Source organism: Myotis nattereri, assembly GCF_964212035.1.
Source record: "Myotis nattereri genome assembly, chromosome: 15".
NCBI classification, from domain to species: domain Eukaryota; kingdom Metazoa; phylum Chordata; class Mammalia; order Chiroptera; family Vespertilionidae; genus Myotis; species Myotis nattereri.
The window spans coordinates 18831355-18953250 of record NC_138090.1 but is presented as its reverse complement, the minus strand read 5'-3'; the positions used below and the strand labels follow the sequence as shown (position 1 = coordinate 18953250).

At 41.7% G+C, this 121896-nt stretch overlaps 1 protein-coding gene across 2 annotated transcripts; it reads left to right on the top strand.

Annotated features, from left to right (window-relative positions):
* The first annotated feature begins 4727 nt into the window (after positions 1–4727).
* CFDP1 (craniofacial development protein 1) lies at positions 4728–121360 on the top strand. Of its 2 annotated transcripts, none has more exons than XM_081108105.1 (7): positions 4728–4930; positions 14430–14547; positions 18288–18507; positions 19149–19276; positions 31232–31351; positions 93115–93273; positions 105069–105386. In XM_081108105.1, the coding sequence occupies exons 1-7, from the start codon at positions 4735–4737 to the stop codon at positions 105157–105159; spliced, it is 1032 nt and encodes a 343-aa protein (XP_080964231.1). In that variant the 5' UTR covers positions 4728–4734; the 3' UTR covers positions 105160–105386. The 2 variants fall into 2 exon arrangements, with proteins under 2 accessions (XP_080964231.1, XP_080964232.1); XM_081108106.1 differs by lacking the exon at positions 105069–105386 and adding an exon at positions 121093–121360 and having other exon boundaries at positions 4730–4930.
* Positions 121361–121896: the final 536 nt, after the last annotated feature.

Sequence of the window (121896 nt, the reverse complement as noted above, 5' to 3'; positions counted from 1 at the left end):
GGGGATGTGCAGGAGGCGGCTGGTCGATGTTTCTCTCTCATCGATGTTTCTGACTCTCTATCTCTCTCCCTTCCTCTCTGTAAAAAATCAATAAAATATATTTAAAAAAAAAAAAAAAAAAAAAAAAAAAAAAAGATGTGATTAAACTGTACTTACATGTGAACTTGAGTCTTATTAACTCCACTTTATGGGCTATATATTACCATCAACAAGCCTTTGTATGATTATACACTGAAATGGCAGAAAGCTGGTAGTGGGGAAATTTTTATTTCACTAGTAAGTCTACATGAAGAGAGAGTCCCAGGTTAGTTTAGTACTTTCTGTGACATCATAAATCTTTTTTTGCTCTGCCACGTTTAGCAAATTGGGTTGTCCCCCTTGGGCATCTTACCCCATGATCACGAGATGACTGCTACAGTCTAGGCATTGTACGCAGACATACTATGTCTGGCAAGAGAATGCCCATCCATTCTCTCATTTTTTTTTTTTTTTGAGGTACAATATACAGTAAAGTGCACGAAGGCTTAGCTTGATGAATTTTTACATATTTATACATTTAAGTGACTATGGTTTAGATCACGATACAGAATGTTTTTTAGCATCCCAGAAGGATACATGCAGAATTCAGCCAAAAGCCCTCAAGATCTGCCCAGCCGGAGTGGCTCAATGGTTGAGCATCAACCCATGAATCAAGAGGTCACGATTTAATTCCTGATCAGGGCACATGCCGGGGTTACAATCTTGTACCCGAGTAAGGGTAGTGCAGGAGGTAGCCGATCAATGATTCTCATCATTGATGTTTCAATTTTTCCCTCTCCCTTCCTCTCTGAAATAAATAAAAATATATTTCAAAAAGAGATTGTATGTATCCAGGACCCAACAGAGGAAAAACTTTCAATTTTTCAAAAGGGTGATAACTGAAGGTTGGATAGTGCAAAGAGACTATGGCAGGTGAAGGGCTAAAGGTGCTGAGTTTGGCAGAGAGGACCCTGTAAATTATTGCCAAGATAACGTAGTAATTAACCAGGAATCTTGTAGGGAGTTGGGATTTGTATTGTGGCCACTGGAGAGCCCCATCTAAAGCGATTGCTCAGTTCCAGGAGATTTCTACTTTGAGAATATGAGCCCAGAGTTGACACGCTCTCCAGTTTTTCAAGGGAAGTTGGAAATCTAGATTATTTGAAATCTCTCAATTTGTAAGTGCTGACAACTTAATTTAAATTCATGTAAAATCTTTTCAGGTCAGCTGAAACCGGTTTGGCTCAGTGGATAGAGCGTCGGCCTGCGGACTGAAGGGTCCCGGGTTCGATTCCGGTCAGGGGCATGTACCTGGGTTGCGGGCACGTCTCCAGTGGGAGATGTGCAGGAGGCAGCTGGTCGATGTTTCTCTCTCATCGATGTTTCTGGCTCTCTATCTCTCTCCCTTCCTCTCTGTAAAAAATCAATAAAATATATATTAAAAAAAAATCTTTTCAGGTCAAATATTACATGTCTTTGAGCTGGATTTGGCCTGCTAACTAATATTTGACCTCTTTACTAAACTATGTGACATAATAAAAAATAGTTCCTGCCCTGGTCACCCTTAATGTGGTTGGAAACTTTGGTTGTGAATTTGAACTAATGTATAGAATACTAATGAGCTAAAGAGGAGACTGAGAGAAATAGGATGATGCTGGAGAAGTCCAATGTATCCTTTTCCCCAGACTCAGAGCCCAGTGATGGGGCAAACAACTACATCCCAGTTTGTCACTGCAGGGTCCCTTCAACTGTTCAAGGAAAAGTATGGTAAGAATGATAAACTCCCAAATACTGGATCCTAACTTCATATCTATTTTTCTATTATTCTCCCATAAGAAAGATCTGCTGAAGTGGGTCATAGACCTAAATGTAAGAACTAAAACTATAAAACTCTTAGAAAAAAACAGAAGTAAATTTTGTGCTCTTGGGTTAGTCAAAGCCTTTTTAGATACACTCCCAAAAGCACAAGGAACAAAAGCCAAAACTAGATAAATTGGACTTCATCAAAATGTAAAACGTCTATGCTTCCAAGGGTGCCATCAAGAAAGTAAAAAGACACTACAGAATAGGAGGAAATATTTTCAAGTCCTATATTTTATAAGAGACTGATATTTAGAATATATAAAAACTTACAACTCGCCCTAGCCAGTTTGGCTCAGTGAATAGAGCGTCGGCCTGTGGACTGAAAGGTACTGGGTTCGATTCCGGCCAAGGGCACATGCCCAGATTGCAGGCTTGATCCCCAGTAGGGGCCGTGCAGAAGGCAGCCAATCAATGATTGTCTCTCATTATTGATGTTTCTATCTCTTCCTCCTTCTCCTTTCCTCTCTTAAATCAATAAAGAAATATATTAAAAACAAAACAAAAAACCTTACAACTCAACAATAAAATAGCCCAATTTTAAAATAGGCAAAGGATTTGAATAGACATTTCTTCAAAGAACATAGCATGGGCAATAAGACATGAAAAGATGCTTAACATCATTAGTCATCAGGGAAGTAGAAGTCAAAATTACAATGAAAATGCCACTTTCACACCCACTAGGATGTTATAATAAAAACGAGTGTTGGCAAGGGTGTGAAGAAATTGGAACCTTCATACACTGCTGGTGAGAATATAAAATGGTGCAGCTGCTTTGGGAAACAGTTTGGCAGTTCCTCAAAAGGTAAATCACAAGTACTGTATGATCAAGCAATTCCATATGTATGTAAGACAAGTGAACTTTGAAATGTGCTAAGTGAAAGAAGATAGTCACAAAAGACCGCATATATAACTCCATTTATATCCAGAATAGGCAAATCTATAGAGAAAAAAAGGTCTAGCCTGAGACTGAGGATTGGGGAGAAATGAGGAGTGACTAATGGATAAGAGATTCCTTTTTGGGGTGATACAAATGTTCCAGAATTGATTGTGGTGATGATTGCATAAGCCTGTGACTCCCAAAACTAATGAATCGTGCACTTTAAATGGGTAAATTTTATGGTGTGTGAATTATGTTTCAATTAGGCTTTCTAAAAATTTGCTGGCATGTTGAAGCAGACGTGTTTCATCTATGCCTTGATTTAGGTAACTCTAGGACTGGATAACAGATCCAGTCCAGTCCAGAGTATCAAAAAGGAGCAATTTTCAGGTGAAAAACAAAAAAACAAAACCTAAACCTGAACAAAGAGGATATTAGTTGTCTATATCTCATTTGCATATTGGATTATAATCAGACAAAAAATTTAGTCTGATTAAATGTTAAACTTATATATAGTTGCACTTCCATATGGATTAATTTGAAGGAAGGATTCATGTGGATGATGTCTGAATTGTAGAATGTTGTTCTTGGTAGTTATGTCTATAAAGTCATCACACACTCAATTAGTGAATACTGAACCACTGTTGGGGGGGGGAAGTGGAGTTGGGTTCCTGTGAGTCTTTGATCACATTTTTGTCAACTGATCAATACACAATGTTTTATGTGTGTTTCTATTCAAAGACACCTTAATATGTTCTTCTTACAAATAATTATTTGCTGTATTTCTTTGTTTTTTGAGAGAGTGTTTTTTGTTTGTTTTAATATATTTTTTAATTAATTTCAGAGAGGAAGGAGAGAGAGAGAAACACCAATGATGACAGAGAATCATTAATTGGCTGCCCCCTGCACGCCACCACTGGGGATCCAGCCTGCAACCCAGGCATGTGACCTTGACTGGAATCTACCCCTGGACTCTTCAGTCCACAGGCCGATGCCCGCTACGACTATTTGCTGTATTTCTTCACAATGAAACAATTATTCCAATTACAGAATTTTTGTGTAATGCACTACAATACAGTTTAACTCTCCCTCAGTCACACACACATACAGTACACATATAATACACACAGTATAATATACAATGCAAAATTCACATACTGTAAACATAGAGTACTCTGAACATATACTGTATACTGTACAGTAATGCAAATAAAATCCTGAAAAACAGCAAAGATTAAGTATTTAAAGTTTTATAAAAACATTAACTAGAATCTTACTGTTGATTCATTAACATTGAACTCTCAGCCAACAGCGCTACAACTCATGCCTGAACAAAGCTTATCTAACACTCCTATCTATCAAATAAAAGCCTAAGCGATCATTACAGCAGACGACCAGAACCACCCTTGGCTATGACGCGCATTGACCACCAGGGGGCAGATGCTCAAGGCAGGAGCTGCCCCCTGGTGGTCAGTGCGCTCCCACAGGGGGAGCCCAAGGGGCTCACAGTCCGCCAGCACAGCAGGGATGGCTGGAGCAAAACAAACAAACAAAACCCATGTGGCACTAAATAGACTGCAAAAAGTACACTTATACACAGTATGAGAGCTGAACCAAAAATCTGATCGTCTGCCTTGCTCATTCTTAGCTGGTAAAATGCATCGACTCATAATTGTCACCCTCTGTGCATGTCTGCAAATAATCCCAGAAAGCACCGCTAATTTTGATTTTGGGGTTACAATAGAGTTTAGCAAGTAAACGAATACGAAAATACCAACCTGTGAATAGTGAGGGTCAACTGTATTCCCATAGATACGTAATTTTGTGTAAAGCACATTTACTAAATTAACGAGGCTATGTAGCACCAAAGACTACAAGTCCCAGTACGCATCGCTTCGTCACGGAGCCCGTGCTGGGATAACTGCCACGGGATTGGCCCGGAAGTGTCGCGTTACTATCACGTACACTCTCTGCGCATGTGCAGACGCAGCGGGGGCTCGCCCCAACCGCCGCTGCCCCCGACTCTACTTTTTGGTCTATCCCCAGAGCTTTGCGTTGGGGTCAGCCGCTGCGGTCCTGTGGCTTGGCCCGCCCCGCGTGGCAGCGATATGGAGGAATTCGACTCGGAAGACTTCTCCTCCTCAGAGGAGGACGAGGACTACGTGCCTTCGGGTAAGCGATTCCTCCTGAAGAGGCTTGCCCCGCCCCGCTACCCACGTGAGGCGCGCTTGGCTCGGCGTTCGTGGGCCCGGTGGCCCGTGGCGCGGGTCTCGAGCATCCCTGACCGCTCCGTCCCTGTGGCCCGAGGCGTGTGCGTGTGCACATCTCGCGCCGTCGCTGCTGGCGGCCTGACTGCGGCCGCAGCCCCCTGTGGGAGTGTGGGAACCGTCGCGCGAACACGGCTCTGCCTCAGGGGGCGCTGGCGGGGTCCGCCGTCCCGTAGTCACGCCAGTGCTGAAATGGTCCGACCGTCTGAGCTTTGGAAGTTATTTTATTCCGACCCGAGGTTATGGCCAGCTAGCATCGCGTCCAAGATAGATCTCTCCGCTTTCTGCCCTCAGAAGGGGTCTGGTTGGTGGAAAGTTCACATGATGACGCTTCTTGCCTGTTTGCAACTTATATGCCCATTGCTCCCTTCTCAGAATTTTTTGTTAATTTTCACCTGAAAATATTTTTTCCATTGTTTTTCAGAGAGAGAAAGAGAGAGAGAGCAAGAGACACATATCGATTGGTTGCCTCCCCAAGCCCCGACGGGGCGGCGGCGGGGAGTGAATCCTGCCCTTGACCGGGAATGGAACCCGCGAAGCGTCCGTGTGCGGCCAACACTAACCACTGTGCACACCGGCCAGTGCCTCAGAACTCATTTTGTATATTGTTTTGTGTAGGGACCTCAAACTGAGCGAAAGCGTCACCCAGACAAACTTACCTCGACCGCCATCCTGCGCCTTCCCCGACTTTCCCATCTCATTAGAAGTATCCATACCATCGCTTTGGTAGAAAGCAAACAAAACCCCCGAGGAGTGGAGTCATCCTTACTCCTCACTTTTGGTCCAACCTGTCAGTAAGTTCTGTTGTGTCTACGTGGAGAACACATTTCCGACCACGCCCTTGCCGGTCTCACTGCTACTGAACTGCGGGGATCCTTCATTAGGGGGCTCGTCATAGCTTCCCCACTGGTTTCCCGGATTACAGTCTTGTCCACCAGCTTTGGTCTTACAGTAATGGCCAGAGTGATCATTGGAAGACTAGTTTTCATTTTAATCAAAAAGGCTTGTTTTGAACCCAAGCAGTTCCCATCATCCCTGTCAATCATCCCCAGTCTCATTCCTCCCACTCCCAGCGCAGACACCCTTCCACCGCAGGTCCTGAGCAACTCTCCAGTTTGCCATTGTTCTTATGTCCAGTTTGGGTTAGGTCAGTATTCAGTTTGTTGATATAAGAAATACCCAAACCTGTAGAGAATTTTTTTATAAGAGTTTATTTGAGCCCCAGCTGGTTTGGCTCAGTGGATATAGCCAGGGCCTGTGGACTGAAGGGTCCCGGGTTCGATTCCGGTCAAGGGCACATGCCCAGGTTGCAGGCTCGATCCCCAGCAGGGGGCGTGCAGGAGGCAGCCAATCAGTGATTCTCTCTCATCATTGAAGTTTCTGTCTCTCCCTCTCCCTTCCTCTCTGAAATAAATAAAAATATATTTTAAAAAAAGATTTTATTTGAGCCAAATTGATGATGTATGTCAGTTGGGTAGCAAAATCTCATATGTTCCAGAGAATAGCAGTTTGCAGTTTCTTTTATGCATTTAAGATTAAGGAGGGCCTGGCAGGGGTGGCTCAGTGGTTGAGCTTCGACCTATGAACTGGGAGGTCACTGTTCATTCAATTCCGGTCAAGGACATATGCCTGGGTTGTGGGCTCGATTTCCAGTGTGGGGTGTGCAGGAGGCAGCTGATCAATGACTCATCACTGATGTTTCTATCTCTCCCTCCCCTTGCCCCTCTGAAATCAATAAAAATATATTTAAAAAGATTAAGGAGGGATCCTAAGGAAGATCACTGATAGTGGGGAGAGGCAAGGGGAGATTGGGGATTGGATTACAGGATAATTGAGGTTATGTGGCCCAATTTAGGAGGAAGGGTCTGAAAGGGGTTATTTCCAAGGGGGCATTTTGCTTAAGGCAAAAATAAGCCTATTTATTTATTTATTTATTTATTTATTTATTATTTTTATTGATTTTTTAAAGAGAGAGAAGCAGGAAGAGAGAGAGAGAAACATCACTGTGAGAGCAAAACATCAGTGGGCTGCCTCCTGCTCCCTACCAGGGATCAAGCCCCAAACCAGAGCCCTGACTTGAATCCAGCAATCTTTTGGTGCACAGGACAACGCCCAACCAACTGAGCCAACCGGCCAGGGAAGGCAGTTCCATTTTTAATTTTTTGAGGACCCTCCATACTGTTTTCCATCGCGGCTGCACCAATCTGCATTCCCACCTACAGGGCAGGAGGGCTCCCTTTTCTCCACCTCCTCACCAACACTTATTGTTTGTTGATTTATTAATGATAGCCATCTGACAGGTATAAGGAGATAACTCATTGTGGTTTTAATTTGCATTTCTCTGATGATTAATGATGTTGAGCATCTTTTCATATGTCTGTTGGCCATCTTATGTCCTCTTTGGAGACCTGTTTATTTAGGTCCTCTGCCGATTTTTTAAATTGGATTATTTGTGGTTTTAGTATTGAATTGTTTGAATTTTTTTAAAAAAAATATTTTATTGATTTTTTACAGAGAGGAAGGGAGAGGGATAGACATGTGCGGGCGTGCATGTACAGTGCGATTGAAACTTCGTGGCCATGCGCAGAAGTCGGTATTTTGTGGAAGAGCCACACTCAAGGGGCCAAAGAGCCACATGTGGCCGCAGTTTGCCGGCCACTGACCTAGGGCAATAATACTTACATTTAAAAAAATTGTAACTTACATACAGTAACATTCACTCTTTTTGGTGTACTGCTCTATGAGTTTCTATAAATGCTTAGAATTGTGTAACTACCACCAAAATCAACAAGTCCAAGCCTTATTCTCCCCCCGCATGGATCATGTCTGTGATAGAAACAGTTTTATTTCTTCCTTTCCCTAGATATATCTTTAATTTCTTTTAAGAAATGTCAGTTGGGTAGCAAAATCTCATATGTTCCAGAGAATAGCAGTTTGCAGTTTCTTTTATGCATTTAAGATTAAGGAGGGCCCAGCAGGGGTGGCTCAGTGGTTGAGCTTCGACCTATGAACCAGAAGGTCACTGTTAATTCAATTCCAGTCAAGGACATATGTACTTGATATGACTTCCAGTATGATGTTGAATAATAATGATGATAGTGATCATCCTTGCCTTGAAAGAATCAGAGTGAAATGTTAGCTATAGATTTTTCACAGTTGACTTTAATGTGTGTTTGTTTGTTTTAAGCACTTTACATTGACTAACTAAATCACTTAATACCACTTTACAGATAAAGGAACTGAGGCCCCCAAAGTGACCCAGCTAAATAGTAGCTAAGCTGGGATTTGAACGCTGGCATTCTGCATATACTATATGCCTCTCACAGATGCTCTTTATCAGGTTAAAGTTTCCTCTATTCCTAATTTGCTGAGAGGTGAACTTTGTCAAATGCCTTTTCTCTATGTATTAATTATGTGTTTTTCTTCTGCTGTCTGTTAATGTGGTGAATTAGTGATTGATTAAAAAATTTTTTTACCTTTTTATTGAATTTATTGGGGTGACACTGGTTAACAAAATTATACAGGTTTCAGATGCACAATTTTACAACACATCATCTGTATTGTGTGTTCACTACCCCAAGTCAAGTCTCAGTGCATCACTATTTATCCCCCCATCCCTCCTCACCACACTGTTGTCTGTGCCCATGAGTTTTTTCTCTTTTTTTCCTTCTTTTTTGCTCAATCCCTCACACTTACCTCCAGCTCCCATTTGTCAGCCTGCTCTCTGTCTATGAATCTGTCTCCATTTTGCTTGTTAATTGATTTTTAAATTTTGAACAGCCTTTTAATACTGAGATAAACTTATGTGGTCATAATATATTCTTTTCATACATTGCTGTTTGTTTTGGGTTTTATTATGTTAGACCAGTGATGGCGAACCTTTTGAACTCGGCGTGTCAGCATTTTGAAAAACCCTGACTTAACTCTGGTGCCGTATCACATATAGAAATTTTTTGATATTTGCAACCATAGTAAAACAAAGATTTATATTTTTGATATTTATTTTATATATTTAAATGCCATTTAACAAAGAAAAATCAACCAAAAAAATGAGTTCGCGTGTCACCTTTGACACGCCTGTCATAGGTTCGCCATCACTGTGTTAGATACTTTCTCAGATTTTCTGTGATTCTTAGTTGTTTGGCTCATATTTAAGCATGGAGGAATAAAAAGGTGATATAATCTCTGAGTCTTTGGACAATACAGTATTTGTCCATTTTGTGCTTTATTGTTTATAGGCTTATTCTGTTTCTTATTCCCTCCCCAGCCCTCCAACCCTGCCCCCATAGTAGCTGCATGGAATTTGATCTTGTTTTGTTTAATTTAAAATGTGTTTATCTCTTATCAGTCAGATTGAGCATCTTTTTACGTGTTTGAGATCCAGAGCCATGTGCATCTTCTTGCCTGAACCATCTGCAATGCAACATTTGTCCATTTATATGAAGAAAAGTAACTTTATATTATGAAAGCAGTTCACTGGCTTTGCAGAAAATTAGAAAATGCAGGCAGTTAAACATTTCATGTTACTTTGTAACCTCCTCTTTCCAGTGAATGAATCTTTCCCTACCCATTTCTGTAAACTTTCAACTCATTTAATATTCATATTCATATTTTCCCAGTTGACCCCAAAATAGCTATAGCTTGTCTGTCCAAATCACAGTTCAGTTCAGGACTATACATATCATGTAGTTGTTCCATCCTTGAAATCTGTTTAATCTAATAGAAGCTTTTGTCTAATGACATTGATTTGCCTAAGAGGATCAGGCCATGTGTCCTGCAGAATGTCTCACCTTCAGGATTTATTGCTCCCTCATTGTATTGTTTTAAGTTGTTCCTTTGTCCCTTGAATTTACCATACATTAGAAGTTAGATCTAAATGCTCAGTTGGTTTAAATAAAATATTTTTGGCTAGAATATATTATAGATGACTTGTGTGTTACACAATGCATAACATCAGAAGACACATTATACCTGGTTGATTCCCATAGTTGTGACTACTGAATCAAGATGATGAGAGTCTGATCCCTCTTTTGCAAACCTTCTTGGAACTGAAAGTATTCTCTGTGGCAGTTTACCTAATGGTTAAAACTTAAACTGTGTGTGGGTGTTTTTTTTTTAACATTACTTGATAATCCTTGCCTAAATTACTACTATTATTAGAGAAGTGCTGTTTTTCTAATTCTATGGGTTTTTTTTTTACATTTATTAATTGATGTTCTTCTGTAAAGTATATATAGCTTTCCCTCATCACTTGGGACAGGATAAATTTTTAATTCATTTTCCTTAATTGTCAATTTTCAACATGGGGAGTTACTTTATTATTTTTATTGATTGATTTTAGAAAGAGGGGAAAGGGGGGAGAGAGAGAGAGATCTCTCTTAATTGCCTCAAATTCCATGCAGCTACTATGGGGGCAGGGGTTGGGGGTGGGAAGGGAATAAGAAGCAGAATAACAACCCTATCCTATATAATAAAAGCCTAATATTCAAGTCGACTGAACATCAGAATGACTGGTGGAACGACCGGTCGCTATGACGTGCACCAACCACCAGGGGGCAGACGCTCAATGCAGGAGCTGCCCCCAGCCTGCAGGCCCCAGGCCAGCCAAGGCGGGTGTGAGTGGGGCCCCCCCCCCGATTGCCCCACGGTCTCCCCACAGAGGGAGGTGACTGGCGGTGGGGGGGGCAGGGCTGGCTGGCGAGCGGGCGACACCAGGCCAGCCAAGGCTGGTGCCAGCGGGGACCCTCAGTCAGCCCTGCTGGTTACCCCACAGAGGGAGGTGACCAGCAGGGGTTGGGGGGTGGGGGCAGGGCTGGGGAGTGGGTGGCGCCAGGCTGGCCAAGGTGGATGCCAGTGGGGGCCCCGCCCTGATTGCCCTGCTGGTCACCCCACAGATCTGCCCTGATGGTCGGCCATGCCTAGGGACCCTACCCATGCATGAATTTTGTGCACTGGGCCTCTAGTAGATAATAAAGCACAAAATGGGCAAATGCTGTCCAATTTTGCCGACTGGGGGATCGAGCCTGCAACCTTTTGATATGCAGGATGATGCTCCAACCAACTGAGCCACCCTGCCAGGGCAAAATGGGGAGTTATTTTAATAGTACCCTAAAATGGTACAAATTATTTTTAGTGTTTTTGAATATCATAAAGGGCTCACAGATTTTAAAATTTTTTTATTGATTACAGAGAGGAAGAGAGATAGAAACATCAATGATGAGAGAGAATCATCAATCAGCTGCACAACCCCTACTGGGGATTGAGCCCACAACCCGGGCATGTGCCCCGGCTGGGAATCTAACTGACCTCCTGGTTCATAGGTCAACGCTCAACTATTGAACCACGAAGTCTGGGCAGGTTCACAGATTTTTGTCATTACATGTGTTTTTTGTTGTTGTTGTTGTTGTTTTTAATATATTTTATTGATTTTTTACAGAGAGGAAGGGAGAGAGAGAGAGAGTTAGAAACATCGATGAGAGAGAAACATCGATCAGCAGCCTCCCGCACATCTTCTACTGGGGATGTGCCCGCAACCAAGGTACATGCCCTTGACCGGAATCGAACCTGGGACTCTTCAGTCCACAGGCCAACGCTCTAGCCACTGAGCCAAACTGGTCAGGGCTCATTACATGTGTTTTAATCTACCAACAGTTATTCCTTTTAATGCTCATGTTACCACTTTTGGCCACTAGGACTTCTTTCAAGCTGGGTCTTAAAACCTTTTAAAGTGACCCATTCCTTGCTTTCTGGCACAGCAAACGACCCAGTTTCACATTGTGCTTTCCTTCTCTTAGACCTGAAATTAGCTCATTTTTTTTGTTGTTTTTTTTCAGGGAGCACTTTTGGTGATGAAACATGTCAAAGAATGAGATCTGAACTTTAAAGAGATTATCATTGCTACTAGTATGATATTTTTTCTGTGCCATTTGAGTGAACAAACTAGAAAATATTTATTTTAAAATGAAAGTTCATATTGATACTTTAAATTCTGTTTTAACATTTGTGTTTTCTCTCTTAATTTCTTTGATTTTATAATTGTGTCATTTCTCTTATGCTCAGCATCTAGATTCCTAACGTGATTAACATAATTCATTACTTGCTTTCACCTAACATATAAAGGAAATAGTTTCACAATACCAACATTGATGTAACTACAAGGAGTAGAACTCTTCATCTTTACACTGCATCTTGCTAAGGATGCACAATCAAAATACTATGTTTCTAACTCCTTGGAATCCCTTTTTTGTGGGTTATGTTATTGTTTGGGCATATAGTTATATTTATTTACTTAAGTTGTTCTTAAGAGAATGTTCAAAATTCTGTAGAAAGATAAACACGGAGAACTCTAGCTTCTGCCCCTGCCTACTCCACCCTGTTCTGTCCTAACCCATATAGATGGCTATTTTCATTCGTTTTTTTGTTTATCCTTCTAGTGTTGTCTTTTGCAAATATAAACAAATACAATGCAATTAAGTACCCACCATTGTAGGTTCATGTCTTTTAAAAGTCCTTTGCTGTAGTGATTTTACTGGGTGTCAGGAGGAATCAAAATTACATTTGTGCGTTCAGACTGCCATCTTAACCTGGTTAAGTGTTCCTCCTTCATGAAACACTTTTACCTATCACTTGGTGTCAAGATACCAAACTTGTTTCCATTTTAGAACCCTTATATTTACTGTTTCCTCAGCCTCAATTATTCTCCAGATTATCACAGGGCTGGCTTCTTCTCAGCATCTTCCTTCTCTTTTTCTAATCTCTGCTATCATAGTTGTAGTTTTCAAGAGTTTTGTTTTAGTTTTTTGAAAAAATATTTTTAAATCATTTTTATTTCATGGATGTCTCTTTGAGGATATTAATTATAAAGGCTTTTTTTTTTTTTTTAAATAAAGTTGTAACCTTTGGGTGTTTTTCTTTTCTGTTTCTTTTGATTTTCTTTCTGCTTGTTTTCAGTATTGCCTTTCAATATTGGAGACCTCCCTGAAGTGGTTGGTTCATTGTGAGTGAGATATTTAAAAGCTGATTAGATGTAAGGAATATTCAAAACTATTTCTAAGGGTTTCAAACTGGAAACAACCTAGATGTCTGTCAACAGAAGAATGGATAAATATGTTGTGGTCTAGTCATACAATGAAATACTATTTTGGAGTGAGAATGAATAAACTACGTCTACATGCAATAATAAGGGTGCCTGTCACAAACAGAATGCTGAGTGAAAGCAACCAGACACAAAAGAGTACGTACTGTAGGCTTCTGTTTCTTTAATGCTCAAAAACACACCAAACTAATCTGAGGTATTGGAAGTCAGGATAGTGGTTGCCGTTGGGATGGGCCCAGTGACTAGTGACTGGAAGGGGACCCAAGGGGCCTTATGGAATTCTGATCATCATGTTCAGCTTCTTGAATTGGGTCCTGGTTCTATGTGTGTTCACTTCACATAATTTTATTGAAGTATACATTAGATTTGTGTGTTTTTTCATACATGTGTTATGCTTCAAATAAAAGTTTATATGAAGTGCCCTAGCCGGTTTGGTTCACTGGATAGAACATTGGCCTGCAGACCAAAGGGTCCCAGGTTTGATTCCTGTCAAGGGCACGTACCTCGGTTGCAGGCTCCTCCCCAGCTCTGGCCCTGGTCTGGGTGCATGCATGAAGCAACCAATCGATGTGTTTCTCTCACGTCGATGTTTCTCTCCGTCTTTCTCTCTCTCTTCCACTCTCTAAAAAGATCAGTGGAAAAATATCCTCTGATGAGGATTAACAACAACAACAAAAAGTTTCTATGAAGTAAAAAAAGCTAGTTGAATATCTATGTGAGCAGGATTTATTGACTGGTGCCCACAGTGTGGTCAGTCTGGGCATCCAAGCAACACACTTTCATTGGGGAGGCCTGAATGTCAGTGTCTGAGGATGGGGACTAGATATGTTTGTTCTTTCTGCTATGTCTAACTGGAAGTCTTTAGGCCTCTTTCTAAACCTTCGTTATTGACAAGACAAGGTATTACTTGCTCAGTTTTGAAATGTATCCAAGATAAAGTGGGAACATCGGGTTCTTCTTTGAAAAGTACAGTAGGTAGAATTGGAATTTCTATTCATTCATTTATTCATAAAAAATCTATAAAGACAAAACAGGATCCATATCCTCATGGTGTGTAGAGTAGAGCAGAAATTGCAAACATTAAATCTAAGTGGAATGAGTTATGGAGGAAAATATATACTGCCGTGGAAGCGTAGAATCCGGGAACCTAGCCTTGTCTCCAGGGACAGGGAAGCTTTCTCTAAGGAAGAAAATATTGTAGTTAGGTGAAGAATAGAGGAAAAGTACTATACTTTTTTCTTAATGCAAATGTCTCAACTTGATGTGGAAACCTTTATTCCTGTCTGACCACTCTATTATGTGATTTCAGGTGGAGAGTATAGTGAAGATGATGTAAGTGAATTAGTGAAGGAAGATGAAGTGGATGGTGAAGAGCAAACACAGAAAACCGAAGGGAAAAAAAGAAAGGCTCAGAGCATTCCTGCCAGGTAACGCTGCCCTCAGGGCCCTTGGAAGTCAGGGCTAGTGTCACTACCATCCTGATTGGGATTGGAGTTGCTGCTAGGGTTTCTTACCATTGAAGGGAAACATTGGTGACATTTCAGGATTAAAATTATTTTGAGTACTAATTTAAAAAATTTAATAGGAAATATGTACACAATTAAAGTGAAAAACTTAGTTACTACCAAAATGTGTACCCCATTTCTAGCCCTTATTGCTGTGCCTCAGAAGAACTTTGCTACCAGAGATATTCTGTGCATGCGCAAGTGTGTATGTATATATTTCCTACTCTCTTTAAAAACAACACCAGCAAATGTCATACTCTGCATATCGTTTCTTATTTTCATTATTTTACATCTTGAAGATGATACTATGGAAATATATCTAGCTATATTTTATTCTTTTCAGTGGCTGCATATTTCACTGTATGAATAGACCTTACTTTATTTAAGGATTCTCTTATTGAGACATTTAATTTGTACCTCATCTTTCCTATAACAAACAAGACTGCAGTGAATATTTTTTATATATATCTTCATGTAAATGTAGAAGTATACCTGTAAATCAGGTCTGTAGAAGTAGAATTGTTTAATCAAAGGTTATATGCAATAAAAAAATTATTTATAGATATTAGCAAATTACCTTCCATAGACCTGGTACTGAATTACACTCCCTCCAAAAATTATGAAAATTCTGTTGGGTTATTTAACTCACATAAGAGAATCTTCCATAGAAGTCTTTTACTCTCTTTGATTGGTGTTTCTGTCTCTCTGGCAAAAAGCAAATTGTACTTTATGAAAAGGGAAAATGCCGGGAGCCGGTCCATCCTTGCTGTTTCAAGGGACCTGGCATATATAGCATACTGTTCTTAATATGTTTGCTCCCCTTAGCGCTGTGTGTTTTAACCAAGGTCACCTCTCCGAGAAAGGTTGTTTCCCCAGGTAGGAATTTTTCCCTGAAGTCAGGGAGGGGATGCCTCTCCTAGAAAGGTTGTTTCCCCAGGTAGGAATTTTTCCCTGAAGTTAGGGAGGGAATAAAACCCCTCAACTAAGTGCCAGGCGGGTAATTAATCACTTTAACTATGAACAATCATGCTTAAGCTACATAATCTTTACTCCCTGGAATGGAGATAAGAAACGCCCTAACCTTTGTAATAGAGATTGACAGGATTAAAATCAACTGGTATAAATACAGATGTAATAAGACAGCAAGACACAGAACTTAGGAGACAGAAAGAAGACAGCACCTACACAGAACCTACAGACAGAAGAACTTCGCTGGAGAGAACATGGCAAAAGATCCTGGACTGAACCTGACTACAGAAATTGGCAAGAGAACCTGACTAGAACCTGGTGACTGAACTTGGCTGGAGAACCTAGCGAGGCTACAGAACCTGGCTGGAGAATCTGGAGAACCTGGCTGGAGAACCTAGCAAGAGAACATGGACACAGAACCTGGCTGGAGATCCTAGCCAGAACTTCGCTGGAGATCCAGACCAGAACTTGGCAGGAGACCCTGACAAGAGAACCCGGCTATGATGATCAACTGAATGCTGCCTCCATGTCATTCCTACTTCGCCGACTCCGTCCACATCTTTGGGGACCCCTGGACCCGCTGGGGTTGGACCCCGGCATATGGCGCCCGAACAGGGTTCCCTTAGGTAAGCGCCCCACACTCGGGACGGATAGGACTCCACCGTAGGAAGAGGGTGGATAGTCTTTGCCGACTCCGTCCACACCTTTGGGAACTCCTGGAACAGGATTCCCCTAGGTAAGCCCCCCCCCCCCCCATTGAGAACCCCACATTCGGGACGGATAGGACTCCACCAGGGTGCTGCAAACCCCCCTATAGAGGATAAGTAGGGTAAGAAGGTGGATAGTACAGAACTTAGATTGAGAAGATGTGCCATACTGAGTCCAAAGAAAGAAGACTCTGTATTGATCTTTACATTAAGAAGATGTGCCATACTGAGTCTAAAGAAATAAGACTCTGTATTGATCTTTTAACACATATGCTTGCTAGCAGAGGAATTAAGGTTACTCCCAGTCAGACAGAACGTTTTATACAAGAAATATGTCCATGCTTTTCTGAGGAAGGAAAGGTAAATGTAATGGCATGGGAGAAGGTAGGCCCAAGGAGCCTTATCCTTAACCCCACTGCAGCCTTTCCACCCTGGGAAAGTGCAGGATTGGCAAGCTCTCCCTGGGGTGATAGATCATGACTCAGGTAATAGCGGAAAGCGTCAATCCTACTCTTAAAATGGATACAAGAGAGCATTTGGGGTTTTTCTTTTTAATGCCTGCTTTTAAAAAATAAAAAAGGGGGAATTTGCCGGGAGCCGGTCCATCCTTGCTGTTTCAAGGGACCTGGCATATATAGCATACTGTTCTTAATATGTTTGCTCCCCTTAGCGCTGTGTGTTTTAACCAAGGTCACCTCTCCGAGAAAGGTTGTTTCCCCAGGTAGGAATTTTTCCCTGAAGTCAGGGAGGGGATGCCTCTCCTAGAAAGGTTGTTTCCCCAGGTAGGAATTTTTCCCTGAAGTTAGGGAGGGAATAAAACCCCTCAACTAAGTGCCAGGCGGGTAATTAATCACTTTAACTATGAACAATCATGCTTAAGCTACATAATCTTTACTCCCTGGAATGGAGATAAGAAACGCCCTAACCTTTGTAATAGAGATTGACAGGATTAAAATCAACTGGTATAAATACAGATGTAATAAGACAGCAAGACACAGAACTTAGGAGACAGAAAGAAGACAGCACCTACACAGAACCTACAGACAGAAGAACTTCGCTGGAGAGAACATGGCAAAAGATCCTGGACTGAACCTGACTACAGAAATTGGCAAGAGAACCTGACTAGAACCTGGTGACTGAACTTGGCTGGAGAACCTAGCGAGGCTACAGAACCTGGCTGGAGAATCTGGAGAACCTGGCTGGAGAACCTAGCAAGAGAACATGGACACAGAACCTGGCTGGAGATCCTAGCCAGAACTTCGCTGGAGATCCAGACCAGAACTTGGCAGGAGACCCTGACAAGAGAACCCGGCTATGATGATCAACTGAATGCTGCCTCCATGTCATTCCTACTTCGCCGACTCCGTCCACATCTTTGGGGACCCCTGGACCCGCTGGGGTTGGACCCCGGCAGGAAAAAGGAATTTTAGGTATTAAGTTCACTTGAAGTTAAAATCACTTTACTAGCATAAGTTTTGGGTCCAATTTCTTTGTCTTTGAAATTTTCTGTATTCCAGCTTTCATATCATCAGAAAATGGGAAGAAATATGGATCCTGTCCCTGGGGAATTGTAGGAATAAACAGTGCAAATAAATTTGAGGCTCTCCTCAATAAAGCATATTCTCCAAATGTGTTGACTTCAAAAAGTCAAAAAAATCTGCTATATATATTCTTGGAACACTGTTGCTAGACAGATTGATTCTGTGAGGTGATTTGGGATGTTTCTTGGTGAAAATAGCTGGTCCTGACTTAGAAGGAGAACGCTGTATTCTGATTCCAGTGTTTTAGAGGAAGCGAAGAGCGCAATTCTTTTTTTCTTCCACAAAATCTCAGTGTACCTCTTCTGTGCTTCCTCAGCGTGCATCTTAGTAGTCCCGCATTTAAGTTTTCTTGAGTTTGCTACATTATGTTTGGAATTGAGGAAAGGATAACTGAAATCATTTTGCATGACTTCTCTTTCTTTTTCCTTGTAATCTTGGTGATTAGGAAGAGAAAACAAGGTGGCCTCTCATTAGAAGAAGAGGAAGAGGAGGATGTCAGTGGGGAATCTGGAGGAAGCAGCAATGAGGAGGAAGACACAGCTGCAGAGCAAGAAGAAGGCACCAAGTCCGAGGATGCAAGGAAAAAGAAGGAGGATGAACTGTGGGCCAGCTTCCTCAATGATGTGGGACCAAAATCAAAAGTGCCCTCGAGTCCACAAGTTAAAGTAAGTTGTTAGGTGAATGAGATGAAATACCCTAAGTATTTTCTCCAGAAATACCCTAAGTTGTCCAAATAGATTTTATTACATTTACAAATTGAGATTTGAATCTTCTAGCAGAAATCAGACTACATAGCCCTAACTGGTTTGGCTCAGTGGATAGAGTGCCGGCCTGCAGACTGAAGGGTCCTGGGTTTGATTCCTGTCAAGGGCACATGCCCAGGTTGTGGGTTCGATCTCCAGTGGGGGACCTGTAGGAGGCAGCCAATCAGTGATTGTCATCGTTGATGTTTCTGTATCTCTTTCTCTCTTCCTTCCTCTCTATATCCCCCAGTGTGCATCTTAATCAGTAGTCCCAGATTTAAAAGTTTTCTTGAGTTTGCAACATTATGTTGCAAAAATAAAAATAGATTTAAAAGAATAAAAAAAGAAAGACTACATAGATGCCTTTTGATAGTAACTCTATTAAGTGAAAAGTAAAGCATTCCCTCTGGTAGGAAAAATTAGCTTTTCCAATCAAATAAGTTTTCAGTAGATTTTTAACTGTTTAGAGATGAAACATTTATGAATAGCCATAAACAGCATGTTTGAGTGGTTTGTTTATATTTAATTCTTATGTGAAACTGATTACATTTCTCTTTTCATAGAAAAGAGAAGAGACTGAAGAGACTAGTTCAAATAAACTGTTGGTCAAAGCAGAAGAGCTAGAGAAACCTAAAGAAACAGAAAAAGTTAAAATCACCAAGGTGTTTGATTTTGCTGGTGAAGAAGTCAGGTAAGATGACCTTCACAAACTTCCAAACTAGTTCTTTTAAAAATGAGCATCTTTCTAAATGGTGCTATGAGTCATCTGTCCTCATTCCACCCCATCATAATATTTTGGGAGAGTTATATTTGATCTCAGAGAAAACAGTGGTTCCATGAATTATCAGAGAATGTGAGACAGGGCCTTTCACGTATCAAAATCTAGTTTTGGAGTATTATGAAGTGGTTGGCTGAACAGAAACAGGAAAATGTATGAGTAAAGTATATGGTTCCACATACTCATTGACATGTCTTGTGACTTCGGCTGTCATTTCTCCATTTATTACTTTACCTGACTATGAAGTATGAGCCCCAGTGAAGCCTCTGAAATCAGGTAAGAATTAAAAGTGCCAGGAGAGAAATTTGGTTCCAATATTATTTCCTTACCTTAATATTACTATTACTATTACTATTACCATGATTATTGTTTTTTATTGATTTCAGAGAGGAAGGGAGAGGCAGAGATAGAAACATCAATGATAAAAGAAATTCATTGATTGGCTGCTTCCTGAATGTACCCTACTGGGGATCGAGCCCAGAACCTGGGCATGTGCCCTTAACTGGAATCAAACCGGGGCCCCTTTAGTCCACAGGCCGACGCTCTATCCACTGAGCCAAACTGGCTAGGGCATTAATATTATTTTTTAGATTGATTCAGGAAGTTTGTTATTGTTACTGGTTTAGAAAAACAGTTAGGGACTTAATAACCTCCTGGCCATTCCAGGTAATAACCACATGCCAAGAATTTCCTCTTTCCTACTTACTTAAACTTTATTATGTGAAAACAGCAGATCTGTAATTTAGAGCTAAATGAGAATACATGAAGTGCCAATTAATAATTTTTAGGTAATCACATTTATTTATTTTTTGACAGTAATTAATTAGACCTGTATGCTCTTTGAAAAGATAATTTCCCCTAAAATCGACATTCTTTTTTTTTAATCCTCACCTGAGGACATGTTTTTATTGATTTTTAGAGAGAGATGAAGGGAGAGAGAGAAAATCATCGATGTGAGAGAGAAAAACATTAATTGGTTGCCTCCCATACGTGCCCAACCAAAAATGGAACCCACAAACTAGGCATATGCCCTGACTGGGAATCAAACCCGCAGCTTTTTGGTGTATGGGATGACACTCCAAGTAACTGAGCCACCTGGGCAGGGCTAAAATAGATATTCTTAAAAATAATATCTAAGTTTCCAGCAATTATTTCATCCAGTGAAAATACATCTTGGAAAAAAGAATTTGGTAATACTAGTTTTATAAATAGTGCGAAGCAAACTTTTTAATACTTAAAAAAAATTTTCTCCCCAACTTTTTCTTCTGAAAAATTTCACTTAAAGTTTTTAATTAAATAAAATAGCTTATTTTTTTCATGTTAATGTATCTAATCTGAGTTGGGTTGATGACAATACTACTCCTGGAGGATAATGTATATGTAAATTATTTCTGTGTTGTTTTCTTTTTTTTAAAAGATAATATTCATCATAAAGAAATTAATCTCAGCCCTAGCTGGTTTGGCTCAGTGGATAGAGTGTTGGCATGTGGACTGAAGGGTCCCAGGTTCAATTTTGGTCAAAGGCACAGGCCCTGGTCGCAGGCTTGATCCCCAGTAGTGGCGTTCAGGAAGCAGCCAATCAATATATTCTCTCATCATTGATGTTTCTATCTCTCTATCCCTCTCCCTTTCTCTCTGAAATCAATAAAAATATATTTAAAAAAAAGAAATTAATCTCAGATATTCCCATGAGAATAGAAGTTTAGATTTTAAAGCCATTTCACTAAGTTCAAGATTTTCATTTTTACTTTTGTTTGAAATGAAGCCAGTGATACTGTATTTTCAAAGTTCATCTTTAGTACTTTATCAGTATCCTGCCCATATCAATAGTTTATTCTGTCAAATTATAATTAAACTAGAAGCCTGATGCACGAAATTCCTGCAAGGGACTCGGCCCTCGCAGCCCAGGCAGCTTGCCTCGGCCCTCGCAGCCCTGGCTTTGTCCAGGACGTCCGGAAGGTCGTTTAGCCATCTGGTCTAATTAGCATATTATACTTTTATTATAGACTAGAGGCCTGGTGCCTGAAAATTCATGCACTGGACGGGGGCAGGGGGGAAGGGGGGGACGGACCCTCAGCCCGGCCTGCCCCCTCTCACAGCTCAGGAGCCTTCAGGGGCAGGAGTCAACCCAGCGATCAGGGGAAGGTGACGCTCCATCACACCTCTGCTGCTACCACTGCCAGCAGTGCAAGCCTTGATCGGCCCTGGGCGGCTGGGCAGCTGCCATCCGAGGCTTGCCTGTGCCTCGGGCCAGCCCTGGGTGGCTGGGGGGCTGAGGGGACTGAGGGACTCTGGAGGCAGGCGCACCTGCCGCCCTGGTGGGGCAGAGGGGACTGGGCACCACCATCTTGTGACTGGGTGCCACCATCTTTGAGGGTGTGGCAGTCAATTAGCATATTCCCTCCTTATTGGCTGTGGGTGCCACCATCTTTGAGGGTGGGACAGTCAATTAGCATATTCCCTCCTTATTGGCTGTGGATGCCGCCATCTTTGAATGCGGGACAGTCAATTAGCATATTCCCTCCTTATTGGCTGTGGGTGCCGCCATCTTTGAGGACAGAGAAGTCAATTAACATATTCCCTCTTTATTAGCTAGGATTTAAGTCATACTTCTGGATTCATGAAGTGTGTGGGTATTATTTTGATAGAAAATAAACCTTCTATAAACCTTCTATAAAAGGTTCTATAAACCTTCTCTAAACCTTCTATAAAATTGTTAATCTATAGTAACTCTGTTCTTCCAGGCTTCTTAATTTTCATTGTTTACCCTTATATTTTATTTGCTACTGAAAAACATGTTGACATGTCCTTGCATGGGAGTACTAAGATTACTAAACATATGAAAGATATCACAGAAATAAGCAAGTTTTACTGTCTAGTTGAGATCTTTAAAATTGGGAACCAACTGATTATTTTTCCTTTTGGAAAAACTGTTTATTTCCTAGTTCATCATTCTCAGCAGCATTTTTCTCTTCCATAACCATTGTATTTTAGCATGCAGTATAGCATATACACATTTATGATCTGCTTTCAGTTTATCACATATAGAGTCATTTAAAATTTTAAGGCATTAACCTTAGATAATTCATAATCTTTACTACTGTAGCAAGATTTTTTTGTTAGCAAGACTTTTATCCGTGAAGGAAGCAGTGTGTTAATGTACATTCTAGCACAAGCTTCTTAATCTAAATTGTTTTTCCATCTTGCCAGCTGTGTCTTTGGAATATACTCTTCCAAACACTTTATACTTCAAATCATATTTGTTGACAATATGACCCTAGTTTTATCGTACAGATTAGTGTCCGGTATGTTTGTCAGCAAGAAACTGATAAAAGAATCCTTTATATCACCCTTATGTTTAAATCACAAACATACCATGATAATTTTCATGTTTGAAGTAATCTGGCATTCTTCAAATTGCATTGAAAAATCACTTTGCTAACTTTATTTTAGTTTTCACTACTATAAGCCAGAGCCCGAACTACTTCAAGCTTTGGTGTCATTGGAAAGTTGTACCTGAATTACTTTATTTGTCACAGATTTCCAAGCAAACATCTTTGATATAGTCTTTTACTAGTGTCTTGGTAATGTTTTTTAGTTAGCAACCAAATATGCTCCTTTCTCAGAAAGCTGCAATTCACTAATGTTAATGTATGGAATTTTGCATCTGTTTTTATTGGCTTTATAGTTTAGTGCTTTTTCTTTTGAAAAATTTTTGATTTGAACTTATTTCTTTATGTTTTGTATGTAAATGCTGCATTAGCCAAAACATCACTGCAAAGAACTCACTTTGGTTTTAGTACTGCATGATCAATGTGGCTCAGTGGTTGAGCATCAACCCATGAACCAGGTCACGGCACATGCCAGGGTTGCAGGCTTGATCCCCAGTAGGGGGTGTGCAGGAGACAGCCGATCAATGATTCTCTCTCATCATTGATGTTTCTATATCTCTCTCCCTCTTTCTACTCTCTGAAATCAGTAAAAGTACATTAAAAAATTAAGAGGACTCATAGAATAAAATCAGTGTGAACTTGGTTGTCCTTCATTTCTTTGGAATTATTTCCATTATCGTCTTATGGTTTATTACTACTGCTGCATTCAGAAAAGATGTGGGATGTGGAGAAAAGGGAACCCTAGTACACTGCTGGTGGGATTGCAGACTGGTGCAGCCATTATGGAAAACAGTATGGAGTTTCCTAAAAAAATTAAATATGGAACTGCCATTTGACCCAGTGATCCCACTTCTAGGAATATAACCTAAGAAATTCAAAATACCAATCAGAAAGAATGTATGCACCTCTATGTTATAGCAGCACAATTTACAACAGCTAAGATCGAGAAACAGCCCCATTGCCCATCAGCAGATGAGTGGATAAAAAAGCAGTGGTACATTTACACCATGGAATACTCTGCAGCAGTAAAAAAAAAAAAAAAGATCTCTTACCCTTTGAGATAGCATGGAGGGATCTGGAGAGTATTATGCTAACCGAAATAAGTCAGTCAGAGAAATACAAGTATCACATGATCTCACTCATATGTGAAATCTAATGAACAAAATAAACTGATGAATAAAATAGATCCAGAGACATAGCAGCATAGAACAGACTGCAGAATCTCAGAGGGAAGGAGGGGAAAGGTGGGTGGGTGGGAAGAGATCAACCAAAGAACTTGTATGCATATATGCATAACCCGTGGACACAGACAATAGGGTGGTGAAGGCCTGGGGTTGGGGGTGGGGGCAGGCTAGAAGGTGTTAATGGGGGAAAAAGGGAGACATGTAATATTTTCAACAATAAAGATTTAATTTACAAAAGAAAAAAGAATAGATGTGTTTTCTTCACAAAAACAGTGAGGCTGCCTGACCGGTGTGGCTCAGTAGTTGAGCATTGTCTTTTGAACCAGGAGGTCACAGTTCTATTCCTGGTCAGAGCACATGCCTGGTTTGTGGTCTGGATCCCCCATAGGGGGAGTGCAGGAGGCAGCCAATCAATGATTCTCTCTCATTATTGACATTTCTATCTCTCCCTCTGTGAAATCAATAAAAATGTATTTAAAAATATGTATAATGTATAAAAATAAATGCTTATAATTCCACTTCGGAGTATTCAAAGAAATCCAAAACACTAATTTGGAAAAGATATATGCATTCCTAAGTTCACTGAAGCATTACTTACAGTAGCATTTAAGCAGCCTACATCTCCATCAATATATGGATAAAGATGAAGTGGTACAGATATATAATGGAATATTACTTGGCCATAAAAAAGAATGAAACCTTACCATTTGGGACACGATGGATGGGCCTAGTGTATTATGCTAAATTAATAAGTCATACAGACAGACAAATACCATATTATTTACATGTGGAAATCTAATGAAGAAAATAAATGAACAAAACAAAAATAGACTTATACAGAGAACAAATTGATGGTTGCCAGATGGGAGAGGGGTTGGGGCTGGGTGAAAAAAGTTAAGGAATTGCCGAAGCCGGTTTGGCTCAGTGGATAGAGCGTCGGCCTGCGGACTGAAAGGTCCTAGGTTTGATTCCGGTCAAGGGCATGTACCTGGGTTGCGGGCACATCCCCAGTAGGAGATGTGCAGGAGGCAGCTGATCGATGTTTCTCTCTCATCGATGTTTCTAACTCTCTATCTCTCTCCCTTCCTCTCTGTAAAAAATCAATAAAATATATTAAAAAAAAAAAAGTTAAGGAATTGAGTACAAATTGGCAGTTACAAAATAGTCACTGGGGTGTAAAGTACAGTTTAGGGAATATTATATAGTCAGTAATATTGTAATACTTATGTATGGTATCAGATGGATACAAGACTTATCAGGGGATCACTTTGTAAGTTAAATGTCTAACCACTATGCTGTACAACTGAAACTAATATAATATTCTATGTCAACTGTAATAAAAAAATAAGACAATTATAATTTTAAAAATCAGTGCTTTCATTTTATCACATTTTTGGGTTTTATCACTTAAACACATTTTAATGTGGTCTTTCTGCACATGACTAATACACTATCACATGTGACCACCTTGCAATTTTGACAGTACCTGAATTGATCTATATTCTGTTTAATGCAGTGAGTGCACTGATCATATCTTGAATATTACAACATTGTCAAATTGCAAACAAGTTTCTAAATACTATTCTGTACCTACCTTGTTTTGGGCCAATAACAGATAGTTTTGCAGCCCACATTTTAAGTAGCTCTTTATATAATTCTATTCAGATTTCCCCCTAGTTATTCCAGTAATGTTCTTTTTTCAAAAAAGTATTCTATTAATTTTTTACAGAGATGAAGGGAGAGGGATAGAGAGTTAGAAACATCGATGAGAGAGAAACATCAATCAGCTGCCTCCTGCACACTCCCTATCGGGGATGTGCCTGAAACCATGGTACATGCCCTTGACCAGAATCGAATCTGGGACCCTTCAATCCATAGGCCGACGCTCTATCCACTGAGTCAAACCAGTTAGGGCCAGTAATGTTCTTTATAACTATTTCTTGTTCAGTCCAACATACAACCCAGGATTATATACTGCATTTAGTCTTTTTAGCCTCCTTGAAATTAGAACTGTTCTAAAGCCTTTTTGTATTTCTTGACATACATTGTTTGAGTTCATCTGTATTGTAGAATGTCCCTTCGTTTGGATTGTTGAATTGTTTCCTCATGCGTAGAGTCAGATGAATAACTTTAGATAAAAATGCTACATTGGTGCCGGGACCGGTTTGGCTCAGTGGATAGAGCGTCGGCCTGCGGACTGAAAGGTCCCGGGTTCGATTCTGGTCAGGGGCATGTACCCTGGTTGCGGGCACATCCCCAGTGGGGGGTGTGCAGGAGGCAGCTGATCGATGTTTCTAACTCTCTATCTCTCTCCTTTCCTCTCTAAAAAATCAATAAAATATATTAAAAAAAATGCTACATTGGTGATGCTTTTTCCTCCTTGCTGCACCCAGTATTGGGGGTGATAAGTTAGACCACTTAAGGCAATATCTTTCAGAATTCTCCATTGTAAAAACACCCTTTTCCTTGCTAAATAGTCATTTTGCAGATCCATTCTTGACCAGAGATCACCCTGGAAACTATGGAGTTGTCCAATAGAGGGTAGCAGAACACTGATGTTAGCCTTTAATGGTTTGGAAGGCCTACAAAAATAATACTGAAAGTGTTTAATATACCTTTAGAAATAAGATTTGCTTTATTTTCCATGTGTCATATAGGACATCTCTAAGAAAGATTTATTATAACAACCACTGGCTCTACATGAGAGTAAGAAAAGCTGGTAACCGTTATTTTGAGAAATTAAATTTCCTGATCAAATTAAATTTTATGGACTTACTACTATTTATTAACAAAGTTGTTTGACACAAATTGCCTATTTCACTTTTAAAGCAAATGAATGGCGATTTTAAATACTGGATGGATGTTCAGGGAGACTGCTATTTCTATGATTTGTCAGAAGAGGGCAGCACCATATTTGTCAACAAATAGCAGGGAAGCACTTTTTCATAAATATAACATTCAAAAGTAATATATGCTTATTTTTAAAAAATATATTTTATTGATTTTTTACAGAGAGGAAGGGAGAGAAATAGAGAGTTAGAAACATCGATGAGAGAGAAACATTGATCAGCTGCCTCCTGCACACTCCCTACTGGGGATGTGCCTGCAACCAAGGTACATGCCCTTGACCGGAATCAAACCTGGGACCCTTGAGTCCGCAGGCCGACACTCTATCCACTGAGCCAAACCGGTTTGGCTATGCTTATTACTTTTAAAACATACATTATAGAGCTATATAATATGACAAGTCAAAGTTCTCTAATTCTTTCAAAGAAAACTAAATAGCAATTGGGCAGGATTTTTTTTTGACTTAAATTATATTTAAATTTATCATAAGGAACTCTCATGTAGTGACTTGGAAGGCCTGAATTTTTTTAAATTGATTAAGGTATTACAAATGTGTGGTTTTCCCCCCATTGCCCTCCCACCCCCCGAATCCTGCCCTCACCCTCTGTTGTCTGCGTCCATTGGTTATGCTTATATACATGCATACAAGTCTCTTGGTTGATCTCTCCCCCTTACCCCCACCCTCCCCTACCTTCCCTCTGAGGTTTGAGCATCTGATCAATGTTTCTCTGTCTCTGGATCTGTTTTTGTTCATTGGTTTATGTTGTTCATTATAATCCACAAATGAGTGAGATCATGTGATATTTATCTTTCTCTGACTGACTTATTTCACTTAGCATAATGCTCTCCAGCTCCATCCATGCTGTTGCAAATGGTAGGAGTTTCTTCCTTTATACAGCAGTACAGTATTCCATTGTGTAGATTTACCCAAGTTTTTTAATCTACTCATATGCCGATGGACACTTAGGCTGATTCCAAATCTTAGCTATTGTAAATTGTGCTGCTATGGCCTGAATTGTAATTGACAACCAGATGCAAATATAGTGTCTAGATTCAAGCATATCTTTACTCTTTTCATGTCATTCTGCTTTTTCTTTTTGTATGAAGTTAAGAGCATTACTACATCTTTAAGAAATGTGAGAAAGAACTAGTGATGACTGGGAAGAATTTGTAAGTATAAGCATATGGTAGCATTAGTACAAAGTCAGTCTTTTAGTTTTTTCTAATTATACTTTAATAGTTAAATTTTGGGTCTTTACCCCCCCCCGCCCCCCCCCGCCCCCCCCCGCACACACACACACTTGAAAAATGGGTAGCTTATTAACCAGGGGAATGAGGAAAAATAGTATTTTTTATCCTTTCCTATCACATACCATCTGAGCCAGTTAGCTCAGACTTTCCTAAATGATTCACCTTTTGGAAAAGGCTAGTCATGGAAAGTTTGTGCCTAAATAAATACTTTTCAGGAAGTTCTGAGTAAGTGAAAAGAACTTGAAATGTAATTTCTGCTGATAACACTTGAATTAACTACTGCTAATAGTGGGCATTTTCCTGTCAGGATTCCCTCTTATATATTAGAAGTGGTCTATAATTTAAACCACTCCTACTTGAAGATATTTGATAGCTGGATCTCTTCTTTTTTTTTTTTTTATATATATATATATATTTTTTTTTTAATTGATTTTTTACAGAGAGGAAGGGAGAGAGATAGAGAGTTAGAAACATCGATGAGAGAGGAACATCGATCAGCTGCCTCCTGCACATCTCCTACTGGGGATGTGCCCGCAACCCAGGTACATGCCCTTGACCGGAATCGAACCCGGGACCCTTCAGTCCGCAGGCCGACGCTCTATCCACTGAGCCAAACCGGTTTCGGCTGGATCTCTTCTTATTGCTTGTTAAAAGGAGTTCTTTTAGGTGTACTGTCAATGAAGAGTAATCTGCTAATTCAGCGGTTCTGAACCTGTGGGTCGTGACCCCTTTGGCGGTTGAACGACCCTTTCACAGGGGTCGCCTAAGACCATCCTGCATATCAGATATTTACATTACGATTCATAACAGTAGCAACATTACAGTTATGAAGTAGCAACGAAAATAATTTTATGGTTGGGTCACAACATGAGGAACTGTATTTAAAGGGCCAGAAGGTTGAGAATCACTATGCTAATACTACTTTATGTCAATTAGCAAAGACCCTGAAAGAAATACACCAGTTTATAGAACCTGTTTCCTAGTCAGTATGAATAGGACTTTGACACTAGAAATTAACAGAGATACTCTCACGGTTATACTTTTTCCATGCTCCCTTTAATGGCACTTAACTCTAGATCATTTATTGTCATACTTGTTTTCATGGTTGGCTGCCCTGATAGACTGTGAGACCCTTAAGAGCAGAGGCCATGTCATTTTTTTATAGGTTCCACATCTACAGGGTTCTCTCTAGCATTGCTACTTAATCTCTGACTAGTCTTGAAAAAAGTAACTGAATCCCTGAAGATTTAATTTTTCTCACTCATAAGATGTAAATGTGTTAGCTGTTGCTGCGGAACTACTGTATAACAAGCCATCCCAAGACTCAGTGATATACACCAATAAGCATTTTTTTGTTGCTAGTGTGTTTCTGGCTGACTGGGGCTCAGGTGATCTAGGCTTGGCTCCAAGCTACTGATTGGCTCAGATCTGCAGCATGTGTCTTTCACCCACCTTGGACCAGCAGCTGCTTGAGGCATATTCTTTTTATGGCTAGAGATTGTCAAGGGGCACATGAAACAACAGAAACATTTAAAGCTTCTGTTGCTGTCAAATCAGTTAGCATCTGACTGATCACTGAAACAAGTCATGTGTCCAAGGTTAACATCAGTGGGGTGGGGAAGTAGGTTAAGGGCGAAGGAGTGAATATTTGCTCAATGATGGTTTAATCTATCATATACATTCTCTCTCTTAGTTTTGACTCTCGACTCTTACTGCTGAGAGGTTCGTTTGGGAGAGCTGAGAAGACACCTCATAGAAAGTAGGTCCAGATTTTAGAGGACTTTGAAGGCAAGGTTCAGCAGCTTATGTTTGATTCTCGAGTAATACTGAGCCATCACAAGAACTTGAGTAGGGGATTGAGTTTTTTGTTTTGTTTTTTAAGTCACTCTTCAAGAGTAACTCCTCAATCTTTCCCAGTGAAGATTCTTTTTTCTTTCCCCCCAGTGAAGATTCTTAATATAAAACTCTCAAAATTATATATTCTGTGTCACTTTTGTGGGTGACACAGCACTGAGTGCAGGAGTGAGATGGCTCTTGATAAGAAAATTTGGTTCTGCTCCTAAGTAGCCTACAAGGAAGGAGAGAAGAGATAGAGACTTACATTCCTGCAAAGATGGAATTTATAGGATTCGCCTGTCATTATTCTTGGCCAGTCTTATTCTGGATGACCTGGTTGAACACCCATAACACAATGACTATAATTTTCCACCCTCCTACAAATGGATTGGAATTTAAACAAAATTCCTCAGATGTTTTTGAATTGGCAAGCCTAGGCAAGCATTAGGCATTTCTCTTTATCTGAAATTTCAGGCACCATGAATATCCTTCTTTGCTCCTTATTTGATCATCAGCTTTATTGAGGGCAATTTTTGCAGATTTAAAATTGGGTAGGATTCTGAACTATAATTTTCTTCCATTCCCAAATTAGTGCCAAATTAGCCAGCTTTAAGGGATCTTGTTTCATCTTTGGGTTCTGGGTGTAGAATAGGACCTTCTGCAGAGTATTTTCAAATTTTATACTGTTGCTTTTCTCTTTGAAATAAAACCAGTATTTTTCTCCTAAATATTTCATTTCCCATTTTAATTTTTACTAGGCCTTTAAAAATACATATTTTTTAATTGATTTCATGAGAAGAAGGGAAAGGGAGAGAGAGAGAGAAACATCAATGATAAGAGAGAATCATTGATCAGCTGCCTCCCGCACACCCCCTACTGGGGATCAAGCCCACAACCCAGGCATGTTCCCTTGACCGGAATCGAATCCGGGACCCTTCAGTCTGCAAGCCAACGCTCTATCCACTGAGCCAAACCTACTAGGGCTTTACAGGCCTTTTAATGTGGGTCCTAATCTACAAGTGAGGTGCAGTAGGAGAGCCTTTTTCAGCCTTCACATCAATAACCCACAAGGACTGTGATTCAGTAGTGACTACTGGAGTGTTTCATGCTGACAGAGTAATGGAGGGGATTTTAGAGAGCTCAAGTTTATATGCATTGCTGTTTCATTTAGCATGGGAAAATGTTAAATGAATGTTAAATGTTAAATCCGTTGTAGTAAACTTGAACCATAAAGCTTAGCAGCCAGAACTTATTGAAAGCCCAGTGGATGTTTTTCCTTGTCATTTATTCCCTTTATTTAGATTTGTTTCTGTCTTTTTAATTCTTTTGTAAACTTAATGTTTCCTTCCTTGGCACAGGGTGACTAAGGAGGTGGATGCTACATCTAAAGAGGCCAAATCCTTCCTCAAGCAAAATGAGAAAGAGAAACCACAGACTAATATCCCTTCTACTCTAGCGTCACTCCCTGCCGGGTCAGGGTGAGTATTCTAGTCCCAGGCCCAGGTGTACCTGGTACATTGGAGAAGCTGTTTTCGGTTTAAGGACCCGCTGTCATGACTCCTTTCCTGAAAGGGAAGGAATTATGTTGCTGCTCTGCCTTTGCTGAAATATTTGCTAAATGGAAGATGCAAAGGAAAATTAGCCAAAGGTCTCTCTTGGATACCAGTCTGAAAAAAGTCCTGGTTTACAGTGTTGATCACAGGGCTGAACATGTAGTAAACTTTACATAAAAAAAAATAACTTACAAATAAAAATATCAGCAGTTCTTCAGAACATCTAATGAAGATTTGGGTCGTGTACTCCAATCCTCTAAGGACCTCAAAGGAACATAAAAAGATGAAAGCTGGTTTACAGATAATTCTATTAACACATTTTCAGGAACTTAATAGATTTTCTTCCTTCATATAATCTATATTATTTGAGTTATTTTTAGCTGAAGACTAGAATAGAAACCTTTCTCTTTGGAGAAAATAAAAACCTCTTTCTTCTTAACCTAGATGTAAGAAGTAAAGCCTCACAGTAATATGAGAAACCAGGGCACTAGCCTACAGAGAAGTGAACATGGACCACCCCGTATAGGTAGCACTGACCACCTGCTGACTCCTGTGGGGGAACTCTGTGTCCTTGAGATGTTTGGGGTAGAAAAGTCACCAATAGGGGCTTTTCTGACCCTTCTGTCAGAGTTTGCCGCTTCTTCCCTCCCCAGACATACTTATGTCATTGCTATGAATAGCAAAGTTGTTGTTTTTTTACATTAAAAAAATAATTGGTTTTTCTATCAGATTATGAGCTTTTCTAGGACAGGCCTTTCTCATCTCTGCAGCCCTGGCTCCAAACAACGCTATGTTAGACGGGTGTGCTCACTAGGGTTACATTTACCCAGAAGCAAACCCTGACATAGAGGTTTGAGTGCAAGCCTTTAATGTGAGAGGTGATTCCAAGAAGCCCCAGTAGGGAGGTGAGAAGGGGTGGGAAGGAAGCCAGCGCAGGGTGCATTACGCAGCAGGTTGCTGCTGGTGGTGGCTGGTATTCAGTCCTGCTGAGGAACTCAGGGAGATTGTGAAGAACATGGCCAGGGCGAAAAGGCTGGGATATTTATCCTCCAACTCCCATCAGTCCTCAGGCTGGGGGCTGCAGGGGCTGTAGTAAGGTGCTGCTCTCACAGTATGCCGTGGTGGTAAGTGCGAGGACGTGTGGCTGGGGCTCTGTCCACATCTGCACCATGCTCTGTATCTGCTTCTGACTACAAGTGAACAGTTTGCTCGCTGGACAGACTGGGTTGCAGAGGTCATGTAGTAGTTACACAGAAACCTAGGAAGCAAAAGGAGGGAGTGCTTGCTACCACAGTGGGAGTGATACAAACACCGACCAAGGCAGCTCTGGAAGGACCATGATATGTGAACAGAGTTCTCCAGGCCTGGCCCTGAACTTTTTAAGCTGTGGTTTGCAATCATCGTTTAAAAGAAATAAAATGGAATAAAAAATATTAGAGGACATCACATATTAAGAGTAAATATTGTTTCATAACATTTTTATTTCAGTTATTGATGTGTTTGTCACAAAATAAACTATTTTTAGTGAGGGTTGAGATTTTCAAAAGGTTAGGTTGTAGGCTAAGCAACATGTTTTTAGTCTTATAATCATTATATTGTTTGAAAGGAATTCTCTTCAGACCAGTAGCTTTCAGACTTTATTGACTGCCACTCAAAGTAAGGAATACATTTTACAGTATGCCCTAGTACACCCATAAATATAGGTATGTAAAAAAGTGAAATAGTATTTCCCTTTACTATATATGATGAACTCTGATTTTCTGCCTTACGTTATTATGTCAAGAATGTGTTATTTTTAAAAATGTTATAACTCAATTGATTTTACAATCAACTACAACCTGAATTTGAAAAAATCCTGCTTTAGACTGTATATGGAGTTAGCCTCCGCAGGCTTCTACTTGGGTTACTGATATTTATTAAGTAATGTCTCTTGCATTTATTAAAAGTGTTACTATGAATGTTACCTCTGGGTTAAGTACCAAATATATATAAAGGCAAAGGTTCTTCTAGCTTAGGTTTCTAGCATAGTTTCAGCTAGCACAATTTTCACTTCTAGCCCCCTTGGGTATTTTTTTTTTGTTTTTTGTAAGAGAACATTTATTTGGGGGAGGGGGGCAAAAAAAAAAAGAGAACATTTATTTGGTAAATTATAGAGGTAGAAAAAGTAATTCCTAGAAGAAATGGGCTTAGCAAACAAGTTCTAGAGGTAAAGGAAGGGCCCTTGGAACTTGGGAGTGGGAAAGCTAATGGTAAAGTGCCTGGGGTGTAGGGGTGGGGAGAGAGGGGGAGGGGGAAGGGAAAGGCACAGGCGAGCTCCCAGGAGGGGAGCCCTCCTTGGGCATTTCTTTTTTTTTTCTTTCTTTTTTTAAATATATTTTTATCGATTTCAGAGAGAAAGGGAGAGGGAGAGAGAGAAACACCAATGATGAAAGAGAATCATTGATCAGCTGCCTCCTGCATGCCCTACACTGGGGATTGAGCCCACAAACCTGGGCATGTGCCCTTGACCGGAATCAAACCTGGGACCCTTCAGTCCATAGGCTGACGCTCTATCCGCTGAGCCAAACCGGCTAGGGCAGGGCATTTCTTAATATAATTCTTATTGATACTTAGAGGATCAGTATGTTTCAGAAAATCCCCTGTTGCTATGATTATGAAGCTAACTAGAGAAGGGAGAAGTGGCAGCTTAACAAGGTCAACTTATTTGTCACTAAGTCACTCACATGGAAAGATCACTGCATCCTGTAACCATGCCTTTCTTTCTGGGGATAATATCCTTTCTAGGATAAGAAATCTGCTGCGGGGGTTGGGGGTGGGGTGGGGGCGGGCGGGGGCAGGGGGGGATATGCAGAGATGAGATCTGTATTAGGGAGACCCAGCAGGAAACAGATGGTATCCTCATATTAGGATACTTTGAGGAGAGTTTAATAACTCACAAAGTGCTGAAAAACCACAGGGATAGGAATAGTGCGGTGTCCGCAGGGCTGGTAATAATGAGGCTCCATTACCACCCCTAGACCTGAAGGGATAGGAGGGGGAGCAGGTTATGACAGACAGAGAGGGCCTCCTGACAGGAACTGAGGCCTTCACTTGAGTGATGGGCCCTCTTAGGGGCTTCTGGGAGAATAAATACCCAGATCTCCCTTCTTCCATCTCTTGCCAGGATGCTCCAGTGACCACTGAGTCTTGTGAAAGAAAAGGTTATTCTGACACTTTTTTATTTTTATTTATTTATTTATTTATTTATTTTTAAAATATATTTTATTGATTTTTTACAGAGAGGAAGGGTGAGGGACAGAGAGTCAGAAACATCGAGGAGAGAGAAACACCGATTAGCTGCATCCTGCACACCCCCTACTGGGGATGTGCCTGCAACCAAGGTACATGCCCTTGACCAGAATCGAACCCGGGACCATTCAGTCCCCAGGCCGATGCTCTATCCACTGAGCCAAACCGATCAGGGCTATTCTGACACTTTTTTAAATGGTAAGGAAGACTTACTCAGGATTATTGCAGTGGATATTAAGACTACCACAATATGGGAGAGAGAGAAGGCTCAACTTTGAAAAACAATAAAGACAGCTGAGGATTCATAGCCAAGGAGCAGAATGAGAGGGGGCGGGATCAGTGGGTAGAATATGACTAAGAGGAGACATCAGGGGTGGGGGGATTCTTGCTGAAGGCAGGCTAGGAAATATATATCAAAGATGGGAAATGAGGAATTCGATCAGATAATGAGAGTGATCAGATATTAAGAATGGGGGATTCTCTTCAAATTGACTTTGCAGGATTTTTGCTAAAACTGGGCTATGAAAGCCCAGCAAGGACAGGGCCCAAGACTGAAGCCTAGTAGAGAAGAGGGCTCACAGAAGCTTGACTAAGCTTTGATCCAGAAGAAAGTCTTTTGCCCGTCCAGGACAGCATCTGGGGCAGAGAGCAGCCTGGAGGAGGGCTTAAGGCAGTGGTTCTCAACTTGTGGTCGTGACTCCTTTGGGGGTAGACCGACCCTTTCACAGGGGTCGCCTAAGACCATCGGAAAACACATATATAGTTACATATTTTTTTGTGTGATTAATCACTATGCTTTATGTTCAATTTGTAACAATGAAATTGGGGGTTACCGCAACCTGAGGAACTGTGTTAAAGGGTCACGGCATTAGGGAGGTTGAGACCACTGGCTTAAAGGGAATCAACTGATAAAATATCTTTCAATAGATTAATGAACTACTTACTGACTCCCTTATAAAGGGGTAAAGTGAAATTTGATCAAAATCAGTTTTTTTAAAATAATAATGAAACATAACAGATACAAGGATATGTCTGCCTGAGTAAAAAAGCCCTCAGAGTAATATATGAAAATGGGGACTCATTGAATTATGATGCAGTATACTTTGAATTTCTGAATAAATCTAGAAGATGACCCTCAAGGTTGGCCTGATTGTTTTTCTTACATTTCAAAAAGCTTCTACAGTTGTAATTGTGCTTGGGAAAAGACAGGGTCAGGAAGAATCCAGCTGACCTGGGGTGTCTAAGTGGGCACATTTTATTAGTGCCAACATTAGTGTCTTCTGCAGGCTGCACATACATGTTATGGAAAATCTTTTTAGGGAGAAAAATCTATAGGAATAAACTAATGTATTAAAAGAAAATTATTCTAATATTTTTTCCACAGACTTTTTATTTTAATTTTTGGAGTTGCTTCAGTTTATAGAAATTGTCCAGCAGAAACACTTTATTTATTTATTTTTCTTTTCTCTAAACAGATTTAAGCAATACAGGAAAACCAGAGCAGCAGAGTAAAACATCCTGTCCCACATCCTTTGCTAGCAAATAGGAACAAATTTACAGCAGCAAATGTTTGTAACTGAAAATGCATTTCCTCCACATGTTTAAAATAGCACACTGCTTAGGCTATAAAAAGCCGAAGTTTATGCTTTGGGAATGGAGTAAACCAAATACCCAATTTTAATTAGAGGCAGGAATTAGAGACAAAAAAAAAAGCACTCTCTACATTTGGTAGTAGAAAGCACAATGCTCAGTGTCTAAATTCCTGTAGTTTTGTTACTTTAAGCTCGTGAGCATGCCTCCCTCTATCCCACCCCCACCCCCATCATCATTACCAATACTGTTGGCCACTTACGTCCAGCTTCTCCCAGCATTTGTGCATATCTGGCTGGTTAGCCTTCAACCCCACATTCATTACTTAACCTTATTCTAGCACTGGGCTATTATAAAGTTTGTACTCCGACAGTAGGCATTAACTTGTCTAATTAAGGGCTTATTATTTAGTTGCCTCCTTATACAGGGGTAGACAAAAGTAGTTTGAGTTACCAGTCATCATTACCTAAAAGATAAATCATAAGCCTGGTTGGGTGTCTTCCTGTGCACCAAAATGTTGCTGGTTAGATTCCCTGACAGGGCACAGGCTCCATCCCTGGTAAGGGGCATGCAGAAGGCAGCTGATCGATGTTTAGCTCTCACACTGATGTTTCTCTCTCTCTCTCCCTCTCTCTCCCTCCTCCTTTCCTCTCTTTCTAAAAATCAATAAACAATCATAAGTAAGGACATGAAATAATAAGGCAATGACAAATAATACAAATAATAAAATAATATATAAATAATAATGCAAGAGTAAACTTTTGAATTCTCACAACTGTAAACCTACCTTTGCCCACTCCCGTAGATTGGGAATGACCTAAAAAAAAAAAAGCTTTCTTGATGTCTTAAACAATCTTATGGGTGGTGTCAGTTTAGCATTATTTGCCCTAAAGATAGGAGAGAGAGGATTCTTTACAGTCATAGTAAAGATAGAAGACCCAGAACTTGGGAAGACAGGAAAAATGCCTGACTTTCTGAGGTTGGTCAGTATTCAGGCTGTTGACCAATCCAGTTCCCAGGAATCTTTAATTTGTGCAACAGAGTATTTCTGTACGAACAGTTAATCTGCTCTCTCCCAAACTCCCTGAACGTAAGTTAATATAACTTTGTTGGCTTTTTAACATTTTAAAAATTTTCAGTATATATAGTCTTTTGATAGAGAGCATTGGACATTTAAAGTAACAAAAGTCTGATATTGCCACTGTGTTAGGTAGAAATGTTTCTTCTTTTTTTTTTAATCTTCACCCCAGGATATTTTTTCCATTGCTTTTTAGAGAGTGTGAGGAAGGGGAAAAGAGAGAGAGAAACATGAATGTGAAAGAGACACATCAATTAGTTGCCTTCTGCATGAGCCCTGACCGGTACCAGGGATCGAACCTGCAACTCAGGTACGTGCCCTTGACTGGGAATCGAACCCGAGACCCTTCAGTGTGCAGGCCGATGCTCTAATCGCTGAGCCATACTGGCCAGGGCAAATGTTTCTTACTTTTTTAAAAAAAGATGTTTTTATTGATATTTAGAGGGAGAGGAAGGAAGAGGGATAGAGATAGAAACATTGATGAGAGAGAAACATTACCGATTGGCTGCTTCCTGCACACCCTCTACTGGGGATCCAGTCTGAAACTTAAGTATGTACCTTGATCGGGAATCTAACCAGTGACCTCTTGGTTTATGGGTCGATGCTCAACCACTTGGCCACACCAGCCGGGCTGTTTCTAATATTTGATCAGATTCTCTTGTTATGTGATCAATCAGACCTCTGACCTATGTTAATTTATGTCTTTAGACTCTTTTAGTTTTAAAGGAATTGCTTTCATGTTGAGAGGAGCATTTCAAAGCAAATATATTTCACATGTTTTTACAAACAAGGAAGAAAAGACCCCTAAATTATTCAAAGCAAATGTATTTACATCAACAACAACAAAAAGATATATATATATACTATAAAATATATACTATAAGTATATACTATAAAGTATGCCCATCAATTAATATACTATAAAATATATACTATATACTTATAGTATATTAATTAATGGGCATAGGGTTGTTTCTACTTTTGGCTATTACGAATAATGCTTCTATGAACACTAATGTATAAGTTTTTGAATAGACATGAATTTTCATTTCACTCGTGTATGTATGTACCTGGGTGTAGAATTGCTGGGTCATATGGTAATTTGAATATGGTCTTGAAAAGGAGAATGAGCCATAAGAGAAATATCTAGGAGTTTTATTTACCCAGGGGTGGGTGACTTGGGTGCCTAGATTTCTTGCACCATGATTTCTTTGAAGCATGTGCAGTTCCATAAGTAAGCTCCTGCTGTAGGACGAAAGAGAGTGATGGAAAGTTATAATGTCTAGTAGTACTATAAAAGCAATGGCTACAGAAAAGATAAGGCAGTTTCCTCTGTTGTAATTAATTTAGAAGTAAGGAAAGGGAATTAAGCCTTGATTTGTTCCCACAACCAGCTGTAAGCTTTGTATTCAGTGAGATTTCCTGTTTGATGATAATTTGGGATTTTAGTTTTAGTTGACTCCAGGCTGGCCCTGTCCTTATTTTATTACTGTTTGTAAATAGATGTTCTTGCCCTTCCCACTAACTTTGAAATTAACTTTGTTATTCTTAGCAGATGTGGTACTGCCAATAGGAGGTGTTCAGAAATGTGTGGTGAGATATTTTGGTTGTTATATGACTTGAGGAGACCACTGGTAGGGTCCAGTGGTACTAAATATCCTGCATTGCTTAGGACAGTTTGTTCAGAAAATTTTCTTTCCCAATATGCCAGCAGTGTCCCCTTTGAGACACATTGTTTTAGGGAGCTGGAGCCCCTCAGTTATATAACCAGTGAGCTTCCTTCAGTTTCTGGAGACTCCACTCAAGGACAGACACAAATGGGCAGTCCTTAGACAATCTGTCCCTAGTTGGTCATTATTTAAAAATCAGGAGAGCCCTAACTGGTTTGGCTCAGTGGATGGAGCATCGGCCTGAGGACTGGAAGGTCTCAGATTTGATTCCGGTCAAGGGCATGTACCTTGGTTGCAGGCACATCCCCAATAAGAGGTGTGCAGGAGGCAGCTGATTGATGTTGCTCTCCCATCGATGTTTCTAACTCTCTATCCCTTTTCCTTCCTCTCTGTAAAAAATCAATAAAATATATATTTTTTAAAAAACCAGGAGAGTTGACATAGAAGTCTGGGTTACTAGCTTTTCGTCAGAAATGAGAAGTTGTGCCACTGCTCCCTCTTTCCTTACAGCAACAATGAACTGGAGCAGAGTAAGCGGGGTTTGCCCTTTGCTGGTCCCTCCTCAGCTGCTTCACTCATTTATGTACCTGCTTGGCTCCTGTAGGCAGGGGTTTCTCACACTCTGGGATGACAAGTTTCCCTTTAATGATCAGATCAGTTTCCTTTTGGATCCAGTTTGTTGTTTAGATTAAATATCTGACATATTATCTTTTCAGACTTCAAGTTAAACATTTCTTTACCTTTTTTAAAAAGACTAAATAGCTTCTGTTGACAACTTACCAAATTTAAGGCACAGTGCTAAGTGTTTTATTTCAGAATTCCAGTCCAGATCTATTTGAGACCAAAGCCTGTGCTCTCAGCTACTGTGCCCTATAGCACTCTCTCTTATCCTCCTAATTGGCTTTTTACGTTAAAAGCATTTCTTTTCAACTTTATAATTCATGAAGGACTTTTTAAAAATATATTTTTATTGATTTTAGAGAAGAAAGGAAAGGGAGAGAGAGATAGAAACATCAATGATGAGAGAGAATCACTGATCAGCTCCTCCTGCATGCCCTCCACTAGGGATTGAGCCCACAACCCGGGCACGTGCCCTTGACCGAAATCGAACTGGGGACCCTTCAGTCCACAGGCCGAAGCTCTATCCCCTGAGCCAAACCGGCCGGGGCTGATAAAGGACTTTTTGAAAGCTCTTTTGTACCTTGCTGGTTTTGAAGGAAATGAGATGACTGTTTCCTCCCTTTTCCTTTGTAAGCTTTCCCCCCATTAACCATGGTTAGTCCAGGTTTCCTCTATTTCAGTCTCATTCCTATCTGATGAAATTGAAGAGACTAGCATGATTTAAAAATTGAGTTTCAGTTATGTTTGTAAATGTACAAACATAATCTTTTGATAGTCAACAAGCTGTGGACAAGATGTAATCAGTCAGCTGGGGAATAATGGCTGTTTCTGTTTCTGTATGGTAATAAGCTCCGACTGAGGTCTGAATCCTCCGTGGTAAGCAGTGTATATGAGAGTGTTGCCAGGGGAGTCGGATAGGAGATATCCTTGTCCAGCTTGTGTTAAGTGCATTTCTTCTGGCAGCCATTTGTTCCAGAATAGCACTAGCTAGAAACAGCTTTTAAGAGAATGCTTCTCGGAGCTAGTGTGGCGAATGGAAATGATTGATTCTGGCACCGCTGGTGGTACTGCTTATCAGCTCCAGAATGATGTGCTTTGTGTCAGGGCAAGAAAACCCTTTATCAGATTTTTACCTTTTTGTTCTTCAATGGATGCTAAACTCTGCTTTGTTTGTTTCATTTATTCTTAACTTGTTTTTTAAATAAACATCTATAGGTATTCCAGGTATAGAGTAAATGAATTTGAAAGTTAAATATTTTTTTAAAGATTTCTCTGTGAATAGTTGGCATGTTTTGAATATATTAAAGGTGATCTTATTCTCATTCACATTCTTGATTTGAAGAGATTGTTCCAGGCCAAGTGGGTAACTGGAAGAATTATAATTATGTAGAGACTAGTGATAATCCTTTTTGTTGTTGGGGGGCCCGCAGTATTTGACACTTGGATCAAACAGTGAAGAGCCTGCCAATGTGAGCATCTCAGTGAGATCCCAAACAATGAAAAGCTTTCAAAGCAAGACCTTTTTTTCATTTGTGGTCACCAGATTTGGGTAATTTCTGTCAATTTGGATTAAATACCTGCATCAAATACTATGAATCTAGGAAGTGTCCCTAGTGGTTTTCAAAGTTGCTGAGAGGTAAACTAATTCTGGTGTTCTTAGAAAATCCTCTGAGGAGAAAGACTTTATTGTATAGTGCAGCCTTTTTCCTTTACCTTTATTCTTGAGCTATAGTGCCACCAAGTTTCAGAAATGTGAGTTTACTAGTAAGAGCCAAGTGCCTATATCTGTTATAAACTTTAAAAACTTTATTTTGCTATATTTCTATATCATTAGTTGTGCCAAATTTCTCTTGGTGTGAATTATGAGTCAGTAAAGTGAGGATCTTGGAGATGTAAAGAAGAATAGGAAGAATCGGTAGCCAAAGTTATGACGGTCACAAAGTTTACTGAGTCTGATTATAGGAAATTGATTTAGAAACAAGGATATGGGAGCTTCCATTGAAGGAGAAAGTTGTGATGTTCTAGGAATGAAGTGGAAATACTTCATTTCACTAATGAAATCACTTAATTTCACTAATTTATTAACGGCTTCATGTATTTTAACTTCTCTTTGTACACTAGAGGGCAGAATACCCCTTGGAAAGACAGTTAGTTGTCTTTGGCAAGATCCCAGGAACTTGAAGCGTTCCCAAGGTTTGGTATAAGAGTGTGTCACATTTTTCTTTGGCTAATTAGGTTAGTCTCTTGATATTAGAGTTCTATGTGCTATATAGTTTCTACATTTTTCTTTTATTAGAATTTGTTTCAAATTCTACCATTGTGTTTAGAAAGTGAAGATGATTTTTCTTTTCTCATTTATTTCCTTGAGATGCAAAGCTTTTATTGTTGTTGTTTTTTATTACAAATAAGAAAGTAAAAATGACGCATAGTCCCACCACTTAAATTTTTTCAGAAAGCAGGCAGTGAAAGTTTCTTCTACCTACCTTTTCTTCATTCCCAGTCTAAGAGGCTAATTGTTGTAAACTATTTATTAGTTTTGTGCTTATTCTTCCATATGCTTTGCTAATATATTGTAATTATATATACATTAAAACAAAAATGGACTCACTCTATTTTAGTCTGTAATTTGAATTTTTAACAATCTAGGGCATCTTTCCAGGCTCAGTATAAACACCTCCATTTTTTTTTTAAATGCCTGAATGGTACTTTCTTGTGTGAATAATCTATAATTTGAGTAACAATTCCATTATTGATGAATACTAGTTTTCCAGATTTTACAGTTATGAGTAATTCTGTAATAATCCTTGCACATACAGTATATGTTACTTCTGGAGGATAGATTCTTAGAAGTGTGATTGCTGGGTCACCAGATGTGTGTGCACTGTAAATCCTAATAGATGTTGCCAATTAGGCAACACCAATTTGAAATCTCTCCATTGTTACCAAGGGTCCATTTCTGCACACCATTACCAGTAGTCGTCAGGGTTTTCTCCACAATTATGTTAACTAGATCTTCACAAACTGCTGGTTTGAGTTGTGGCTTAAAATTTCCCCTCCTTTGAAAACCTCTACCAAAAACATACTTCTTTTCAAGAAGTAAATTAATGTTACATTTTTGTGCTTTTGTCAAGTGTTACAAAAAAAGAATAAATTAAGATTTGGGGTGTCATCTATATCATATTGTATCAAATCATCAGAGTTAATTCTCAGTCACTTAAGAATTCATGTAAAAATATGAGTTTTATAAATACTGGGGGAAATTGTGAGCCAATTTAGGGACTGTATATTATAGATCCTTTAAAACGTTGTGCTACTTCTCTCTTAGGTCCTTAATGTTGGAAGTTACATATTTCCAAATGTTTCAGCATTAGTGAAGAACAATTTGTTCAAAGCATGACAATCGATTCTTATATTCTCATCAGGTTCTAATACAGGTATTTTGCTGCCATTTCATGGAAGGTTATGATTATATACAAAGATTCATATTGGGTAAATATTTTAATTTGGATTGGGGAATTTTTCTTATGGGAGAGGCTGAGCAGCTGTGTTCTAATTATTTTGGTCAGGGATTGAAGAGCCGGCTGATCTGATGTTTAGCATTTACTGTATTCGGTTACTTAGCCTTGGATTCTTGCCAAAGCCTTATGTTACCCAAGGGAACCTATGATAAATTTAAGCTGAAATAATTTAAAACTTTTAAACTAGGCTAATATTTCCATATCGTTGAGAAAATGGAAAGCTGAACAAGTCTTCATCTTTAGGTCTAGTAATTCTGGATGCATATGATCCATAAAAAAGTCACAGCCTTTTGATTATTAACGTTTCCTTTCCTTTGAAATGTGTTACAATTCAATGGCTGCTAATTTGAGAATGAGCAGGGAAAAACCATCCTTTGTATTGACTTCTGCTTGAAACTGGGATCCCTTAGCCCTAGCTGCCTGTGAGATGTTGAGCTATAGGAGTCAGAAACCAAAAATGAGTTTTCTATAGTCAGAGGGAATGTCACATGACTTATTTGGACCAGAAGTGAGAATTAGAATGATCCAAGGAATACAATGTACCAAACACTCTTGATCTTGGTCTTTTGTCTAGTATAGCTAGCTTCAAAGAAAAGATTTGAGGGAAAGTTTCCTTTAAAATAGTAACCACAAATGTTGTGTCTGCTTCTCAGCTATGTTTCTGTGTTGTACTGTGTGTGGGTTAACTAAATTCAAGTTTTTTATATCATTTCAGAAAGTCATTCTGATTTAACTTGCGTTGGACCAATCTGAACCTTATTTTCTCAGTCTTGATGTGGTGAAGCCAATTTTCCTGTTGGGCTAAACTTGGGTCTGCTGTGCGATTTACATTATTGTATAAGAATGAGCCAGGCAGAATTTCAGCTCTGTGAAGGTTTAGATTATGAAGTATCTGTCTTTATGAAATTGGAGTTATATTTTTTAAAAACTTCTTCGATATTAGGACTTTGTTTAACACCATAATGAAAGCAAAGGATCATTATTTCCCAGGTATGGAAGGGAAAGTTTATGATAAAGGCTTTTATTTTTCCTTACATTGTATCAATCACTGAGGTAATTGGTTGGCAATGGAAAATGGAACACAACTCCTTGCTCCTAATATGATGTGTCATCTAATTTTGATATACTGTCTCAGAAATCCAAGGTCAAAGACACTTCTTTCTGATAAGACTGGTACACCTTTGAGCTTTCTACTGTCATCTTTCTGCATTTGTTTAGAGTTTTCCCCAGATTCACAGGCCTCCTCTCCTTATGCATTTAATAATAGCATTCGTCTACTTCAACAGCTTTAACCATCTATAGGACTGCCTTTTTCCTGAGCTCCTGCTTGTGGAAATGTATTCTGAATTCCCTTAGCACCACATTGGTCCAACGTTTAACTCATTATCTCTAAATCCTCCCATTTTACAAAGCTGAAGAAATACAGTCTATGAAGTTAAATAGCTTGCAGGAGAGAGAGAGCCTAGACTAGAATGTAAGGCTGCTTTCCAATCCAGTTTCCTAATCTGCTGCGCAAAAGTGTGAACCACCACTATTCTCTCATTCACTCAGGCCCCAACCTCAGTGCCATCTTCAATTCTTCCCTTTTCTTTCTTGCCTCCCCCACTACCCAACTGCCCAATCCATTACCTTCTTTTAATTTCACCTTCAAAATGTCTATAAATATTCATTTATATTCTTCCTGTTTTCCTCCTTCCCCTCTTTCCTCTATAGTTCATCTTAATTCCCATTGCCTTTATTTCTGGATTTTCTGAAGTATCTGACTTCATGTAATTTCTTTTGAAAGGCTTGGACTATTGTAATTATTTCCTAAATTACAATATTCTATATCCACTCTACATGCCACTGCTAGAATAATTTGGTAGAGATTTAATTTAGATCATACCACTTGCTCAAAAATTTGATCTTTGTTTCCTAATATTAAGTTCAAATTCTTTAGCCTGGTATTAGTGAACACCACACTTGAGCTCCAGCCAACCACACCTTTTTCTGAGTTACTTTATTTGACAGCCAGAAAGGAGCCCTTCCCTTCGACCCTTACTCTCTTTCAGCTTTGTTCAAACTGTTCGACCCCCTCCTCCGTTGCCCTCATTTCTCTCCATCCTGCCCATTTTTCAAGCCCCACCTCTGCCCTCCCAAACCCTTCCCTAATACATGTCCTCTTTCTTCGTACTCCTGTTCCCCTAATGGCCCTTTAAATATTTGACCATGAAGTATAGTTATTTTATTCTTTCTTATTCATGCCCTACAAAGAGTAAAGATTCTTAAGATCTTTTCTTCAACTTTGGATTTCTGTAGTTTCAGTAATGTGCATGATGTGGATTTTGTCCTTAAATCTAAGCATTTGTGGCTTTTGAAAGTTCTTGAAGATTCTCAGGTGTTATCTCTTTGAATGTTGCCCCTTTGCACTCTATTATCTCCTAGAATTTCAGTTATGTAGTCAGATCTCATGTTGTTCTCCTTATCACTGTACTTCTCTGGTATTTTCCATTTCATTATTTCTCTGAGTTGTCTTCTGGCTATTCCCTATGTTCCAGTTCTTGTTTTTCAGCTGTGTTTAACGTATTTCAACTTGTCCGTTGAGTTTAATTTCAGTGACTAAATTTTTTAGTTTTAAAAATTCTATTTGGTTAGTTTTCAAATCTACCTGTTCTTTTTCTATAGGATCTGAGATTTTCTTTTATATGTGTAATAATTTTAAGTATACTTTCTTTATAGTTGCTGTCTGATGGGTGTTTTTTTTTATCAGAAGTTCTTGGGGTTCTAAAGCTGTTTTTATTTTACTTGTGGGATGTCATAGTAGATTATTTCCTTTCCTGTTTAGTATTTTTTGTACTTATTGTTAGCAAGGTTTTATCTGTGGGGTGATCTCAGGTGCCCTGAGGTGAAGTTGTATTTCTCTAAAGTGGAGATAAATTTCTTTCTTTTTAGATGTCCTGGCTTGGGATTATTTTTATGTTAATTTCTTACTTTGGAGTTCTTGGAATATTCAGGTATTATATTTGCAAAAATTATGAGCCACAAATTCATGTGATTGCAGGCCCAGGCTATGAGTTGTCAGGAGCCACTCCTCCCCCCCCCCCCCCCCAATTCCCTATAGCCCAAGCCGAGAGAAACTTTCTTGTCTGTTTCCTGTGCTGTTAGGTGAATGTTTTCTAGTCTGTCCTTTCCCTGAGGATGCATAGTTTCCACTTTATTTAGGGTTTTAGTTCTAGATTTCCACTTTCTTATAAGCTTAAGATCAGTTCTGTTATTATGTGGATAATAAAACCCATGTCGAAAGTTATTGAAACTTCTTCCCTTACCCCACTGACAACCCCCTCCACCCCCCCCCCCCCCGACTCTGTATCAGCTCATATTCTACTATGGTGGTTTTCAGTTTTCTTTCTTTCTTTCTCTCTTTCTTTCTTTCTTTCTTTCTTTCTTTCTTTCTTTCTTTCTTTTTAAATATATTTTTATTGATTTCAGACAGGAAGGGAGAGAGAGAGAAACATCAATGATGAGAGAGAATCATGGATCAGCTGCCTCCTGCACGCCCCCCACTGGGGATCGAGCCTGCAACCCGGGCATGTGCCCTTGACCGGAATCGAACCTGGGACCTTTCAGTCTGCAGGTCGACGCTCTATCCACTGAGCCAAACCAGCCAGGGCTCTTTCTTTTTTAAAAAAATCTCTTCTAAAAATACACTTTTGTTGATTTCAGAGAGGAAAGAAGAGGGAGCAAGAGATAGAAACATCAATGATGAGAGCATATCATTGATCAGCTGCCTCCTGCATGTTCACTCTGGAGGATCGAGCCTGCAACCCAGGCATGTGTCCTGACTGGGAATTGAACCATCCATCTCCTGGTTCATAGGTCGATTCTCAACCACTGAGCCACACAGTGGCTTTCTTTTGTATGTCCAGTCTGGTACATAGTAAATAATTTATAGGTATTTGTTGAATGAATGAGTAAATGAATAGCTTTTATTAATGATCACCATTTTTAAAAAGTCTTGGGTAAACTTTGACTAAGGAGATTTCATTCTTATTCTTTTGGTTATATATATTCTTAATTTTTTAAAGCAGAATGTTTTTGGTTACATAGCTTGTGCTCCGGAAGTAACTGACCCTGGAAACAGACTGTAATGTCTGTTATATGATTGGAATGACAATGTATTTCAGCTTAATCATGCCATAGTTCAAGCATAGACATGTAGGGAAGTTCCTTACTCATTCCACAAAACTTATTTCATAACTCATTCTATTTCCTTGTTGTAGAAGAGTTGTTTTCACAGCAGTACATTTCATAGTGCACTTAACTGTCAGAATGAGCAAAAGCTGTAATATGTGCCTGGAACCCTTGTTCCCCAATCAGGAAACACATGGTATTCCCTCAGCCTTTCTTGCACTTAACTTTGAGTTTCCTTATGGATAACTCTTCAGTTGTTTCCTCCCATTTAACATAGGTGCCAGTTAAAATGTACATAAGGGATTTTGATATATGATGTACATCATTATAAACTGTTCAGGCTGTAGCTTGTGACCACTAGCAAAGTTGCCACATAGAGTAGATGGAATAGTTGTAGGAGATACAACAGAGTTGTGAGCTAAACATTATGCCACTTGGCATGATAGCCTATGTATTGCTAAGCCAGTTCAGGTTGACTACCTCTTGGTTGCTTGGAGGATTTTCTCATGGCTTTTATTATGAGAAAAATATAGAACTAAGTGACTGTGGAGAAGGGCAGTGGGGGTAAAAGTTTTTGAGGAATTGCCTGGGACTTTCAATCATGAGCATATTTAATGGCTTCATGTTTTTGCTTCTTTGAAACTAAATTGACTAAATTGCACTTGAACATATGAAGTCTTTTTTGAAATTCTTTAGTGTTGAAAGTATACATATGTCCTCCTTTTTCCCCCATTGACCTCTCCCAGCCTGTTCCCACCTCCCATCATAGACTCCCCCTGCCCCCCCCATTGTCTGTGTCCATTGGTTATGCTTACATGCATGCATACAAGTCCTTTGGTTGATCTCTTACCCCCCTCTCATCCTCCCCTGTCTTCCCTCTGAGGTTTGAGGGTCTGTTTGATGCTTCTGTGTTTCTGGATTTATTTTTGTTCATTAGTTTATGTTTGATTATATTCCACAAATGAGTGAGTGAAGTCTTTTTTTTTTTTAAATATATTTTTATTGACTTAAGAGAGGAAGGAGAGGGAGAGAGAGATGGAAGCATCAGTGATGAGAGAGAATCATTGATTGGCTGCCTCCTAAACACTCCCCCCCCCCCCCTTACTGAGGATTGAACCCACAACCCAGGCATGTGCCCTTGACCGGAATCAAACCTGGGACCCTTCAGTTGGCAGGGAAGAGACCCTTCAGTTCTATCCACTGAGCCAAACCAACTGTGGCTGAAGTCTTATTTCTATTTATCTTCTCTCATACTTAGTTTCTTCTCTTCTTTGCCACCTTTTTTGTTTTATGGACATTCATTGAAAATATTCAAGAAAGGGGTGAGATATAAATAAAACAAGATTTCAGAGAAATCAGGATATTATTTTAGTTGTGATTAGTATTCCTTTATTTCATGTATAAATAACAAAACTAGAGCCTGGCTGGCGTGGCTCAGTGGTTGAGTGCCCACCTATGAACCAGAAGGTCATGGTTCAATTCCTGGTCAGGGCACATGCCCAGTAGGGGGCGTGCAGGTGGCAGCCTATAGATGATTCTCATCATTGATGTTTCTATCACTCTCTCTCCCTTCCTCTCTGAAATCAATAAAAATATATTATAAATAAATAAATAAATAAATAAATAACAAAACTAGAGGGAAAGTACATTGAAGAGATTCTTGTCTTTGTATGTCAAGAAGAATGATGGAGAGAATTTTAGTGACAGTTCTCTCTACTCCACACTTCGTTATTTTCTCAATCTGCATCTATTCCAAAGATGTATTGAACAGCATTTAGTTCAGTGAGTTTTGACAGTTAGTTGTATAAATCCATGTAGCCACCATCCAAAATAAGTGTAGTATAAGTTCATTATCCTAGAAAGTTTCTTCATGTCTCTTTCTAGTTGGTTCTCTTTCCCATCCCCTTGCACCCTTTCCTCAGGTAATCACTAATTTTTATTATGATAGATTAGTGTTGCCTAGTCCAGAACTTCATGTAAATTAAATCATACCTGTGTAATTCTTTTGTGCCTGGCTTGTTTCACTCAGCATAATGTTTTTTAGTCTCATCTGTGTTGCTGTGTTCATTCCTTTTTATTTTCTTTGTATGAGATTATTATACCAACTTATTCATCTTGCTGATGGACATCTAGGTTATTTCCAAATCTTTTTGAAGATATACGTTCTTATTTTTCTTGGTTAAATAAATACCTAGGAATAGGATTGCTAGGTGTATGTTTAATGTTACAACAAACTACCAAAGAGTTCTCCAAAAGATTCTAGTATTTTACATTCCTGCCACCAGTTTGGTCCATGTCCTACCCACATTTGTTGTCAGTCCTTTTTCTTCATTGAGTGAGAAATGGTATCTCCTGTGGTTTTAATTTGCATTGCTCAGAAGACTAAGAATGATGACATCTTTTCATGTGTTTATTGGCCATTTGTATATCTTCTTTTGTGAGCTATCTCTTCCAGCCTCGTTTTTTTATTGGGTTGTTCATCAGTCTGTTTTTGATTTGTACTTTCTGTATCCTGGATATGGGTACTTTGTCAGATGTAAATGTTTCTGAGTATTTTTCCCAGTCTGTGTCTTGCCCATTCTTTTTTTATGGTACGTTTTGATGAGCAAAAATGTTAAGTTTTGATGATATTTAATTGGTTTAATTTTTTCCCTTTTATTGTTACTGCTGTTTGCATCCTAAGAATTCTGTCTATTCTAAGGTTGAGAAAATTTCTTCTTTTTTTGAAACTTCATGGTTCTGACTTACATGTTTGGATTTTTTAAAATCTATTTTGAATTAGTTTTTATATATAAACATTTAGTTTTTAGTTGTTTTTTTGTGTGTGTTTTTAACACCTGGCTGTTGTTTAAAAATTTAAACAATGCACAAAGATATGAAAGACAAAATGAAAGTTAATAGTTTAATGTATCTCTTTCTAGGCCTCCTCTGTTCAGTAGCCTGTAGCCATATATGACTATTGAGCATTGAAATATGGCTAATCCAAATTGAGTTGTACTGTAAGTGTAAAATGGCTGGCTATATACTAAGTTTTATAAATATTTGGAAGGTTATTTCTTCCCCAAAAAAGGGAAACACTTGGAAAAGAAGAAGAAAGTTGTTCAAAATATTTTCACACAGTGGGCATTAAAACTCTTTTAAGCTAAAACAGAGGCACTGGATTCCTTGGGGTAATAAAACTCATTATAGTTTTCTTGTTAAATAGAAATGGTCATTGCAGCTAGAATGGGTGAATTGGGGAGAGGACAAAATGGCTTCATAACTATAATCAGAACAGTCTTAGAGGGGGCAGGCCCTTTAAATATAGTGTATTTCTCCTGCTGGAGTTCAAACTATGCCTGTCTTTTGTTCATAATCAGTTACACAGTGCATTTAGGCAGGATAGAGGGTCACTGATCTGGATCCTGTGGCAATAAGTTGACATTTTTATTGAGGCTAGTCCGTACTCTTGGCTGGAGTCTTGAAATTGTGGGTGTGTTCCTGCTGCCCAGTAGTGGGTTATTCGTGAACAGAAATGAAAACTGTATACATCTGAATTTTGTTACCACTAGATTGTGTTCACTTTTCATTTGGGGATTCTGAACTTTATGTCAAACTCTTCAGATTGAGACCCTTCTTGTAGCTATTGTTTTGAACTTCTTGTATTTTAAAGTAGAGGGAAGAGAATGAATATTACTGCCTACTTCTTCTTTGCAAGTAGATTTGGCCAGTCCTGCCTACTTCAAAACCTAATTTTTCATGAGTCTTTCAGCTGTAATATGGGGACCGTAATTCCTACCTCATAGAGCTGTTTTGAGAATGAAATTAGATGAAGTGTCTTAGTAAAGTTTCTGGCAAAGAAGGGCTCAATAAAAATTCGTCGTTGTTCCCTCCCCCCTCCCTCTTTTTTCAAGAATAGTTAATTGAGCCCTGGTCATTTTGGCTCTGTGGTTTAAAGCATTGGCCCTCATTGTACTTAATTTGCATTTCCCTAATGACTAATGATGTGGAGGATCTTTTCATACATTTACTTGCGATTTGCATGTTTTCTTTGATTAAATGTCTTTAAAAATGTTTTGCCTATTTTGAACAGGGCTATGAATTGTGTATCTTCTTATTGAGGTGGGATTTTACCCCCTCATTTTTCAGCTGTTCTTCAAGCCATGAAAATGCAGTTTTCTGCTTGAGTTCTATCCACTCATGCAATAGAAACTGGCCAGTGCCCACTGGCAGAGCGCTGTAACTCAGCCTCAGAGTCATTTGTCTCCTTAGTGTTGATTTCACTCCAATTTCTGCTTCGTTTTGGTTGCTGTCTTGTGCTTTTAAAATTTGTTTTTCATATTTTGTCCAGAGTTTATAATTTTTCTAACTGTGAAAGGGTTAGTACAAAAAAGCTACTCCACATTGCTGTTATTCCATTTAAAAATAGCTTTTTATGTATTTAACCTTGTTACTCAATTTCAGATATCACACATGTGTTATAATTATTTTACGATTTGTAGTAAGCTCTTTATAGGCTTAGAGTAAATCCATATGTTAATGCATCAAATATTTATGATGATATGGAAAAACAACTAACCAGTCACCATGGTGAAATTTGTGTTGTGTTATGTTGATGGCCAGATAACCCACAATACATTGTAGCCGCAAATAAGTAACTTGGTTTCCTTCCCATTACTTGAAAACATCCACCAAAATGATGTAATTGATGACCAGTTCTTAGGACTTCTTTACATTCACAAAAATGTTGAGGACCCCAAAGAGCTTTTGTTATCAATTGATATTTACTATATTAGAAATTAAAACTAAGACATTTAAAACATTTTCAAATAGTAGTAAACTCATTACATGTTAGTGTAAGTAGCATGTTTACGAAAAATAAGTATATTTTCCAAACAACAGCAACAAGAATTTACTGAGAAGAGTGGCATTGTTTTAAATTTTTACAAATCTTTTCAATATCTGTCTTAATAGAAGATAGCCAAAATCTCATACTTGCTTTACACTTTCCATTAGCCATCAGAGTATTGACATTGTCCCCTATCATGTAGCTACTAAAAAACTCCACTGTACACTGTGAGAGAATGAAAGAGAAAAGGCAAATAATGTCTTAGTGTTTTCATGAAAATAGTTTTAACCTTTTGACTGCCTGAAGAGATCTGAGGAATTCCTGGACCACACTTTGAAAACTGCAGGTTTAATATATATCTGGAGAGATACTTAAGCAATTAATAACAATATTTGTCTTAGGGGAGGGAGAATTTGGTATTATTTTCAAATACCTTTTAAATTTTGTTCTTGTACATTAATTATCATTTTTAAAAGGCAAATTATTAAAGTCCTTATCTAATCTATATTAATAAAAGGGTAATATGCTGATTAGACCGGGAGACCTTCCAGACATCCTTCCAGACAAAGCCATGGCGGCGGTGCTGAGGCAGAGGTGGTTAGGGGCGATCAGGCAAGGAGGGGAGGGCAGTTGGGGGTGATCAGACCAGTGGGGGGGAGGGGGAGCGGGCAGTTGGGGGCAAGCAGGCCGGCAGGGGGAGAGCAGGTTGGTGAGGGGGGGCTGTTGGGGGTGAGCAGGCTGGTGGGGGGGCACCAGGCTGGCAGAGTTGGGAGCCATCAGGCTGGCAGGCAGAGTGGTTAGGGGTGATCAGGCAGGCAGGCAGAAGAGCAGTTAGGAGCCAGCAGTCCTGGATTGCAAGTTGGACATCCTCTGAGGGGTCCCAGATTAGATTGGGTGCAGGCCAGGCTGAGGGACACGCACCCTTCCCCCCCCCCCCCCCCCGCACAAATTTTGTGCACCGGGCCACTAGTTATTAAATAAAGCCCTTATCTTCCTTCTGGCAAAAAGGTGCTTAGACTTTAAAAAATGATTTATATGCTTATAGTTAGAGGGGAGAAGAGCCTCAGGAGGCACCTCTTCAATCTAAATTTGGTTCCCATCATCATTATCTGTCACAGCTTCTTATTCTTTCGTAGCTCTTTTTTTTTTTTTTTAATATATTTTATTGATTTTTTACAGAGAGGAAGGGAGAGAGATAGAGAGTTAGAAACATCGATGAAAGAGAAACATCGATCAGCTGCCTCCAGCACATCTCCTACTGGGGATGTGCCCGCAACCCAGGTACACGCCCTTGACCGGAATCGAACCTGGGACCTTTCAGTCCGCAGGCCGATGCTCTATCCACTGAGCCAAACCGGTTTTGGCTCTTTCGTAGCTCTTACCTCAATCTGTAATTACATGGATTTTCATGTATGTTTTATTTTTTTCACCTCTCTTCTCCCCCAATAGACTGTTAGCCCCCTGAACACATGAATCTGGTCTGTTCACTATTTTCAATCTAGTATTTAGTTCATAATAGTTTGTCAGTAAATATTTATTAAATGTATGAATAAGGATCTTTGGGGAACTCACATCAGTTTCCCATTTATCAGTACTAAGCAGCTCTGGATAGTTGGGTAAAGTTTCCTGCATTTGTTCCAGTCCCCATAGATTGTGCACTAGATGAGCGGTAAGTATTAATGAGCAATTTAGAAGGCAAGTGTCATGAGGGGGTCACAAAATGATTCTTTTGTGCTCATTTTGCGTTTTGTTATTATTGTTTGCTATAAAGATTTCCTTCTCTGTCTCATTCTTTGATTTGTTATGTTTTTCTCTAAATAAAATAAACATTTAAAGAAGACCTCATTTGGCTTTGTACCAAACCTGACACTAGTGCCAGAGTAAATAGCATTACACCAAACACTTCTTTGTGCCCAAATGAAGTTGGCCAAATGTTTCATCTGTTTTCTTGTGATGGTTCTTTCAGTATTCTCAGCTCTTTCATCACTGGGTCATCAGAGGCAAGTGGCTGATTTCAGAGCCAGCAGTTTTCTGATACAAGGCCCTTCATTGCCACAGGATCTGCCACTGCCATAGTAACAAACCTCAGTGGGAATTTTTGCTGCGGCCATTGAGATCTAGTTAGTGGGCACCTGCCCTTGCCTCTGGTTTTATGTAATATCATTGTTTTTAAAAAGAATTAAGGTCTGTTTTATATAAAATAACCCCTTAGAGCAGAAGGTTTATAGTCCTTAGTAGGAGGGCCCACAGTGAACTACCATCTTATAGTAAAGTATTTTCCCTCTTATAAACAGAACTTTAGCTTAAGTTTGCTCCTAAGTGTAGGAATGAAGAGCAGAGAGTTCTCTTCTGGAAGGTACCTCAGCTCACAGCTGTAGATTGAAATTGGCTTCATTATTGTGCCACATGTTTTTTTCAGCTATCGTGAAATGTAGTTTATACGTTAAGGAGTAAAATGAAAAAGTTGGGACTGTCTAGGAAAATCCAAAACAGGCTCGGTTATCTGCCCTGGAAGAAAGACAGGAGGTTGGTTCTTCGAAAGAGCATTATGCTGTATTTTAATTTCCACTTTCTTGGTCTTTTCAGTACAGTGTTGGTATCAAACACTCCCAGAGCTGCAGCCTAGCCCTGCCTCTGTAGCCAAAGATGCTATACGATAGGTTATGGGCAAAACCATTGCTCTCTGTGGAGACTTGTTTTCTTGTATGAAGGACATTTTTGCCTGGAAGCCTGTAGAGCAGACAAATGGAAAGAGGAGCAGACAGCGATTAGTACTGTTCCATTTGTTGCCACCTAGTTTGTGTAGATCATACACTGTAGGAACTTGCAAGTGTTTGATGATGGCAAAAAGCACCTCTTCTTGAAAGAATGACTTGGGCTTTTCTGAGTTTTTTCATCTTATACAAATAACTTCCTGTAAGTATGGGAATTATTGGTCAAGACAGGCTCTTTTGCTTGCTTTCCTTAGGCCTCACTTCCAGCCCATTCCATAGCTACACACAGTGGAATAGGAGAAGGAAGGGAGCAAAGAAATAACAAAGGTTCTGAAAACAAATACAAGGAAACCAGGGGATCCAAAGAGGAAACAGACATGAGAAATTCATAAAGAAACCTTCCAAGTAGAGAACATGTGCGTGTGTTCAGAGTTATTTTCTGCAGTATATTTATGGAGAGGACAGGTGCCTTAGCAATTCTATTGTGTATTGTAGAAGTGTTTTCGTTCTCTGAGCTTTTCAAATCATTATCCCTTTCTAAGTTTTTGTATATCTGACCTCACATTCTGTTTTGAGATGGGATTTATAGTTCCAGTGTACCTTTTCTTGTCCCAAAGCAGCAAACTCTGTAACACTGGGAGGCATTTATGGGGACCTGAATCTGTGGCTTAAACCCAGAATATCACCTATGAAAGTTCTCGTTACGGGTAGTTGCTTGGAATTATCAGTGTATACTGAAGTCATAAGCCACAGGACAGTGGAGAACCCAGTTTGGTTTGTTTAACTTACCTCTATATCCGCAGCATCTAGAACAGTTTATGTTAAAAATAAGCCCTCAGTAAATACTTTAATAATTAATTAATTAATCAATGGTTATAGGAAGAAAATTGAGGAATAGGTGGTGTGTTTGAAAAGAAAGGCAAAAATGCATCTTAATATTCAAGATGTTGGATATAATTAGAAACCTTGTGGATTCTCAACTGTTATTTCTTACTGTTGCTTTCAAAAAGGAAGTCTTATATACAACTTTTTAATATTTTATCCAACTTTTTGGGGTTGTTTAATAGTCAGTTATTTAATTTATTGAAAAAATAATGTTTAAGTTTGAAACAATTAAAATTTAATTTGGTTTATTAGACACTAAATAGCTTAACAGATAAAATGCATTATAAATACAATTATTATGAAATTTATTACTGTTTGGCTTGGTGGGTAAAACTAGAAGCTAATTTCTAGTTATCTTGATTTTTTGCAATTAATAGAAAAAAGAGAAGGGCAATTTAGGTCAGCTACAGAGAGGCTGTTGTCATATCTACTGTTTTTGTCTTTACCTATTCTCCCCATTGGGTGTTATGAGATGGAGGAAGAGGATACTATCCCTTTCTAGACAAAAACCCATTTTAGACCCTCTGAACATCCATTTGTAATGCTAAATTAGCTTTACAAAATTAATTTGTTTCAGTTAACCATAGTTATTTTCTTTTGATGCTCAAATTGTTCCAGTGACTAACAGGATTGTCTTTAAGCAACTTTTTGTCCTTTCAGCATAATTCTGACAGACCTAAAAGTATTTTTGTTTTCTGACAGTACAAGAAAGTACCAGAACACTGTTTTTTATTTGTTTTTTAAACAAATATATATTTTTAAAATTATTTGAAAGAGAGAGAGGGAGAGAAAAATCTCAATGTGTTTCGTTTATTTATGTAGTCATTGGTTGATTCTTATATGTGCCCTGATTGGGGATCAAACCTACAACCTTGGAGTATTGGGACGATGCTCTAACCAACTGAGCGACCCAACCAGGGGGCTACCAGAACACTCTTTATCTTTTTCTTGCCCTAAGACATGGAGTAATCTCCTATCTAAGGAATCCAGTGAAAGTAATATTTGAGATAAAAATCTGGACTCAAGGGAGCTTGTGAGTGGTGGTGACCATCAAAACTATTGCTGTTACTGTAAACTAATCTTAGTGACAGTGCTTTCTTTTCCTATTCATTGTATTTCCTGCATACAAAAGTATATGGGATGTGTACATAAGAAATACAAACAAAACAAATACCCAGAACTCATTGCCCAGCTTAAAGAAAACATTACTAAACTTCAGAACTTCCCTATGTATCCATCTGTATTGCATCACCTTTCAACTCCAAAGAGATAAGGAACCACCACCTTAATTTTTGTTTATATCATTCTCTTACTTTTCTTCAGTTGTTTTTACCATTTATATGAGTACCCCTAAATATTTATTTTCACTTGTTTTTGAAATTGACCTTCAGAGGAAGAAGTAATTGAGAAGAAGTTCCCAGGGACTCCCCAAAAGAAAAATGGCTAATTTTCTATTCCACTCTAAGTCATTTACAGTGCTCGGTTGGGATTTCTCCTGTCCTTGATGCCAATACCCTGCTTGCCCTCCATCCTGAAATCTGTAAAAGTCTGTTATGGCCTACAGTCTTTCACTGGTGGCAGAATTGAGTTGGTGTCTATCATGGGGCCCGAATATACAATATAGAATATTGTGTGTATAAACAGTGTGTGCTAAAGATGAAAGACAGAGCAGAGATTATGAATTCAACATAACCAAAAAAATTGAAGCTAGCAGGAAGCAACTGATAAAAGATCCTAAGAATATCCAGAAGAAAGTGGCCAGATGCATGTTTTCCTATATTTAAGATGATTGAACCTATTTTATTTAAATCTTTTTAAAAAATATATATTTTACTGATTTTTTACAGAGAGGAAGGGAGGATAGAGAGTTAGAAACATTGATGAAAGAGAAACATCGATCAGCTGCCTCCTGCACACCCCCTACTAGAGATGTGCCCACAACCAAGGTACATGCCCTTGACCAGAATCGAACCTGGAACCCTTGAGTCTGCAGGCCAACACTCTATCCACTGAGCCAAACCGGTTAGGGCTTATTTAAATCTTAATAGACAGGACAATTCAGTAGCTTTGAGGCTTTGGTGACACCTTGGTAATTGATAAAAGTTACATGGACCCCACTTATACACAACATAATGTGTTTATGTTAATTGACACAGTTAATAAGTGGGTATAATTCTACATGCGTAAATTGATCTTATAAGAAAAACTAGTGGCCCGGTGCACGAAATTCGTGCATGTTAAAAGGGAATTAATTAGAGGAAATATTTTAATATTGCTACTTGCCCTTTCTCTATAATAGAAGTGTCAGAGATGAAAGAAAATTAGTAAAATGTATATGAAAATCTTCTTCCTGTCAGAGTCTGGGGCACACCATGGGACCCAGAGTCAAGTCCCCGCCCACCCACATGTGCCTCAGAATTGCGCGAGACCCAGACCCGGCTGGGCCACCCCCCCCACTAGATTCAGACCCTGCCGGTCCCACCCTTGTCAAGCCCTGCTGGGCGCGGGGGTGCAGCCTCGGGTCCCCTGGCCCTGTGCTGGGGTAGGGGGCATGGCCTGAGGTCCCCCAGCCTGGGCTGGGGCGAGGGCGCGCTTTGAGGTCCCCCGTCAAGCCCCGCTGGGTGGGGGATGCAGCCTGAGGTCCCCCGGCCCCACCAGGCAGGGGCGCGGCCTCAGGGCCCCAGCCCGGCGCTGGGGCGGGAGGTGCGACCTGAGGTCCCCCGTCCAGCCCCACGCGGGTGGGGGGCGGGATGCGCAGCCTCAGGTCCCTGCTGATTGCTAGTTAAGGCTTGTTGTGGGAACCCTGCCTTCGCTGTGGACGCCACCATCTTTGTGGCAGAGTGATGGTCAATTCGCATATTCCCTCTTTATTATATAGGATTGTTTAGCCCTGACCAGTGTGGACCCATGGTTAGAGCATCAGCCACACACTGAAGAGTCACAGGTTCTATTCCCAGTCAAGGTTTGAGGTTCCATCCCCTACACCAGTTGGGGCGAGTGCTGGAGGCATCCAATCAATGTGTCTCTCACATGGATGCCCCTAGGATTTCTCTTATTTATCTAATGCGTGGATTTAAAATTTATCCCACTACTTTGACTTCAAGGAACTTTATTCACTACCCAGTCATCTGACTCAACACTCAATCAGGGGTTGAGACTAATTAGATGCATTGTTCTCTTCAGAGATGTCTCTAGCCCAGGGGTGGGCAAACTTTTTGACTCGAGGGCCACAATGGGTTCTTAAACTGGACCGGAGGGCCGGAACAAAAGCATGGATGGAGTGTTTGTGTGAACTAATATAAATTCAAAGTAAACATCATTGCATAAAAGGGTACGGTCTTTTTTTTTTAGTTTTATTCATTTCAAACGGGCCGAATCCGTCCTGCGGGCCGTAGTTTGCCTACGGCTGCTCTAGCCCTTTCCTGCCTTCCACCCTAAAGTCGCCAAGTCTATGAAATTAAACTGTATTGTAGTACAAGGACCCTTGTGTTTACTTTCTGAAATGACCTCTTTCCAGAATCCATCTTTTATCTGATGTGGTAAGAGGTATGTGTGGGTAAGTCACAAAACAGGTATTCCAAGCTCTGCTGGGAGATCAGCATTTGAAAAGATAGAAAGTATACAGTATTCAGCCAAACAGAAAACTAGTCTCGCCATTAGCAATGCAAATGTGAGGTTTGATAGCACAATAAACAAAACATTGAAAACTTTAGATGCTACTTATGAAACACTGGCACTCACAGAAATAGACTTTGGTCAAGTAGACAGCAAAGCACATCCCTTTTGAGCCAGAGATTGTTATCCTTTTGTTCTGAATTCAAAACCAGTTATTTTTAATGGTCCTGAATGTGTTTCCAGTTTTGCTTAGGGAGGAAGGATAGGAGAGTCTGATAGGAGGTGTTTTAACACTAGGTAGAGGTGGTGATGATCAGGGAAACTGCTTACAGGCTGCTCAAGCACAAAGTCTCAGGAAAGACTGGCTTAATGGTTTGGCACATACAAAGCATGGGAATTGGTAGTTTTATTGTTGTTTTGTCTTATTTTTTGCTCTTTAAATGTTTGTGGGGTTTTTTTGGAGGGGGTGGAATTTGCACAGACTAACTAAAAATTCAACACTTAATCCAGTTTAAAGCTTATCAACCTCTGCAGAGCTTTGCTATTTTGGAACCAGTGGTGTGAATTATTCCCTGTTAATAAGAATTTTACTTTTTCTATTTCCTATTGGAAAAAAAGAGCTGTGTGCACATTACCCTATATTGGCAGTTCTTAAATTTTTTGTTCTCAGGACTTCTTTGCATTCTTCAGAATTATTGAGTAGGTTATAATTCATTTATGGTATACTATAAAAATTAAAACAGAACCACTTAAATTATTTATTCTTTTTTCAATAACATTAACAAACTCAATACATGTTAATATAATGTAAATAAATAACTATTTCCCCCCAAATTAATGAGAAGAATAGTATTATAATTTTACCTTTTTTTTAGTATGATTCTACTGATTTCAAAGAGATGAAGGGAGAGAGAGAGAGAGAGACAGAAATATCAATGATGAGAGGGAATCATTGACCAGCTGCGACCTGCACAACCCCCCCCACTGGGGATCAACCCCACAACTGGGACATGTGCCCCGACTGGGAATTGAACTATGACCTCCTGGTTCATAGGTCAATGCTCAACCACTGAGCCACATTGGCCGGGCATACTTTTATTTCTTAAATGTCTGGCTTATTAGAAGATAGCTGGATTCTCAGATTTGATTCTCCATTCAGTCTGTTTTGATATGTCATTTTGGTTGAATTATATGAAGAAAATCCAGCCTCACACAGGTATGTATTTGGAAAAGAAAGTATTTTAATAACTTTTTAAATAATTTTGGAAATCATCCTATGATACTATACTAAAATATGAATAGTGGCAGTTTCTTAAAGTTTAGCTGCAATGTGGAATCTAAAACCATATCAATAAACTTTTTGTACTATTACGTTAATATCTTTGGTCTCACTTGCACTTTGAAAGAAATTTTTTTTAATCAATATGCATGATATATAACACCATGCATTAGTCATTTGGAAAATACTATTTCACTGAGTTATACAGATCCAGTGTTGACTAATTTCGTTAATAAGCAACATACATTAATATTACTGCCAGTCTTATCAGAAAGTCTTTAAGTATTGGGAAGCTGTCCAGCTCACAGTGGTAGATACGATTTTTCCAAAATTCTAAAGCTGAGAACTAATCATTGGCAGCAGATACTGTCAGTCGTTCTCCTTGAAATGACAAACTGACTTCGTTCACTTTTCAGAAATGAGAAAATGTCTGCCAAGTATGCAATATGAATAACCACAGTTTATCTGGATAAAGCAGATTATTTAGCTTGCAACTCAGTTGCACAAATGCTTGTCCTGGAGGTCACCACTCTCAGCAGAAGTGCTTTATGTTCACTTCCTAAATTGTAAAATAGAATATAAAAAATGTAACTATTTTAAGAATTAACATTTAATAAATTAACCTCATTTTAATAAAGTTGTATTTATTTAATTACAAATACAATTATACTAGGAAATATGGTATATAGAAATTCATTTTACTTGTTACTTCTTTGTTCTTTTTTTTTTTTAATCCTCACCCAATGATATTTTTCTATTGATTTTGTGAGAGAGTAGAAGAGAGAGGGAAAGACAGAGAGAATCATCATTGTGAGAGAAACACATTGATAGGTTGCCTCCTACACACGCCCTGACCAGGGCCCAGGTCAGGAAGGAGCCTGCAACCGCAGTACATGCCCTTGACCAGAATCGAACCTGGGACTCTCTGGTCCGCAGGCCAATGCTCTATCCACTGAGCCAAACCGGCTAGGGCACTTCTTTGTTTTTATAAAATTCTTATTTTGGAGTAATTTTATATTGGATACTCTGAATAGATTATTTCAGAAGAGTTGCTAAAATTATGCAGAGTCCCCATATACTTTTTAGCTTCCCCTAATGTTAACATTTTATTATCCTAGTATGAAAGCGCAGGCAGATTCAGTGTGTGGTAAGAACCTGCTTCCTGGCTCATGGATGGCTCTCTTCTCACTGTCCTTATTTGGTGGAAGGGACAAGTTCTCTGGGGTCTCTTTTTATTGATTGGTTTTTAGAGAGAAGAAGGGGGAGAGAGAGAAACATGAATGTGAGAAACATCGATTAGTTGCTTCCCAAACATGCCTGACCGGCGATCGAACCCAAAACCTGGCATCAAACCCACCACCTTTTGGTGTATGGTACTACGCACCAACCAATTGAGCCACACCGGCCAGCGCTCTAGGGCTTCTTTTTAAATCATACTTTAAAAAAAATCATACTAATTACTTTTATGAGGGCTCCACCTCATGACCTAATCATCTCCCCAAAGCCCCACCTCCAATTACCATCGCATTGAGACTATGTTTCAACATGAATTTGGGGGAGGGGGGGACACAAGTATTCTATAGCAGTGACATCATTCCTTCCTCATTTATTAGCTGTAATACTTGTATAATAACCTCTCCTCATCTGTTTGATTCCGCTTCCTGTAGGAAAGATAGGATAAATGCTAAATGCTTGATTTTATTTTTTTTACCTATTTTCAAAATGAGTTGATTTACTAACATCCTCTAGTAATAACAAATTGGTATTTTTTATTATAACTCATGAATAAAAACATTTGATGTTATTTCAATGCATTGCATCAAATTGTTTCATCTGGTCAGTAAGTACTTTAAGTAAGTTCATAAGCCCTTTTGACAATGACCCTAATTGTCTTTGATAGCTTCCATGTTCTGGTATGACAAAATTTTCCAGGCTTGTTTTTTACATTTCCTCCCCCAGACCTGCTATCAGTTATCTAACCTAGTGCTTTTTAATGGGAAACATTATTTCAGGACACTGGGGATAAGGAGTTTTAGTTGCTACTGAGTTGGTCATTGTCCCAAGGACTTTTCAGTATGCAGAGCAAAGAGTTCAGTTTTTTTGTTTTATTGATGAGAGGGGTGGTTAAACCTGAAAACTTTGGGTGTATGGGACAACCAACTAAGACACACCGGCCAGGGCTGTTTTGTTTTTCTAAAAGTAATACTACTTACTACTTCTATTTTTTAAAATACATCTTTATTGATTTCAGAGAGGAAGGGAGAGGGAGAGATAGAAGCATCAATGATGAGAGAGAATCATCGACCGGCTGCCTCTTGCACGCCCCACACTGGGGATTGAGTCTGCAACCTGGGTATGTGCTGACTGGGAATTGAACCGTGACCTCCTGATTCATAGGTCAATGCTCAACCACTGAACCAAGCTGGCTGGGCACTACTTACTACTTTTAAATCAAATTTCTACTTTAGGACCCTCACATTATCTTATATGTGGAGTTTCTATCTTCATAAACTGAGAATACACAACAGGAATTATAGAATATCACTTTTTTTACAGTATACACACAAAAGTCTCAGAATGACTATATTGATATGTCTGCCAACAAGAATGATTATTATAAAAAGTTTAAGTTGGGTTTTCGGTCTTTATTTCACTAAAAATGTATAGCCAAATGACTGTGTTCTGAAGTCACTTGGAGTTTTTCTTTTTAATGGTTTCTCTTTCTGTTAACAAAAAAAAGGATAACATTTATCTCCCCTTAAATTAACAGTACTATAGTATATACAGTTTTCTCTGCCTTGCTTTTTTCACATAATATATTTTGGAGGTCAATTGATAGTAGTACTTTATTTATTTATTTATTTTTTGCTTAAAGTATTACAAAGGGTATTACATATGTCTCCTTTTTTCCCCCGCCCTTGACAATCCCCTGGCCTCCCCTACCCCCCAGTGTCTTATGTCCATTGGTTATGCTTATATGCAGATAGTAGTACTTTAGAGAGTATCCTCATTCTTTTTAATTTTTTATCTTTTAGAAGGAAGCTATTTCATTGTCTGAGTGTACCGGAGTTTTTCATTTAGTTTTCTTTGATAAATATTTGGGTTGTTTCTAGTTTTTTGTTATTATAAACAATCCCACAATGAATGTGTTTTATGCCTATGTGTTTTTGTGGTTTCTGGTAAGGATTTCTGTGATTTAAGGCTATCCTTACTTAAGTTGTATCCAATTAAATATCTGTAGTAATTCTAAAATAACACAATTTTAAAAAGAGCTTGTATGTAATTATTTATAAGGGAAATGGAAATCAATCCACAATGATATACACTTTATACCTACCAGGTCGCTTTAATAAAAAAGATGGAAATAGCAAGTGTTGGTGAAGGTGTGGAGAAATTGAAAGAAGCCCTTATGTTGCTGGTGGGATGTAGAATTGTATCTAGCATCTTTGGAAAAGAATTTGGCAGTTTCTCAAAAAGTTAAATATAGATTTACGATATGACCCAACAGTTCCACTCCTAGGTATATACTCAAGAAAACTGAAAACATATGTCCACACAAAATCTTGTATACAAATGTTCATAACAGCATTATTCATGGTAACCAAAAAGTGGAAACAACCCAATGTTTATCAACTGACGAATGGATAAGCAAAATGTTGTACATTCATTCTGAGGTGTTTTCTAACACCAACAACCAGTTGTCTGATTCCCCAGACACCAACTGGGTGTTCAACGATTTATTTCAAATCTTACACTATTTAGAGTTTGTGTACATCTCACAGCTTAAGGACTCAGTCCCACAAGATTGCCCCCACTTCAGAAGCCAAGCACAGGTCCTGGGCCACTTCTGTCCAAATAATAAAAAGATCTAAATAAATGGAAAGACAGCTATGTTGATTGATTAGAAAACAATGTTGTTAAGTTGGCAGTACTCCCAAAATTGATCTACAAATTCAGTTTAGTTCTTCTCAGAATTTCAGCTGGCTTCTTTGTAGAAATTGATAGGCTGATTCTAAAAATCATTTGGAAACTCAAGGGACCCAGAATAGCCAAAACAGTTTTGAAAAGTTGGAGGATTTACATTTTCCAATTTCAAAACTTACTACAAAGGTACAGTAATCAAATTGAAGACAGCCATATAGATCAATATTACCAAATTGAGAGTTCAGAATATACCTTCACATGTATGGTAAGTTGATTTTTGAATAGGCAGCCAAGACAATTAAGTGGGGAAGGAATAGTCTTTCAACATATGGTACTGGGACAAATGGGTAACTCTTATAGCAGCATTATTTGTAACTAGAGGCCTGGTGCATGAAATTCGTGCATGGGGGCGGGGGTGCCCCTCAGCCCGCCCGCACCCTCTTGCAATCCAGCACCCCTCGGACATCCTTGTCACAATTCAGGACTGCTGGCTCCTAACTGCTCACCTGCCTGCCTGATTGCAGGGCAAATCTATAGAGACAGAAAGTAGAATAATGGTTGTCAGAGGCTAGGGAGGATAAGAAATGGGGAGAGACTGCTAATAGGTACAGGGGTTGTTTGTTTTGGCAGAGGGAGGGCCAGTGGAAATCTAGAATTAGTAGTGATGGCTAGTTACAACTTTGTGACTATACTAGTAACCACTGAAATGAACACTTTAAAAGAGTACATTTATGATACCAAATTATATCTCAATCAAAAAAAAAGAGCTTGCAATAAATTGTTACCTCAATAGAGTTTGATTTAAGGTAAACCCGAAGGGAAAAACAACTTGCAGTATACCACAGTTTTAACTATACAACAGACTTTATTGGGATTTCACCAGTTTTCCCACTTTTTGTGTTCCAGCATCCAAACCAGGATTTCACTTTGCACTTAGTTGTCATGTCTTCATAGTCTCCTCTAATCTGTGACAATTTCTAAGTCTTTATTTTTCATGACCTTGACATTTTTAAAGAATACTGGTCAGGTACAGTATTTTGTAAAATGTTTCTCCATTTGAGTTTGCCTCATGTTTTCACATGATGAGACTGGGATTGTGGTTGTTTGGAAAGACTGCCAGTGCCCTAACTGGCTTGGTTCAGTGGATAGAGCGTCGGCCTGCGGACTGAAGAGTCCCAGGTTCAATTCCGGTCAAGGGCATGTACCTTGGTTGCGGGCATATCCCCAGTGTGGGGGTGTGCAGGAGGTAGCTAATCAATGTCTCTCATCGATGTTTCTATCCCTCTCTATCTTTATCCCTCTCCCTTCTTCTCTGTAAAAAAATCAATAAAAATATATTTTAAAAAAAGAAAGAAAGACTGCCAGAGAGATAGCATGCCCTTCTTAACACACATGGTAATATTTTACTGGTGATGTTAACTTTTATCATTTGGTCAGAGTGGATTGATAAGTTTCTCCACTGTAAAGTTAGTATTTTTCCCCTTTAAATCGATCTTTTTTTATTGCTTTGTTTTTCAAGTTTTTCAGGTCACTTTGCATTAGTGTTCTATTGATACTAATAAAGGAGTGTTGACACTTATTACTGAACTTGAGCTCCCAGAACATATTGTGGCAGCAACTGTTTCCTGTTACATAGGAAGCATAGATGAGACCATCTGCATTTTCCCAAAATAGCTAAATCACTTTTCGAGGGTGAGGTGGGGAAGTCCTACTGACTGGATTTTCAAGTCTTTATTAGTCAGCACAGTCCTGCCTTAGAGGAAAGGAATGGAGTAGAGTCTGGATGGTATACCCATCTCTTTCGCAGGGAGTGTTGACTTTTATTAAGTGGCAAGTTTTGTAGAATATCTAGAAACATAATAGTTTATTCTTGGCTTCCTTCATCCTATCTATCCATCTGATACTATGTGTGGTAGAGCATTTACTCCCAGATAACTTTGGCAAGTTAACATTCCTGGTCCTTGGGCTACTTAATTTACATTTCACCAGGAACTTTTATGTCAGAATCCAGGACATGACTTTACCACCTTTCTGTTATCAACACTAGGTAGATACTAGTAAACACTGTGAAATTTATGAAAGGTGAGTCCTTGTGGGGGATGTATTGTGAACACTGAATATTTACATTTGAGCTGTCACTCAGTATTGTTCACACTGTCATCCAATTCTGTTATTCTCTCTTAATGGATGTTCCGAGTTCTTGGGTAGAGACCTGGAAACCTCCAGATTTCATCTCAAGAAGACCTTGATTATTCCCTTGTGCAGCCTCAGTGCAGTCACTGGTTACTTACCAGGTCTTGCGGCAGCTGGACACCAACTTAAGACTAAATAATATGTGTCTTAAAGGGATCAACATTTCCTCAGATCTTAAAGTTCACTTGATTACATTTCTTATTTGAGCTTCCACATTGGTCTACCTCAAACCAATCACAATAGGAACAAATGATCATGATCTCCTATTACCAAACTCTCAGCTTTGGGGGATGTTCTTTCTAAATAACATTGCTTCTGGGCTCTTCTTAAGGATCATTATTTTCATCCTAAAAATTTATTTTAAGTAGTTTTTCATTCAGCTTTCCTTCTTTTTTGCTTTCCTCATGAGAATATACATCTATAATAAAACATCTAAACATGAGCTATAATATGGTTGGTCATCAATTATACCATTACTAGAGGCCTGTTGCACGAAGAGTTTCGTGCAATAGACCTTCCCTTCTGGCTGCCGGCACTGGTTTTCCTCCGGCACCCAGGACCCAGGCCTTCACTCCAGTCGGAGCCACCTTCCGTCCTCTGTCTTTGCGGCCCCGGCCGGAGCTGCCTTCCATCTTCCGTCTTCACTCTGCCCCTTGGAGCCTAGGTATGCAAATTAACCACCATCTTTGTTGGTGGTTAATTTGCATATTGTGCTTATTAGCCAATGGGAGGCGTAGCGAAGGTACAGTCTATTACCCTGTTTGTCTATTATTAGATAGGATTTTATAGGTATCTTTCTAATTAGCATACTTCCCATGATTTTGCTTTTTAAAGCAATTAAAAGGGTTTAACTCCTGATTCTTTGTTTTCTTTTTGAGGTGAAATTCACATAAAATTAACCATTTTAAAGGGTACAATTCAATGGTATTTAGTACATTCACATTTTTGTGCAATCATTATCCTGATTTCTTTTTATATTTGTGAATAGCAATGAAGAAAAACATGCATAGCACCCAAAGCCTATATATGCCAACAGGGCAAGGTTTTCATTAGTTTTAGAATTTGGGCACTATTTCTAGAGATTAGTTAGTTTCATCCAACAGCCGGACAATTGGTCCATTGGGTTTTAAGTAACTGTGGTTTATTATAGCTCATTTTCATACCATAATTGCACTAAATAGTAGCTCTAAAATTGTTCATGCTGCTTTAATTTTGAAATAAGGGGAAAACTGTTTCATACTAGAGATTCTTAAAATCTCCTCATAATTAAACAAATGCCTTAAAATTTTTCCACAAATGGCTGCATATTCATTTGTTGCCCAGGCTACTTAACAAATTATCCACCAAATTATTCTTTGCTTTGCCTCCTTACGAAATCTGCTTTGCATAATCTTTCATTGATTAACTGATTTACAGTAGTATGACAGGAAAGAGAGTAGGTAGGGTTAGTCACTATTAGGATATTGATCATTTTCAGCTCATCAGGCGACCTTTGAGAGTTCTACTTAGTTTACTAGCTAAGGCAGTTGCAAAGCTTATTGCTCAATTTCTGTTTGAAAGCTTTTAAAATAATTGAGCTAGTGATGAAATCATGAACTCCCTCCCAGGCTTCCCTTATGTGCTCTGGGGCCTTGTGCTCCACTAAAGATTGTGGGAATTGCTCCTATTTTGTCATATACATATATTTTCTCTAAAATTCCTTCCCATCTTGGAACAGTTCCATTAGCATTTGTTTCTCATCTACATGATGTGGATCAGCACCTTTTTGCTGGAGAAAAAAATGGACTCAACACATTAGTGTGAGGGAATCATAGCCAGGCTGTTCCCAGGCCACTTGAGGGCTGCTCAGAGGTGGAATCCTCAACAAAGGAACTGCTATTGAACAAGAGAGAAGAACATGCAGAGGAAACTGGCTATCTAGTGCCGTGAGCATTTTGTTCTCCAACCAGCTAAGATGTGAAAGGGTTTTTGCTGAATGGTATTTAGGAATGCTTAGTGTTATGCAGTAGAGTCTAAATTTAGACTTTTTTTATTTTCCCGAGGACAAAGCCAGTTCCATCTCCCCCAACAACAACCAGAAATTGGGACTTGTAGGGTATGTTCTCTGATGGACCCAACTTTAAATCTAGTTTTCTTCAAGGAGCTCAGACTGCATTATCAGGGAGACTGCTGTCCACATTGCAGCAGATTTAGAGAGTTGTTCCCATTGGACAGAGGGAATACCACTTCACCTAGGGCAGGGCTTCTCAACTTCTGCACCCCTGACATTTGGGCTGGATAGTCCTTTGTTGTGGAGAACTGAGTTACAGGATGTGTAGCTACATCCCCGGCCTCTACCCTCTAGATGCCAGTCATACCTCTTCTCCCCTCCCCAGGTTGTGACAACCAAAAATGTCTTCAAACATTGCCAGATGTTCTGTAAGGTGCCCAAGTCACCTAAGATTGAGAATCACAGACCTACATTTTCCCCCAAAGTAAAGATGAGGGTTCCTAACCCTTCACCCAGCTACCTAACCTCAAAATATTTTTTCTTCTCTCAAGAGTAGAGAAAGAATGCCTCTTCTACTTTTGTGTGCAGATTAGAGAGTGGGTGTGCTGATCTACCGGATTTGGTCAGAACTGTAACTGGATTTATCTTTGACAGCCACGCGGGGGATGGGAAGTGATGAGCCAGCAGTGAGTGAGCTTCTTACTACCTGGCTTCTTGTTCTAATTAAACAAACTTTTATGGTCTTTCTGTTAATGAGTCATCTGGTAAAGAAAACACTCTTCTTTTGCCAAAGCTGTTGTGGGGTAGGGACATAGCAGAGTTTATACACATAAGTTCCTGTTGTGACTTTTTCTTCCTGGAGAGTGGGGAAGGATCCCAGTAAAAAATGGAAGTGCCATCATGGATTTGTGACAATAGCGAGTAGCAGTTTTTCAAAACAATAAGTCTGAGATTTTTATACAACAGTAACCATTAGGAAGTACCACTATTTCCTACATCTTATAGTAAAAAGTAAACTCTGGTGTCAACTGGGGATTATAAAACCCTTTGCATACCATGCCACAGATTGGTCCTGGCATTAGATTTTGTGACATGGTGTTGGCAACGGCTAACACCCTTGGTGTGGCCTGTGATAGATACTCAGGTACCTGAAGTGCATATTTGAAGTATTTAGGTTGGAATGTGTGTGCCATACAAGTATTAGGACTTTTTAAAAAGAAAATGCCACTAGAGATTTAGATGTGAAAGAGACCATGGGAAAGGAGCCGAGACAGGCTAAGGACTAGAGCAGAATTAAAAAACTGAGGCCTTTTGATTCCTACAGCCAGGTCTTTTGTACCGCGTTGCCTCCTGAGCTGGCTGCTTGAGAAGAGCAATCAACTGAACACATAAAGGGAGCCTTAGAAATGGTGGCAAATGCAAAGCAAGGAGTGGAAAGGGAACTCAACAGCTTTGCCTCCTTCATGAAGTGCCTCGGCTGCCTTTTCTTCTTGTGGAGTTATGGAAGGAGTGTCAGCATCGCTGGTTCAGGGCTGAGAGGGGAGACTGGGAAACCATGTCTTTTTTCCCTGTACGCTACTGAAACCTTCTCCAATTTGTTGCAAAACAAGCCTTCCCAAGGCATCATTGCCAGAGCAATGCCAAATAACAGGAGTTCTGCTTATAATTCCCCAGCTGAGAGGTTTTACTTTGGAATTTTGCTTTAAGCCTTCTGCTAATCCAACCAGTCACTTACTTTGGAGAGAAAGTACCTGTGTTTTTTTTGACAGTGCGATGATTGCTCAGTCTTTCATGATTTTTGTCTTCAAGGTAGATGCCAGGTTCAGCAGTACAAAAGAATGTCTTTCTGAGTATTATAGCAAAACCAGTTGGGTTCCCGTAGGGTTATTAATAGCCTTGAATTGCATTTGGACTAAGAACTGTAGGTCACAGTCGAGAACAGCAGCCATGTCGGAGAATTGTAGCTGATGGTATGTGGTCCAGGTGGATGTGCAGGCAATTAGTGTTGAAATGTGCCTAGTTTACAGCTATTAATACTTACATAAAAATTTATTTAAGAGAGAAATCAAGATGGCGGCATAGATAAACACTGGAGAATGCTGCCTCGCACAACCACTTCAAAAATACAACTAAAAGACGGAACGGACATCACCCAGAACCACAGGAGGCTGGATAAGTGGAAATTCTACAACAAGAAGGAAAGAGAAAAGCATACCGAGACTCAGAGTACGGAAGTAAAATACTAAGGTGCGGAGGTGCGTGCGGAGCGGCCTGGCGGCTGAGGGCGCGGTTGTCATTTTCAGTCAGAAGGGAGTCTCAGACTCTGGGCTCAAGTTCCAGGCAAGTCTCTGGGGACCCATACTCAAACAGGAGAAGCGGGACTGTCTGGCATTGGTCGGAACTCAAGGGCAGCTTTCTTTCCGAGGTACTTGCAGCGGTCACTGGGACACTGAGAGGCAGAGCCTCTGGAGACGGGACTGAGAGCAGCCATAACTGCTCCTTTGGCCCACCCTGTTGATCCCCTGGGACCCGCCCTGCCCAAGCACTGCACAGAGGCATTTGCTGGTTAGCTTCAGGCAAAGGCTAGATTAGCACTTCCCTAGAGGACAGAAGTTCTCCCACTGCAGACACAGCTGATTCTCACAGCCAGTTGGCCTGGAGGTCAAATTCCACCCCAGTGTTACCTACAACAATCAAGGCTTAACTACAACAAGACGGCACACAAAGACCACTAGGGGGTGCACCAAGAAAGCATAAAATGTGGAGACAAACAGGACAGAAATGGAGGAAGGCAAAATGCTGGATATAGAGCTCAAAACTACACTTTTTTTTATTTTTATTTTATTGAGTTTTTACAGAGAGGAAAGGAGAGAGATAGAGAGTTAGAAACATCGATGAGAGTGAAACATCGACCAGCTGCCTCCTGCACACTCCCCACTGGGGACGTGCCCGCAACCCAGGCACACGCCCTTGACCGGAATCGAACCTGGGACCCTTCAGTCCGCAGGCTGACGCTCTATCCACTGAGCCAAACCGGCCTCGGCTCAAAACTACACTTTTAAGGTCTCTCAAGAACTGTCTAGAAGCCGCCGATAAATTTAGTAAGGCCCTCAAAAAGACTGGTGAGACCGCCGATAAATATAGTGAGATCCTCAAGAAATCTAATGAGACCCTCGATGTTGTGATAAAGGACCAACTAGAAATTAAGCATACACTGACTGAAATGAAGAATATTATACAGACTCCCAACAGCAGACCAGAGGAATGCAAGAATCAAGTTAAAGATTTGAAATTCGAAGAAGCAAAAAACACCCAACCGGAAAAGCAAAATGAAAAAAGAATACGAAGATAGTGTAAAGAGCCTCTGGGACAGCTTCAAGCGTACCAACATCCAAATTATAGGGGTGCCAGAAGATGAGAGAGAGCAAGATATTGAAAACCTATTTGAAGAAATAATGACAGAAAACGTCCCCTACCTGGTGAAAGAAATAGACTTACAAGTCCAGGAAGCACAGAGAACCCCAAACAAAAGGAATCCAAAGAGGACCACACCAAGACACATCATAATTAAAATTCCAAGAGCAAAAGACAAAGAGAGAATCTTAAAAGCAGCAAGAGAAAGAAACTCAGTTACCTACAAGGGAATACCCATACAACTGTCAGCTGATTTCTCAACAGAAACCATGCAGGCCAGAAGGGAGTGGCAAGAAATATTCAAAGTGATGAATGCCAAGAACCTACAACCAAGATTGCTTTATCCAGCAAAGCTATTATTCAGAATTGAAGGTCAGATAAAGAGCTTCACAGATAAGGAAAAGCTAAAGGAGGTCATCACCACCAAAACAGTATTATATGAAATGCTGAAAGGTATCCTTTAAGAAGAGAAGGAAGAAGAAAAAGGTAAAGATACAAATTATGAAGAACAAATATGCATCAACAAGTGAATCTAAGAATCAAGTGAATAAATAATCTGATGAACAGAATGAACTGGTGATTATAATAGAATCAGGGACATAGAAAGGGAATGGACTGACTATTCTTGGGGGGGTGGGAAAGGGTGTGGGGGATGCGGGAAGAGACTGGACAAAAATTGTGCACCTATGGATGAGGACAGTGGGTGGGGAGTGAGGGAGGAGGGTGGGGTGGGAACTGGGAGGAGGGGAGTTATGGGGGGAATAAAGAGGAACAAATGTAATAATCTGAACAATATTTAATTTAAGAAAAAATGAAAAAAACAAACAAAAATAAAATAAAATAAAAAGATTTAAAATAAATTTATTTAAAAACTAGTGCCATGTCAGTAAAACCCAATGAGGTTACACGTAGAATCATTAGAACATAATTAACAGAGCAAACCAGCATTAGAAAGTGCTGTGGGAGTAGGCGCCTCTTGCTTGCCCATTGTGCTTTTGGGCCAAATGTAACACCCGCCTGAGAAAAGAATAGTCATCATGAAAATGTTTTTTTTCCTTCCAAGTCAGGAAACACTCACAATGGAGTCTACTTCTCCATTCTGGGTTTTGAGATGTGCAGGAAACAACCAGCCATTACCAGCTGAGGTTTTCCTGCTGATAAATGAACTCTGAGGCCACAGTGACCTGTCTTGTTAATGAGTTAATGAAGAATCTGGTCTTTATATTGACCCTATCCTTAAAAGCTTTCTGTGGAGCTGAAACAACATTCCTCTAATTTATGAGTTAACTCTTTCTTACTTAGCAAATGAGAAACGGGGGAGAAAAGGACCTGTGAGGCAGCGAAGTAGAGAGTCTACTAAGGGGCTTCTTTTTTTAAAAAAATTGAACATCATTAACTTCATTTGCAGACAGAAATTTTATTTCCCCCAAAATATTTTCCTTTTATTGCAGAACCTGAATAAAACTGGTCTTGTACTTACTATGTTACCCGAGGCAAATGACATTGTATTGAGGGATTTCCCCACTCATTACTCTGATCAGAAACTACTTTGAATTGAGCAACATAAGTACTTGTGTTCTATGAAAACACTTAACTGTAGAGAAAAGAAAATAAATTTTTTACTTCTGTACGTAAATGTTATTAACCTAGCATTTATTAAAGGGGACAGATTCTCTTTTTAGCTTACTAGCTAAAGTCTCCTTTATATTAAGTTATCTTTGAAAACCAGAAATGATTTCTTCTCTTCCACTGTTTTTTCTCTTAGTGATTGATTGTTGGTGGTGTTCCATGAGTTGAAGGGGCCCCAAGGTGGTTGTTGTTGTACAGGGTTATTTCTCAGCTGTGAATTCTAGAAATGTGATTTTATCAGTTCATGTGATTCCAAAGAGCTGATTCATGGCAGCCATACACACAAGGCTGGTATTACATTTGGTTTAGAATGCTTGTTTGTTAACTTGTCATTACTATTTCATTAACCAGAAGAGTCTGTCCTATTGAGGCATCCCAAAAGCAGTACCTGGAAAATCATAAAAAGTGATAGGAGGCTTTATTTGTTTGGTGAGCAAAGAAATGAAAACTGATCTGTCATCTCAAAGGCACCTTTTCCATATGCCATTTGGAAATAACTAAGAGTTGTCAAATATCAGAGGAAAACCAATGTCATAAAGAAAATGCCATGCTTGAGAAATAGAAATGCTAAATAAATAGAACACAAAAAAGGAGACTTTAAGAGAAGTGTATTTATACCCTGAAAGGGATAAAAAGAGAATATTACATTCACGAAACAAAAGCAGACTATTATGGAAAAAAATGAGTTTTATTTCCTAGATCTTGGAAATTGAAACCTGATTATTTAACTGGAAACTTGTTAAAAGGGCTGCACAGCATAATTGATACAACTAAACGGAATTAGTGAGAAGGACCAAAAATTTTTCCTAGAATATAAAATAATAAAAAGAGGGGGTTATATAAGGACTTCTTGAGGTCATCCAGTATGAGTTTTGGGGGGAGAAAATTGGGGGTGGACAAATACCCAAAGAAATAAGGGAAGATGCCGAAACCGGTTTGGCTCAGTGGATAGAGCGTCGGCCTGCGGACTGAAGGGTCCCAGGTTTGATTCCGGTCAAGAGCATGTACCTGGGTTGCGGGCATATCCCCAGTAGATGTGCAGGAGGCAGCTGATTGATGTTTCTCTCTCATCCATGTTTCTAGCTCTCTATCTCTCTCCCTTCCTCTCTGTAAAAAAATCAAAAAAAAAAAAAGAAAAAAAAGAAATAAGGGAAGAAAATTTCCCAAACAGAAGAAAAGCAAGAATCCTTAGAATGAAAGGGCCCACCACAGAGAGAGAAATCAAGATGGCGACATAGGTAAACACCTGAAATTGCTGCCTCGCACAACCACTTCAAAAATACAACTAAAAGACAAAATGGACATCATCCAGAACCGCAGGAAGGCTGGCTGAGTGGAAATTCTACAACTAGAAGGAAAGAGAAAAGCACACTGAGACTCAGAGGAGGTGCGGAAGTAAAGTGCAGAGGTACGGAGGCGCACGCAGAAAGGGCTGGCAACTGAGGACGTGGTTGTCTTTTTCAATTGGGAGGGAGACACACACTCCTGCTCTGAACTCCAGTTCCGGGCTAGTCTCTGGGGACCCAGACTCATACGGGGAGAAACTGGACTGTCTGGCAGTGGGTGGAACGCAAGGGTGGTTTTCTCTCAGAGGTGCTTGCAGCGATTACTGCAGGAGACTGAGACCCAGGGCCTCCTAGGGCAGGACTGAGGATCAGCCATAGGTGTTTGCTCCGTCCTGTTAATTCCCTGAGACCCTGCCCCACCCAAGCTGTGCATAGAGGCTTTTGCATATGAATGGGCTGGCCCTTTAAGATCTAAAATTACCTAACAAACAGCAGCTGGGTCAGAGAGACCCAGCACATCCAAAAGAAGGCCCAAGGCCCCACAGCAGCTTGCATTGCTTCACAGCTGGGCCTCATCTGGGCACTTCCAAATCCCAAACAAAGAAGAGGAATCTGCAGTTCTCTCTGTAGCTCCTGCTGGTTAGCCTCAGGCAGAGCCTAATTAGCAACTCCTTAGAGATCCAAGTGCCAGTGTATCCAGTGGTCAGAGTGGGACCATCCAGATTATAACTCCTCAGATCCATGACACACTCAGGGGGCAGACTCAGTGAGCACCAAAGCCCCACTGAAGCAAGTCTTGCCACATAAGGGTGTCTCCAGCACAGAAGTTCTCCCACCATAGACACTGCTGATTCTCACAGCCAGTTGGCCTAGAGGTCAATTCTTCCCAGTGATACCAACTACAATCAAGGCTTAACTACAACAACACTGTGCACACAGCCCACAAAGTGGTGCACTGAGAGTGTCCACCTCAGGTAATTGGGGAGGCTGAGCTACTGGGCCCTATAGGACACCTAGCACAGAAAGCCACTCTATCAATACAGGGAAGCATAAAAAATGTGGAGACAAAGAAATAGGTCACAAATGACAGAAATGGAGGAAAGCAAACTACTGGATATAGAGTTCGAAACCACGGTTATAAGGTTTTTCAAGAATTTTCTAGAAACCACCAATAAAATTTAGTGAGACCCTCAAGAAATCTACTGAGACCCTCAAGGATATGAAAAAGTACCAACTAGAAATTAAGCATACACTGACTGAAATAAAGAATATTATACAGAGATCCAACAGCAGACTAGAGGATCGCAAGAATCAAGTCAAAGACTTGAAATACGAAGAAGTAAAAAACACCCAACCAGAAAAACAAAAAGAAAAAAGATTCCAAAAGTATGAAGATAGTGTAAGGAGCCTCTGGGACAACTTAAAGCAAACCAACATCCCAATTATAGGGGTGCCAGAAGAAGAGAGAGAGCAAGATATTGAAAACCTATTTGAAGAAATAATGACAGAAAACTTCCCCCACCTGGTCAAAGTCCAGGAAGCACAGAGAACCCCAAACAAAAGGAATCCAAAGAGGACCACACCAAGACACATCATAATTAAAATTCCAAGAGCAAAAGACTAGAGAGAATCTTAAAAGCAACAAGAGAAAAACGGTTAGTTACCTACAAGGGAGTACCCATATGATTGTCAGCTGATTTCTCAACAGAAACTATGCATGCCAGAAGAGAGTGGCAAGAAATATTCAAAGTGATGAATCTCAAGAACCTACAACCAAGATTACTCTACCCAGCAAAGCTGTCATTCAGAATTGAAGGTCAGATAAAGAGCTTCACAGATAAGAAAAAGCTAAAGCAGTTCATCACCACCAAACCAGTATTATATGAAATGCTGAAAGGTATTCTTTAAGAAGAGGAAGAAGAAAAAGGTAAGGATAAAAATTATGAACAAGTACATATCTATCAACAAGTGAATCTAAAAATCAAGTGAAAAAATAATCTGATGAACAGAGTAAACTGGTGAATATAATAGAATCGGGCATAGAAAGGGAGTGGACTGACAATTCTCGGGGGGAAAAGGGTGTGGGGGTGCAGAAAGAGACTGGACAAAAATCGTACACCTATGGATGAGGACAGTGGGGGGAGGATAAGGGCGGGGGGGGGACTGGGTGGAGGGGAGCTATGGGGGGGGGGGGAGAGGAAAAACTGTAATAATCTGAACAATAAACATTTAATTTAAAAAAAGAAAAAGAAAGGGCCCACCACAGAGTGCTCACCGTGAATTTATCAACTTAAGAAGACTCACATTTTACACAAATTATGGAAGTCTCAGAACACTAAGGATAAGGAAATATTCTAAAAGGTAACAGAGCGAGAGAACATTCTAGCCCAGTGATGGCGAATCTATGACACACGTGTCAGAGGTGACACGTGAACTCATTTTTTTGGTTGATTTTTGTTAAATGGCATTTATATATATGAAATAAATATCAAAAATATAAGTCTTTGTTTTACTATGGTTGCAAATATCAAAAAATTTCTGTATGTGACACAGCACCAGAGTTAAGTTAGGGTTTTTCAAGATGGTGACACGCCGAGCTCAAAAGGTTCGCCATCACTGTTCTAGCCTATAAAGAAGCAAGAGTCAGGTTGACATCAGTGGCAGTGCGAATGCAAGAATACAATAAAGCACCATATTTATAGTTCTGACGTGGAACCTAAGAGTCCATATCCAGGGAATCTATTCCTCAGATGGCAAGGGCAAATGAAGACGTTTTTCAGGTACACAAGAACTGAGTTTAGAAACAGACTCATACTAGGTGATGCAGAAAACAGACTGACAGCTCTCAGAGGGGAGAGGGGGCGTTGGGAGGTCTGGGTGAAAAAGGTAAAGGGATTAAGGAAAAAGGGGGAAAAACCTCGTAGGCAGAGACAATAGTATGGTGATTACAAGAGGGAAAGGTGAGGTAAAAGAGGGTAGAAGGGGGATAAATGGTGATGGAAAGAGATTACTTTGGATGGTGGACACTTGAAACCTATATAATTTTATTAGCCAACATCACCCCAATAAACTCAAATTTTTTAACAAAAGAACTCAGTTTCTCATTTGTGGCCACTATTTTATAGAACTACCAGGGGTATGTTGTCCAGGAAAAATAAAATGGCGGGGGCGGGGGGGGGGGGACAAAAGAGGTATTGATAGGGGGATTAATTTTAGGGATGCATGAGTCTTTCTCACCATCCATAGACATTTCCTTAGCTTATCAATGACCTGCTGAGTAGATGTTTTTTCTTGTCTCCAGCTTTTTTTTCAGTTTGGTAGGGTTTAGGTTGTGCTGGGAGTGTTCCACCTTTTGTTTCTTTTTCAGCCTTGTTTTGACCAAGTTTAACATGAATAGTAGAAGAGATTTCTTCTTATAGCTTACATGACCTTTCTCCCTCCTCCCTCCTTTATTCTGATGCAGACCTTCTTCCCCCATTGCATCACCTTCAGCTGATGGCTTTTGCTTTGCAGCACAGCCTAGGTCAGTTGGCCTGGCTGGCAGCCTCTTTCTGGGGCTTGCATACCAGGGAAGTGCAGATGTTCTCAGAGCATTTCAGACTGGACATGTGGGATTGCTGCAACAGTTTATCTTTATTTTATTACCCGCTTTCCTGTTCCTTTTCATCTGTTTCTGTTGTTTTAAAAGGTTTTGCTTATATTAATTAATTACAAGAGAAAAAATACGCAAACTTACACAGTTTCTGTGGCTCAGGTGCTACAAGGAGGCAAGTCGTGGATGGGGGAGGAAGGGTGGATGGCAGTGATTGTTGGCCTTTCTAGATGATCATGAGTAGCTAATACTGCAATACTGTTTCCACGGAGGCTCTTGCAGAGCATTAATGATTAATTATGCTCACAGTCTCTCACAGTCAAATTGGCCTCTCAGTCACTAAAGTAGAAAATGTGTAGGACTGATTTATCCAGGGTGGGGGCAGCCCACACAGCAGATGAATTAGGAGTGCACCCCAGAAGTTGTATCATCTGAGCGCCTTGCTGTAACCACCATAACTTCCTTCCTTATTTTTTAATCAGTTTAAGAAGGAAAGGGCTGTATTAATAACCAGAATGCGGTATGGAAGGCTTTAACGACTTCCTTTCATTGCTTTTTTTAAAATTTCCCTTCCCCTATTTGAAACAAAAACAAAAACTTGGCGACATTCTTGGTGGCATTTCAGGACTTCCCTCTCTAATTCTCATTTGACAGAGTCATGTCTCTTAGCCATTTTTGTGATTTGACTCTGCAGCACAGTGTATATCTAAAGGGGCAGCATCAAAGACTTTGCCTTTCCAAAACTTAGCTTGCTCTTAGACAATGGAATGACTATGATGGTTCTGCATTCACTAAGATATACAGTTGGCTTCTAAAAGCACATAGTTTAAAGAAGAAATGCTGATGGATTTTTCTTTAAATCTGTAACATTACCATTTTTTTCCTTTGTATGTTGAGCCAATAGCCATACAGAGACCCTTCCTTCTTTTGATCAAAAGGTATTATTAAGTGATTAGGCAAGAAAAAAATATTTGCAAAATATATACCTGATTTTATTTTTATATATATATATCATGACAATAATTAAAAAGACAAACCACAGACTGCATTTGGCCACCATTGGAAGGGGGCAGGTTTGAAGTGTGGCCATCAGTGTTTGACACCCCCCACACAGTAGATGGAGGAAGGCAGTACCTGATGGAAGAAGAGGCCCATCCTTGAAGTGGGTTTATTCCCTCGTTTTAATATAGCTCATCCTCCAGTAACATCCTGAGGAAACAGTTTATGGGAGATAAATTTTTGAAAGTTGGCCTGTCTAAAAATAAGTTTGTTCTAACTTCACATTTTTAGTGGTTTTGTGGGTTGTAACATTTTAGAGGAAAATTATTTTCCTTCAGAATTGTGAGGACATTGTTCCCCAGTCAGGTGTCTATAAGTCTGAAGCCATTTGAAAGCCTTGAATCTTTGTATATGATCTCATTTGTGCCCCCTCTTGGAAGTTTTTAGGATCTTTTACCCCTGGGATTCTCATGAGCAGTGAGAACCACCAGTTCCTTTTTGCATCCTTTTCTAGCTGCTTATCACCATCTTATTCCTTCTATTGTGTACAGAGCTCAGATTCCCACTAAACAAGAGAGAAAGTTAGTGTCTGCATAATTCTCTTATCTTGGTGGTTGTGATAGCCGGAGGGAGTGGTCATCTTTGCCCAAGCTCAGTTTGCTGCCCGTAGCAAACCTGAATAATTCTTTCTGACAGATTCTGACAAGAAGTTGTTCTGTTGGCTGAATATTGAGTTAGCTAATTGCTCCAATTACATCCATATAGTGTTGGTTTTAGCTTCAAGGATGGTCGCAGGCATTGCTTCTGGCTCATAACATATTAGTGTATGTGACTCTAAACTACCCCCAAAACAAACAATCAAACGAACAAAAACAGCTGTGGGCAGCCAATGGCAAGGGAAAAACTCATTCGCCACATACAACTAAGTCTCTCAGTAGACTTTCGCATAAAATCAATCCAGATGCCACTTTTTTTTTTTTTGCAAAGGACCAAAAAGAAAAGATTGGTCCGGCATTGCCCTTAATTCTGTCCCTCATTTCTGTTTCAATTAAGATATCTTAGCCCCTGTCCCTCAGATTACAGTTAATGACAGGGTTGTCGAGCACTCTTCAGGCTCTCATGGGGTGGTGCCAAGGCCGGTCTAGGACAAATTCCAGGCTACTGACAGCCATTCCAGGAGGTCCGTCATCTGTTCCAGTGAACAAATGCCTTTCCTGTTCCTGCCCTGAAGTAGTCAGTTCTCCTGGAGAAAACCTAGCTAAGAATGGACAGCAGCTACAAGATTAGCCATCATAGAGAATTGTTACTTTAGTAGGTATCATTATTGGAATCTGTTTACAATGTATGAGGTTGATATATTTTCCCAATACTCATACTTTTTTAAAACGAATTTTTTTGAATGCTTACCATGTGCCAGTCATTGTTCCAGGCGCTTGGGTTATATCAGTGAACAAAACTGACATGGGTTCCAGCCTGTGTGGAGTTTCCATTTCAGCAGGGAGTAGATAATAAACATAAATTATATGGTATGTTAGAAAATGTCAAGTATTATGGAGAAAAGAAAATCTGAGATGGAATGAATGGGGGTTAGTTGTAGGAGAGGGAGTCTGAGAGCTAGGTCCTGGGCCAGGTGTTGCTACCCTCTACTAAGATGTGGAAAGCTGCTGAGGAAAAAAGTCCACTGGGCATCCGAGTAGAAATGTCCAGTGGGCAGTTTGGTATAAGGCTGGAGTTAGGAAGAGAGGTCTGGGCTGAGGATAAGACTTTTGGGGGTTAGAGGCATATAACTGGTATTTAAGCCTTGGGACTGGATGAAGTCACTCAGGAAGTGAGTGAGGATGGAGAAAAGCAGTCCAAGAATTACATGCTGGAAGATTCCCAGATGCCTTCAAAGAAGCCGACATTAACAGTCAGACGAGTCCAAATCGTGGGTCATTGTACTGGCAGGGGGACTGTTCTAGATTAAAGGAGACCAATTTTCTTGGTTTGAAATTTTTCAAAATGAAAAGTGTGTGAGGGAAAAGGAAGTCAAAATTTAAAATGCACTTTGCTGCCAAAGAATAATCAGCCACAGGAAAAAAAAAAAAACAAGCAACTCCTACTTAAGTTTCAGATCCGTTAATTTTTCTTCAGCAGCAGCAAGATTTTTGTTTCTTTCTGGATTCCAGAGAGCATCTTTTCAAAGAGGATAAGAGTGGGGATGACAGGAAGTGTTGACTATCTATGTGCTAGGCGTTGTGCTAAGTGTTTTCACATACATTGAAGGCGCTTGTCTCCTTGGCAAATTCTATCCCAGGTTTTACATTGCAGATATCTCCCCCTCCTCCTCTGCACTTCCCCAACTCACACTCTTATGCTCCTACTGCTGCTTACTGTGCAGCTGTTTTCTCGTAATGTAATTATTTGCATATCTTTCTCTTGCGCAAATGAATTAAATGAGGATAAGAAATCTGTGTGTCTAACTCCAATGGCCAGTGAGGAGTCTGGCACGCTGAAGGCACTTAGTAAGTAAGCACTGAGTTGACTAATAGCTCATGTAATCATCACTCTTCAAGGTAGTTATTATCCTCATTTTACTAATTGGTTATTTGAAGCTCAGAGAAATTAACTTGTCCAGGGATTTAAAAAAAAGATTAATTGGCAAGAGCAGGTTTCTGTACAGGGTGTGAAGCCACTCTACCCCACTGCTTAAAAAACACAGCTCCAAAATAGTATCGGTGATATGGGGACTATCCAGTCAGTGCTCAGATATTCCAGTATTCTTGTCTGAAAGCTAGAGTTTGGATTTTCCTGGCCCCTATGAAATTAAATATACCCAACAGCGTAAAGGACAAATTAAAAGTTTAAATATGTTTCCTGTAGGAAGCTGTAATAGGCATCAACTGAGAGATGTGTTGCTTCTGAATAATTTAAAAGTATTAGCTGAGAGAATAGGCAAATCTATAGAGACAGAAAGTAGATTAGTGATTGCCTAGAGTTGGGTAACGGATTGACTGCTAACCAGTGTGAGGGTTTTTTTTGAGGGGTGTGACAAAAATGCTCTAATATTAGATTGTGGTCATGGCTGCACACTGAATGTACTACAAACCATTGACTTGCATACTTTAAATGGGTGGATTCTTTAGTATGTTAATTATATCTCAGTAAAGCCCTTTTAAAGGCATTAGCTGGGAACAAGAAATGGTTGGTCATCAGATTTTCCAGCATTCTTTCAGAATACAAATAAATTCAGTAGCTTATATGTAGTTGGGTTATTGTCTCTATTATCTTCACTCTTAGAGGAAAACTCTTCCTCTGTACAGCTAAGTAGTTGGGGGTGTGTGTGTGGGGGGGAGGTTATATGTGTGCCCTTTTAGTTTTAGTTGTGTCACTCAAATGAGACTATCAGTGTCCCCTCGCTCCTAGCCTCCTTCTTTCATCTGGGCAGTGAGCGTGATGAACACGCTCACACAGTCTGCTAATTACCAGCTGAGCCTCACAGTGAAGGGAAGGGCATCATGAAGCCCCCGGCCCCCCAGGAGAGGGTCATGGACTCTCATAGGCTGCTATGCTGGCTTCAGGGCTAGGAGCCTTGCTCTCACAGCAGGGAGAGAGTGATGCCTAATTTCCCAAAGCAAATGGTTGATAGTATGTGAGGATGAATCAAAGAATTCAATAGTCCACGCTTCACATCTTTAGTTGATCACATTAGTTTTGTTTTGTTTTCATTCCCTCAAATCATCTATATATGGCAGGGTTGGCCAGCTTCGTTTTAGCAGAACTTATCCCCAGCCAGTGATTGCTAAAGCACCTTTTTTTAACATTTTGGCCATGGCGCAGTCATGCATTCACATTATATATCATTGTGATAAAAGCAAATGCTCTGAGGGGATCCCAGAGTGCAAAGAAACGAGATTCGTTCGAGATTTGTCCATCACTCAGCAGTGGGATTGGGTGACAGGAACCTTGAAGAATAATCTACATGTCTGAGTGAAAAAGCTGCTTTAGCAACCTGAGCTGGCAGATTAAGGAAAGAGACTCTACTTACCGTTCCCTCTTGCCTTAGAGAGGGAGGATGGGAATTCTTTTTTGGTGGTCAATGCACTGAGTGATGCAATGAGTAAACATCTTCCATCTATTAAAGAGAAACTATTTTGTGGTTATACAGATTGCCCAGCTGTGGTTAGCCTCTATGAGAACCATTTCCTGCGTGAAGTAAAAAGAAAGTGTCCTGCTTTCTCTAACAAAATCTGTGGGAACAGATATTTCTCTTTGTTGAAATTTCATTGTCTTGGCAAAGTGACATCGTGGGCTCAGGCTGAAAAAGCCCCCTTCTTTTGATCACTCTTGTGCAGATAATTGCTCTTCAAGTCCTGGATTGTAAGGGTACTGTGTCACGGGGAAACTGCTGATGCTGGTGATAGTGTGCCCTAGCTTTTTGAGGAGCAGGGGGAGCTGCCCTGGGGAGGGGAGCAGGTTGAGGTCTGAGCCTGGAGTTGCCCACTGAGTTAGCAGGATTATGGCTTCTAAGAGGCAGAAGAAGATATCCTGGCAACTAAGTGAGCAAGCACCGTGACAGATACCATCATGAGAGAGATTTGGAGTCAGGCCCCAGCAGGAGTGCCAAGTGCTGCAAAGGACCTCTGTTACCACTTTAGCCTCGTTAGTGAAAGGACCATAAAACACACTCCTCTCCAGACAGAACTTTGAGGTGTCAGGAATCACAGCTGTGTCCAACGTCTCTACCCTTCTCATTTGGAATTTAGCATGCTTATTTAGTAGCTGTGAGATGTTTTGGTTTTTTGGTGGGGTTTTTTTTTGGGGGGGGGGGGCGAGTAATTTTGCAAAATGTATGCTAGCCAACTTGTGAGTTTCATAGAAAGCCAAGTGGTTAATGTGCTTAAGTGAGGTCCCTGTGATGTCAGACTAAAAGAATAGTTCTGGTCTGCCTGAAAACAGTCCTACATCCTGAAACTTTAACCTTGATGTCAACTTGGGTGGTACCCAGGAATTTAAAATGTATTTTATGTTGACATCCTCAGATATTTTTTTTTATTAAATATATTTTATTGATTTTTTTACAGAGAGGAAGGGAGAGGGATAGAGAATTAGAAACATCAATGAGAGAGAAACAACAATCAGCTGCCTCCTGCACACTCCCTGCTGCGGTTGTGCCCGCAACCAAGGTACATGCCCTTGACTGGAATCAAACCCGGGACCCTTCAGCCCGCAAGCCAACACTCTATCCACTGAGCCAAACCAGTCAGGGCCATCCTCAGATATTTTCATGAGGAGATGAGATCTGCCTGGAAGAAAAAGAAAGCTGAACGTCAAAGAAAAAGCAGAATGCTGAGGTTTGAGAAAGCATGCCAACTCCCTAATCAGCAATTAGCCAAACAACCCATAATTGAGGCACATTTATCTTACATGCCCCGAGCTTTGCTTCTCAGGTTAGCTAGTTTGAAAGATGTCCTGTTTACCCAACTGCACTTTCCTGATGGGAATGATCAGAGTGAGTATGGCTCCTGTTCTTAGCCCTGGCAGGTAGGCTGGCCGCAGACCCGCCCTGGCTTAGCCCTGTCACAGGAGAAAGCCAACAGAGCTCACCTTAGAGAAGTCATTGACTTGTTAGCTACCAGATCCTGATTCAGCCTCATCTTTTCTTTGCCTCTGTGGCTGTGATTGTTTAAGAGCCCATATGGAACCAGTATCTGGAAAATAAGCTATGCTGTCCTCAGTTGAGCTCTCAGGGTTCTGCATAAAGAAAAATGTCATTATGCACTTTGTTAGAAGCTGTATTTAATAATTCCTTTAAAATTCTGTCTCATAAATATCAATGGCCTATTTGTGTTGGTCAATAAATTATTCTCCCCAGCTGTGCCTGATCATACAAATTACAGCAACAACAGTTTGCACCTTAGAGGGAAAGCATCCTCCCTCCCCAGGCATTATCCTCATTCCCAATAAACTACACATTTCCTCCTTGGAGAGCCCCCAGGCTTCTTCACTCCCCAACTGCGATAAAATGGAGGCCCTTCTCTGCTTTGCCATGACCCACCACCATGGGAATGGCACAGGAAGGAAATTACTGGAGCAGAGACAGGAAGGGATATGGCATTATCTCTTTCCCAGGGAACGAGATGAAACCACATGGGAGTGGGACAAAAGAGAAAGAAAACTCAAAAGCATCATTTTCTAGAGGTCTGGTGGGCTCGCCAGAGAGTTTTTCTTTGCCACTGACTTCTGTGTCACTTAACCCTTATACATACAGTCCCCTAGCTCCTTTTTCAGACATTTAGGTAAATGCTTCTGGGTTGGCTGGAGACCTCTGTTCTCACCATTGGCCTGTCCAATCTAGGACTCTGCTAATGACCCATAAACCCTGGCCTTTTTTCTAGTTACCACTCTTTCACTGTTTAGAGACTTCCTTATAGCCAAAATGTTACCATCCCTTTGTGATTTTCTGAATATTTGTCCATCAAATAGGATTCTTAGACATGGTCAGGGTATTATAGAGTGAGGCACCAGAAATGAGCATTCAGAACTCTTGAGGGTATGGTCCTACATATTACACATTAATTACAGATGGAGACCATGCTGGATTAAAAGATGAAAAGAGACTAATGAAACTTCAAACATGGACTAAAGTAGGTATTTTTCAGAGTTATGTTATAAAGATGTAGAGCAGCTGAAATCAAATCAGACAAACTTAAGTGCAATTCATTCTTGGATTGGCATAAGAGCAATAACACTTTGTAGCAAAAAAATTTCTGTTTGTAGAAAAACTGTGAAACTGCTGCTTTTTGCCAGCTTTTATTTTTACCTTTTGCTGATAGATGCCACTTTTTGTTGTTGTTGCTGGCACCTTATCAATGTCAATAATAGATTTAAGAGTACTGACAATTTTGCAAGTCACAGAATGTTAAAGATCATGTGGAACTTCTTGTGTTACTTCTGGTTTTCCTGAACCCGATGTCCCATAGAATACTGTCAGTACAAGGTTGGGAGGTGAATGGGATTTATTTTAAATATTTTTATTGATTTCAGAGAGGAAGGGAGAGGGAGAGAGAAACATCAAGAGAGAGTCATTGACTGGCTGCCTCCTGCATGCCCCCTACTGGGAATTAAGCCCAAAACCTGGGCATGTGCCCTGACTGGTAATCGAACTGTGACCTCTTGGTTCATAGATTGACACTCACCCACTGAGCCACACTGGCTGGGTGGTGAATGGGATTTAAACTCTCTCCCTAGGGTACTGCTGGCATCCAGTCTGTTCATTGAATGGTCTGGCCTTTGGGGAGATTACTTAGAGATTTACACAAATGTGGAGTGAAATTGGCCCAGGGATTGGGACTTTACTTTCCATTCTTATGGACTTCAGCTAAATCCAAAGAAAATCTGAAAGAGAACACTGGTTCCAAGCAGACAGTTCTCACTGAAGAATTGTCATCATAAACTTTCTTCCCATTATTCAGAAAGTACCATGCCATTTCCAGATCCTTGTATGGTTCTGGAAAATAGTCCATGTATGAGCTACAAAAAAGTCCACTCCTGCATTGTAAACAGATGACAAGTACTAAGAAAACTGCATATCTCTGCCAAAGAATCTTTGTTCCAAATAATTTGCATTTCAATGGTTATGCAAGTTATGAGATGGAAAGCATAGACTTGAGCCAGGCTCTGTATGTTTGAAGTTAAATAAAGATCAGTAGTGCTTCCAAGCACATGTGTTGACCCCATCCTTGCTGGTTCAGTTTTGGAGCTATCTTTTCTGGCTTGTCAGTTAAAGTATAATATTGAATCTTTTTGCTATGAGAAAAAATTGGGTAAGTCTATTGTCAAGTCTTGGGGATTTAGTTCATTAAACATGTAGCAATCATGTACCATGGCAAGGCTTTGTGCTACACTGTGACCGAATCAAAAATGAGTAAGACATGGGCCTGTATCCTACATTGAGATCCAGGGCAACAGGGGAAATAAGAATACATCCCCCCAAAATTAGCAATGATAGAAATCACGAGTGTGGAAGGCATCCCCAAAAGTAACCCCCATCTCCAGCATCAGCAAGATGGAGAAGACAGGCTGAATGTCAAAAGCACTGGGTACTAGTCCCAACTCTCCCTCTGTAACCTGGGCAGGTTTCTTAATCTTCTTGGAATCCTTCTTGGATCCTCTAAAATAAAGAGGTTGGATTAAACAGCCTCTCAGCTGCTCCCTCTTTGTGCCCTCCTAGTATATGGTTACATCTGTTAGATTTTCTCCTTGAAGCCAAAGATTATGCCTTGTATTGTGTCCACAGTTTCAAGTATCATGTCTGGTATACAGTAATTTCTCAGTAATCTCTGTTGGATTAATACAATGATGAAGGACTCTAAATGTACCCCCAAACCTAAAAGTCTATTATGTGGGATGACTGGGTGCTTAAGCTGATTTTAAAGATAAGGGAAAAGATGTTCCCACTTAGCCTTCACAACCAGTTGTGTTCTGTCATCTTTTCTAGTTCCACTTAAAAAGTTACTTTTCTGTATTTCAGAGAGGAAGGGAAAAGGAGAGAGAGAAACATCTATGATGAGAGAGAATCATTGATTGGCTGCCTCCTGCACGCTCCCTACTGGGGATCGGGGATCGAGCCCACAACCCAGGTATGTGCTCTGACCAGGAATCGAATTGTGAGCTCCTGGATCATAAGTCGAAGCTCAACCACTGAGACACACTAGCCAGGCTCCAGTACCTCTTATAAATAACAGCAGGATCCAGAGCCTCGCTGAGGGTGGCCATATAGAAGAGTGCTTTTGCTACAGTTTGGGTGAACCTGAGTCCATGCTCATGGCCTGGAGCCAAGCAAACACTATAATATCTTTATGACAGATGGAGTTCATTTAATTGCAATCAGTATTCTCACGCTTACATATCTGGAGCTAAAGAGAAACAGTAAATTCTAGCAAATTATCGTCGTAAACTTTGAATTCAGAGAAGAAAAAGACAACTATCTTTTTTGTCCCTTTTCCTTTTCTGAGTTTCTGAATTGTTTTCTGTGAGGTCTTGGCTGGTATCTGGTGTTGGGAGAGGTCATTGGGCGAGGTGGAAAGGGAATTGAAGATATAATTGCTGATTGATAGAAAACTGGACAGAATACACAAGAAGAAAAAGCTTGGTAAGTGTCTTTCACCAGAATGCCTACTGCACTCAGCCATGCTCTCTCTATGGTGGGAAGCTGGCTGGTTAGCTTGAAAGCCCTGCTCCTCAGACAGAATTAGTGTTTATATCGAACTATGGTAGTAAGATCAATGGAGTAGTGTGACATTCAGGAGTAGGTGGTTGAAGTATCATTGTTACATTGAAAACATCTTGGCAACAATACTCTGGACATGTCTGAGTATAACATTCTGGATGTCATCTGTGAGTGAGCTAGTGCACAGTGCCTTCCTTTGGACTTTGACTTGCAGCAGGTGGGTGAGGATTCTCTTGAGTGAAGTACTACGGTCTTCTGTGACACAGCTCACCACACTTTAGAAGCAAAACCAAGAAATCCATGGCTGGGGCTGGAGGTGGTCTGTGAAAACCAACTTTCGGTAGTACCTTGCCCTTATGGCTTAGGCTTCCGAACAGAAAAATCAGTGGTGCTGGAACTGCATCGGTTCATGCTGACAGCAAATAGGTCTCCAAGGGAATTCTGACCTCCCTCTCCACAGCTTTGCAGTCTACACAGCTGGCAAATGCCTATGGGAAACCAGTGCTGATTTACTGCCTTTCAGCTCACCACAGTGCTTAGAGACGGATATGTACTGCCACGGTGCCCTCTGCAGTGTCCTTTCACAGCACAGAGAGCCAGCAACCCCTGCCCAGAGCTGATTCCTTCTTGCATGCCTCAGCTTTCCTGGAAGTCTGATAGGTGAACCTTAACACAGAGATAGGGCCAAGGTAAACCTGCTTTTTGAGACCTGTGATGGGATGTTGCCAGGTTATGCCACTAAAGCTCCCTGTCAAGGTGGGAGAGTGAGTGGGAGCTGGAAGGCCTGCAGGGACCCCACATGCCAGGTTCCAGGAAGAAAGTGCCGGTCTCTATGTTACGATGAGCCTCTGTGTGTCCTGGCTGCTACTATAAATGTGTCATTCACTTTGATTTAGCTTCAAATAAAAGACAGGTAATTTTGCTTTCAAGACTGTCAAATTAGGAAATTACAAACCATGTTAATGATCCAATGAAGTCAGACCTAGAAGCTTTCCCCTAAAGCATAATAGCACAGGTGACATTGTGCTGATGTTCAGGGTGAACAAGGCCAAGGGGGGATGGGGGCTGGTTATGGGTTTTTGCTTTGCTGGAAGTCTCTTCACTGCTATGCAGCAAAAAATCATTCTCTCATAGACTTCTCAAAGTGATTTGTGGGAAAGGTGGTATAATCTGGGAATATCAGAGCTGTGGGCTGAGGGCCACAGATGGTGTCCAAGGCCTGTGGTGCTGCCCCGATACATTGGGGAACTGGTTGTTGAGAGCTGATGGGTGAATACAAGTGGAAATTACTCCCCTTAGAATCCCCCGACTTAAAAGTGTTTTGAACACTTTTTATTCTACAAAGAGCTGCTTCTCTCCCACTGATTGGTTCTTTGATCTAGGTGACATTATTGGGTTTATCAAGTGCCTGCTATTTGCAGAACTATATCCATGTTCTCTGGAGAAATTTGAAGTATCCACATAAGGAAAATCCTGTTTCTCTTAAACCTTTTAGATTCCTCTCAAAGCAGAATTTTAGGTAAGGCTTTAAGTGCAGGTAGGTTATTTGGGAAGTCATCCCAGCAAGCGGGAGTCGGGGTAGGGGGTGGGACAGTGAGATAGGGAATCAGGAAAAGCCGATACAATTGTGTATTTCCAAGGCCACGAGGGCTCAATGCCACCAGAACTTCTGAGAAGCATTCAGAGTATCTCCCAGAATTGCCTGTGTGAGGACAGGAGACTGGGCCATTTGGCCACCAGCTCTTGTCCCCATGAGGGTGGTCTCAATGGCATGAACTCTACCACATGTCCAGGCATTGCTTGTGACACGTAGGCAGGGTCAAAGGAGGCCCCGCAGTCAGAAATGGAAAGCCTCTAGGTGTATGCTTTGGTGAAGTGTTGTCAGCAGTGACTCTGAGCTTACTCAGAATTGACCAGTGTGGGGGACAGCTAAAATTAGAGTCCTCGAGCATCTGCTATGGAAAGGATTCATGCTGTAATAGGAAAAGGACTGGGGTGCAATAGAAACAACACCAGGAGATTGCTAATCTAGAGATTGAGGGGAAGGGTCTTGGAAGGCTTCCTGGAGGGAGTGGTTTCTAAGCTGAGACAGGGCCAGATGAATTGGAGGCAGGTAGAGATGAGGTAGAGGTTCAGCATAGGTCAGAGCATAGGTTCCAAGGTTAGGGGAGGCAAGAGAAAATCAGGAAGAACTTGTAAGTTAAGGAGTTTAGACTTATTATGAGAGCAATAGGGGCCCAGAAAGAGACATTTAAGCAGAAAGACATGGTAAGCTTTGTGTTTCAGAAAATTCATTCTAATGACAGCATGTAGAATAGATGCCAGGATAGAGCAAGTTGGGGAGATGGGTGAAGAGGCTGCTGAATTATCCAGGTGAAAGGCTATAACAATGTCAACCAAGTTAGTGATGGTGAGGCAGGTGAGAAGTAAAAAGACTTAACATATTTAGTTTCTAATCATGCTCTGCTCCTGGTAAAAGTGTGTGTGTGTGTGTGTGTGTGTGTGTGTGTGCGCGCGCGCGCGCGTTGATGGAGAGATTGTTGTAGGGAAAGAATTTTTAGAAAACATGATTGAAAGCTCATAAAGAGCCCTTTGGAAAATCCTCATGCAAATTGAGAAGTAAAATAGCTGTCAAAATATTTCAAGTAAATTCTCACCTTAGAGGCGAAATAGCACAGTGCACTGCTTCGTCCTGGGTCTGCATTTTCTATTGGTTTGACCTTTGTTGTATCATTTAACCTCTTCAAACTTTGTTTATTTGTTCAGCTCAAGAAAACTATTCTTATTAAGCCTTGAGATGAGAATGCCTGCCCAGCCTATTCTGAGTTGATCTGAAGCTAACAGCATGTAATGAGATAGGACCACAACAGGGAAGCTAACATCCTCTCAATCAACATGAATACAATGAGAGTGTGGAGGGGAATTTTTCAGCTCCAAGAATCTTGTGTGCAGTGTGGACACTGGCCTGTCAGCTCACTCCAGGGCAGAGACAGGGACCCATCCTTCACCAGCTCCGTGTGGCAGGGAGATGGGGTTTCAGAATGGTTAGTGTGACACAGGGTCATCTTGAAGCCTCCTTCTCCAACTCTGAGACACGGTGCTCCTCTTTCACAGGCCATTGGGGGAATAAGATAAGAAAATGTTTATGAAGGCACTTGGAGAATCAGCATTCTGGGCAAGTGAAAGTTATTGATGTTATCAGTAGGTCTTATGATGTTGTTAGCTCATAGAGGCGTTTAAATGCTTTAACTCCCTTGCATATTCCAGGGAAGCAGAAAATAACTTCCAGTTTCCTGCATGCTGGTATATAACTGGTCTTAGTTTCATGAAGAGGCCAAAAGCCGTATCCTTCCCCTAATACCACCTCTTGCTGACTAGCTGCTTTCTGTTTCTCTTATTTTATCGCATAACATTGACTGGAAACATTTGACCTGCCAAGACTTGAACTTGGGCATATGGGGTTTCTCCCACAGTCCATGATAGCAGCACCAGCAAATAGAACACAGGCTGTACATTCCCTGCTTTCAGGGTAAGGAATGTTCTCCACCTCCTGGGGAAAACCAGGACCCTGACTCACAGGAGTTGAAAGGAAACTGATCTCAGAATCCTTATAAGATATGTGACTTCTTGATCATCACTGTTGGGATCTGGTTCTCTTTCTCTTAAAAGAATTCCCTGGGGCTTTAGTGCACAAATGATGACAATGATTCAGTATGGCTAACATGTATTGCACCTTTATTCTGTGCCAGGTGCTGTTTTAAGCACTTTACGAGTAAGATACTCTATAGCATATGAGTAACTATTCACTTTGTAGATTAGGAAATCGAGGCAGATGTGGTTAAATAACTAGCCTCAAGTCGGTTAGAGCTGGAATATGAACCTAGGCATGTGATCCTAAAGCCGTGTCTGAATCATGCTCTGCTTCTCCATCCTTGCAAGCAGAGACCTGTCAGAGCATACAGAGGTCTTCAGGATTTTCTGTCCCCAGGTCCTTGAGCGGTCAGAGGAAAAGTGCATTAGACTTCTGCTCTATTTGACGTGTTCTCCGTACTAGACAGGAAGTACCCTAGATCCAAACATGTCCCATTAAGATAAATACTTGAATCCAGGGAGCCCCATGCCAGTCAGAAAAACCATTAATCAAGAAATTATAGTTTTCACATGCTACATGTTTCATGTTTTCGCTTTCCCTAGATTAAAAAGATCCAGTGGAATGAGCAGCCTTTTGGGAAAAATTGGAGCCAAGAAGCAGAAGATGAGCACCCTAGAGAAGTCCAAATTGGACTGGGAGAGCTTCAAGGAGGAAGAGGGCATTGGTGAAGAACTAGCCATCCACAATCGAGGAAAAGAAGGGTAAGAATAGCCGCTATTCCTCTGAAAAACCCTAAGAACTCTGAAATAGTTTGTTGTAGACAGGCCACCCGATTTAAATGAAAACTGTGAGTACTTTGGTTTGTCAGTGAAGCTCTGTTCTAAGTAGGGAAGGTCCTGGCAGTGAGAATATCACTGGGGGTGACAGGAAGGGAGGGCCATGTGAGCAGCACTTTTCTCGGGGACAGCACTTCTCTGCTGATCTGAACTTGCTGAATTACAGCTCCTGTGAACTAAGTCACCTCGTTGATTCACATGGTCAGATGTGGCTCACTGTATCAGTCTTGGCCTGACCTGAGTTATTTGGCCTTCTGAGAAGCCAAACTAACTCAGTGCTTCAAAAGCAGCCAACAGAAGGCCTAGATGTCTCATTACCGTGGGATTTATTTTTATCCATGTCATTATGATCCAGGGTGGGGCTTCACCCTTGGCTTCAGCCTGTATGACATGCCAGCCGTGGCCATCACTTGCAACCCCTTCCTTTTCACTTTGCAATACAAAGAGATGTCCATAAACTATGTATTTAAGAATATCAAGAAAGAAAGTGTTCAGTGAGTACTTAGGAACCACAGAAGGCTAAGGAACAAAGCTACTACGGAAGTGGGTCCATGGTTCAAGGTCAACACTCCCCACCCCTAATAGTGACAGGAAGTGCTGTGTGGCTCATCAGACAGTCCTGTATGTTCATCACCCCTCCCCTCACCAGTAAGGGCTCTCTCTGAGGCACACTGGACGTCTCTGAGGCTTAGCTTCTTCCCCAATAAAATTGGAATAATGATACCACCCCTAGTGGTTGTGAGGATCTCATGAAATACTACATGTAATATATGTATATTACATATAAGTAATATACATAAAGCCCTTTGCAGAATGCCTGTCACATAAAGTCATGCATTAAGTGGTAGGCACTTAGATTATTTACAAGCTAAACTATAATAAAGACAGATGAGGGATTTATTTGGAGGGTTATGTATTTTAAATTAGGCTTTAAGATTATTTGAGTGAGCTTGGAAGCTGATGAGTATCAGTAGAAAAACATTTTTTTTACTGACTTTATGAGCTTGTTTAACTACCAGACTTCTAAGTTAGTCTGTCAAAGATGGAATGTCACAGAACAGAGGCAGAAGTGCCAAAGCCACCCGGAAAGGCCCAGGTAAAGAGCAGACAGGAGTCAGTGTTACCTAGAGAAGGCTTCTGACATTTGCCCCAAACTTCCCCACTTCTTGACTCAGCTGTACTCACTCACTTCTGCCTAGTAATCTAAGGCAGCAAAGGAACTGCCAGTGTGTTTCTCTCAATATTGATTACTAGAGGCCCGGTGCATGAAAATTGGTGCACCGTGGGGGTGTCCCTCAGCCTGGCTTGTGCCCTCTCGCAGTCCAGGAGCCCTTGGGGAATGCCCGACTGACGGCTTAGGCCCACTCCCTGTCTGTAGGAGGTGACGGGAGATGACTGGCAGGCCAGTTGGGAGACAGCGCCAGCCAGCCACAAGTGGCCAGCCCTGCCCCCGCATCACCCCACTGCTGCCACTGCTGCTGGTGGCTTTCCTCTGCGGCAACTGGAGGGACTATCAGGATAGTGATGCCCCCCCAATCACTGTCTTCTCCCTCTGCCCGCTGGCACCCACCTTGGCTGGCCTGGCACTGCCCACTTGCTGGCCCTGCTCCCCTCCTACTGGTCGTTCCACTGTTTGGTCGATTTTCATATTAGTCTTTTATTATATAGGATATGGGTTGGACAATGTTCATTCTGCTTGAGCTTATAGAGGTCTTATAAAAATAAGGAGTGATGCTTTAAAGATAAGGGGCAGTTAATAAAATTAAAACTGGAAGAGAACACGAGATTGAAAAAGTTATCTCCATGAGGAGGACTTTTCAGGCAATGGAAAATCGAGGAACTGGGTTAGAGAACAATTGATTGTGTGCACCTTTTAAATTCACCACATATATATAACTTCTTGTCTGCTGTGGGCAACTCTCTCAGCTCTCATTATTTGGAAAATGTCCATGTGTTTCCTCATTCTTGAAGGAGACAGACGCACACACACATGTAAACAGATGAGATATGAGCCTCTCATATCTTTTATCTACACACAAGTCATACAGAAGTCTCTATATTACGTGTGTGTAGATAAGTGCTTTGCTTTTCCCTCCTTCTCTGAGACTTTTCCCCTGGCCAGGTGATTCTGCAGGTCTGATCAAGTTTTTCCAAGGCAGATCTGATAACTTCTGTGCTTTGCCTTTGGCTATTTTTACCCTTTGCTCACTTGCTTTTCTAGCTCCTGCAGGCAGATCAAAGGACCCAAACCCCATCCTCTGGGTGTTTGTCCAAAGTTCAGGGAACAGACCCTTGTACAGAGCTGCTAAGTCAGAGTCATACTTATCTATCTCTTTAAATTCACCCCTTAAGTCAGGGGTGGGGCACCTTTTTTCTGCCAAGGACCATTTGAATATTTATAACATCATTTGTTGGCCATTCAAAATTATCAACTTAAAAATTAGCCTCTTATATTTGTTCAAACATTTAATTAACTCACCCCTAATGCCTTGGCAGGGCCAGACCAAATGGTTTCCTGGGACTTATATGGCCTGCGGGCTGCACATTCCCCACCCCTGCTAGGAGCTTCCAATGCACAGCCAGGGTTGAGAATCACTTAGACCACAGCATCAGAATTCTAAAGATGAATTAACTAATGTCACCCCAATAAATTTAATAAAAATTTAAAAAATTCTAGAGATGAGAGCAAGACAATCAGCTGCTGGGTGAGCCTTTCCAGCACATGGTAACTAGAGAGCCAACTTCAAAACATGATATTAAGAAGGGCAAGAAGATTCCTATTGAGAAGTGTACCCAGTGCCACAGCGTTGAAGGGAGGGAAGCACAAGAACCAAACCTGTAAGGTCTTTTTGAGCAGAGGCAGGTCAGGCCCCCAAATTCCCCCTCACAGATGCCAACAAAACCAAAGGCATCATCTAGGAAGAGGATCCTCTGCATGAAGATGTGGAGAATCCCCAGAAGTGTACCCCTGGAACAAAGTGATCTTTACTGAACAAAGAAGGGGAAAAGGGCACATACGATAACGTCTCAAAAAACTACCTTTGAGTGATGATTGGCCTCCGCCATATTTATTATGAGATCGTAACCTTTTACAAGCACCATATTTAAGTTGATCTCATGTATAAGAATTCAGGTCATGACCCATGATAAAATTATTCCTGTTATGCAGTTCTAGTTAAAATAAGATTGGAGTTAAAAGGTTGTTGTGCTTTTTTTCTTTTGATGTTAATTCCAGTTTAGTAAGTACTATCATGTTTTTGCCCTTGTAAAGATTTGATAGAATTTGAAGCTAGATTTGTTATTATTTCCAATTTTTTAAATAATGATTTTGCTATCTTAAAATATTCACATAAGGTAACAAGGCGCCTTGAGAAACAGCAGGCACAGAATCAGATCTGCAAAGAATTTTTAGGCAATGGAAATAACAGGTACAGATTTTTAACTTTAAAAAATACCTTCACAGATTTGAAAAAGACAAAAATAATTTCTCGAAAAATATAATGACCATAATTAAAAACTAAATGATTAGATTTAACAATAGATGAACCAGCTGAAAAGAGAATCCATAAACTGGAAAACAGAAGAAATTAATTCAGAATATAGTTCACAAAGACAAAAAATATGGAAGGGAAGTTAAGCACCTCGGAGGACAAAGTCGGAAAAGATGAAAGACACCTCTTTATAGACTTTTTAAAACACAAAAAATCCCAAGATAAATAAAATAGAAATTCAAATTAGACATAAAAGAGCAAAACTGCAGAAAACCAAAGACAAACAGAAAAATCTTAAGAGCAGATTTCACAGAAAAAAGACATTTCTGTGAAAGGAGGGGCATTAGACTGACACATGGCTTCTCATCTGCAACAGTACAAGCCAAAGACACTGGAATGATCTGCTCCAAGTGCAAAAATAAACAACCCCCAACCTAGACTTCTGTATTACGTGTGTGTAGATAAAGATATGAGATTCATATCTCATCTGTTTACGTGTGTGTGCGTCTGTTTGTCTCCTTCAAGAATGAGGAAAAATATGGACATTTTCATAATAACGAAAACTGAGAGAGTTGCCCCTAGCAGACAAAGAGGTATATGTGTGTGTGTGTGTGTGTGTGTGTGTGTGTGTGTGTGTATATACATACATACATACATGCATATACATATACATATACATATACATATATTGAATTTAAATGAGTGCTGATTATATAAAACAATAATGTTAATGTCTTGTATAGTGTTAGGTTTTTTTTTTCTTTCTTTTTTTTTAATCCTCACCCGAGGATATTTTTCCATTTATTTTTAGAGAGAGTGGAAACGAGAGGGAAAGACAGAAATATCTATGTGAGAGAAATATATTGATTGGTTGCCTCCTGCACACACCCCAACGAGGGCCCGGGCTGGGGAGGAGCCTGCAACCGAGGTATGTGCCCTTGACTGGAATCCAACTCAGGACCCTTCGGTCTGCAGGCCAACACTCTATCCACTGAGCCAAAGTGACTAGGGCAGGTTTTTTTCCTTAAAGCCAGATAGTGTTAAAACACCTGGCAACTAATATAAAAAGTTGGAAGATGGTAAGTGGAGTTTAGTTTTTCAAAGCTCTTGTATTATCCAGGAGGAGGGTAAAGGTGTTGATTAAATGTGCATATTTGGATAAAGTCCAAAGGAATGGAGGGAGAATAATGAAATGATTTGTGAAAGAAGACACTAAAAGAGAATTAAAGAAACCGAACATGCAGGACAAATAATAAGCACAAAATAAAATGATAGCTTTACAACTTAATGTATATTAGACAAAATAGACTTTAAGGCAGATACATTACCAGAAATAAAGAATGCAGTCTCATCATGATAAAAATGTTCAGTTTATGTGGTAGATAAAATAATGCAAATTCAAATATACCATTTTGCATTATCTACTGAAGCTCAGTATAGTTATTCCCTATGACTTAGCAATTTCACTCCTAGCTGTATTCCCAACAGAAATTCAGTTATATATTCCCCAAAAGACAAATGTGAAAATTTAAATAACGGTACTTTTCATAATATGCCCAAACTAGAAACAACTCAGATGTCTATCAATAAATAGTGTGACAGGCAACGTGTGATATGTTCACACACGGGGATGCTCTTCAGCAATGGGAAGGAACATGAATAAATTTTAATAACATAACACAAAGATGTTCATGCAGTATGATTTCATTTCTATGAAGGTCAAAAACAGGCAAAACTAGTGTGTTTGTTAGGTCACAAAAGCAAGTCACAAAAGAATACACATAGTGTAAGTCTCTGTCAAGTTCAAAATGCAGCACAACCAGCCCGTAGCGTGGAGGGAACAGAGACTTGAAAGGAGAGCAAGGAAAGGCGGGCAAGCTCCCACCTGACCAACCTGGGTGCTGGGTGAGCTGCAGAGGCCTCCTCGAGGCTGGCAGCATTCTGCTTCTTGAGCTGGTGATGGCCGCATGCCTGTTTGCTTTATAGCAATTCATTTGTCTTGCACATTTTATATACTTTTCTCTCTGTGTATTTGTGTTATGTTTTACCATAAACTGAATTGAAACTGAATACAAATCCTGTCTTTACTACCAACCTGCCAAGTGCTCGAGTCCCAGGTTCTTTTTCTATAAAGTATACCTGTCAGGTTTATTATGGGAATTAAATAAGTAGAGGAAATGCCTGGCATGTTTGTAAATAGGACTCCCTCCCCACCCCCACCCCACTCCCACCTCCACTCCTTTCTTCTCCCATTTGCCTTTATTGACCACCCCAAGTCTAGGGCTTTACAGAAAAGCTAGGTGCTTTATTCCTTTAAATCCCTTGCTGGTGTATTCCTGCCAGCCCTTTAGGAATACTTTCCACAGTGGGTGCAAATACAGCTTGGGGACATCTCCTCCTACTCTCCCTGGCAGACTTTTCTTCCTTCTCTGAGCTTTTAAACTTGGGAAGTCCCAGGGCTGAGCTCCTCACATTCTCTCCCCTAACGAAGTTCACTAGTTCCACAGATTAAGTACGTTTTTCTGATGACTCCCAAAAAAGTGACCATTCCATTGATCTCCAGACTCCCATATCACTTTTTAGTTGACATCTCCATGTCCAAGGCACACATTAAAGTTAACATCCCAAACTACATGCCTATTTTTTTTCCATAAACAGACTCCCTTACACTTCTCAAAAAATGGCACCATCGCCATCCGCCCAACTGTTAAAAGGAAAACCTAGGAGTCATCCTTGGTTTCCTCTCTTTCCACTCATATCCTGCCCACCTCTCATCCTCTTCTCCCATGCTCATGGCAGTCCAGTCTCCAGTGCTCCTCCAGACACTACTCCACAATGGACTCCCCTCAGATGCCACTCTCTAGAGCAGTCCCACCCCAGGGACCCTCAATCACATCATCCTGTTTGATTTTCTCCATTACACTTATTACCAACTGGTGCATGTCATTGTGTTTGGTTTCCTAAATAGTAAGTTCCAATGGATGGGATCTGGTTCACCACTTTGTCGCCAGCACCTCTAAGTGCATCTGCCCAGAGTAGGTGCTGAGCCACTGCACTGTCTCAGTGAATGTCCCTCGGGCTAGCTGACAGCCATAACTTTGATTTGGAACCCAGTAGGATTAGAATTCACCACCTAGAAAACAAGGGTAGAATACATCCCAATGATGTCTCCACCCAGGCATCATTTTTGGTCAGCAAAGTTGGTTATACCAAAGATGCTTTTCCTTTGAGCCCAGATTCCCAGGGCTGGGTCCAGCATTTCAGGATATGTGTTAGCAGTCTGCACTTGAGGCAGTTGGCATTGCTTCCCTCTCACTTGTAAGTGATCCCACAGGTTCCCCAGCAGCAGAGACCAGCAGGCTTTGGGGAAGGGATTAGTGCATAGAAAATGAGAGAGATGCAGGTTTGGTTTGGGCTGATGATTGGAAACCAGGTGTGCTTGTAATTTGGAGAGGCATGAAGGGGAGAACAGAGAAAATAATTTTCTTTCTCCAAAGAATCTGTTTCCATGACCCCCAAGAGTCACTCTTTCAGAACCAGCCCAGTGTGGAGGTGAGATGGGAGGAAAGCAGTGGAGAAGAAAGTTAAAGTCACACCCTGTCACTTCGGCCCTCAAGATGTTTGCCAGTTACAGCTCTTCTGTGGAAGGGGAGACACAGGCTTGGGCACTATTGGACAGATTGCTTCTTTCAGTTGCATTTCTCAGGGCAAAAAGTGCCCATCTCATTACACGCACCCCAGAGCTTTATTCTAGCCTCGGAGCGCCTCCACTGCCTGTTGCTTTGGTGTTGGGTGTTGAAGTTCCCCCTTTCCTTCTTGTGTTTGTGCTGCACTAAATGCATATTGGCTGTGCTTGCAGCCAACTAATAACGCAGCCCTGAAGTTCTGTCCCCGCTTCGGTTGTCCCTGCACCTCCCTGTGCTTTTTCCTTCGCTGGCCAGTGGGCAGGAGGCCTCTGGTGGCTGGGTGACCAGCCTGGGACGGGGCTTTGGGAGTGAGCACACCCAGTTGGAGGTGAGGGTCTTCCCACCCTCACAGACCTCTGATGTCTCAGGAGGGTGGGTGGTCACCCCTCATTTGTGATGTGGGCTTCCAGAAGTAGGTGCTAACATGCTCCCTGGAAGCATTTTTTATTCTTCTCTTGTCCTTTTCCATTTTCCCTTCCCTCCTCATGGGCCTGGATCTCACGAAAATTGGTGGCAGAAAAGTAATTTGGGTTGAAAGAGCAAAAAGATATCAGAGCCTGTTGTGTCTAACCTGGTTCTGAAAGGAAAGGCTAGAAAATCCCTGAGGTTCTGATGCTATTAGCACATTTTATTAATGAAAGTGAAGAACTGCTGTCTCTTAAATGGGCCACATAACGCAGTAGTGGAGGGAAAGGATGACACCCCTACGGCCCGCTTCCCAGTGGACTAGGCCAAATCAGCCTTGGTCCCCCAAGTGAGGGTACAGCATTTCAGGTCAGAAAAGCACTTGTCAGCTGGCAGTTCTCTTCTGGGACTGTAACCTGCTTAAAGTGCCTGGAAACTTCCTGAGGCTCAGTTTACCTTGGAGGAGGGGCTTTCCCCATGAGCCTTCCTCTTTCTGGAGCATTTGGTCCCTTGGTCCCTGTTCCAGCTGCCCCAGATTGTGAGGCTTTATAGTAAGCAGTCAAGTCAGAAATGGGAAGCCAGAATCCTGAAGTGTTCATAGCTATTTGGGGTTTTATTGTTTATAAAGCAGTTGTCACAGTTTCATTTTATCATTAGAGTGGCACAGTAATTTTCATTCCTGTTTTACAGAGAAGAAAAATAAGGCACAGTATCTTGCCCAGAGTCACACAAATAGTAAATGCCATCCTCATCCTTGGCAGTTTTTCTCTCTCTCAGTCGTGGGGGCGTCCCTGTCCAATAGAAATTTTGTTCCTGGTCAGCTCTTGGCAGTAAACCAAAGCCATCACAAGGATCCCGTTAGCAGCTGCAGATGGCTGTGAATGGGGGAATGAAGTCAGCAGACCTGTCTTGATGGCCTTTGTCTGGAATGCCCTTGAGAATTCAGTTGCATTCTGCACATGTGCCCCTCTTTGCTGCCTGAGGCCTCCCCTAAACCTGAACTCTGCCTGCATCTGCCTCTTTAGCACCCAGTCTGGCTTCACTGTTGATAGTCTCAAGGTCAGCTGGACCAGCACAACTATCAGGAACCTTCAAGGCCATTATTCATGCTCAGCATGCATCCTAATTTAAGTATCGTTTCCTCTTCTTTATTATTTTTATTTTTTAAGATATACTTTATTGATTTTTTACAGAGAGGAAGGGAAAGGGATAGAGAATTAGAAACATCCATGAGAGAGAAACATCATTCAGCTGCCTCCTACAGGGGATGTGCCCGCAACCAAGGTACATGCCCTTGACTGGAATCGAACCTGGGACTCTTCAGTCCACAGGCCAACGCTCTAGCCACTGAGCCAAACTGGTCAGGGCTCTCTTCTTTATTTTTTAAATATATTTTTATTTATTTCAGAGAGGAAAGGAGGAGGAGAGAGAGATAGAAACAATGATGAGAATTATTGATCGGCTGCCTCCTGCACACCCCCTATTGGGGATTGAGCCCGCAACCCGGGCATGTACCCTGACCGGGAATTGAACTGTGATCTCCTGGTTCATAGGTCAGTGCTCAATCACTGAGCCACACCGACTGGGCCACTTCCTCTTCTTTAAAAGAAAGTCAAGAAGAAAGACCACAAATTCTCAAAGCCACATACCATACTTCCTTTTCCTTACCACTGACCTGCTCTCAGACAGGTAGCACTGGATCGTGGCTCTCTTGAAACCTGCCCTAAATTCCTCTTGAGCTCCAGCTCACCCCTTTTTTCTGCTGGAACTTCGAGGGGCATTTAAAGCACGCTGCTGTCAAAACACTGATCCCCACTATGATCTTCACCCAGGGCTGGTTGGCTGGGGTGGGGAGACATGATGGTTGTAGTGTGACAGAGCCCTTCAGTTGATTTTGATTAACAGTCCCCACTGGAGAATCCTGGGTCCTTTGGTGACAGATGGAAGGGGAATTTGTTCTGCCATGTGTCTTCCTCCCCATTAGTCTCCCTTATTTTCTCTGTGTATCAAAAAGGGGTCCCGTGTCTGTGGCTTCTCCGTCTACCAGGGAATCTGAAATTCAAATTTAATGGGCATCCTGTATTTCACTTGCGAAATATGACAACCTAACCCTGAGGGCTTATGTCAAACCTAGGAGCAGACCTTGCCCTTGTGTTTCTAGCCATTCTGGCTTCTAGTTGGCAGGGTTTTTTTGTTTGTTTTTGTTTTTTTTTTTGAAAATATACTATAATTTTTATTAGAGATGAAAGTGATCTTTGATACAAATTGTAATATATGTCATAATGGCCCCAGTTCTTCTCTAGAACCACAGTCTTTGCCATGTTACTGTGACCTTTCACTGCCTGAAAAGGGGACATATTTTCCCACACTTTGATTTTGTTGTTGTTGTTTTTTTTTTTTTTTTTTTTATTGCTTAAAGTATTACAAAGGGTATTACATATGTGTCCATTTTATCCCCCCGCCCTAGACAGTCCCCCAGCCTCCCCTTTGTTTGTTTTTTAAAATATATTTTTATTGATTTCAGAGAGGAGGGGAGAGGGAGAAAGTGATAGAAACATCAATGATGAGAGAGAATCATCGATTGGCTGACTCCTGCACCACCCACACTGGGGATCGAGCTCGCAATCCGGGCATGTGCCCTGACCAGAAATCAAACCATTGACCTCCTGGTTCATAGATCGACCCTCAACCACTGAACCACACCAGGCTGTAGTTGGCAGTTTTGCCACAGCCCCTTAGTTCCTGATCCCAGACCAGGTGGTAGCTGGCTACTAGTTGCTAATAACACGCATCTAGAGAGTTGACTGTTCCTCTTGGATCAATTGTCCTCAGGACCCTGACAGAAGCTAGTTTCCCAAAGTGATAGTGACAGCATTCACTGCCATTTTGTTGAGCACCTTCTCTGTGCTAGCTAAACTGGCAAGGTTATGTGGCTTAGTCAGAGTCAAATAGCCAGCAAAGGCAGAGTCAGGATTCACAGTTAGAGCCATCCTCCCTGTAGTAAGGCATAGGGCAGCTTGGCTGGAAAGCAGAAAGGAAAGCCTGCATTTCACAGGGTGCTGTGAGAGGGAAAGCAAGGTCCGGGACTCAGCAAAGGAGCATAAGTTCCTAAAGCTGGTAAGGTTCTCACCATAATGACCTTGTAATGACAGATGCACATTTTCCAAGATGCAACAAAGAAAAATTAGTGCAGAGATTCAATTATGTGTCCCATTGTCAATGGCAATTTTGCTCTCTCAAATAGATTAATTAGCAGCAGAGATCCCCCTCCCTCAGGCAAATCTCGGCACACTTTATGGCTAGAAGGAGTATTGAAATGCAGCTGTGTCTCACCTGCCTGCTTCATCCCTGTGCTTCCTTCCCATCCTGCCTGGGAGGACCCAGGGAAGCCTTGTCTACTGAACCTGGCCTCAGATTTAGGGAGCTAATCACTGACCTTTTAAGGTACCCCAGTATGTGGACTATGGGCAGCAGAGGCACTTGATTTCATTTCCTTAGAATAATTTAAGGAAAGGTCTCTTCTGTCAGCCTGGAAGCAACCTGGTCCCAACTGGGTGGAGGATATATGGAGGAGGGAGGGTGAGGGGAAGGAAAGGGTGGAGGCAGTTAAATACCTTCTAACGTGAGCGCTCTATGTACCTCTTCACTTCACCTTCCCTGCAGCCCTGTGAGGTGGTTTTTGCTACACTTCTCCTTCCATTTTCAGATGACCTTTTGTGACATTTTGATGTATATACGCAGGGTGCATGGCCTCCTCTCCCCACCAACTCAGCACACCACTAAGTGAGCTGGACTCTGAACCTGTGCTTGGCTCCGCCCCTGTTCTCTCTTTAAAGCCTTGTTACATTTTCTTGCCACCAAAGCCTCTCATGTCCTTTCCCTTTGATAAGTTATTGCTTTCTTTTTTCATTCACATCTAAACCAGAAACATCCTTGTTTAGACCAAATGTGAGGGTCGTGTTACTGAGAGTCGTGGGTGGTCATTCTGGGCACCAACTGTGGTCATCTGTTTGTTTTTGCTGTGACCGGTGATCCTGCTGCCCAAGTGGATCTGTTCACACCTGGGGGGATGGAGTAGTGCAGTGGAGACACTTTCTCTTACAGGATTCTGACAAACATCTTTTTCATTTTCTTCTAGGTACATTGAACGGAAAGCTTTTCTAGACCGAGTGGATCACAGGCAGTTTGAAATTGAGCGAGATCTCAGGCTGAGCAAAATGAAACCCTGATGGTGTGGGGGGACATCAGTAGCGGCTTAATCCTGTTTACAATGTGAGCTTCTTGTGGGCCTGTGAAATGTCTCTAGTGTTTCTCCTCGACTGTTTCCCAGCAAGACCTTTTTTTCTACATTGAATTTCTATCTTTGTATCTTCATCTCACATGGTTTCATTCATTTTTACTTTTAAAAGTTTGTTCTTAAATAAAAGTTGGTCCTATAAGAGGCTGGTGAAGTTGATGACACCACTCGCCTTCTCTTTATTACATTCCAGGCCTGTCCAGCTGGCCACGGTGAGGATGTGAACTTGGGGGCCATGGGGCTCTTTCTGAAGTCAGCCTGGCCCTGGAGACTGATAGCAGGGGGCTCCATAGTCTTGGTGAATGCCAGGTCTCTGGGCAGTTTATTTCTCATTTCTATCTGTGCTTCTCTCCTGAATGGGATTCCAATTACTGGTATTAAGTAAGACTGAGCCCTAGCCAGTTTGGCTAAGTGGATAGAGCATTGGCCCGAGAACTGAAGGATCCCAGGATCCCAGGTTTGATTCCGGTCAAGGGCACTTACGTTGGTTGCAGGATCAATCTCCCAGCCCCAGTAGGGGTGGGTGCGGGAGGCAACCAATTAATGTGTCTCTCATATCTCTCTCCCCCCACCCCTCCCCTTCTCTCTCTCTCTCTCTCTCTCTCTCTCTCTCTCTCTCTCTCTCTCCCTCCCTCCCTTCCATTCTCTCTAAAAATCAATGGAAAAAATACCCTTAGGAGAGGATAAAGAAAAAGCAGCCTCAGAGCAGGCTTTCATTTATGTGTCATTGGCCATAGCTGGGTCATTAGACCACTCCTGGCTGTGGCGGAGGCTGGAAAAGCCTCTGACCTGGGAGACAGGAAGTGGGCTGAGTGGAGAAGATTAGGGCTAGGTGATAGGTCAGCCAACCAGTGGTACCTCGTACACTCAGTTCTTTGTAATAAACAAACAGGCTTTTCTCCATTTGGTCTTTAAAATTGTCCCAGAGGAGTGAGTGGAGTTAGAGATGAAACAAGATAGGCCATGTGTGTTGGTAACTATTGAAGCTATACATCAAGCTCTTTATACAGACTTAAATTTTATATAGACTTACAATGCTCATAATCCTTTTTTAAATTGAGGCAGAATTGAGCTGTGTATAAGGAAAGGTTGAAGTGCTCTGCCTAGTACAGGACAGAATGGGTGGCCTCCCAGAGAGACTCCTCCCCCACAGGTCTGGCAGTGGCCAGGAATGAATTGGAGGGGACCCTGGTATAGGAAGAATTGTGCCCCACCACCTAAGATCAATCTCCCAGATGTGGAAGCACCTTTTCTAACCCTAACGTTCACTCCTTACTGTGTGGCTCAGTTCCAAGGGACAGGAACTGGCCAGCAAGACAGGTTCTCGGGCGTGGACAGCTGGTCTCTCCAAATGAATGGCTGTGTCTTGTAGGTGTAAACCAGGCCCCAGGAGATGTTGTGGCAGAATGCTCTGGAGAACGATCAGCCAGCACTCTGAGGAAGGAAAGTTTAACCTTTATTTTGCAGATCTGCTAGTCCAGGGGAATTCCAGATCCAAAGCCTGAACTGAACTCGTGGGGAGGCCCTGACCTATATATCTCCTCCCGTGGCGGGCCCCTGAGGGTCCCCCCAGCTCCACCCAAGTCAGTCTTGGCGGAACCTTGGAGGCATGTTCTGCAGCTCCGCCCAAGTTAACTGTGGCGGGGCCCTGGGGTTAGGCTCTGCAGCTCCACCCAAGTCAGTCAGAGTGGGGATTTAAGACTACAGTTTTAACCAGATACTGAACTAGGTTGCAAGCCCCCGCCCATTTTCCTTTTCAATGTGCGTCTTCTTGACCCTGCCTGACCATCCCCAGTGGGTTGAGCGCCATGGCTCTAGAATAGAGTGTCTGCCGCCTGCCAAGCAGAGGACTAAGGTGTAAGAGAATAGGAAGGAAATGGCACAGCCACTATGAGGCAGGCCTGCATGACTCAGTAAGTGGTGAACTCTGGAGAGGGTGAGGTGGGCTAGAGGCAGGCATGGTCCAGCCCTGGGCCTTCCTCTTGGTCATCTGTGCTCCTGTCTGAAACCCATCTGAACCTACTTTCTCAGCCAGCATTGTACCTGTCCAGACCTCTTCTTACCTCATTCAGAGGACAGAGCTGCCTCAGCGAATGCCTGGCCTTACTTGGTGAGCCCACTGAGGCCAGGCTGGGTGGTGAGTTTGATTGAGGTGTGTTCGTCTTCAATCAGGAATCACCTTTTTCATCAGTCTTGTTTGAACCACAGCAGACACTCTCTAACCCACAGTTTTAAGAACAAATGTGTAATATTTTATCTAGCGCTTCACATCCACATTTAGTGAAAACTAATCTTCCTCACTCCCAACAAAAATACTGTTCCTTTATCCCAGAGTCGGGAATTGTCAAGGAAAACGTTTGTAGGAAGTGGGAAGTGGAAAGACTGAGTCAGTGCTAAGAGGCAGTTTGGCACCACTTTGGTGGGCATCATGCGCCTCCCTTGCTGCAGCACGAGTGACGGAGGAGGACGGCCCAAGGTCACTTCCTGGCTGGTCTGCGGAGTCCAGAGAATCCCTGAGAGTTGGGTTTCCTGGCCATGCTCTGGCCATCCATTTTGTCTTCTCCTTGTCCCAGATGGGTGTGCAGGATTTCCAGGGCCTCTGGTACCTTCCCATTACCAAAAAAACTGCCCTATAACAGCATAAGGTCAAAGAATAAAACAAGCTGCTTTGTGTCCTGCTCACCTATTTCCTGAGGAACACGGTGCTCTAATTAGGAGTTCTGCATGAGGTCTCTAGGGGAGAAGGGACCGCATTAAGAATGAAATCTTGAGCGAGCTGATGAGGAGGAACTTTACTAAGAGCCCTGGCAGACAGCCCAGTGCTCGAGTTCATGAGACCTGTCTAGGTGGAGGAGGCCAGCTGATGGCTGACCCACAGAGGGACAGAGAGGATGGGGTAATGGCACTTCTGTTACCCAGGCAGGGACCACGAAAGCCAAGGGATAGGGCTCTCTGGGTGCTATGTTCCTCGTGGCACTGGCAGAACAGAGGAGGGGTGGTATGGGTGTGTAATGTGTAGCTGGGGAGGCATGGGGTGGGTGGAGGGGTGGGGTGGGAAGGACCTGGAGCAGGCTCACGAGAGTACACTGGCATTTGGCTTCAGAACTGGAATTGCTCAGGCATGTTGGGTAAGAGTTCATGACCTTTTTTCATTATCCCCAAACAAGTGAACAAATAGGAAGTGGTATGAGATGGTGGCCTCCTGGGGAAGGATCAGAAGCTCTTAGCTTCATCAGCAAATGGTGGCCTGGTTCCATGTGCCAGGTGCTTCCTCACATGTTATCAGATCCTCCTCGTTTTTGAGAAGAGGAAACTTGCCTGAAGTCAAACTGCAAAACAGTCAGTGGTCACACCTATATCTCATGACTGGAACGGGAACAGGCGAGATTAAACACTCATCGCCCTTGGATCTCTGTGATGCAGGGTTCATGTTGGGAAGAAAGGACTTGAGTGCTACGGGGCAGAAGCGACAATGAGGCGAGCTTGCAGTTGCATGGTGGCTGGCATACTCGCTGCCAGACTTTGTGTCCAAAGTTGCCAAAGGCCTCACTTCCCATCCCTCCTGTGCCCAGGGGCACTCCCTACAGGGGGAGGAGAGTGTGGCCTCACCCAGACCCCTCAGTCCTTGTTCAGACAGGCCTCCTGGTAAGGTGTCACACCTGCATAAGCTCTGTTCCAGAGCCAGGTTTCTGTGCTGAGCAGTGTAGACAGCGGTGCCCTCTCCTCTTTGGGATGCTGCCTGGTGTCAGGGAGTGAGGGGAGGAGGATGACTGCCAACATACCCTAAATGTCAAGGTGTCTTAAATGCCACTCCCTCTGCACCCAGGCAGGGACCAGGAAGGTCAGGGGACAGGGCTGCTTCCCTGGCTTACAGGTGAGCCCATGGTTCCTGCTTGGGACTTTTCTGCAGTCTTTTCTTTTTTTCTGCAGCTTTTTGTTTTGGTACCCTTCTAGGGCAACTTAGATTTAAAATACTATCAAATGCAATCTTTGTGCTCAAGCAAGTTGACAACAATGGGATGTGAGAGTCCAGAAGATTCTGTCCTAGTTCTCTGCAGCCTGGAATGGCCCAAACCAGAGGCCCTCCTTCAGGGCCTTCTCTCCAGGGTCTGCCAGTGAGCTTTCATTGCTGTGACCCCAGAAAGCTGGTGGGTAGACTGCCTGATCTATACTCAAGTAGGGTACAGGTGTTGGTGTTGGGGAGGGGAAGGAGGCGAAACAGCATGAGGAGAACACTCCCAGGGTCAGACACTGGGGTTGGTCTCCTGCCCCTACCCTTAAATCACTGCCAGGATCCAGGATGAGACCCTCTGAGTCTCAGATTTCTTGTCTTCAAAAGGTTGCTGAGAATGGTTAATAATCCTGCCCTGCCTATCTCACAGCAGTTTATGAAATGAAATACACTATCCAAGTGTTAAGTTACTATAATTAAGTTGTGCACCTGGCTCCCAGCTTCCTAAGACAGCCAAGCTTCTGTGAATATAAACTAGCACAACTTTGAAGAGCACTGGCCACGTCTAACAAATCTGAAGCTGCACAGCAACTCTGCTGGGTGCCTGAGTGGACCCTCTCTGTCCCTGACACCCTCTCAGATTGCCTCCTCTTTGTTGTCTCTAGCTAGACCTTGCGGTTCTGTTACAGTCTGCCATTGAGAGCCACTGTGGGATCTTTGAATTTGAGGTTGGGGTTCCTGAGACCAGAGAGGGGAACCTGCCCACCCATCTCCTAATCAATCTCCCTCTCTCTCTCGTTCTCTCACACACACACACACACACACACTCACACTCACACTCTCACTCTCCTGCACCAAAAGAGCACCAACAAGTGCACAGGGAGGCAGGTTTGTTGGTGATCGGGCAAATCTGGAACCCCTCCCCCGCAATGCCCATCAGGAGAAAGGGTCAATTGTGAACTAGTCACTGGTAGAATATGATGCACAGGTAGGTAGAATGAACCAGGGTTATATGCATCATTACAGCTGAACCTCATGAGCAGCATTAATGCAAAGCCAGTTGCACAAGACCTAAACTACAATCCCAGTTATACAAGTTAAAAAACACACGAACATGGAGGTGATGGTTGCCCAACATTGTGACTACAGTAAATGCTACTGAATTGTATGTTTTAAAACAGTTAATTTTATGTTTGTGAATCTCACCTTGAAAAAATTTTAAACTTGTATCTCCTCTGTCAATTTCCTTATAAGTGAGATGTCCAAAGGATGGGCACTTCGGGGATGGAGTGGTTACCATGGTGATGAGCTTGCTGGGTTTGACAAGGAGCTTGGTCTGCATCCCAGTCTGGGCTAGCAGGCATTCCAATATGACCCCCCCTTCCCCCTAAGCAACTCCTGGAACATTCCCCAGGAGATGAATGACTCCCATAGATGAACTACCAGGGGCCCCCCAATTCCCCTTTCTCTGAAAGCAGGCTGGGACCATTTGCTACCTCCCAGCCTAGCCGATGGGCAAGGCCTGCTGAGTTAGCCTTCCTCTCGCCCACACAGCCTTGACAGATGCACAGAGATAGGACACGCACAAGGCATATGGAGACAGATATTGCAGCAGGTCTTGACTTGTTCGATAGCAAATAAATGGTTCCTGATCTGGATAAATAAGCTTGAAATTTGAAGACACTGAATTGAATTACAGTTAATGTCTGGGTTTTCTAGCGGAAATTATGGAGCTGTCCATCTTCAAACTCTGCCCAGCATTCTGAGCTGTGACACGAGGCTGCTGTGGGTGTCCTCTCTCCCTGAGAGTTGTAGCCAAACTCTCCTGTGTGTGGAGGACGGTGCCGGGCCCAGCTGCTCTGCTTTCCTCTGCAGGGAGGGCAGGATGCTAACCGCTTTGACTGGCTCCATTAATCTCTGTTAATAATGTAATGTCTTGCTTCTCCCACTTAATGCCTTTGCATTATAACCTGCCCAAGTTTGAGGCACCCTTACTGACAAATGGAAGACATTTTTAAAGTCTAGAAGCTCTTTGGGTGCCAGAAAATAGCAGGTGGACCCTCTCTGTCCCTGACACCTCCCCACATTGCCTCATCTTTGTCATCTCTCGCTGGACCTTGCAGTTCTGTTACAGCTCTGCCCTTGAACACCATTATGGGACCTTTGAGGTTGGGGGTCCCGAGAACAGGGAGAGGAACCTGCCCATCCCTCAACCTCTCTCTGTCTGTCTCTCTCACACACACACATATACACACACACACAAGCCTCCTGCACCAACAGCGTCTGGCGTAACCTGTGTGTGCCCATGAGACTGTTGTTGACAACGGGGGCTAGAAATGATGAGAATAAGCATCATTGTAGAAGCCTATTTTGTCTTTGCAATGCAAGTGGTATTTTCCAGATGATTGCAAATACCCCATGTGGTATAATAAAAAATAAATATTTGGTTTTTGTGCAGTTCCTGGCACAGAGCCCCTAAAACCCTTGGAATTTACTGTCTTTGTACTCTAATGAGATGATTCCTGAGGGAGCCCTAGATAGCTTCAGGATGTGACTAGAAGGTTAGAACTTCCAGCCCCACCCCCAACCTCTGGGGAGAGGGAGGCCAGAGAAGCAGCTCAATCACCAAGGCCAATGATTTAATCAATCATGCCTACGAAATGAAACCTCCATAAAATCCCCTAAGCTGCCGAAACCGGTTTGGCTCAGTGGATAGAGCGTCAGCCTGCGGACTGAAAGGTCCCAGGTTCAATTCCGGTCAGGGGCATGTGCCTGGGTTGCGGGCATATCCCCAGTAGAAGATGTGCAGGAGGCAGCTGATCGATGTTTCTCTCTCATCGATGTTTCTAGCTCTCTATCTCTCTCCCTTCCTCTCTGTAAAAAATCAATAAAATATATTTTTAAAAAAATCCCCTAAGCAACAAAATTTGGGGAGCTTCCAAGTTGATGAACATATCACGTGCTGGGAGGGTGGCGCGCCCCCAACTCCACAGGCCCAGAGGCTCCGGTGCACAGAACCACTGGCCATCCCCAACTGGCTGTTCATTTGTAGCCTTAGTGATTAAGCCCCTTTCTGAGCCTGTGAGTTGTTCTAGCAAATATCAGACCTGTGGGGGTGGTCGTGGGCTGGGCAGAAGTGTGGGTAGCTTGAGCACCCCATTTGCAGTTGTGTCTGAAGGGGGGCAGTCTTGGCCGACTAAGCCCTTAATCTGTGGGGTCTGCACTAACTTGGTAATTAGTAACAGAAATGAATTGAATTATTGGGCCTCCAATTGGTATTAGAGAATTGGTTGGATCCCACTGTTGTCTAACACTTCCCTTAATGCCAAACATGTGCCACGGGCGACTGAGAGGCAGCGTGATATAGTGAAAGACACGCACGCCGCACAGTCAGGGCACCCGGATTCTAATCCCAGTTCTGTTGACCAGCTTGTGCCCCCTTGGCCTTCCCTGTCCCCATTTCTACATCTGTAAAATGAGGAAGGTTTGATATAATCCAGGGGTTTCTATCAGGACTCTGCATTCCTAACAAGCAGCCAGCTGACTCTTACACTCTTATGCATTCTGAAGTTGGAGAACCACTGCTTATGGCCTCCCCATTCATAAAAAATGTAAAAGCCTCCAGCTATGTATTTAGGGAAATTCCATCTTCCTTTATTCTTTCCACTTCAAATAATTCAACCTCTTAAATTCCTGACGCACCAGTGAACTATATCATCAGTAAGCCCAGGTTTCGTCCGTCTGCTGAGACCCACCTCCAGGAACTTTCTCCTGCTTTTAAGTCTTTGGAGGCCCAGTGGAGAGCTTGGCTGGAAGCTCCTTAAAGTTATGAGTAACTTGGAGAAGCAGCTGAAGTCAGGCCTGGGAAGCAAGAGAGAAATTCAAGTAACAAAATCCCCCCCAAGACTCAACACACAGCTGAAGAGGCAACACTTCACTGCCAGCTTGGCAACAGATGGCATGACCTACGTGCACACACACATGCTCACACCAGTTAAACCGAGTGGTACTGTGTCAGCTACAGCTTGGAGATGACCCAAGACACCAGAGGCACAACACTCCTGTCAAAACAAGCCCCTCTCAGGGCAGATTGCCCCAGTTCCCAGGTCAGCACCCCGGCCTTGCTGCCAGCGCCAACTCCACCTGTGTGAGGCTTTTCCTCTCTCCTCCCCATTGCAATATGTCTGATTTTCTGATTTAAGAAGGAAACTGTTCATTGTTGGGAAATGGGGAAGCAGAAAATTAAAATTTAAATCTCCCATAATCTTATGGAGAAAACTGCTATATACATTTCAGAGTACTCTTTCCGTCCTATTTCTGCACACCTTTACTAACCCAGTTCAATTTATACTGCACCTCTGCGGCTCAACATAGAAGTTAGTTATATTTACATGTGTGGCTCTTTACATTTAAGTTTTAAATTCATAGAATTCAAAATGATGTTCCTTAATCACACCCACCAAAGATTTCAGGTGCTCAGAAGTCATATGTGGCCCAGGGCTACGATGGTGGACAGAGCAGGTACTGAACATGTTCATCATCACAAAACCCTATTGGCCTGTGCTGGTGTATCCAGGTTTTTGAACCTGTGGTCTACCCTGTGAGCATTTCTTCATTTATTCAAACATTCCTTGAGAATATGACTTTTAGTGATTGTATAATATGCCATTATGTGTTTGTAGCATAATTTATTTTACTAGTTTTTTACCATTGGTCACTAAGGTTACTCACTTTTGGTTATTATAAATAATGCTGTGATGACCTACCTTGTCCTTAGATCTTGATCTGTATCCCTGATTATTCCTTTATATATATTCCTTTATATTCCTTTATATATATTCCTTTATATTCCTTTATATATATTCCTTTATATATATATATTATAAAGGAATGCATATATATACACATATATATACACAATATATATATATATTGCTCATATACAATATGTGTATATTGTATATGTCAGTAGTGGAACGATCCACCCTTTTCACTTGCAAAGTGTGACAGAAAGCTACTATATTTCTCTAGGACATTTACAAAGAGTTTTCTTCATCTTAAGAAGAAACTGAATAAAGTAAATGTCCACTAAAAATATATTTTTAAGATTTCAGGAAGGAAGGAAGAAGGAGAGAGAGAGAATCATCGATTGGCTGCCTCCTGCACTCCCCACACTGGGGATCAAGCCTACAACCCAGGCATGTGCCCTAACTGGGAATCGAGCCCTGACCTCCTGCTTCATAGGTCGAGGCTCAACCACTGAGCCATGCTGGCCAGGCATCCCTGATTATTTCTAGAGTACTTCTACAAGAGGAGTTGTGTCAGGGAAAGTGCATATTTTCAAGGCCTTGAAATACAGTGCCCAGTTACCTCCTAGAAAGGTCTCCCTCTCTCCAGCAGGGCAGTTATGCCCTCTTCCCGTGAAAACCCTCAGAGAAGACAAGATTCAGCGAGGAAGCTCTGCCTGCCTGCCTGTGAGCACAGAGCCCAGTGGTTTGGGCAAGACATGTCCAAGAGGAGAATGGCCACCCCTGGAGAAGAGTGGACCAGATCACCCCTAAGTACCAGAACTTTCTATGGTATCAGCCTGGGCTCTATCTCTGGAAGGGGCATTTGGATAGGGTAGATCTGATGGTTAATTTTATGTGTCAACTTGATGGAGTTAAGAGATGCCAAGGTAGCTGGCAAAATAATGTCTGTAAGGGTTTTTCTGGAAGAGATTAGCATTTGAATGGGTAGACTGAGTAAAGAAGATCATTGACACCAGTGTGGCTGGGCATCATCCAATCCGCTGAGGGCCTGAATAGAGCCAAAAGGTGGGACAGAGCGAAAACCTGCTCTCCCCTTGACCTCAGACGTCCATTTCCTCCTGTCCATGGGCACTCCTGGTTCTAGGACCTGGTTCTTGGACTGGAACTTAGACCATCAGCTCCCCTGGGTCTCCAACGTGCAGAGGTCAGATCGTGGGGTTTCTGCCTGTATCCATCCCATTGGCTCTGCTTCTCTGAGGCCCCTGACGAGTGCATCTGAAATATGCCCCAATGACTTGACTCATCACAAATCCAGTTTTGAGGCCCATTCATTTCTGAATTGCTCTAAACTTCTGAATCCATTTATCCTGTCACCCTTCAGGGTAAGTGAGTTTTGTTCAGATAAGAGGTGGGGCTTCACTTCCCTCAAGCTTCTCAAATGGTTCTGAGGTTTGGTGAGCAGGTCCACGTATGCCTTTGCTATTATTCACAACCATGTATCCTCCAACCTTATCCCCTCTCTGCTTTTATCCTCCCAAACTGAGGCTCCTCTTCCTTTGATGACTTGCCCACTCTTTTGTCATTTCAGTTGCCCCTTGTGTGTCTCCAGGTCTACCATCTGGTCCTGACATGGGACAGTCAGACCTGCATGCAGGATTCCAGAGCATCGGGCCCCAAGCGTCAGATCTGGCTCCACTGTTTCTTTTGTAAGTTTGGCTGCTTTGTGCAGCCGCACTTTTCCTCTCTGTAATATGAGGGTGCCTCTGGACAATTATGAAATAGCGCAGACTGGACTTGTGGCGACGGCTCCATTCAGTGCATCCTTGAAAGGAGGGAGCCGGTGAGGATGAGCAGTGTGGGCGCCAGCTGGCCCGGTCCTGTGCTTGCATTTGGAGAACTGGTCTGTGCTCCCAGGATGAGTGCGGCTTAGGCCCTCACAGACCTCAGAACTGGTGAAGATTCCTTCCTTGTGGATGGGTGAAGGGATCATCTGGGAGGAGCCATTTAAAACCAAAAAGTCACATCGCCTGAGACACTGGCAGCAGGAACAGCACCCCTCGATGTTCAGAGCCCTCGCCCTTCAGAGCCCCCAGCTGCCCGGCCTGTCTCTGAGCCCAGTCATGGCGGTTAGTCTCCCTCCAGGCTGGCTCAGGGTTGCTGTGTCCTTGTTCCCTGGTCTCACTGTGGCTGGGTGTTCAGAGAGTAAGAAGGGAGCCTGCTTCTGGAGCTTTCCCCACTCTCACCCCCAAAAGGGAGACCCTGCTCCTGCTTACAGCCGCAGCTCCAAGTGCCTTGGTGAACCAGTTTCTCACCTGGAGCTCCCCCTGAGCAGGGAAGGGTGTGGGCTGAGACTTTCTCCCTCTGAACTCTGGGATGCTGTAGGGATCCTAAGGGGTGGGGTGAGGGGCAGTGGCCGGAAAGGCTATCTGGAAATCCATCCCCACCTATATGCAGGGACTTTCGGACTGACTTTCACAAGCAACTCCCCAGACATGCCCAATGGTTTTTGGCTCCTTAAGGGCAAAAGGACCTGTAGAGCTGCAGACTGGTTGACTCATCCACCTCCGGGGAGGGTGCTGGAGGTAACCAGTCAGAGCTGCCCAGACCCCTTTTCTCAGGCCCGCCCAGCCCCCAGCTGCTGGGAGACGTGACTGCTAACTGCTACAGCCACCCTGTTTCTGGCAAATTGCCTTTGGCTGAGCGAGACCTGTCTGGCCAGAGGTTACCCCTCGCCCCAGGCTAGGCAATGGGGTCAGGAGCCTAACAGCCCAACCCCTGCCTAAAGTGGGATCAGTTCTGTGTTGCAATCCATATGCCAGAGCTCCCGGCTGGAGCTGGATTACGGCTCAGGGCACCACTTCCCAGTTCAGACCTCTGCCTGCCCCCTCCGGCTCCCTCACTCCCCTTCTCTCAAAGAGGTACTTTCAAAGATTCCCCACCTTAGGCTCTACTTCCAGGAAATGGCAACCCCTGCAATGTCTTGAACGTATTAGGTACACAATAACTTGTACAGGTTTCTGCTCACCTGGGACTTCGCAGGTCTGGGTGCCCAGGAGGAGTCTGGTCCTGATGCCTTCAAATACCCTGAGAGATTTGTTTATCAGGGGAAAGACACACACATTGTTCTGAGGAAACAAGTGGATCCCAAGAGGGCTGACCCCAGCTCTCCCGCACCCTCTCTTAGCACCCTGCACAACTGTCCCATTGCACAGAGAGGATGCTGAGGTCTGGGGAGGGGTGACTGGCTCAGGGCAGAGCATGGCAGAGCCAGGGTTTGAAGGCAAGCCTCCCACCGGGCTCTGCTTTCTGGAACCTTGGTGTGTTTCCTCCCAGGAGCACATGGGACTGAGGCTTCGCGACCGGGTTGTGGTGGGGACCAACCTCCACATTGGCTTTGCTGCCCACACAGCTCCCTGAACTCTCACTCATCCTTTGAGCTCCTGTTCCGGTACCGCCGCCTCGGGAAGCCTCTGCCACCCCAAGCCGGCCAGGAGGGCGGAGCCCAAGTCCAGCTTCCCCATCTGGGTCTGTTGCAATGTCTCTGGGTCTTATCCTGGTGTTTGACGGGTCGGTCATCTGGACAGGTGATGTGCAGCCTTGTCTTTCTAGAACCTTCTTCCAGCCATTCCTTCTGTCAAATGTTGAGCCCAAGGGCCTTGTGTAAAGATTTTGCCTGAAAGTATCTTTATTACTGTAAGTGCAGCCTCCAGCATCTTTATTATTGTAAGTGCAGGGCGCAGGGGGGCCATCAGGAGAGCTGGTGTCTCCTGCCTCAGGGGAGCACAGGAAGTAGGAAGCTCGGGACCAGGAAGAGTGGGCTGGTGGGTGGAGGGTGGAGAGACCGAGTCAGTGATCCTGACAGCAGCAGCGTTTAACTGATGCTTCCCATGTCGGAGCCATACCAGCCCTTACGTGCCTTGTACCCCCGTCCTCCCAGGATGTTGAACCAGGGCACTCACTGCACAGTCTCTGGCTCCCATCTGGAATGAGATAGGGATGGGCTCCCTGGGGCTGTGGGTGTTTGGGTGCTTTATTAAGCCCGGTTTGACAGATGGGGGAAACCTGCTTAGAGCATAAACACTGAGCCAAAGTTCACATGGCAGAACCAGACCCAGGCCTGCCTTATGACCAAACCCCAGCCTGCCCTGCTGCCGGAGGTCAAAGGTGACAGGGAGTCTGGCTCCTGCCCAAGTGCAGACCTCACTCCCTACAGGGAGTACTTTCCTGTTTTCACTCCGGTCAGTTTCAACCCTGGGAGCAGGGAGACTTTCCCAGCGCCCCCAGGCCGACCCTTAGCCTCCAGGCAGCAGAGCAGCTGGTTGAGGGTGGGAGCCTGTTGGTCCTGCCTCGCTGAGAACTCCAACTGCTGCTCTGGGGACTCGCAGTGGTGACCCTGGTGTGGCAGCCCCTCTTTTGGGCTTTTTAGTAATTTAGAGAATGTATATTATTCAGCTGGGCGGTTTCATCTCTGGATTCAGAAACACAATGCCTTGGGGATTGTGTTTCCGGTGAAGAGTGAAATTCCACTTGTCACAGTCACCGGGATCACAAGCCTGTTCCTGGAAGGGACTCTGGTCTCTGGGTGTTTACAAACATCCCCGGTCCTGGGAGCCCAGGTGGGAGCCTGCTGTTCTGCAGGCTCAGCTGTCAGGTGCTGGGGGCCCCTGTCAAGTCCCTTCCTCTCTGTCCCCTGACTGCTCAGGGGTGACAGTGCTGTCAATTGGTGTGTGTGACCCAGGGCCTTTCTCTGCTCATGTTCAGGTGTACCCCCTCCCCAGCCTCACTTGGGTGAGCCTCTTGGAAAGACCCTTGTACCAGGCCCCAGGGGGTCCGTGGAAATCTGTCCAGCGTGGCTTGCATTTCCTAGAACTTGTCAAAGTGTTCTTTAAAAAAGAAAAATCAGCCCTAACCGGTTTGGCTCAGTGGATAGAGCATTGGCCTGCAGACTCAAGGGTCCCAGGTTCGATTCCGGTCAAGGGCATGTACCTTGGTTGTGGGCACATCTCCAGTAGGGGGTGTGCAGAAGGCAGCTGATCGATGTTTCTCTCTCAGCGATGTTTCTAACTCTCTGTCCCTCTCCCTTCCTCTCTGTAAAAAATCAATAAAATATTAAAAAAAAGAAAAGAAAAATCAGCCCTGACCGGTTTGGCTCGGTGGATGGAGCGTCGGCTTGCAGACTGAAGAGTCCCAGGTTCAATTCCGGTCAAGAGCATGTACCTTGGTTGCAGGCACATCCCCAGTGGGGGGTGTGCAGGAGGCAGCTGATTGATGTTTCTCTCTCATCGATGTTTCTAACTCTCTATCCCTCTCCCTTTCTCTCTGTAAAAAATCAATAAAATATATTTTTAAGAAAAGAAAAATCACATTTTGAAAACATTTTACAAAGTGCAATAAGCCATACACAAATGGATAGATATTGCACACTTACACTTATATGTGAGGTACCTAGAATAGGCAAATTCATCGAGACAGAAAGTAGAATGGTGGTTGCCAGGAGCTGGGGGAAGGGGGAAAGAGGTTACTGTTTAACGGGGGCAGAGTTTCTGTTTGGAATGATGAGAAAGTTCTGGAAATGGATAGTGGTGATGGTTGCACAACATGGTGAATGTGCTTTATGTCACTGAATTATACACTTAAAAACAATGTATAATGGTAAATTTCAGGTTAAGTTTTACCACAATTTTAAAAAGTGTTTACTGTAAAAAAAAAAAATTGCACAACCAATGAATGTTCATTCAAGTAACATGAGAAAATAATTTTATTTACACTGAAACCTCCTCCCCTTCTCCACCAAACAAACTAGTTTTCTGTGAGATTCTAATCCATGAAGAGAGAAAACCACCACAGCAAGTACTAAGCACCCAATAGGCCTGACCTAAATATTACACAATGGTTAAAATAAAACTACCCCCACCCCAAGAAAACCACAGCTGATCTTTTGGTATCTATCTTTCCATACTTTTCCCAATGCAAAAATGTGACATAAACATAAATATGTGAATGTTTTTTAAAAATATTTTTATTGACTTCAGGGAGGAAGGGAGAGGGAGAGAAATAGAAACATCAATGATAAGAAAGAACCATTGATTGGCTGCCTCCCACACCCCCCACACTGGGGATTGAGCCCACAACCCAGGTATGTGCCCTTGACTGGATTTGAATCTGGTACCCTTCAGTCCTCAGGCCAACGCTCTATCCCCTGAGCCAAACTGGCTAGGGCTAAATATGTGAAGTTTTGTGACAATAGGGTCCAACTGTACTTATTATTTGGGAGACTATTTCCCCCCACTTAATAGGATATTGTAAATGTATTTCCATGTCATTCTGTGTCATTTGTGGTGCCCCTAGGATTGGATTCTGTGGATGTTCTGGGATTTCTTTAACTGGCGTCCGTTATTGAACATGTAAGTTGTTTGCACGTCTTCCTGATCAGCAGGAAAGCTGCAAGTTCTATTCTGGCACACATGTCTTTGGATACTTGTGAGTGCGTGTTTTAGGGTAAATTCCTGAAATTTGGGGGTCAAAGGGTCAAGGCCTATTAGGGGTTTTTGTCTCGTCTTGCCAGACTGCATGCCAGAGCCACACGTTGTTTATAGCTATTCCCGTGAACTGAGAGATGCTGCTTGAACTGAGTGAGAGGATCCCCCGCTGGCCAAACTCAGCCATGGGGCAGTTCAGGCCATCTTGCCGAGTAGGGGAGCAGTTTGGAGGGCCAAGGGCCCCCCTCTATATATCTGAATCCCTAGAATATATGAATAAGTCACCTTACAAAGCTTATAAAGCAAAAAGTGCTTTGCAGGTATGAGTAAATTAAGAATCTTGAGATGGGGAGATTTTTCTAGATTATCTGAGTGGGCCCAATGTCATCACAAGGTTTTTATAAGAGGGAGTCAGGCCCTGGCCAGTGTTTCTCAGTGGGTAGAGCATCAGCCACACACGGAGGGGTCTCGGGTTTGATTCCCTGGCCAAAGGCATCTACCTGGGTTGCGGGTTTGATCCCCGGCCCTGGTTGGGGTGTGTGCAGGAGGCAACCAATTGATGTGTCTCTCTCACAGTGATGTTTCTCTCTCTCTCTCTCTCTCTCTCTCTCTCTCTCTCTCTCTCTCTCTCTCTCTCTTCTCTCCCTCCCCCGACCCGCTTCCTCCCTTCCACTCTTTCTCAGAAAAGTAATGGAAAAAATATTCTCAGGTAAGGATTAACAATAAAAAAAGGGAGTCGTAAAGGCCAGAGTCAGAGGAGATGTGATGACGGGAGCAGAGGTGGGAGTGATGCCGGGCAGGAGCCAAGGAATGCGGGCGGCCTCTGGAAGCTGAAAAAGGCAAGGAAAGGGATTCTTCCCTAGAGCCTCCAGAAGGAATGCAGCCCTGCCAACCCTTTTGGACTTCTGGCCTCCAGAATTGTAGAATAATAAATTCATATTGTTTCAAGCCATTAAGTTTACAGTAATTTGTTGCAGCAGCAATAAGAAGCTAATACATCTCCCCTCTGCCATCAGGTCCCGAAGCCCCAGTGTCTGAGGGACAGTGGTCTCCCTCTGCACCCAGCAACCTGATGACCTGAACATCACCCGCTCCCTTAACCTGAGGCCCCCAAGGTTCTGCACATAGAGGACAGACAAAGAGGTACCCTGTCCAGCCCCCAGGGCCCACCTTTGACCAGACTCTGAAATTACCCTCAAGGGTTGGAAACTGGGACTTGCTTAGGGGTCATAGGGTCAGTGTGAGGTGGTGCTATGACCAAACCCCAAGGTCTACGCTGGCAGACCAGTGGGTTCCCCACCCACTCCACTAAGCCTCTCTTTCTGTGCTAGTCTGACTTGCTTTTCCGGGAGAGGTAGCCATTCACACTTTTAGAGTGAGTGAAACAGGACATCTGGTTCTGCGCTCTCTCCCACCTGTCAATGTGGTGCTACTACAGAGTAATAGCGCTCAAATCTCATGTTGAAACCCGGGGTTGGAGTACGTAG

What these genes read in the sequence shown, in the direction of transcription:
- CFDP1 (XM_081108105.1), top strand. Translation starts at nt 4,735, where the DNA reads ATGTGCAGACGCAGCGGGGGCTCGCCCCAACCGCCGCTGCCCCCGACT. An exon ending in GCTCAGAGCATTCCTGCCAG is followed by an intron (nt 14,548 to 18,287) that starts GTAACGCTGCCC and finishes CTTGGTGATTAG; the next exon opens with GAAGAGAAAACAAGGTGGCC. An exon ending in TTTGCTGGTGAAGAAGTCAG is followed by an intron (nt 19,277 to 31,231) that starts GTAAGATGACCT and finishes TCCTTGGCACAG; the next exon opens with GGTGACTAAGGAGGTGGATG.